The following is a 144,179-nucleotide window of genomic DNA, read 5'->3' on the forward strand; positions in this document are numbered from 1 at the left end:
AATTCTGGCTCTCTGCACGTATTCGCAGTATGAAATTACGAAGTTTTATACCGAAAATATGCCAGTTACTGAAAGCGGCGATGGATCAAATTTTGCCCAAGCCCTCCCTGCTGTTTTGGAAATATCCCAAACATTTCAAATTCCACCCTTGAACCATATTTTGGAGCCAAATTCTGGCTCTCTGCACGTATTCGCAGTTTTAAATTACGACTTTTTATACCGAAAATATGCCAAATACTGAGAGCGGCGATGAGTCACATTTTGCCCAAACCTCCCCTGCAGTTTTCAAAATATCCCAAACATTTCAAATTCGACCCTTGAGCCATATTTTGGAGCCAAATTCTGGCTCTCTGCACGTATTCGCAGTTTGAAATTACGACATTTTATACCGAAAATATGCCAATTACTGAATGCGCCGACGAGTCACATTTTGCCCAAACCCTCCCTGCAGTTTTCAAAATATCCCAAACATCCCAAATTTGACGCTTGGGCAATATTTTGGAGCAAAATTCTGGGTCTCTGCACGTATTCGCAGTTTGAAATTACGACTTTTTATACCGAATATATGCCAATTACTGGGATCAGCGATGGGTCACATTTTGCCCAAACCCTCCCTGCAGTTTTCAAAATATCACAAACATCCCAAATTCGACGCTTGAACCATATTTTGGAGCGAAATTCTTGCTCTCTGCACGTATTCGCAGTTTGAAATTACGACTCTTTATACAGAAAAATTGCCAATTACTGAAAGCGGCGATGGATCACATTTTGCCCAAACCCTCCCTGCAGTTTTCAAAATATCCTAAACGTCCCAAATTCGACGCTTGGGCCATATTAAGAAGCCAAATTTTGGCTCTCTGCATGTATTACCAGTTTGAAATTACGAATTTTATACCGAAAATATGCCAATTACTGAGAGCGGCGATGGGTCACAGTTTTCCCAAACCCAACCTGCAGTTTTCAAAATATCCCAAACGTCCCAAATTCGACGCTTGAACCATATTTTGGAGCGAAATTCTTGCTCTCTGCACGTATTCGCAGTTTGAAATTACGACTTTTTATACAGAAAAAATGCCAATTACTGAAAGCAGCGATGGATCACATTTTGCCCAAACCCTCCTTGCAGTTTTCAAAATATCCTAAACGTCCCAAATTCGATGCTTGGGCCATATTAAGAAGCCAAATTTTGGCTCTCTGCATGTATTCGCAGTTTGAAATTACGAATTTTATACCTAAAACATGCCAATTACTGAGAGCAGCGATGGGTCACAGTTTTCCCAAACCCTCCCTGCAGTTTTGAAAATATCCCAAATATCCCAAATTCGACACTTGAGCCATATTTTGGAGCCAATTTCTTGCTCTCTGCACGTATTCGCAGTTTGAAATTACGAATTTTTATACCGAAAATATGTCAATTACTGAGCGCGCCGATGAGTCACATTTTGCCCAAGTCCTCCCTGCAGTTTTCAAAATATCCCAAACATCCCAAATTCGACGCTTGAGCCATATATTGGAGCCAAGTTCTGGCTCTCTGCACGTATTCGCAGTTTGAAATTACGAATTTTTATACCGAAAATATGCCAAATACTGAAAGCGGCGATGGGTCACATTTTGCCCAATCCCTCCCTGCAGTTTTGAAAATATCCCAAACATCCCAAATTCCACCCTTGAACCATATTTTGGAGCCAAATTCTAGCTCTCTGCACGTATTCGCAGTTTGAAATTACGACTTTTTATACCGAAAATATGCCAAATACTGAGAGCGGCGATGAGTCACATTTTGCCGAAACCTCCCCTGCAGTTATCAAAATATCCCAAATATTTCAAATTCGACCCTTGAGCCATATTTTGGAGCCAAATTCTGGCTCTCTGCACGTATTCGCAGTTTGAAATTACGACTTTTTATACCGAAAATATGCCAATTACTGAACGCGCCGATGAGTCACATTTTGCCCAAACCCTCCCTGCAGTTTTCAAAATATCCCAAACATCCCAAATTTGACGCTTGAGCAATATTTTGGAGCAAAATTCTGGGTCTCTGCACGTATTCGCAGTTTGAAATTACGACTTTTTATACCGAATATATGCCAATTACTGGGATCAGGGATGGGTCACATTTTGCCCAAACCCTCCCTGCAGTTTTCAAAATATCACAAACATCCCAAATTCGACGCTTGAGCCATATTTTGGAGCGAAACTCTTGCGCTCTGCACGTATTCGCAGTTTGAAATTACGATTCTTTATACAGAAAAAATGCCAATTACTGAAAGCGGCGATGGATCACATTTTGCCCAAACCCTCCCTGTGGGAACCGACCTGTGAGATTTATATTTATTTAATTTATATGAATTTATATTTACGTTAATTTGTATACTTCGATAGCAATTTGTATAATGATAAGTGGACTGTATTTCTGCAATAATCTCATAATCTCACAAATCGATCCTCTACACATTAGGGGGGGTTTATATTAATTGAATTTATATATATGCAGCCAATCAAACTACAGTATTAGACTACATACATTGAAGATGTTCCTTATCTTATTGTACAGCAGGCCTTAGTCCACCAGGTATAACCAGGATGTAGACACCACATTTTCCTCTTTGAGATAGTTCCATCACCCAGTAACTGGTACACAAAGCATGCTTCCTCGTCTTGACCTGTCAAAAGGGCGCTAGCTGTAAAGCCAGAATCCTATATATGACAGCTATATCAGAGAAAACACTGTACATGGAACAATGAAGACCTGGCTTAATTACCTTTAGTATGAGGCGATCTTATGCTCTAACCGGGCCACCCTATCCAATGACATTAATGGCCACTAATGATAGATAAATGGGTTTCGGTAGAACACTTAACTTGAATTTGTTGACAGCGTGTTGATGATGGTACACCTTTGGTTTCCATAACACTTTGTCCAAGTAAATTTAACAGGAGCCGTATTGCTCGTGTGAGCCTCTGGTCTAGTATAAACAATGACTGCCCCTCCTTCCTCACTGATGCTACTGGCCTACATTGTCCAGATGACAGTGAGTGATAGAAGGGTCACATTTACTCTACTTTAATATTGATAATTAAGTTAATTTATAGGAGATGTTTTTATGATGGTAAAGTCCAAAGACTAATGCATTTAAGAATAATTCCCAGCAGAATAGCTGGTGAATTTATAACAGTATGTGGTGATGATATCCCGTTTTCTATAGACGGAAATTCCACTACAATTTACATTTTCTATGGATAACTTGTTTATACAATACAGCAGCAATTATCTGTCTGTATGATATTATTAAATGGAGTCGGATTTTCCGACATAATTCCCCAGGGGCTGCTCACGGGTCGAAGTCCTATTTAGAACAGACGAACACCGATACTCCTCCTTCGAATTATTAGATTAATTTGATGTTAGTAGTTAGTAATCACACATTTGTGCGTCTGTTCGTACAGGACGGATGTCCCGTACTAGAGTTGCAGGGGTTAGAAGTTTAATGCGATTTCATTTCCCTGTCAACTCTTGAAAGGCTAATATTCAAGCCTAATTACATATTATTTAACCCAGAAGACTGAATGTGATCAAGTACTACAGTCAAGTATGATTCAGGGACTGCAGTGAGATCAGTGACATTAGATATAACTTGAAGTTTGTTCAGGTAACTGGTCACTGATATATAAACACTGAGGCCCATGGAATACATCTTGATTAAATAATAAATGTATCAAATCAGTCATCAGATTTATTGGGGTTTAATTTAGTTAATTGATTCAGAAGATTGAATAGCTCAACATTAAAGTAAAGTATGGTTCTGAGACTGCAGTGGGTTCAGTGACATTGGTCGCAGTGACTTGTAGCTGTTTTAGGCTACTGTTCACTGATTTGCCACTGAGGCCTCATGAAATCATCTTCAGCTTTAAATGATGATACTAACATCAACCTCTGTTGGTATAGTCAGCTGTAATCTCCTTAGTATAATGCTACTGGAGAAATATAATCAGCTGACAAATTTAGATTTCTATTGGTATTGTTTATCTGCAGGCATAGGTCTCCTCAGGCTTGATACTGGGCCTGAGAGGAATTTACCTCCTGCAGAGTTTAACATGGTTATACCCTGATATTTAGTAGGGCTACCGATGAATCGATGGCAATAGTCTGTCCCAACAAGGAGACCGAAGTCGGTGAGGTGATCAGACTTAATATTATCTGCCAATTTTATTCCTCTATTTCTCAGGAATTTGGCTGTTCCTCTCAGACCTTGAACTTGTAGGTCTACTGGTATTTTGTCCACCACAATGGCTTGTACTCGACAGACGTACCTGTCTAAACGTACTGATGGTTGTACCACCTGGTAGACTTGAGGTCCTGCATCTGTTACAAACCCTGAGATATTGAATGACATCTGGGCTACAGGCCTTAATTGTAGTTCATCGGCCAGCTTTTTAGTGACATATGTTCTCTGGGATCCTTGGTCAAACAACCCACGGGTATGGACCTTGGCCCTCTTATTCTGGATGGTAATTTGGGCAGTAGACAAAGTCGTATTACCTTTAGACTTTGCCGATTGGACACTCTTTGTTTGTTGCACCTTGCAGTACTGTACTGTGGTGGGAATGCTATCTTCCACCTTGGGTCTTGAATACGTTAATTTCGTATATTTGCACAGTGCTGCATGGTGCCTACCTCTTCTACACCTGTTGCAGGTGTTGAATTGGGTATCACAATAGTCTATGTTGTGTGACTTGAGACACCTTGAACATCTCCCTAATTCCTGGAGTCGCTCAATACGAGTGTCTCTAGTTGGATAATTAGCACAACAGTATGTTGAATGTTTCTTTTTGCAGAACATACATGTCCCCCAGCCTACTGCACGTTTGGAAGTTACTGGTTTGGGTGAATTAGTAACAGTAGGCTTGGAGGATTCAGCTGCATTGTCAGATTTTCTGCAACTTGATGTTTGAGTAATTGACTGATGTTTATTTGGGGTAGTTGTTTTACCCTTTGATTGACTATTATTTTCTATTTCTGAAGGCTTGCATAAGGCTTTAACTTCCTCATTTGTACGTCGTTTGTTTATGATGAAATGCAAACCTTCAATGATGTCCTGTACTGTCAGGATGGTGTTATGTTGATGTGAATATAATTCATCTAGTATGTCGCTGGACAATTTTCGTTGAAGGACTACTTTGGTCATCCATTCACTAGTAGTTATATCAACCTTAAGACTGAATGTTCTTAGTAGTGACTCAAACTCCATGCTGAAGGATTGTAATGAGTCAGCAGTCTGATCAGGTTGAGGTAAGTCCAGCAATTGTAGTACTAGATGTATGACAGTTTTCTTATTGCCAGCATTATTCCTAAGAGGCTGGACTGGGAAATTAGTGCTGTCGCTATTTTCATTTACATTTTCTACTACTGGTTCAGCTTCACCTCTAGTTTGGAGGCATGTTAACTTAGTAGCCTCAGGTATTGGGGTTTCAGAATCCACAGAGACTGTGGATAAATTGTCTGAGAACTGCTTAATTTCTGGTGGTATAATATTGGGTGAAGTTGTAGTGGGTGAAGCTTTATCCTCGTTGATTAAAGGATCTAATCTGGCTTGACATTTATTCTCAAAAAGATCCAGATCATCCATAACATTATCTACTTTATTTGATGTACTGGCTAATTGTTCTGATTCAATTATCCTGTGTAAATGTTCCAACCTGCCTTGAGTTTCTTCTTCATATTGTGCTAGGTCAGACAGGAATGGTTCCACATCTTCAACTACTATGTCGTCGTCGTCGTGGACCTGATTTTGGTAAGATTTCCTATTTGCTTTCAATATATGGAATTGGGTTTGAATCTGTAACAGTGGTATTTTCAACCGACGATAATTAATTACAGGCTCATATAACAACTCTTCATATTGGTCGAGATCTCTTGTCAGTTGACGTTTACTTGCTACTAAAGCACGCTTTGCTTTCTGTGGATTAGTCATGGTGACTTGTTAATTGGGCACTACTGGCTCATAAATTGTGAGCAAGTACTGATGGTAGCCTAGGATAAAATTCTGCACTCACTAGGCGATAATCCTACCTCTACTAGAGGTCAGCACTTAAAATTAATACACATTATATATATACAATCATACACACTAATGATTTGAGTGATAAACCAGTGTCACTGGAAGTACCTTTAGGTTAGCTCTTCTATATCACCCTAGGATGGTAGAGACACTAATTAATCACTCAAAGGTGTAATGATCATAAGTAAATTATTATATATACAACTCAACTCGAGTTGATAAAAATTACACCCAAAATAGGGTCTGCACCATTCATTAATGGTGGTAGGTTGTTCAATATAGTGCAACTGACTATGGTAATAATGGGACTAGGATGAACAATAAATAGTTCAACTAGTCATTATTAATATCCTACCCTGTTGTGGGTTGGCAATTAGTAAATATTATACTGTGATCACTAGTGCAATGTATATTAAATAATTCTCTATTTTGGAGAAATAATATACACAATTATTGATAATAGCCTCTTAATTGGCCTCTATGAAACTTCTAATATTATCAAGAAGTATTAAATATTATTAGTGACCTCGCGAAATAAAGTCCACAAAATTCGTGGATAATCTCTCGCAAAATTTAACACCACGAAATCCGTGAACAATCTCGCGAAACCACAGCCACTACTTTGGCTGGCTTCAATATTAGCGCTGTCATTTCATAGAATACCACGCCACCAAATCTGTGGGTGTGCATGAAACCGCTGACGAGGCTGATCTGAACTGAGCGGGCTCGCCCTCGCTTGAGGCAACGCTGCCGTCTTTGACTCCTGCCTTTGTATAAATCACACTGCACTAGTATATTTATTGAATCCACTGCTTAACTGGTTCATCCGGTACTAAGATGACCAAATGTGGGTTCATAGGACCAAATAATCCGGTTCCGAAGGTCCAAATAATGTGGGAACCGACCTGTGAGATTTATATTTATTTAATTTATATGAATTTATATTTACGTTAATTTGTATACTTCGATAGCAATTTGTATAATGATAAGTGGACTGTATTTCTGCAATAATCTCATAATCTCACAAATCGATCCTCTACACATTAGGGGGGGTTTATATTAATTGAATTTATATATATGCAGCCAATCAAACTACAGTATTAGACTACATACATTGAAGAGGTTCCTTATCTTATTGTACAGCAGGCCTTAGTCCACCAGGTATAACCAGGATGTAGACACCACATTTTCCTCTTTGAGGTAGTTCCATCACCCAGTAACTGGTACACAAAGCATGCTTCCTCGTCTTGACCTGTCAAAAGGGCGCTAGCTGTAAAGCCAGAATCCTATATATGACAGCTATATCAGAGAAAACACTGTACATGGAACAATGAAGACCTGGCTTAATTACCTTTAGTATGAGGCGATCTTATGCTCTAACTGGACCACCCTATCCAATGACATTAATGGCCACTAATGATAGATAAATGGGTTTCGGTAGAACACTTAACTTGAATTTGTTGACAGTGTGTTGATGATGGTACACCTTTGGTTTCCATAACACTTTGTCTAAGTAAATTTAACAGGAGCCGTATTGCTCGTGTGAGCCTCTGGTCTAGTATAAACAATGGCTGCCCCTCCTTCCTCACTGACGCTACTGGCCTACATTGTTCAGATGACAGTAAGTGATAGAAGGGTCACATTTACTCTACTTTAATATTGATAATTAAGTAAATTTATAGGAGATGTTTTTATGATGGTAAAGTCCAAAGACTAATGCATTCAAGAATAATTCCCAGCAGAATAGCTGGTGAATTTATAATAGTATGTGGTGATGATATCCTGTTTTCTATAGACGGAAATTCCACTACAATTTACATTTTCTATGGGTAACTTGTTTATACAATACAGCAGCAATTATCTGTCTGTATGATATTATTAAATGGTGTCGGATTTTCCGACACTCCCTGCAGTTTTCAAAATATCCTTAACGTCCTAAATTCGACGCTTGGGCCATATTAAGAAGCAAAATTTTGGCTCTCTGCATGTATTCGCAGTTTGAAATTACAAATTTTATACCGAAAATATGCCAATTACTGAGAGCGGCGATGGGTCACAGTTTTCCCAAACCCACCCTGCAGTTTTGAAAATATCCCAAACATCCCAAATTCGACGCTTGAGGCATATTTTGGAGCCAATTTCTTGCTCTCTGCACGTATTCGCAGTTTGAAATTACGAATTTTTATACCAAAAATATGTCAATTACTGAACGCGCCGATGAGTCACATTTTGCCTAAGTCCTCCCTGCAGTTTTCAAAATATCCCAAACATCCCAAATTCGACGCTTGAGCCATATATTGGAGCCAGGTTCTGGCTCTCTGCACGTATTTGCAGTTAGAAATTACGACATATTATACCAAAATGATGCCATTTACTCTCGTAAGCCTCTGAATCACTCTCTTGAGGCTCTGCATCCCTCTCTTGAGCCTCTGCATCACTCTCTTGAGCCTCTGCATCCCTCTCTTGAGGCTCTGCATCACTCTCTTGAGCCTCTGCATCACTCTCTTGAGCCTCTGCATCACTCTCTAGAGGCTCTGCATCACTCTCTTGAGCCACTACATCCCTCTCTTGAGCCTCTGCATCCCTCTCTTAAGCCTCTGCATCACTCTCCTGAGCCTCTGCATCACTATCTTGAGCCTCTGCATCACTCTCTTGAGCCTCTGCATCCCTCTCTAAAGCCTCTGCAACACTCTCTTGAGCCTCTGCATCACTCTCTTGAGCTTCTGCATCACTCTCTAGAGCCTCTGCATAACTCTCTTCAGCTTCTGCATCACTCTCTTGAGCCTCTGCATCCCACTCTTAAGCCTCTGCAACACTCTCTTAAGCCTCTGCATCCCTCTCTTGATCATCTGCATCACTCTCGTAAGCCACTGCATCATTCTCTTCAGCCTCTGCATAACTCTCTTGAGCCTCTGCATCACTCTCATGAGCCTCTGCATCCCTCTCCTGAGCCTCTGCATCCCTCTCTTGTGCCTCTGCATCCCGCACTTGAGCCTCTGCATCACTCTCGTAAGCCTCTGAATCACTCTCTTGAGCCTCTGCATCACTTTCGTAAGCCTCTGCATCCCTCTCTTGAGCCTCTGCATCCCTCTCCTTAACTCATGCATCCCTCTCATGAGCTTTTGCATCCCTCTCTTGAGCCTTTCCATCACTCTCTTAAGCCTCTGCATCCCTCTCTTGAGCCTCTGCATAACTCTCAAGAGCCTCTGCATCCCTCTCTTGTGCTTCTGCTTCCCTCACTTGAGGCTCTGCATCCCTCTCTTGAGCCCCTGCATCCCTCTCTTGAGCCTCTGCATCACTCTCTTAAGCCTCTGCATCACTCTCGCAAGCCTCTAAATCACTCTCTTGAGCCTCTACATCACTCGCTTGAGCCCCTGCATCCCTCTCTTGAGCCTCAGCATCCCTCTTTTGAGCCTCTGCATCCCTCTCTTAAGCCTCTGCATCACTCTCTTAAGTCTCTGCATCACTCTCGTAAGCCTCTGAATCACTCTCTTGAGCCTCTGCATCACTCTCTTGAGCCTCTGCATTACTCCCTTGAGCCTCTACATCCCTCTCTTGAGCCTCTGCATCCCTCTTTTATTCCTCTGCATCACTCTCTTGAGCCTATGCATCACTCTCCTGAGCCTCTGCATCACTCTCTTGAGCCTCTGCATCCGACTCTTAAGCCTCTGCAACACCCTCTTTAGCCTCTGCATCACTCTGTTAAGCGTCTGCATCCCTCTCTTGATCATCTGCATCACTCTCGTTAGCCTCTGCATCACTCTCTTGAGCCTCTGGATAACTATCTTGAGCCTCTGCATCACTCTCTTGAGCCTCTGCATCCCTCTCTTGAGCCTCTGAATCCATCTCATGTGCCTCTGCATCCCTCACTTGAGCCTCTGCATCCCTCTCGTAAGCCTCTGAATCACTCTTTTGAGCCTCTGCATCACTATCCTGAGCCTCTGCATCACCCTTTTAAGCCTCTGCATCCCTCTCTTGAGCCTCTGCATCACTTTCTTAAGCCTTCTACATACCTCTCTTGAGCCTCTGCATCCCTCTCTTGAACTCCTGCATCCCTCTCATGAGCCTCTGCTCCCTCTCTTGAGCCTTTGCATCACTCTCTTAAGCCTCTGCATCCCTCTCTTGAGCCTCTGCGTAACTCTGAAGAGCCTCTGCATCCCTCTCTGGTGCCTCTGCTTCCCTCACTTGAACCTCTGCATCCCTCTCATGAGCCCCTGCATCCCTCTCTTGAGCCTCTGCATCACTCTCTTAAACCTCTGCATCACTCTCGCAAGCCTCTAAATCACTCTCTTAAGCCTCTGCATCACTCTCTTAAGTCTCTGCATCACTCTCGTAAGCCTCTGAATCACTCTCTTGAACCTCTGCATCCCTCTCTTGAGCCTCTGCATCTCTCTCTTCAGCCTCTGACTCCCTCTCTTGAGCCTCTGCATCACTCTCTAGAGCCTCTGCATCCCTCTCTTGAACCTCTGCATCACTCTCTTCAGCCTCTGAATCACTCTCTTGAGCCTCTGCATCACTCTCTTGAGCCTCTGCATTAGTCCCTTGAGCCTCTACATCCCTCTCTTTAGCCTCTGCATCCCTCTCTTAAGCCTCTGCATCACTCTCTTGAGCCTATGCATCACTCTCTTCAGCCTCTGCAACACTCTCTTTAGCCTCTGCATCACTCTCTTAAGCGTCTGCATCCGTCTCTTGATCATCTGCATCACTCTCGTAAGCCTCTGCATCACTCTCTTGAGCCTCTGCATCCCTCTCTTGTGCCTCTGCATCCCTCACTTGAGCCTCTGCATCACTCTCGTAAGCCTCTGAATCACTCTCTTGAGCCTCTGCATCACTCTCTTGATCCTCTGCATCACTCACCTGAGCCTCTGCATCATTCTCTTGAGCCTCTGCATCCCTCTCTTAAGCCTCTGCATCTCTCTCTTCAGCCTCTGCATCACTCTCTTTAGCATCTGCATCCTTCTCTGGAGCCTCAGCATCCCTCTCTTGAGCCTCTGCAGCACTCTCCTGAGCCTCTGCATCACTCTCTTAAGCCTCTGCATCCATCTCTTGATCCTCTGCATCACTCTCAGGAGCCTATGCATTCCTCTCTTTTGCCTCTGCATCCCTCACTTGAGCCTCAGCATCCCTCTCTTGAGCCTCTGCATCCCTCTCTTGAGCCTCTGCATCCCTCACATGAGCCTCTGCATCCCTCTCCTAAGCCTCTGCATCACTCTCTTAAGCGTCTGCATCACTCTCTTGAGCCTCTGCATCACTCTCTTGACCCCCTGCATCCCTCTCTTGAGCCTCTGCATCACTCTCCTGAGCCTCTGCATCATCCTTTTAAGCCTCTGCATCCCTCTCTTAAGCCTCTGCATCACTCTCTTGAGCCTCTGCATCACTATCTTGAGCCTCTGCATCACTCTCTTGAGCCTCTGCATCCCTCTCTTAAGCCTCTGCAACACTCTCTTCAGCCTCTGCATCACTCTCTTAAGCCTCTGCATCCCTCTCTTGATTATCTGCATCACTCTCGTAATCCTCTGCATCACTGATACCTGGTTGATACCTGGTTGATGGGGTTCTGGGAGTTCTTCTACTCCCCAAGCCCAACCCGAGGCTAGGCTTGAACTGTGAAAGTTTGGTCCACCAGGCTGTTGCTTGGAGCGGCCCGCAGGCCCACATACCCACCACAGCCCGGTTGGTCTGGCACTCCTTGGAGGAATAAATCTAGTTTCCTCTTGAAAATGTCCACGGTTGTTCCGGCAATATATCTTATGCTTGCTGGGAGGACGTTGAACAACCGCGGACCTCTGATGTTTATACAGTGTTCTAAGATTGTGCCTATGGCACCTCTGTTCTTCACTGGTTCTATTCTACATTTTCTTCCTTATCATTCACTCCAGTACGTTGTATTTTACTGTGTAGATTTGGTACTTGGCCCTCCAGTATCTTCCAGGTGTATATTATTTGATATCTCTCTCGTCTTCTTTCTAGTGAGTACATTTGGAGGGCTTTGAGACGATCCCAATAATTTAGGTGCTTTATTGCGTCTATGCGTGCCGTATATGTTCTCTGTATTCCCTCTATTTCAGCAATCTCTCCTGCTTCGAAGGGGGAAGTGAGTACTGAGCAGTACACAAGACGGGACAACACAAGTGAATTGAAGAGTACAACCATTGTGATGGGATCCCTGGATTTGAAAGTTCTCGTAATCCATCCTATCATTTTTCTTTCTGTCGCAATATTTGCTTGGTTATGCTCCTTAAACGTTAGGTCGTCAGACATTATTATTCCCAAATCCTTTACATGCTGTTTTCCTACTATGGGTACATTTGATTGTGTTCTGTACTCTGCATTATGTTTAAGGTCCTCATTTTTACCGTATCTGAGTACCTAGAATTTATCACTGTTAAACATCATGTTATTTTCTGATGCCCAGTCGAAAACTTTATTAATATCAGCTTGAAGTTTTTCAATGTCCTCAGCCGAGGTAATTTTCATACTGATTTTTGTGTCATCTGCAAAGGATGATACGAAGCTGTGACTTGTATTTTTGTCTATATCTGATATGAGAATAAGGAAAAGCAGCGGTGCAAGGACTGTACCCTGAGGTACAGAGCTTTTCACTGCACTTGGACTAGATTTTATATGGTTGACCGTTACTCGCTGAGTCCTGTTTGACAGAAAACTGAGTATCCAGCGTCCTACTTTACCGGTTATTCCCATTGACTTCATTTTGTGTGCTATCACGCTATGGTCACATTTATCGTAAGCCTTTGCGAAGTCCGTGTATATCAGATCAGCATTCTCTTTTTCTTCTAATGCCTCAGTGACTTTGTCGTAGTGCTCAAGTAGCTGTGAGAGGCACGATCTTCCCGCTCGAAATCCATGTTGGCCTGGGTTGTGAAGGTCATTGGTCTCTATGAAATTGGTGACCTGACTCCTAATCACTCTCTCAAATACTTTTATCTTGTGCGATGTTAGTGCAACTGGTCTATAATGTTTTGCCAATGCTTTGCTCCCTCCCTTGTGTAGAGGGGCTATGTCTGCTACTTTAAGTGCATCTGGTATCTCCCCCGTGTCCAAGCTCTTCCTCCACACTATACTGGGTGCCTGTGCTTCCGGCACTTTGCATTTCTTTATAAATATTGAATTCCATGAGTCTGGACCTGGGGCCGAGTGCATGGGCATGTGTTCAATTTCTTTTTCAAAATTTAGTGCGCTCGTGTTTATATCAGTTATATTTACAGGGGTTTGAATATCCCGCATAAAGAAATTGTCTGGATCTTCCACCTTCGTGTTGTTTATTGGAGTGCTAAACATGTCCTCATACTGCTTTTTTAGGATTTCACCAATTTCTTTGTCATCCTCCGTGTATGAACCTTCACTTGTACTAATAGGTCCAATACTGGCAGTGGTTTTTGCTTTTGATTTCGCATATGAGAAGAAATATTTTGGATTTTTCTTTATTTCCTGAATTGCTTTCTGTTCTAACTGCCTTTCTTCAGTTTCATATGAGTGTTTCAATTTCCACTCGATTTCTTCAATCTCCCTATTTAAATTATTCCTGCTTTGACGGGAAATTCGTGTCTGCATAAGCAGTTACGTTATTTTTTCCTGCGTTTATAGTGTCGTCTGCGTTCTCTTTCTACGCTAGATCTCTTTCTGGCTTTCCTCTAAGGAACATGTTTCAGACAGACTTGATACGCTTCTGAAGTCAGTTTTTCTATTCCTTCTGTAGGACTTGTATTATTTAGAACAGTTCCCCATGGAATGCTTGTAAGTTCCCTGTTTATTATCTCCCAGTCTATCCTTTTATTATTAAAATTGAATTTACTGAATAGCCCCTCTCGCTTTATCAACGTTTTAGGTCTATTCTGAGTATTGATGGTCGTTTGCACTTCAATGAGTTTGTGATCTGAGTATGTGGTATCTGATATCGTAATGTCTCTGATAATGTCTTCATTGTTCGTAAAGACCAGATCTAGAATATTTTCATTTCTCGTTGACTCCGATATCTGCTGATTGAGTGAAAATTTGTCACAGAATCTAAGTAGTTATCTAATCTGTGGTTGGTTAGGTCCTGATAGATTTCCTGGTATAATATTATTGTTTACTATTTTCCACCTGAGACTAGGCAAGTTGAAGTCACCTGGGAAGATAATATCAGGTATCGGGTTCTCCAAATTATCAAGGCTATTCTCTATTTTGCTTATCTGTTCTGTGAATTCCTCAGCCGTTGCATCTGGCGGTTTGTATATTAGAATAATCACTAAATTTATTTTCTCTATTTTTAATCCTAGTACCTCTACCACCTCATTTGTAACGTTTAGGAGCTCCGAGCATACAAGGTCTTCCCTAATATACAGACCCACTTCTCCATGTGACCTAATTTTCCTATCACACCTGCATAGGTTATATCCTGGAATCCAGATCTCACTGTCCAACAATTCCCCTGCATGGGTTTCTGTGAAAGCTCCAAATACTGCATTTGACTCCGTGAGGAGGCCATTTATGAACTGTACTTTGTTGTTTGTTCTTGTTTTCAGTCCTTGTATGTTGGCAAAGATGAATGAGGTTACTCTATTAGTGATAGTTTGAATGGCAGACTTTTTCGGCAACCCCATTATTTGTGGACATAATGAGTTTGTTCTGACCAGTACTGATTGTTGTAGGGCAGTTGTCTGTCGTAGTTGTAGTTCCCTTTCGGTGGGTACAATTACCGTGGGTGGGTATCTGTAATTCTGGAATGCAAGTGGATCTGGCATCCAGTTCCATACACTCTCCATGCTGCTCCTTTTGAATTCTCTGCCGGTCTGGTATAAAAAATTTATAGTTTCCTCTAAATTCATTATCCTGCTTGCCACTCTTTATGTAGCGTTCCGTGCCTTTCACGTGAAAGTGTGGGCAGCTGAGGTCATAGCATTTTCTGTCCTCCAGTGAGGTTTGGCACATGTCAGGATGGAAAAACCTACATATTGATCCAAATCGACACTTACCTTTCCTAAGCATATTTAAACATTTTATGGGATGTTGGTAACTGCATTCTAATCCTTTCTTATTACCAGCATATCTATGTCTGCATATGCCCTTTGCATAAAATTTGCATAAGTCTGTCCTGTTCTGAAAGGCTCTATCGGGAACCGTCGTAGTGTCTGTACCTATCGAGCTGTCAGTGCTGTCTGGTACACATTCTAGTTTACTGTCATCTACATCCTGGCCTACTGAGTCAGAGTTTACAACTTCCTGAGTTTCAGCCTCAGTTTCATCCCTGACTATAGCCTCCGCCTCTTGTATATTAGAATTATTGTTCCTTTCCCACTCCTTCTGGATGGCTGGTAGGCTTCCAATGAATGATGTTTTCCGATCATGCGTCATGTTATCTAGAAGGTTTTTTAGGATATTCCAAGCTGGCAGGTCATTTTTACACACCCAGAGCAAGTGGCCAGCTCTCAGTGTCATAGTGTTACTCACTCCTGTACAAGCCGAATGGAATCTAGTCTTACAGATATAACATTCAATTCCCGTTACCTTCGTTTTTAAGGAGTTGTTATAGTAGCCACAAATTTGTTTATTTACTCCCATTTTGCCTTGTTTTGTGTATATATATATATTATAATATTATATGTATATTGTATATTTGTAACAATATATATGTATATATATTTATATGTTTAATATTTATAATATTATATGTATACCGTATATTTGTAATATTATGTGTGTTATTTTGTTCAAGCTTTATGGCAGGTACTTAGCGTAGGTAGCGAGGCTGGTCCCCCGGTCAGTACAGGTGACCTCTTGTGGCCCAGGTTGATGTCACCAGTTTCCAGTTACCCGATTTATAACCACTGATGCCGCCTCTTGCCACTATTCTTTATTTCTAGTATTCTATATTTATAATATTCACTTCCAACTTATATGTTGTTGTGATACCCGTTCCACATCACTGTTCCACGAATCACCGTTCACTATTTTTTTCTTTTTTCCAAATACATGCATGTACACAAAGCCTCGTTCACTGGCTCACACGCGGTCTCCCGTTTATTCTCTATTTAACACAAAGTTCTATTGTTAATGACTATTTTCAATTTTCCAGCGGGTCACTATGCACTTTGTTATGTCTGTAATCAGTAATCCACGGCAGTAATCCTAAGAATCCCTGTTAATGTAACGATTTTAACGGGGCGCGAAGGTCACTCTCTTGACCCTCTGCATAACTCTCATGAGCCTCTGCATCACTCTCTTGAGCCTCTGCATCCCTCTCTTGAGCCTCTGCAACACTTTCTTGAGCCTCTGCATCCCTCTCTTGAGTTTTTGCATCTCTTTCTTAAGCCTCTGCATCACTCTCTTAAGCCTTTGCAGCACTCTCGTAAGCCTCTGAATCACTATCTTGGGCCTCTGCATCCCTCTCTTGAGCCTCTGCATCACTCTCTTGAGCCTCTGCATCCCTCTCTTGAGCCTCTGCAACACTTTCTTGAGCCTCTGCATCCCTCTCTTGAGTTTTTGCATCTCTTTCTTAAGCCTCTGCATCACTCTCTTAAGCCTTTGCAGCACTCTCGTAAGCCTCTGAATCACTATCTTGGGCCTCTGCATCCCTCTCTTGAGCCTCTGCATCACTCTCTTGAGCCTCTGCATCATTCTCCTAAGCTTCTGCATCACTCTCTTGAGCCTCTGCATACCTCTCTTGAGCATCTGCATCACTCTCTTGAGCCTCTGCATCCCTCTCTTGAGCCTCTGCAACACTCTTGTAAGCCTCTGCATCACTCTCTTAAGCCCCTGCTTCCCTCTCTTGATCCTCTGCATCACTCTCTTGAGCCTCTGCATCACTCTCTTCAGCCTCTGCATCACTCTCTTGAGCCTCTGCATCACTCTCTTCAGCCTCTGCATCACTCTCTTGAGCCTCTGCTTCCCTCTCTTGATCCTCTGCATCACTCTCTTGATCCTCTGCATCACTCCCTTGAGCCTCTGCATCACTCTCTTGAGCCTCTGCATCACTCTCTTGAGCCTCTGCATCACTCTCTTGATCCTCTGCATCACTCACCTGAGCCATTGCATCATTCTCTTGAGCCTCTGCATCCCTCTCATAAGCCTCTACATCATTCTCTTGAGCCTCTGCATTACTCTCTTGAACCTCTGCATCACTCTCTTAAGCCTCTGCATCTCTCTCTTCAGCCTCTGCATCACTCTCTTTAGCATCTGCATCCTTCTCTGGAGCCTCAGCATCCCTCTCTTGAGCCTCTGCAGCACTCTCTTGAGCCTCTGCATCATTCTCATAAGTCTCTGCATCCCTCTCTTAAGCCTCTGCATCACTCTCTTGAGCCTCTGCATCCCTCTCATGAACTCCTGCATCCCTCTCATGAGCTTTGCATCACTCTCTTAAGCCTCTGCATCCCTCTCTTGATCCTCTACATCACTCTCAGGAACCAATGCATCCCTCTCATTTGCCTCTGCATCCCTCACGTGAGCCTCAGCATCCCTCTCTTGAGCCCCTGCATCCCTCTCTTGAGCCTCTGCATCCCTCACATGAGCCTCTGCATCCCTCTCCTAAGCCTCTGCATCACTCTCTTAAGCGTCTGCATCACTCTCGTAAGCCTCTGAATCACTCTCTTGAGCCTCTGCATCACTCTCTTGACCCCCTGCATCCCTCTCTTGAGCCTCTGCATCGCTCTCCTGAGCCTCTGCATCATCCTTTACGCCTCTGCATCCCTCTTTTATACCTCTGCATCACTTTCTTAAGCCTCTGCATCCCTATCTTGAGCCTCTGCATCCCTCTCTTGAACTCCTGCATCCCTCTCTTTAGCCTCTGCATCACTCTCTTGAGACTCTGCATCACTTTCTTAAGCCTCTGCATCATTCTCTTGATCCTCTGCATCACTCTCATAAAATTCTGCATCACTCTCTTGAGCCTCTGCATAACTCTCTTCAGTGTCTGCATCACTCTCTTGAGCCTCTGCATCCCACTCTTAAGCCTGTGCATCACTCTTGTAAGCCTCTGCATCACTCTCTTGAGCCTCTGAATCTCTCCTTTGAGCCACTGCAACACTCTTGAGCCTCTGCATCCCTCTCTTGAGTTTTTGCATCTCTCTCTTAAGCCTCTGCATCACTCTCCTAAGCCTTTGCATCACTCTCTTCAGCCTCTGCATCCCACTCTTGAGCCTCTGCATCCCTCTTTTGAGCCTCTGCATCTCTCTCTTGAGCCTCTGCATCATTCTCCTAAGCCTCTGCATCACTCTCTTGAGCCTCTGCACACCTCGCTTGAGCCTCTGCATCACTCTCTTGAGCCTCTGCATCTCTCTCTTGAGTTTTTGCATCTCTTTCTAAAGCCTCTGCATCATTCTCTTAAGCCTTTGCAGCACTCTCGTAAGCCTCTGAATCACTATCTTGAGCCTCTGCATCCCTCTCTTGAGCCTCTGAATCACTCTCTTGAGCCTCTGCATCATTCTCCTAAGCCTCTGCATCACTCTCTTGAGCCTCTGCATACCTCTCTTGAGCATCTGCATCACTCTCCTGAGCCTCTGCCTCCCTCTCTTGAGCCTCCGCAACACTTTTGTATGCCTCTGCATCACTCTCTTAAGCCCCTGCTTCCCTCTATTGATCCTCTGCATCACTCTCTTGAGCCTCTGCATCACTCTCTTGAGCCTCTGCATCACTCTCTTGAGCCTCTGCATCACTCTCTTCAGCCTCTGCATCACTCTCTTGAGCCTCTGCTTCCCTCTCTTGATCCTCTGCATCACTCTCTTGATCCTCTGCATCACTCTCTTGATCCTCTGCATCACTCCCTTGAGCCTCTGCATCACTCTCTTGAGCCTCTGCATCACTCTCTTGAGCCTCTGCATCACTCTCTTGATCCTCTGCATCACTCACCTGAGCCATTGCATCATTCTCTTGAGCCTCTGCATCCCTCTCATAAGCCTCTACATCATTCTCTTGAGCCTCTGCATTACTCTCTTGAACCTCTGCATCACTCTCTTAAGCCTCTGCATCTCTCTCTTCAGCCTCTGCATCACTCTCAATAGCATCTGCATTTTTTTTCTGGAGCCTCAGCATCCCTCTCTTGAGCCTCTGCAGCACTCTCTTGGGCCTCTGCATCATTCTCTTAAGTCTCTGCATCTCTCTCGTAAGCCTCTGAATCACTCTCTTGAGCCTCTACATCCCTCTCTTAAGCCTCTGCATCACTCTCTTGAGCCTCTGCATCCCTCTCATGATCTCCTGCATCCCTCTCATGAGCTTTGCATCACTCTCTTAAGCCTCTGCATCCCTCTCTTGATCCTCTGCATCACAATCGTAAGCCTCTGCTTTCCGCTCTTGATCCTCTGCATCACTCTCATAAGACTCTGCATCACTCTCTTGAGCCTCTGCATAACTCTCTTGAGTGTCTGCATCACTCTCTTGAGCCTCTGCATCCCACTCTTAAGCCTCTGCACCACTCTCGTAAGCCTCTGCATCACTCTCTTAAGCCGCTGAATCACTCTCTTGAGCCTCTGCATCCCTCTCCTGAGCCTGTGTATCACTATCTTGAGCCTCTGCATCTCTCTCTTGAGCCTCTGCATCCCTCTCATGAGCCCCTGCATCATTCTCTTAAGTCTCTGCATCTCTCTCGTAAGCCTCTGAATCACTCTCTTGAGCCTCTACATCCCTCTCTTAAGCCTCTGCATCACTCTCTTGAGCCTCTGCATCCCTCTCATGAACTCCTGCATCCCTCTCATGAGCTTTGCATCACTCTCTTAAGCCTCTGCATCCCTCTCTTGATCCTCTGCATCACACTCGTAAGCCTCTGCTTTCCGCTCTTGATCCTCTGCATCACTCTTTTGATCCTCTGCATCACTCTCTTGAGCCTCTGCATCACTCCCTTCAGCCTCTGCATCACTCTCTTGATCCTCTGCATCACTCTCTTGAGCCTCTGCATCACACTCTTGATCCTCTGCATCACTCACCTGAGCCTCTGCATCATTCTCTTGAGCCTCTGCATCACTTTCTTAAGCATCTGCATCACTCTCTTCAGCCTCTGCATCATTCTCTTGAGCCTCTGCATCCCACTCTTGAGACTCTGCATCCCTCTCTTGATCCTCTGCATCACCCTCGTAAGCCTCTGCATCCCTCTCTTGATCCTCTTCATCACTCTCATAAGACTCTGCATCATTCTCTTGAGCCTCTGCATAACTCTCTTGAGTGTCTGCATCACTCTCTTGAGCCTCTGCATCCCACTCTTAAGCCTCTTCATCACTCTCGTAAGCCTCTGCATCACTCTCTTAAGCCGCTGAATCACTCTCTTGAGCCTCTGCATCCCTCTCCTGAGCCTGTGCATCACTCTCTTCAGCCTCTGCATCCCTCTCATGAGTCCCTGCATCACTCTCTTGAGCCTCTGCATCACTCTCTTGAGCCTCTGCATCACTCTCATGACCCTGTGTATCTTTCTCTTGAGCCTCTGCATCCCTCTCTTGAGCCTTTGCATCACTCTCTATGGCCTCTGCATCCCTCTCTTGATCCTCTGCATCACACTCGTTAGCCTCTGCATCCCTCTCTTGATCCTCTGCATCCCACTCTTAAGCCACTGCATCCCACTCTTAAGCCTCTGCATAACTCTCTTGAGTGTCTGCATCATTCTCTTGAGCCTCTGCATCCCACTCTTGAGACTCTGCATCCCTCTCTTGAGCCTCTGCATCACTCTCTTCAGCCTCTGCATCCCTCTCTTGAGCCTCTGCATCCCTCTCATGAGCCTCTGCATCCCTCTCGAGCCTTTGCATCACTCTCTTAAGCCTCTGCATCTCTCTCTTCAGCCTCTGCATCACTCTCAATAGCATCTGCATTTTTTTCTGGAGCCTCAGCATCCCTCTCTTGAGCCTCTGCAGCACTCTCTTGGGCCTCTGCATCATTCTCTTAAGTCTCTGCATCTCTCTCGTAAGCCTCTGAATCACTCTCTTGAGCCTCTACATCCCTCTCTTAAGCCTCTGCATCACTCTCTTGAGCCTCTGCATCCCTCTCATGATCTCCTGCATCCCTCTCATGAGCTTTGCATCACTCTCTTAAGCCTCTGCATCACTCTCTTGAGCCTCTGCATCCCTCGCATGAACTCGTGCGTCCCTCTCATGAGCTTTGCATCACTCTCTTGAGCCTCTGCATAACTCTCTTGAGTGTCTGCATCACTCTCTTGAGCCTCTGCATCCCACTCTTAAGCCTCTGCATCACTCTCGTAAGCCTCTGCATCACTCTCTTAAGCCGCTGAATCACTCTCTTGAGCCTGTGTATCACTCTCTTCAGCCTCTGCATTCCTCTCTCTTGCCTCTGCATCCCTCTCATGAGCCCCTGCATCCCTCTCTTGAGCCTCTGCATCCCTCGCTTGAGCCTCTGCATCACTCTCTTGAGCCTTTGCATCACTCTCTTTAGCCTCTGCATCACTCTCATGACCCTGTGCATCTTTCTCTTGAGCCTCTACATCCCTCTCTTGAGCCTTTGCATCACTCTCTTAGGCCTCTGCATCCCTCTCTTGATCCTCTGCATCACACTCGTAAGCCTCTGCATCCCTCTCTTGATCCTCTGAATCCCACTCTTAAGCCACTGCATCCCACTCTTAAGCCTCTGCATAACTCCCTTGAGTGTCTGCATCATTCTCTTGAGCCTCTGCATCCCACTCATGAGACTCTGCATCCCTCTCTTGATCCTCTGCATCACACTTGTAAGCCTCTGCATCCCTCTCTTGATCCTCTGCATCACTCTCATAAGACTCTGCATCACTCTCTTGAGCCTCTGCATAACTCTCTTGAGTGTCTGCATCACTCTCTTGAGCCTCTGCATCCCACTCTTAAGCCTCTGCATCACTCTCGTAAGCCTCTGCATCACTCTCTTAAGCCGCTGAATCACTCTCTTGAGCCTCTGCATCCCTCTCCTGAGCCTGTGCATCACTCTCTTCAGCCTCTGCATCCCTCTCATGAGTCCCTGCATCCCTCTCTTGAGCCTCTGCATCCTTCGCTTGAGCCTCTGCATCACTCTCTTGAGCCTCTGCATCACTCTCTTGAGCCTCTGCATCACTCTCATGACCCTGTGTATCTTTCTCTTGAGCCTCTGCATCCCTCTCTTGAGCCTTTGCATCACTCTCTATGGCCTCTGCATCCCTCTCTTGATCCTCTGCATCACACTCGTTAGCCTCTGCATCCCTCTCTTGATCCTCTGCATCCCACTCTTAAGCCACTGCATCCCACTCTTAAGCCTCTGCATAACTCCCTTGAGTGTCTGCATGATTCTCTTGAGCCTCTGCATCCCACTCTTGAGACTCTGCATCCCTCTCTTGAGCCTCTGCATCACTCTCTTCAGCCTCTGCATCCCTCTCTTGAGCCTCTGCATCCCTCTCATGAGCCTCTGCATCCCTCTCGAGCCTTTGCATCACTCTCTTAAGCCTCTGCATCTCTCTCTTCAGCCTCTGCATCACTCTCAATAGCATCTGCATTTTTTTCTGGAGCCTCAGCATCCCTCTCTTGAGCCTCTGCAGCACTCTCTTGGGCCTCTGCATCATTCTCTTAAGTCTCTGCATCTCTCTCGTAAGCCTCTGAATCACTCTCTTGAGCCTCTACATCCCTCTCTTAAGCCTCTGCATCACTCTCTTGAGCCTCTGCATCCCTCTCATGATCTCCTGCATCCCTCTCATGAGCTTTGCATCACTCTCTTAAGCCTCTGCATCCCTCTCTTGATCCTCTGCATCCCTCTCTTGATCCTCTGCATCACAATCGTAAGCCTCTGCTTTCCGCTCTTGATCCTCTGCATCACTCTCATAAGACTCTGCATCACTCTCTTGAGCCTCTGCATAACTCTCTTGAGTGTCTGCATCACTCTCTTGAGCCTCTGCATCCCACTCTTAAGCCTCTGCACCACACTCGTAAGCCTCTGCATCACTCTCTTAAGCCGCTGAATCACTCTCTTGAGCCTCTGCATCCCTCTCCTGATCCTGTGTATCACTATCTTGAGCCTCTGCATCTCTCTCTTGAGCCTCTGCATCCCTCTCATGAGCCCCTGCATCATTCTCTTAAGTCTCTGCATCTCTCTCGTAAGCCTCTGAATCACTCTCTTGAGCCTCTACATCCCTCTCTTAAGCCTCTGCATCACTCTCTTGAGCCTCTGCATCCCTCTCATGAACTCCTGCATCCCTCTCATGAGCTTTGCATCACTCTCTTAAGCCTCTGCATCCCTCTCTTGATCCTCTGCATCACACTCGTAAGCCTCTGCTTTCCGCTCTTGATCCTCTGCATCACTCTCATAAGACTTTCTCTTTCTCTTCAGCCTCTGCATCCCTCGCTTGAGCCTCTGCATCACTCTCTTGAGCCTCTGCATCACTCTCTTGAGCCTCTGCATCACTCTCATGACCCTGTGCATCTTTCTCTTGAGTCTCTGCATCCCTCTCTTGAGCCTTTGCATCACTCTCTTAGGCCTCTGCATCCCTCTCTTGATCCTCTGCATCACATTCGTAAGCCTCTGCATCCCTCTCTTGATCCTCTGCATCCCACTCTTAAGCCACTGCATCCCACTCTTAAGCCTCTGCATAACTCTCTTGAGTGTCTGCATCATTCTCTTGAGCCTCTGCATCCCTCTCTTGAGACTCTGCATCCCTCTCTTGAGCCTCTGCATCACTCTCTTCAGCCTCTGCATCCCTCTCTTGAGCCTCTGCATCCCTCTCATGAGCCTCTGCTTCCCTCTCGAGCCTTTGCATCACTCTCTTAAGCCTCTGCATCCCTCTCATGAGCCCATGCATCCCTCTCTTGAGCGTCTGCATCCCTCTCATGAGCCTCTGCATCCCTCTCGTAAGCCTCTGCATCCCACTCTGAAGCCTCTGCATCACTCTTGTAAGCCTCTGCATCACTCTCTTAAGCCGCTGAATCACTCTCTTGAGACTCTGCATCCCTCTCCTGAGCTTCTGCATCACTCTCTTGAGCCTCTGCATCCCTCTTTTGAGCCACTGCAACACACTTGAGCCTCTGCATCCCTCTCTTGAGTTTTTGCATCTCTCTCTTAAGCCTCTTCATCACTCTCCTAAGCCTTTGCATTACTCTCTTCAGCCTCTGCATCCCTCTTTTGAGCCTCTGCACCACTCTCTTGAGCCTCTGCATCATTCTCCTAAGCCTCTGCATCACTCTCTTGAGCCTCTGCATCATTCTCCTAAGCCTCTGCATCACTCTCTTGAGCCTCTGCATACCTCGCTTGAGCCTCTGCATCACTCTCATGAACCTCTGCATCCCTCTCTTGAGCCTCTGCAACACTCACGTAAGCCTCTCCATCACTCTCTTAAGCCTCTGCTTTCCTCTCTTGATCCTCTGCATCACTCTCGTAAGCCTCTGCATCACTCTCTTCAGCCACTGCATCACTCTCTTAAACCTCTGCATCTCTCTCTTCTGCCTCTGTATCACTCTCTTAAGCCTCTGCTTCCCTCTCTTGATCCTCTGCATCACTCTCTTGAACCTCTGCATCACTCTCTTAAGCCTGTGCATCACTCTCTTCAGCCTCTGCATCACTTTCTTAATTACTCCTCTGCATCACTCTCTTCAGCCTCTGCATCGCTCTCTTAAGCCTCTGCTTCCCTCTCTTGATCCTCTGCATCACTCTTTTGATCCTCTGCATCACTCTCTTGAGCCTCTGCATCACTCCCTTCAGCCTCTGCATCACTCTCTTGAGCCTCTCCATCACTCTCTTTAGCCTCTGCATCACTCTCTTGATCCTCTGCATCACTCACCTGAGCCTCTGCATCATTCTCTTGAGCCTCTGCATCACTTTCTTAAGCATCTGCATCACTCTCTTCAGCCTCTGCATCACTCTCTTAAGCCTCTGCTTCCCTCTCTTGATCCTCTGCATGACTCTCTTGATCCTCTGCATCACTCTTTTGATCCTCTGCATCACTCTCTTGAGCCTCTGCATCACTCTCTTGATCCTCTGCATCACTCACCTGAGCCTTTGCATCATTCTCTTGAGCCTCATCATCCCTCTCTTAAGCCTCTACATCATTCTTTTGAGCATCTGCATTACTCTCTTGAGCCTCTGCATCACTCTCTTAAGCCTCTGCATCACTCTCTTCAGCCTCTGCATCACTCTCATTAGCATCTGCATTTTTCTCTGGAGCCTCAGTATCCCTCTCTTGAGCCTCTGCAGCACTCTCTTGAGCCTCTGCATCATTCTCTTAAGTCTCTGCATCTCTCGTAAGATTCTGAATCACTCTCTTGAGCCTCTGCATCCCTCTCTTAAGCCTCTGCATCACTCTCTTGAGCCTCTGCATCCCTCTCATGAGCCCCTGCATCCCTCTCTTGAGCCTCTGCATCACTCTCATGACCCTGTGCATCTTTCTCTTGAGCCTCTGCATCCCTCTCTTGAGCCTCTGCATCCCTCTCGTAAGCCTCTGCATCCCACTCTTAAGCCTCTGCATCACTCTTGTAAGCCTCTGCATCACTGTCTTAAGCCGCTGAATCACTCTCTTGAGACTCTGCATCCCTCTCCTGAGCCTCTGCATCACTCTCTTGAGCCTCTGCATCCCTCTTTTGAGCCACTGCAACACTCTTGAGCCTCTGCATCCCTCCCTTGAGTTTTTGCATCTCTCTCCTAAGCCTCTTCATCACTCTCCTAAGCCTTTGCATCACTCTCTTCAGCCTCTGCATCCCACTCTTGAGCCTCTGCATCCCTCTTTTGAGCCTCTGCATCACTCTCTTGAGCCTCTGCATCATTCTCCTAAGCCTCTGCATCACTCTCTTGAGCCTCTGCATACCTCGCTTGAGCCTCTGCATCACTCTCATGAGCCTCTGCATCCCTCTCTTGAGCCTCTGCAACACTCTCGTAAGCCTCTGCATCACTCTCTTAAGCATCTGCTTCCCTCTCTTGATCCTCTGCATCACTCTCTTAAGCCTCTGCATCACACTCTTCAGCCTCTGCATCACTCTCTTAAGCCTCTGCATCACTCTCTTCAGCCTCTGCATCACTCTCTTAAGCCTCTGCTTCCCTCTCTTGATCCTCTGCATCACTCTCTTGATCATCTGCATCACTCTTTTGATCCTCTGCATCACTCCCTTGAGCCTCTGCATCACTCTCTTGAGCCTCTGCATCACTCTCTTGAGCCTCTGCATCACTCTCTTGATCCTCTGCATTACTCACCTGAGCCTTTGCATCATTCTCTTGAGCCTCTGCATCCCTCTCTTAAGCCTCTACATCATTCTTTTGAGCCTCTGCATTACTCTCTTGAGCCTCTGCATCACTCTCTTAAGCCTCTGCATCACTCTCTTCAGCCTCTGCATCACTCTCATTAGCATCTGCATTTTTCTCTGGAGCCTCACTATCCCTCTCTTGAGCCTCTGCAGCACTCTCTTGAGCCTCTGCATCATTCTCCTAAGTCTCTGCATCTCTCGTAAGCCTCTGAATCACTCTCTTGAGCCTCTGCATCCCTCTCTTAAGCCTCTGCATCACTCTCTTGAGCCTCTGCATCCCTCTCATGAGCCCCTGCATCCCTCTCTTGAGCCTCTGCATCACTCTCATGACCCTGTGCATCTTTCTCTTGAGCCTCTGCATCCCTCTCTTGAGCCTCTGCATCCCTCTCGTAAGCCTCTGCATCCCACTCTTAAGCCTCTGCATCACTCTTGTAAGCCTCTGCATCACTGTCTTATGCCGCTGAATCACTCTCTTGAGACTCTGCATCCCTCTCCTGAGCCTCTGCATCACTCTCTTGAGCCTCTGCATCCCTCTTTTGAGCCACTGCAACACTCTTGAGCCTCTGCATCCCTCTTTTGAGTTTTTGCATCTCTCTCCTAAGCCTCTTCATCACTCTCCTAAGCCTTTGCATCACTCTCTTCAGCCTCTGCATCCCACTCTTGAGCCTCTGCATCCCTCTTTTGAGCCTCTGCATCACTCTCTTGAGCCTCTGCATCATTCTCCTAAGCCTCTGCATCACTCTCATGAGCCTCTGCATACCTCGCTTGAGCCTCTTTATCACTCTCATGAGCCTCTGCATCCCTCTCTTGAGCCTCTGCAACACTCTCGTAAGCCTCTGCATCACTCTCTTAAGCATCTGCTTCCCTCTCTTGATCCTCTGCATCACTCTCTTAAGCCTCTGCATCACTCTCTTCAGCCTCTGCATCACTCTCTTAAGCCTCTGCATCACTCTCTTCAGCCTCTGCATCACTCTCTTAAGCCTCTGCTTCCCTCTCTTGATCCTCTTCATCACTCTCTTGATCCTCTGCATCACTCTTTTGATCCTCTGCATCACTCCCTTGAGCCTCTGCATCACTCTCTTGAGCCTCTGCATCACTCTCTTGAGACTCTGCATCACTCTCTTGATCCTCTGCATCACTCACCTGAGCCTTTGCATCATTCTCTTGAGCCTCTGCATCCCTCTCTTAAGCCTCTACATCATTCTTTTGAGCCTCTGCATTACTCTCTTGAGCCTCTGCATCACTCTCTTAAGCCTCTGCATCACTCTCTTCAGCCTCTGCATTACTCTCATTAGCATCTGCATTTTTCTCTGGAGCCTCAGCATCCCTCTCTTGAGCCTCTGCAGCACTCTCTTGGGCCTCTGCATCATTCTCTTAAGTCTCTGCATCTCTCTCGTAAGCCTCTGAATCACTCTCTTGAGCCTCTACATCCCTCTCTTAAGCCTCTGCATCACTCTCTTGAGCCTCTGCATCCCTCTCATGATCTCCTGCATCCCTCTCATGAGCTTTGCATCACTCTCTTAAGCCTCTGCATCCCTCTCTTGATCCTCTGCATCCCTCTCTTGATCCTCTGCATCACAATCGTAAGCCTCTGCTTTCCGCTCTTGATCCTCTGCATCACTCTCATAAGACTCTGCATCACTCTCTTGAGCCTCTGCATAACTCTCTTGAGTGTCTGCATCACTCTCTTGAGCCTCTGCATCCCACTCTTAAGCCTCTGCACCACACTCGTAAGCCTCTGCATCACTCTCTTAAGCCGCTGAATCACTCTCTTGAGCCTCTGCATCCCTCTCCTGATCCTGTGTATCACTATCTTGAGCCTCTGCATCTCTCTCTTGAGCCTCTGCATCCCTCTCATGAGCCCCTGCATCATTCTCTTAAGTCTCTGCATCTCTCTCGTAAGCCTCTGAATCACTCTCTTGAGCCTCTACATCCCTCTCTTAAGCCTCTGCATCACTCTCTTGAGCCTCTGCATCCCTCTCATGAACTCCTGCATCCCTCTCATGAGCTTTGCATCACTCTCTTAAGCCTCTGCATCCCTCTCTTGATCCTCTGCATCACACTCGTAAGCCTCTGCTTTCCGCTCTTGATCCTCTGCATCACTCTCATAAGACTTTCTCTTTCTCTTCAGCCTCTGCATCCCTCGCTTGAGCCTCTGCATCACTCTCTTGAGCCTCTGCATCACTCTCTTGAGCCTCTGCATCACTCTCATGACCCTGTGCATCTTTCTCTTGAGTCTCTGCATCCCTCTCTTGAGCCTTTGCATCACTCTCTTAGGCCTCTGCATCCCTCTCTTGATCCTCTGCATCACATTCGTAAGCCTCTGCATCCCTCTCTTGATCCTCTGCATCCCACTCTTAAGCCACTGCATCCCACTCTTAAGCCTCTGCATAACTCTCTTGAGTGTCTGCATCATTCTCTTGAGCCTCTGCATCCCTCTCTTGAGACTCTGCATCCCTCTCTTGAGCCTCTGCATCACTCTCTTCAGCCTCTGCATCCCTCTCTTGAGCCTCTGCATCCCTCTCATGAGCCTCTGCTTCCCTCTCGAGCCTTTGCATCACTCTCTTAAGCCTCTGCATCCCTCTCATGAGCCCATGCATCCCTCTCTTGAGCGTCTGCATCCCTCTCATGAGCCTCTGCATCCCTCTCGTAAGCCTCTGCATCCCACTCTGAAGCCTCTGCATCACTCTTGTAAGCCTCTGCATCACTCTCTTAAGCCGCTGAATCACTCTCTTGAGACTCTGCATCCCTCTCCTGAGCTTCTGCATCACTCTCTTGAGCCTCTGCATCCCTCTTTTGAGCCACTGCAACACACTTGAGCCTCTGCATCCCTCTCTTGAGTTTTTGCATCTCTCTCTTAAGCCTCTTCATCACTCTCCTAAGCCTTTGCATTACTCTCTTCAGCCTCTGCATCCCTCTTTTGAGCCTCTGCACCACTCTCTTGAGCCTCTGCATCATTCTCCTAAGCCTCTGCATCACTCTCTTGAGCCTCTGCATCATTCTCCTAAGCCTCTGCATCACTCTCTTGAGCCTCTGCATACCTCGCTTGAGCCTCTGCATCACTCTCATGAACCTCTGCATCCCTCTCTTGAGCCTCTGCAACACTCACGTAAGCCTCTCCATCACTCTCTTAAGCCTCTGCTTTCCTCTCTTGATCCTCTGCATCACTCTCGTAAGCCTCTGCATCACTCTCTTCAGCCACTGCATCACTCTCTTAAACCTCTGCATCTCTCTCTTCTGCCTCTGTATCACTCTCTTAAGCCTCTGCTTCCCTCTCTTGATCCTCTGCATCACTCTCTTGAACCTCTGCATCACTCTCTTAAGCCTGTGCATCACTCTCTTCAGCCTCTGCATCACTTTCTTAATTACTCCTCTGCATCACTCTCTTCAGCCTCTGCATCGCTCTCTTAAGCCTCTGCTTCCCTCTCTTGATCCTCTGCATCACTCTTTTGATCCTCTGCATCACTCTCTTGAGCCTCTGCATCACTCCCTTCAGCCTCTGCATCACTCTCTTGAGCCTCTCCATCACTCTCTTTAGCCTCTGCATCACTCTCTTGATCCTCTGCATCACTCACCTGAGCCTCTGCATCATTCTCTTGAGCCTCTGCATCACTTTCTTAAGCATCTGCATCACTCTCTTCAGCCTCTGCATCACTCTCTTAAGCCTCTGCTTCCCTCTCTTGATCCTCTGCATGACTCTCTTGATCCTCTGCATCACTCTTTTGATCCTCTGCATCACTCCCTTTAGCCTCTGCATCACTCTCTTGAGCCTCTGCATCACTCTCTTGAGCCTCTGCATCACTCTCTTGATCCTCTGCATCACTCACCTGAGCCTTTGCATCATTCTCTTGAGCCTCATCATCCCTCTCTTAAGCCTCTACATCATTCTTTTGAGCTTCTGCATTACTCTCTTGAGCCTCTGCATCACTCTCTCAAGCCTCTGCATCACTCTCTTCAGCCTCTGCATCACTCTCATTAGCATCTGCATTTTTCTCTGGAGCCTCAGTATCCCTCTCTTGAGCCTCTGCAGCACTCTCTTGAGCCTCTGCATCATTCTCTTAAGTCTCTGCATCTCTCGTAAGATTCTGAATCACTCTCTTGAGCCTCTGCATCCCTCTCTTAAGCCTCTGCATCACTCTCTTGAGCCTCTGCATCCCTCTCATGAGCCCCTGCATCCCTCTCTTGAGCCTCTGCATCACTCTCATGACCCTGTGCATCTTTCTCTTGAGCCTCTGCATCCCTCTCTTGAGCCTCTGCATCCCTCTCGTAAGCCTCTGCATCCCACTCTTAAGCCTCTGCATCACTCTTGTAAGCCTCTGCATCACTGTCTTAAGCCGCTGAATCACTCTCTTGAGACTCTGCATCCCTCTCCTGAGCCTCTGCATCACTCTCTTGAGCCTCTGCATCCCTCTTTTGAGCCACTGCAACACTCTTGAGCCTCTGCATCCCTCCCTTGAGTTTTTGCATCTCTCTCCTAAGCCTCTTCATCACTCTCCTATGCCTTTGCATCACTCTCTTCAGCCTCTGCATCCCACTCTTGAGCCTCTGCATCCCTCTTTTGAGCCTCTGCATCACTCTCTTGAGCCTCTGCATCATTCTCCTAAGCCTCTGCATCACTCTCTTGAGCCTCTGCATACCTCGCTTGAGCCTCTGCATCACTCTCATGAGCCTCTGCATCCCTCTCTTGAGCCTCTGCAACACTCTCGTAAGCCTCTGCATCACTCTCTTAAGCATCTGCTTCCCTCTCTTGATCCTCTGCATCACTCTCTTAAGCCTCTGCATCACACTCTTCAGCCTCTGCATCACTCTCTTAAGCCTCTGCATCACTCTCTTCAGCCTCTGCATCACTCTCTTAAGCCTCTGCTTCCCTCTCTTGATCCTCTGCATCACTCTCTTGATCATCTGCATCACTCTTTTGATCCTCTGCATCACTCCCTTGAGCCTCTGCATCACTCTCTTGATCCTCTGCATCACTCACCTGAGCCTTTGCATCATTCTCTTGAGCCTCTGCATCCCTCTCTTAAGCCTCTACATCATTCTTTTGAGCCTCTGCATTACTCTCTTGAGCCTCTGCATCACTCTCTTAAGCCTCTGCATCACTCTCTTCAGCCTCTGCATCACTCTCATTAGCATCTGCATTTTTCTCTGGAGCCTCACTATCCCTCTCTTGAGCCTCTGCAGCACTCTCTTGAGCCTCTGCATCATTCTCCTAAGTCTCTGCATCTCTCGTAAGCCTCTGAATCACTCTCTTGAGCCTCTGCATCCCTCTCTTAAGCCTCTGCATCACTCTCTTGAGCCTCTGCATCCCTCTCATGAGCCCCTGCATCCCTCTCTTGAGCCTCTGCATCACTCTCATGACCCTGTGCATCTTTCTCTTGAGCCTCTGCATCCCTCTCTTGAGCCTCTGCATCCCTCTCGTAAGCCTCTGCATCCCACTCTTAAGCCTCTGCATCACTCTTGTAAGCCTCTGCATCACTGTCTTATGCCGCTGAATCACTCTCTTGAGACTCTGCATCCCTCTCCTGAGCCTCTGCATCACTCTCTTGAGCCTCTGCATCCCTCTTTTGAGCCACTGCAACACTCTTGAGCCTCTGCATCCCTCTTTTGAGTTTTTGCATCTCTCTCCTAAGCCTCTTCATCACTCTCCTAAGCCTTTGCATCACTCTCTTCAGCCTCTGCATCCCACTCTTGAGCCTCTGCATCCCTCTTTTGAGCCTCTGCATCACTCTCTTGAGCCTCTGCATCATTCTCCTAAGCCTCTGCATCACTCTCATGAGCCTCTGCATACCTCGCTTGAGCCTCTTTATCACTCTCATGAGCCTCTGCATCCCTCTCTTGAGCCTCTGCAACACTCTCGTAAGCCTCTGCATCACTCTCTTAAGCATCTGCTTCCCTCTCTTGATCCTCTGCATCACTCTCTTAAGCCTCTGCATCACTCTCTTCAGCATCTGCATCACTCTCTTAAGCCTCTGCATCACTCTCTTCAGCCTCTGCATCACTCTCTTAAGCCTCTGCTTCCCTCTCTTGATCCTCTTCATCACTCTCTTGATCCTCTGCATCACTCTTTTGATCCTCTGCATCACTCCCTTGAGCCTCTGCATCACTCTCTTGAGCCTCTGCATCACTCTCTTGAGACTCTGCATCACTCTCTTGATCCTCTGCATCACTCACCTGAGCCTTTGCATCATTCTCTTGAGCCTCTGCATCCCTCTCTTAAGCCTCTACATCATTCTTTTGAGCCTCTGCATTACTCTCTTGAGCCTCTGCATCACTCTCTTAAGCCTCTGCATCACTCTCTTCAGCCTCTGCATTACTCTCATTAGCATCTGCATTTTTCTCTGGAGCCTCAGTATCCCTCTCTTGAGCCTCTGCAGCACTCTCTTGAGCCTCTGCATCATTCTCTTAAGTCTCTGCATCTCTCTTGTAAGGCTCTGAATCACTCTCTTGAGCCTCTGCATCCCTCTCTTAAGCCTCTGCATCACTCTCTTGAGCCTCTGCATCCCTCGCATGAACTCGTGCGTCCCTCTCATGAGCTTTGCATCACTCTCTTGAGCCTCTGCATAACTCTCTTGAGTGTCTGCATCACTCTCTTGAGCCTCTGCATCCCACTCTTAAGCCTCTGCATCACTCTCGTAAGCCTCTGCATCACTCTCTTAAGCTGCTGAATCACTCTCTTGAGCCTGTGTATCACTCTCTTCAGCCTCTGCATTCCTCTCTCTTGCCTCTGCATCCCTCTCATGAGCCCCTGCATCCCTCTCTTGAGCCTCTGCATCCCTCGCTTGAGCCTCTGCATCACTCTCTTGAGCCTTTGCATCACTCTCTTTAGCCTCTGCATCACTCTCATGACCCTGTGCATCTTTCTCTTGAGCCTCTACATCCCTCTCTTGAGCCTTTGCATCACTCTCTTAGGCCTCTGCATCCCTCTCTTGATCCTCTGCATCACAATCGTAAGCCTCTGCATCCCTCTCTTGATCCTCTGAATCCCACTCTTAAGCCACTGCATCCCACTCTTAAGCCTCTGCATAACTCCCTTGAGTGTCTGCATCATTCTCTTGAGCCTCTGCATCCCACTCTTGAGACTCTGCATCCCTCTCTTGATCCTCTGCATCACACTCGTAAGCCTCTGCATCCCTCTCTTGATCCTCTGCATCACTCTCATAAGACTCTGCATCACTCTCTTGAGCCTCTGCATAACTCTCTTGAGTGTCTGCATCACTCTCTTGAGCCTCTGCATCCCACTCTTAAGCCTCTGCATCACTCTCGTAAGCCTCTGCATCACTCTCTTAAGCCGCTGAATCACTCTCTTGAGCCTCTGCATCCCTCTCCTGAGCCTGTGCATCACTGTCTTCAGCCTCTGCATCCCTCTCATGAGTCCCTGCATCCCTCTCTTGAGCCTCTGCATCCTTCGCTTGAGCCTCTGCATCACTCTCTTGAGCCTCTGCATCACTCTCTTGAGCCTCTGCATCACTCTCATGACCCTGTGCATCTTTCTCTTGAGCCTCTGCATCCCTCTCTTGAGCCTTTGCATCACTCTCTATGGCCTCTGCATCCCTCTCTTGATCCTCTGCATCACACTCGTTAGCCTCTGCATCCCTCTCTTGATCCTTTGCATCCCACTCTTAAGCCACTGCATCCCACTCTTAAGCCTCTGCATAACTCTCTTGAGTGTCTGCATCATTCTCTTGAGCCTCTGCATCCCACTCTTTAGACTCTGCATCCCTCTCTTGAGCCTCTGCATCACTCTCTTCAGCCTCTGCATCCCTCTCTTGAGCCTCTGCATCCCTCTCATGAGCCTCTGCATCCCTCTCGAGCCTTTGCATCACTCTCTTAAGCCTCTGCATCCCTCTCATGAGCCCCTGCATCACTCTCTTGAGCGTCTGCATCCCTCTCTTGAGCCTCTGCATCCCTCTCGTAAGCCTCTGCATCCCACTCTTAAGCCTCTGCATCACTCTTGTAAGCCTCTGCATCACTCTCTTAAGCCGCTGAATCACTCTCTTGAGACTCTGCATCCCTATCCTGAGCCTCTGCATCACTCTCTTGAGCCTCTGCATCCCTCTTTTGAGCCACTGCAACACTCTTGAGCCTCTGCATCCCTCTCTTGAGTTTTTGCATCTCTCTCTTAAGCCTTTTCATCACTCTCCTAAGCCTTTGCATCGCTCTCTTCAGCCTCTGCATCCCACTCTTGAGCCTCTGCATCCCTCTTTACAGCCTCTGCATCACTCTCTTGACCCTCTGCATCATTCTCCTAAGCCTCTGCATCACTCTCTTCAGCCTCTGCATCTCTCTCTTCAGCCTCTGCATCACACTCATTAGCATCTGCATTTTTCTCTGGAGCCTCTGCATCCCTCTCTTGAGCCTCTGCAGCACTCTCTTGGGCCTCTGCATCATTCTCTTAAGTCTCTGCATCTCTCTCGTAAGCCTCTGAATCACTCTCTTAAGCCTCTGCATCACTCTCTTGAGCCTCTGCATCCCTCTCATGAACTCCTGCATCCCTCTCATGAGCTTTGCATCACTCTCTTAAGCCTCTGCATCCCTCTCTTGATCCTCTGCATCACACTCGTAAGCCTCTGCATCCCTCTCTTGATCCTCTGCATCACTCTCATAAGACTCTGCATCACTCTCTTGAGCCTCTGCATAACTCTCTTGAGTGTCTGCATCACTCTCTTGAGCCTCTGCATCCCACTCTTAAGCCTCTGCATCACTCTCGTAAGCCTCTGCATCACTCTCTTAAGCCGCTGAATCACTCTCTTGAGCCTCTGCATCCCTCTCCTGAGCCTGTGCATCACACTCTTCAGCCTCTGCATCCCTATCATGAGTCCCTGCATCCCTCTCTTGAGCCTCTGCATCCCTCGCTTGAGCCTCTGCATCACTCTCTTGAGCCTCTGCATCACTCTCTTGAGCCTCTGCATCACTCTCATGACCCTGTGCATCTTTCTCTTGAGCCTCTGCATCTCTCTCTTGAGCCTTTGCATCACTCTCTTAGGCCTCTGCATCCCTCTCTTGATCCTCTGCATCACACTCGTTAGCCTCTGCATCCCTCTCTTGATCCTCTGCATCCCACTCTTAAGCCACTGCATCCCACTCTTAAGCCTCTGCATAACTCTCTTGAGTGTCTGCATCATTCTCTTGAGCCTCTGCATCCCACTCTTGAGACTCTGCATCCCTCTCTTGAGCCTCTGCATCACTCTCTTCAGCCTCTGCATCCCTCTCTTGAGCCTCTGCATCCCTCTCATGAGCCTCTGCATCCCTCTCGAGCCTTTGCATCACTCTCTTAAGCCTCTGCATCCCTCTCATGAGCCCCTGCATCCCTCTCTTGAGCGTCTGCATCCCTCTCTTGAGCCTCTGCATCCCTCTCGTAAGCCTCTGCATCCCACTCTTATGCCTCTGCATCACTTTTGTAAGCCTCTGCATCACTCTCTTCAGCCTCTGCATCACTCTCTAAAACCTCTGCATCTCTCTCTTCTGCCTCTGTATCACTCTCTTAAGCCTCTGCTTCCCTCTCTTGATCCTCTGCATCACTCTCTTGAACCTCTGCATCACTCTCTTGAACCTCTGCATCACTCTCTTAAGCCTGTGCATCACTCTCTTCACCCTCTGCATCACTTTCTTAATTACTCCTCTGCATCACTCTCTTCAGCCTCTGCATCGCTCTCTTAAGCCTCTGCTTCCCTCTCTTGATCCTCTGCATCACTCTTTTGATCCTCTGCATCACTCTCTTGAGCCTCTTCATCACTCCCTTCAGCCTCTGCATCACTCTCTTGAGCCTCTCCATCACTCTCTTGAGCCTCTGCATCACTCTCTTGATCCTCTGCATCACTCACCTGAGCCTCTGCATCATTCTCTTGAGCCCCTGCATCACTTTCTTAAGCATCTGCATCACTCTCTTCAGCCTCTGCATCACACTCATTAGCATCTGCATTTTTCTCTGGAGCCTCAGCATCCCTCTCTTGAGCCTCTGCAGCACTCTCTTGGGCCTCTGCATCATTCTCTTAAGTCTCTGCATCTCTCCCGTAAGCCTCTGAATCACTCTCTTAAGCCTCTGCATCACTCTCTTGAGCCTCTGCATCCCTCTCATGAACTCCTGCATCCCTCTCATGAGCTTTGCATCACTCTCTTAAGCCTCTGCATCCCTCTCTTGATCCTCTGCATCACACTCGTAAGCCTCTGCATCCCTCTCTTGATCCTCTGCATCACTCTCATAAGACTCTGCATCACTCTCTTGAGCCTCTGCATAACTCTCTTGAGTGTCTGCATCACTCTCTTGAGCCTCTGCATCCCACTCTTAAGCCTCTGCATCACTCTCGTAAGCCTCTGCATCACTCTCTTAAGCCGCTGAATCACTCTCTTGAGCCTCTGCATCCCTCTCCTGAGCCTGTGCATCACACTCTTCAGCCTCTGCATCCCTATCATGAGTCCCTGCATCCCTCTCTTGAGCCTCTGCATCCCTCGCTTGAGCCTCTGCATCACTCTCTTGAGCCTCTGCATCACTCTCTTGAGCCTCTGCATCACTCTCATGACCCTGTGCATCTTTCTCTTGAGCCTCTGCATCTCTCTCTTGAGCCTTTGCATCACTCTCTTAGGCCTCTGCATCCCTCTCTTGATCCTCTGCATCACACTCGTTAGCCTCTGCATCCCTCTCTTGATCCTCTGCATCCCACTCTTAAGCCACTGCATCCCACTCTTAAGCCTCTGCATAACTCTCTTGAGTGTCTGCATCATTCTCTTGAGCCTCTGCATCCCACTCTTGAGACTCTGCATCCCTCTCTTGAGCCTCTGCATCACTCTCTTCAGCCTCTGCATCCCTCTCTTGAGCCTCTGCATCCCTCTCATGAGCCTCTGCATCCCTCTCGAGCCTTTGTATCACTCTCTTAAGCCTCTGCATCCCTCTCATGAGCCCCTGCATCCCTCTCTTGAGCGTCTGCATCCCTCTCTTGAGCCTCTGCATCCCTCTCGTAAGCCTCTGCATCCCACTCTTATGCCTCTGCATCACTCTTGTAAGCCTCTGCATCACTCTCTTCAGCCTCTGCATCACTCTCTTAAACCTCTGCATCTCTCTCTTCTGCCTCTGTATCACTCTCTTAAGCCTCTGCTTCCCTCTCTTGATCCTCTGCATCACTCTCTTGAACCTCTGCATCACTCTCTTGAACCTCTGCATCACTCTCTTAAGCCTGTGCATCACTCTCTTCACCCTCTGCATCACTTTCTTAATTACTCCTCTGCATCACTCTCTTCAGCCTCTGCATCGCTCTCTTAAGCCTCTGCTTCCCTCTCTTGATCCTCTGCATCACTCTTTTGATCCTCTGCATCACTCTCTTGAGCCTCTTCATCACTCCCTTCAGCCTCTGCATCACTCTCTTGAGCCTCTCCATCACTCTCTTGAGCCTCTGCATCACTCTCTTGATCCTCTGCATCACTCACCTGAGCCTCTGCATCATTCTCTTGAGCCTCTGCATCACTTTCTTAAGCATCTGCATCACTCTCTTCAGCCTCTGCATCACTCTCTTAAGCCTCTGCTTCCCTCTCTTGATCCTCTGCATCACTCTCTTGATCCTCTGCATCACTCTTTTGATCCTCTGCATCACTCCCTTTAGCCTCTGCATCACTCTCTTGAGCCTCTGCATCACTCTCTTGAGCCTCTGCATCACTCTCTTGATCCTCTGCATCACTCACCTGAGCCTTTGCATCATTCTCTTGAGCCTCATCATCCCTCTCTTAAGCCTCTACATCATTCTTTTGAGCTTCTGCATTACTCTCTTGAGCCTCTGCATCACTCTCTTAAGCCTCTGCATCACTCTCTTCAGCCTCTGCATCACTCTCATTAGCATCTGCATTTTTCTCTGGAGCCTCAGTATCCCTCTCTTGAGCCTCTGCAGCACTCTCTTGAGCCTCTGCATCATTCTCTTAAGTCTCTGCATCTCTCGTAAGCCTCTGAATCACTCTCTTGAGCCTCTGCATCCCTCTCTTAAGCCTCTGCATCACTCTCTTGAGCCTCTGCATCCCTCTCATGAGCCCCTGCATCCCTCTCTTGAGCCTCTGCATCACTCTCATGACCCTGTGCATCTTTCTCTTGAGCCTCTGCATCCCTCTCTTGAGCCTCTGCATCCCTCTCGTAAGCCTCTGCATCCCACTCTTAAGCCTCTGCATCACTCTTGTAAGCCTCTGCATCACTGTCTTAAGCCGCTGAATCACTCTCTTGAGACTCTGCATCCCTCTCCTGAGTCTCTGCATCACTCTCTTGAGCCTCTGCATCCCTCTTTTGAGCCACTGCAACACTCTTGAGCCTCTGCATCCCTCCCTTGAGTTTTTGCATCTCTCTCCTAAGCCTCTTCATCACTCTCCTAAGCCTTTGCATCACTCTCTTCAGCCTCTGCATCCCACTCTTGAGCCTCTGCATCCCTCTTTTGAGCCTCTGCATCACTCTCTTGAGCCTCTGCATCATTCTCCGAAGCCTCTGCATCACTCTCTTGAGCCTCTGCATACCTCGCTTGAGCCTCTGCATCACTCTCATGAGCCTCTGCATCCCTCTCTTGAGCCTCTGCAACACTCTCGTAAGCCTCTGCATCACTCTCTTAAGCATCTCCTTCCCTCTCTTGATCCTCTGCATCACTCTCTTAAGCCTCTGCATCACACTCTTCAGCCTCTGCATCACTCTCTTAAGCCTCTGCATCACTCTCTTCAGCCTCTGCCTCACTCTCTTAAGCCTCTGCTTCCCTCTCTTGATCCTCTGCATCACTCTCTTGATCATCTGCATCACTCTTTTGATCCTCTGCATCACTCCCTTGAGCCTCTGCATCACTCTCTTGAGCCTCTGCATCACTCTCTTGAGCCTCTGCATCACTCTCTTGATCCTCTGCATCACTCACCTGAGCCTTTGCATCATTCTCTTGAGCCTCTGCATCCCTCTCTTAAGCCTCTACATCATTCTTTTGAGCCTCTGCATTACTCTCTTGAGCCTCTGCATCACTCTCTTAAGCCTCTGCATCACTCTCTTCAGCCTCTGCATCACTCTCATTAGCATCTGCATTTTTCTCTGGAGCCTCACTATCCCTCTCTTGAGCCTCTGCAGCACTCTCTTGAGCCTCTGCATCATTCTCCTAAGTCTCTGCATCTCTCGTAAGCCTCTGAATCACTCTCTTGAGCCTCTGCATCCCTCTCTTAAGCCTCTGCATCACTCTCCTGAGCCTCTGCATCCCTCTCATGAGCCCCTGCATCCCTCTCTTGGGCCTCTGCATCACTCTCATGACCCTGTGCATCTTTCTCTTGAGCCTCTGCATCCCTCTCTTGAGCCTTTGCATCCCTCTCGTAAGCCTCTGCATCCCACTCTTAAGCCTCTGCATCACTCTTGTAAGCCTCTGCATCACTGTCTTATGCCGCTGAATCACTCTCTTGAGACTCTGCATCCCTCTCCTGAGCCTCTGCATCACTCTCTTGAGCCTCTGCATCCCTCTTTTGAGCCACTGCAACACTCTTGAGCCTCTGCATCCCTCTTTTGAGTTTTTGCATCTCTCTCCTAAGCCTCTTCATCTCTCTCCTAAGCCTTTGCATCACTCTCTTCAGCCTCTGCATCCCACTCTTGAGCCTCTGCATCCCTCTTTTGAGCCTCTGCATCACTCTCTTGAGCCTCTGCATCATTCTCCCAAGCCTCTGCATCACTCTCATGAGCCTCTGCATACCTCGCTTGAGCCTCTTTATCACTCTCATGAGCCTCTGCATCCCTCTCTTGAGCCTCTGCAACACTCTCGTAAGCCTCTGCATCACTCTCTTAAGCATCTGCTTCCCTCTCTTGATCCTCTGCATCACTCTCTTAAGCCTCTGCATCACTCTCTTCAGCCTCTGCATCACTCTCTTAAGCCTCTGCATCACTCTCTTCAGCCTCTGCATCACTCTCTTAAGCCTCTGCTTCCCTCTCTTGATCCTCTGCATCACTCTCTTGATCCTCTGCATCACTCTTTTGATCCTCTGCATCACTCCCTTGAGCCTCTGCATCACTCTCTTGAGCCTCTGCATCACTCTCTTGAGACTCTGCATCACTCTCTTGATCCTCTGCATCACTCACCTGAGCCTTTGCATCATTCTCTTGAGCCTCTGCATCCCTCTCTTAAGCCTCTACATCATTCTTTTGAGCCTCTGCATTACTCTCTTGAGCCTCTGCATCACTCTCTTCAGCCTCTGCATCACTCTCATTAGCATCTGCATTTTTCTCTGGAGCCTCAGTATCCCTCTCTTGAGCCTCTGCAGCACTCTCTTGAGCCTCTGCATCATTCTCTTGAGCCTCTGCATCCCTCGCATGAACTCGTGCGTCCCTCTCATCAGCTTTGCATCACTCTCTTGAGCCTCTGCATAACTCTCTTGAGTGTCTGCATCACTCTCTTGAGCCTCTGCATCCCACTCTTAAGCCTCTGCATCACTCTCGTAAGCCTCTGCATCACTCTCTTAAGCTGCTGAATCACTCTCTTGAGCCTGTGTATCACTCTCTTCAGCCTCTGCATTCCTCTCTCTTGCCTCTGCATCCCTCTCATGAGCCCCTGCATCCCTCTCTTGAGCCTCTGCATCCCTCGCTTGAGCCTCTGCATCACTCTCTTGAGCCTTTGCATCACTCTCTTTAGCCTCTGCATCACTCTCATGACCCTGTGCATCTTTCTCTTGAGCCTCTACATCCCTCTCTTGAGCCTTTGCATCACTCTCTTAGGCCTCTGAATCCTCTCTTGATCCTCTGCATCACACTCGTAAGCCTCTGCATCCCTCTCTTGATCCTCTGAATCCCACTCTTAAGCCACTGCATCCCACTCTTAAGCCTCTGCATAACTCCCTTGAGTGTCTGCATCATTCTCTTGAGCCTCTGCATCCCACTCTTGAGACTCTGCATCCCTCTCTTGATCCTCTGCATCACACTCGTAAGCCTCTGCATCCCTCTCTTGATCCTCTGCATCACTCTCATAAGACTCTGCATCACTCTCTTGAGCCTCTGCATAACTCTCTTGAGTGTCTGCATCACTCTCTTGAGCCTCTGCATCCCACTCTTAAGCCTCTGCATCACTCTCGTAAGCCTCTGCATCACTCTCTTAAGCCGCTGAATCACTCTCTTGAGCCTCTGCATCCCTTTCCTGAGCCTGTGCATCACTCTCTTCAGCCTCTGCATCCCTCTCATGAGTCCCTGCATCCCTCTCTTGAGCCTCTGCATCCCTCGCTTGAGCCTCTGCATCACTCTCTTGAGCCTCTGCATCACTCTCTTGAGCCTCTGCATCACTCTCATGACCCTGTGCATCTTTCTCTTGAGCCTCTGCATCCCTCTCTTGAGCCTTTGCATCACTCTCTATGGCCTCTGCATCCCTCTCTTGATCCTCTGCATCACACTCGTTAGCCTCTGCATCCCTCTCTTGATCCTCTGCATCCCTCTCTTGATCCTCTGCATCCCACTCTTAAGCCACTGCATCCCACTCTTAAGCCTCTGCATAACTCTCTTGAGTGTCTGCATCATTCTCTTGAGCCTCTGCATCCCACTCTTGAGACTCTGCATCCCTCTCTTGAGCCTCTGCATCACTCTCTTCAGCCTCTGCATCCCTCTCTTGAGCCTCTGCATCCCTCTCATGAGCCTCAGGATCCCTCTCGAGCCTTTGCATCACTCTCTTAAGCCTCTGCATCCCTCTCATGAGCCCCTGCATCACTCTCTTGAGCGTCTGCATCCCTCTCTTGAGCCTCTGCATCCCTCTCGTAAGCCTCTGCATCCCACTCTTAAGCCTCTGCATCACTCTTGTAAGCCTCTGCATCACTCTCTTAAGCCGCTGAATCACTCTCTTGAGACTCTGCATCCCTATCCTGAGCCTCTGCATCACTCTCTTGAGCCTCTGCATCCCTCTTTTGAGCCACTGCAACACTCTTGAGCCTCTGCATCCCTCTCTTGAGTTTTTGCATCTCTCTCTTAAGCCTTTTCATCACTCTCCTAAGCCTTTGCATCGCTCTCTTCAGCCTCTGCATCCCACTCTTGAGCCTCTGCATCCCTCTTTTCAGCCTCTGCATCACTCTCTTGAGCCTCTGCATAATTCTCCTAAGCCTCTGCATCACTCTCTTCAGCCTCTGCATCTCTCTCTTCAGCCTCTGCATCACACTCATTAGCATCTGCATTTTTCTCTGGAGCCTCAGCATCCCTCTCTTGAGCCTCTGCAGCACTCTCTTGGGCCTCTGCATCATTCTCTTAAGTCTCTGCATCTCTCTCGTAAGCCTCTGAATCACTCTCTTAAGCCTCTGCATCACTCTCTTGAGCCTCTGCATCCCTCTCATGAACTCCTGCATCCCTCTCATGAGCTTTGCATCACTCTCTTACGCCTCTGCATCCCTCTCTTGATCCTCTGCATCACACTCGTAAGCCTCTGCATCCCTCTCTTGATCCTCTGCATCACTCTCATAAGACTCTGCATCACTCTCTTGAGCCTCTGCATAACTCTCTTGAGTCTCTGCATCACTCTCTTGAGCCTCTGCATCCCACTCTTAAGCCTCTGCATCACTCTCGTAAGCCTCTGCATCACTCTCTTAAGCCGCTGAATCACTCTCTTGAGCCTCTGCATCCCTCTCCTGAGCCTGTGCATCACTCTCTTCAGCCTCTGCATCCCTCTCATGAGTCCCTGCATCCCTCTCTTGAGCCTCTGCATCCCTCGCTTGAGCCTCTGCATCACTCTCTTGAGCCTCTGCATCACTCTCTTGAGCCTCTGCCTCACTCTCATGACCCTGTGCATCTTTCTCTTGAGCCTCTGCATCCCTCTCTTGAGCCTTTGCATCACTCTCTTAGGCCTCTGCATCCCTCTCTTGATCCTCTGCATCACACTCGTTAGCCTCTGCATCCCTCTCTTGATCCTCTGCATCCCACTCTTAAGCCACTGCATCCCACTCTTAAGCCTCTACATAACTCTCTTGAGTGTCTGCATCATTCTCTTGAGCCTCTGCATCCCACTCTTGAGACTCTGCATCCCTCTCTTGAGCCTCTGCATCACTCTCTTCAGCCTCTGCATCCCTCTCTTGAGCCTCTGCATCCCTCTCATGAGCCTCTGCATCCCTCTCGAGCCTTTGCATCACTCTCTTAAGCCTCTGCATCCCTCTCATGAGCCCCTGCATCCCTCTCTTGAGCGTCTGCATCCCTCTCTTGAGCCTCTGCATCCCTCTCGTAAGCCTCTGCATCCCACTCTTATGCCTCTGCATCACTCTTGTAAGCCTCTGCATCACTCTCCTAAGCCGCTGAATCACTCTCTTGAGACTCTGCATCCCTCTCCTGAGCCTCTGCATCACTCTCTTGAGCCTCTGCATCCCTCTTTTGAGCCACTGCAACACTCTTGAGCCTCTGCATCCCTCTCTTGAGTTTTTGCATCTCTCTCTTAAGCCTCTTCATCACTCTCCTAAGCCTTTGCATCACTCTCTTCAGCCTCTGCATCCCACTCTTGGGCCTCTGCATCACACTCGTTAGCCTCTGCATCCCTCTCTTGATCCTCTGCATCCCACTCTTAAGCCACTGCATCCCACTCTTAAGCCTCTGCATAACTCTCTTGAGTGTCTGCATCATTCTCTTGAGCCTCTGCATCCCACTCTTGAGACTCTGCATCCCTCTCTTGAGCCTCTGCATCACTCTCTTCAGCCTCTGCATCCCTCTCTTGAGCCTCTGCATCCCTCTCATGAGCCTCAGCATCCCTCTCGAGCCTTTGCATCACTCTCTTAAGCCTCTGCATCCCTCTCATGAGCCCCTGCATCACTCTCTTGAGCGTCTGCATCCCTCTCTTGAGCCTCTGCATCCCTCTCGTAAGCCTCTGCATCCCACTCTTAAGCCTCTGCATCACTCTTGTAAGCCTCTGCATCACTCTCTTAAGCCGCTGAATCACTCTCTTGAGACTCTGCATCCCTATCCTGAGCCTCTGCATCACTCTCTTGAGCCTCTGCATCCCTCTTTTGAGCCACTGCAACACTCTTGAGCCTCTGCATCCCTCTCTTGAGTTTTTGCATCTCTCTCTTAAGCCTTTTCATCACTCTCCTAAGCCTTTGCATCGCTCTCTTCAGCCTCTGCATCCCACTCTTGAGCCTCTGCATCCCTCTTTTCAGCCTCTGCATCACTCTCTTGAGCCTCTGCATAATTCTCCTAAGCCTCTGCATCACTCTCTTCAGCCTCTGCATCTCTCTCTTCAGCCTCTGCATCACACTCATTAGCATCTGCATTTTTCTCTGGAGCCTCAGCATCCCTCTCTTGAGCCTCTGCAGCACTCTCTTGGGCCTCTGCATCATTCTCTTAAGTCTCTGCATCTCTCTCGTAAGCCTCTGAATCACTCTCTTAAGCCTCTGCATCACTCTCTTGAGCCTCTGCATCCCTCTCATGAACTCCTGCATCCCTCTCATGAGCTTTGCATCACTCTCTTACGCCTCTGCATCCCTCTCTTGATCCTCTGCATCACACTCGTAAGCCTCTGCATCCCTCTCTTGATCCTCTGCATCACTCTCATAAGACTCTGCATCACTCTCTTGAGCCTCTGCATAACTCTCTTGAGTCTCTGCATCACTCTCTTGAGCCTCTGCATCCCACTCTTAAGCCTCTGCATCACTCTCGTAAGCCTCTGCATCACTCTCTTAAGCCGCTGAATCACTCTCTTGAGCCTCTGCATCCCTCTCCTGAGCCTGTGCATCACTCTCTTCAGCCTCTGCATCCCTCTCATGAGTCCCTGCATCCCTCTCTTGAGCCTCTGCATCCCTCGCTTGAGCCTCTGCATCACTCTCTTGAGCCTCTGCATCACTCTCTTGAGCCTCTGCCTCACTCTCATGACCCTGTGCATCTTTCTCTTGAGCCTCTGCATCCCTCTCTTGAGCCTTTGCATCACTCTCTTAGGCCTCTGCATCCCTCTCTTGATCCTCTGCATCACACTCGTTAGCCTCTGCATCCCTCTCTTGATCCTCTGCATCCCACTCTTAAGCCACTGCATCCCACTCTTAAGCCTCTACATAACTCTCTTGAGTGTCTGCATCATTCTCTTGAGCCTCTGCATCCCACTCTTGAGACTCTGCATCCCTCTCTTGAGCCTCTGCATCACTCTCTTCAGCCTCTGCATCCCTCTCTTGAGCCTCTGCATCCCTCTCATGAGCCTCTGCATCCCTCTCGAGCCTTTGCATCACTCTCTTAAGCCTCTGCATCCCTCTCATGAGCCCCTGCATCCCTCTCTTGAGCGTCTGCATCCCTCTCTTGAGCCTCTGCATCCCTCTCGTAAGCCTCTGCATCCCACTCTTATGCCTCTGCATCACTCTTGTAAGCCTCTGCATCACTCTCCTAAGCCGCTGAATCACTCTCTTGAGACTCTGCATCCCTCTCCTGAGCCTCTGCATCACTCTCTTGAGCCTCTGCATCCCTCTTTTGAGCCACTGCAACACTCTTGAGCCTCTGCATCCCTCTCTTGAGTTTTTGCATCTCTCTCTTAAGCCTCTTCATCACTCTCCTAAGCCTTTGCATCACTCTCTTCAGCCTCTGCATCCCACTCTTGGGCCTCTGCATCACACTCGTTAGCCTCTGCATCCCTCTCTTGATCCTCTGCATCCCACTCTTAAGCCACTGCATCCCACTCTTAAGCCTCTGCATAACTCTCTTGAGTGTCTGCATCATTCTCTTGAGCCTCTGCATCCCACTCTTGAGACTCTGCATCCCTCTCTTGAGCCTCTGCATCACTCTCTTCAGCCTCTGCATCCCTCTCTTGAGCCTCTGCATCCCTCTCATGAGCCTCAGCATCCCTCTCGAGCCTTTGCATCACTCTCTTAAGCCTCTGCATCCCTCTCATGAGCCCCTGCATCACTCTCTTGAGCGTCTGCATCCCTCTCTTGAGCCTCTGCATCCCTCTCGTAAGCCTCTGCATCCCACTCTTAAGCCTCTGCATCACTCTTGTAAGCCTCTGCATCACTCTCTTAAGCCGCTGAATCACTCTCTTGAGACTCTGCATCCCTATCCTGAGCCTCTGCATCACTCTCTTGAGCCTCTGCATCCCTCTTTTGAGCCACTGCAACACTCTTGAGCCTCTGCATCCCTCTCTTGAGTTTTTGCATCTCTCTCTTAAGCCTTTTCATCACTCTCCTAAGCCTTTGCATCGCTCTCTTCAGCCTCTGCATCCCACTCTTGAGCCTCTGCATCCCTCTTTTCAGCCTCTGCATCACTCTCTTGAGCCTCTGCATAATTCTCCTAAGCCTCTGCATCACTCTCTTCAGCCTCTGCATCTCTCTCTTCAGCCTCTGCATCACACTCATTAGCATCTGCATTTTTCTCTGGAGCCTCAGCATCCCTCTCTTGAGCCTCTGCAGCACTCTCTTGGGCCTCTGCATCATTCTCTTAAGTCTCTGCATCTCTCTCGTAAGCCTCTGAATCACTCTCTTAAGCCTCTGCATCACTCTCTTGAGCCTCTGCATCCCTCTCATGAACTCCTGCATCCCTCTCATGAGCTTTGCATCACTCTCTTACGCCTCTGCATCCCTCTCTTGATCCTCTGCATCACACTCGTAAGCCTCTGCATCCCTCTCTTGATCCTCTGCATCACTCTCATAAGACTCTGCATCACTCTCTTGAGCCTCTGCATAACTCTCTTGAGTCTCTGCATCACTCTCTTGAGCCTCTGCATCCCACTCTTATGCCTCTGCATCACTCTCGTAAGCCTCTGCATCACTCTCTTAAGCCGCTGAATCACTCTCTTGAGCCTCTGCATCCCTCTCCTGAGCCTGTGCATCACTCTCTTCAGCCTCTGCATCCCTCTCATGAGTCCCTGCATCCCTCTCTTGAGCCTCTGCATCCCTCGCTTGAGCCTCTGCATCACTCTCTTGAGCCTCTGCATTACTCTCTTGAGCCTCTGCCTCACTCTCATGACCCTGTGCATCTTTCTCTTGAGCCTCTGCATCCCTCTCTTGAGCCTTTGCATCACTCTCTTAGGCCTCTGCATCCCTCTCTTGATCCTCTGCATCACACTCGTTAGCCTCTGCATCCCTCTCTTGATCCTCTGCATCCCACTCTTAAGCCACTGCATCCCACTCTTAAGCCTCTACATAACTCTCTTGAGTGTCTGCATCATTCTCTTGAGCCTCTGCATCCCACTCTTGAGACTCTGCATCCCTCTCTTGAGCCTCTGCATCACTCTCTTCAGCCTCTGCATCCCTCTCTTGAGCCTCTGCATCCCTCTCATGAGCCTCTGCATCCCTCTCGAGCCTTTGCATCACTCTCTTAAGCCTCTGCATCCCTCTCATGAGCCCCTGCATCCCTCTCTTGAGCGTCTGCATCCCTCTCTTGAGCCTCTGCATCCCTCTCGTAAGCCTCTGCATCCCACTCTTATGCCTCTGCATCACTCTTGTAAGCCTCTGCATCACTCTCCTAAGCCGCTGAATCACTCTCTTGAGACTCTGCATCCCTCTCCTGAGCCTCTACATCACTCTCTTGAGCCTCTGCATCCCTCTTTTGAGCCACTGCAACACTCTTGAGCCTCTGCATCCCTCTCTTGAGTTTTTGCATCTCTCTCTTAAGCCTCTTCATCACTCTCCTAAGCCTTTACATCACTCTCTTCAGCCTCTGCATCCCACTCTTGGGCCTCTGCATCCCTCTTTTGAGCCTCTGCATCACTCTCTTGAGCCTCTGCATCATTCTCCTAAGCCTCTGCATCACTCTCTTGATCCTCTGCATACCTCGCTTGAGCCTCTGCATCACTTTCATGAGCCTCTGCATCCCTCTCTTGAGCCTCTGCAACACTCTCGTAAGCCTCTGCATCACTCTCTTAAGCATCTGCTTCCCTCTCTTGATCCTCTGCATCACTCTCTTAAGCCTCTGCATCACTCTCTTCAGCCTCTGCATCACTCTCTTAAGCCTCTGCATCACTCTCTTCAGCCTCTGCATCACTCTCTTAAGCCTCTGCTTCCCTCTCTTGATCCTCTGCATACCTCGCTTGAGCCTCTGCATCACTCTCATGAGCCTCTGCATCCCTCTCTTGAGCCTCTGCAACACTCTCGTAAGCCTCTGCATCACTCTCTTAAGCATCTGCTTCACTCTCTTGATCCTCTGCATCACTCTCTTAAGTCTCTGGATCTCTCTCGTAAGCCTCTGAATCACTCTCTTGAGCCTCTGCATTCCTCTCTTAAGCCTCTGCATCACTCTCTTGAGCCTCTGCATCCCTCTCATGAACTCCTGCATCCCTCTCATGAGCTTTGCATCACTCTCTTAAGCCTCTGCATCCCTCTCTTGATCCTCTGCATCACACTCGTAAGCCTCTGCATCCCTCTCTTGATCTTCTGCATAACTCTCATAAGACTCTGCATCACTCTCTTGAGCCTCTTCATAACTCTCTTGAGTGTCTGCATCACTCTCTTGAGCCTCTGCATCCCACTCTTAAGCCTCTGCATCACTCTCGTAAGCCTCTGCATCACTCTCTTAAGCCGCTGAATCACTCTATTGAGCCTCTGCATCCCTCTCCTGAGCCTGTGCATCACTCTCTTCAGCCTCTGCATCCCTCTCATGAGTCCCTGCATCCCTCTCTTGAGCCTCTGCATCCCTCGCTTGAGCCTCTGCATCACTCTCTTGAGCCTCTGCATCACTCTCTTGAGCCTCTGCATCACTCTCATGACCCTGTGCATCTTTCTCTTGAGCCTCTGCATCCCTCTCTTGAGACATTGCATCACTCTCTTAGGCCTCTGCATCCCTCTCTTGATCCTCTGCATCACACTCGTAAGCCTCTGCATCCCTCTCTTGATCCTCTGCATCCCACTCTTAAGCCACTGCATCCCACTCTTAAGCCTCTGCATAACTCTCTTGAGTGTCTGCATCATTCTCTTGAGCCTCTGCATCCCACTCTTGAGACTCTGCATCCCTCTGTTGAGCCTCTGCATCACTCTCTTCAGCCTCTGCATCCCTCTCTTCAGCCTCTGCATCCCTCTCATGAGCCTCTGCATCCCTCTCGAGCCTTTGCATCACTCTCTTAAGCCTCTGCATCCCTCTCATGAGCTCCTGCATCCCTCTCTTGAGCGTCTGCATCCCTCTCTTGAGCCTCTGCATCACTCTTGTAAGCCTCTGCATCACTCTCTTAAGCCGCTGAATCACTCTCTTGAGACTCTGCATCCCTCTCCTGAGCCTCTGCATCACTCTCTTGAGCCTCTGCATCCCTCTTTTGAGCCACTGCAACACTCTTGATCCTCTGCATCCCTCTCTTGAGTTTTTGCATCTCTCTCCTAAGCCTCTTCATCACTCTCCTAAGCCTTTGCATTACTCTCTTCAGCCTCTGCATCCCTCTTTTGAGCCTCTGCATCACTCTCTTGAGCCTCTGCATCATTCTCCTAAGCCTCTGCATCACTCTCTTGATCCTCTGCATACCTCACTTGAGCCTCTGCATCACTCTCATGAGCCTCTGCATCCCTCTCTTGAGCCTCTGCAACACTCTCGTAAGCCTCTGCATCACTCTCTTAAGCATCTGCTTCCCTCTCTTGATACTCTGCATCACTCTCTTAAGCCTCTGCATCACTCTCTTCAGCCTCTGCATCACTCTCTTAAGCCTCTGCATCACCCTCTTCAGCCTCTGCATCACTCTCTTAAGCCTCTGCTTCCCTCTCTTGATCCTCTGCATCACTCTCTTGATCCTCTGCATCACTCTTTTGATCCTCTGCATCACTCCCTTGAGCCTCTGCATCACTCTCTTGAGCCTCTGCATCACTCTCTAGAGCCTCTGCATCACTCTCTTGATCCTCTGCATCACTCACCTGAGCCTTTGCATCATTCTCTTGAGCCTCTGCATCCCTCTCTTAAGCCTCTACACCATTCTTTTGAGCCTCTGCATTACTCTCTTGAGCCTCTGCATTACTCTCTTGAGCCTCTGCAGCACTCTCTTGAGCCTCTGCATCATTCTCTTAAGTCTCTGCATCTCTCTTGTAAGCCTCTGAATCACTCTCTTGATCCTCTGCATCCCTCTCTTAAGCCTCTGCATCACTCTCTTGAGCCTCTTCATCCCTCTCATGAACTCCTGCGTCCCTCTCATGAGCTTTGCATCACTCTCTTAAGCCTCTGCATCCCTCTCTTGATCCTCTGCATCACACTCGTAAGCCTCTGCATCCCTCTCTTGATCCTCTGCATCACTCTCAAAAGACTCTGCATCACTCTCTTGAGCCTCTGCATAACTCCCTTGAGTGTCTGCATCACTCTCTTGAGCCTCTGCATCCCACTCGTAAGCCTCTGCATCACTCTTGTAAGCCTCTGCATCACTCTCTTAAGCCGCTGAATCACTCTCTTGAGCCTCTGCATCCCTCTCCTGAGCCTCTGCATCACTCTCTTCAGCCTCTGCATCCCTCTCTTGAGCCTCTGCATCCCACTCATGAGCCCCTGCATCCTTCTCTTGAGCTTCTGCATCCCTCGCTTGAGCCTCTGCATCACTCTCATGAGCCTTTGCATCCCTCCCTTGAGCCTCTGCAACACTCTCGTAAGCCTCTGCATCACTCTCTTAAGCATCTGCTTCCCTCTCTTGATCCTCTGCCTCACTCTCTTAAGCCTCTGCATCTCTCTCTTCAGCCTCTGCATCACTCTCATTAGCATCTGCATTTTTCTCTTTAGCCTCAGTATCCCTCTCTTGAGCCTCTGCAGCACTCTCTTGAGCCTCTGCATCATTCTCTTAAGTCTCTGCATCTCTCTTGTAAGCCTCTGAATCACTCTCTTGAGCCTCTGCATCCCTCTCTTAAGCCTCTGCATCACTCTCTTGAGCCTCGTCATCCCTCTCATGAACTCCTGCGTCCCTCTCATGAGCTTTGCATCACTCTCTTAAGCTTCTGCATCCCTCTCTTAAGCCTCTGCATCCCTCTCTTGATCCTCTGCATCACACTCGTAAGCCTCTGCATCCCTCTCTTGATCCTCTGCATCACTCTCATAAGACTCTGCATCACTCTCTTGAGCCTCTGCATAACTCTCTTGAGTGTCTGCATCACTCTCTTGACCCTCTGCATCCCACTCTTAAGCCTCTGCATCACTCTCGTAAGCCTCTGCATCACTCTCTTATGCCGCTGAATCACTCTCTTGAGCCTCTGCATCCCTCTCCTGAGCCTCTGCATCACTCTCTTCAGCCTCTGCATCCCTCTCTTGAGCCTCTGCATCCCACTCATGAGCCCCTGCATCCTTCTCTTGAGCTTCTGCATCCCTCGCTTGAGCCTATGCATCACTCTCCTGAGCCTCTGCATCACTCTCTTGAGCCTCTGCATCACTCTCTTGACCCTGTGCATCCTTCTCTTGAGCCTCTGCATCGCTCTCTTGAGCCTTTGCATCACTCTCTTAGGCCTCTGCATCCCTCTCTTGATCCTCTGCATCACACTCGTAAGCCTCTGCATCCCTCTCTTGCTCCTCTGCATCCCACTCTTAAGCCACTGCATCCCAATCTTAAGCCTCTGCATAACTCTCATGAGTGTCTGCATCCCTCTCTTGAGCCTCTGCATCCCTCTCATGAACCTCTGCATCCCTCTCGAGCCTTAGCATACTCTCTTAAGCCTCTGCATCGCTCTCATGAGCCCCTGCATCCCTCTCTTGAGCGTCTGCAACCCTCTCCTGAGCCTCTGCATCCCTCTCGTTAGCCTCTGCATCACTCTCTAAAGCCTCTGCATCACTCTCGTAAGCCTCTGAATCACTCTCTTGATCCTCTGCATCACTCTCTTGAGCCTCTGCATCACTCTCTTCAGCCTCTGCAACACTCTTGTAAGCCTCTGCATCACTCTCTTAAGCCTCTGCTTCCCTCTCTTCATCCTCTGCATCACTCTCTTAAGCCTCTGCATCACTCTCTTCTGCCTCTGCATCACTCTCTTAAGCCTCTGCATCACTCTCTTCAGCCTCTGCATCACTCTCTTAAGCCTCTGCTTCCCTCTCTTGATCCTCTGCATCACTCTCTTGATCCTCTGCATCACTCTCTTGAGCCTCTGCATCACTCCCTTGAGCCTCTGCATCATTCTCTTGAGCCTCTGCATAACTCTCTTGAGCCTCTGCATCCATCTCATGAAGTCCTGCATCCCACTCATGAGCTTTGCATCACTCTCTTGAGCCTCTGCATCACTCTCTTAAGCCTCTGCATCACTCTCTTCTGCCTCTGCATCACTCTCTTAAGCCTCTGCATCACTCTCTTCAGCCTCTGCATCACTCTCTTAAGCCTCTGCTTCCCTCTCTTGATCCTCTGCATCACTCTCTTGATCCTCTGCATCACTCTCTTGAGCCTCTGCATCACTCCCTTGAGCCTCTGCATCACTCTCTTGAGCCTCTGCATAACTCTCTTGAGCCTCTGCATCCCTCTCATGAACTCCTGCATCCCACTCATGAGCTTTGCATCACTCTCTTAAGCCTCTCCATCCCTCTCTGGATCCTCTGCATCACACTCGTAAGCCTCTGCATCACACTCGTAAGCCTCTGCATCACACTCGTAAGCCTCTGCATCACACTCGTAAGCCTCTGCATCACACTCGTAAGCCTCTGAATCCCTCTCTTGATCCTCTGCATCACTCTCACAAGACTCTGCATCACTCTCTTGAGCCTCTGCATAACTCTCTTGAGTGTCTGCATCACTCTCTTGAGCCTCTGCATCCCACTCATAAGCCTCTGCATCACTCTCGTACGCCTCTGCATCACTCTCTTAAGCCGCTGAATCACTCTCTTGAGCCTCTGCATCCCTCTCCTGAGCCTCTGCATCACTCTCTTGAGCCTCTGCATCCCTCTCTTGAGCCTCTGCATCCCTCTCGTGATCCCCTGCATCCTTCTCTTGAGCCTCTGCATCCCTCGCTTGAGCCTCTGCATCACTCTCTTGAGCCTCTGCATCACTCTCTTGAGCCTCTGCATCACTCTCATGACCCTGTGCATCCTTCTCTTGAGCCTCTGCATCCCTCTCTTGAGCCTTTGCATCACTCGCTTTGGCCTCTGCATCCCTCTCTTGATCCTCTGCATCACACTCGTAAGCCTCGACATCCCTCTCTTGATCCTCTGCATCCCACTCTTAAGCCACTGCATCCCACTCTTAAGCCTCTGCATAACTCTCTTGAGTGTCTGCATCATTCTCTTGAGCCTCTGCATCCCACTTTTGAGACTCTGCATCCCTCTCTTGAGCCTCTGCATCACTCTCTTCAGCCTCTGTATCCCTCTCTTGAGCCTCTGCATCCCTCTCATGAGCCTCTGCATCCCTCTCTTGAGCGTCTGCATCCCTCTCATAAGCCTCTGCATCACTCTCTTAAGCCTCTGCATCACTCTCGTAAGCCTCTGAATCACTCTCTTGAGCCTCTGCATCCCTCTCTTGAGCCTCTGCATCACTCTCTTCAGCCTCCGCATCCCTCTCTTGAGCCTCTGCATCATTCTCCTAAGCCTCTGCATCACTCTCTTGAGCCTCTGCATCACTCTCTTGAGCCTCTACATCCCTCTCTTGAGCCTCTGCATCACTCTCTTGAGCCTCAGCATCCCTCTCATAAGCCTTTGCATCACTCTCTTGTGCCTCTGCATCACTCTCTAAAGCCTCTGCATCCCTCTCTTGATCCTCTGCATCACACTCGTTAGCCTCTGCATCCCTCTCTTGATCCTCTGCATCACACTCGTTAGCCTCTGCATCCCTCTCTTGATCCTCTGCATCCCACTCTTAAGCCACTGCATCCCACTCTTAAGCCTCTGCATAACTCTCTTGAGTGTCTGCATCATTCTCTTGAGCCTCTGCATCCCACTCTTGAGACTCTGCATCCCTCTCTTGAGCCTCTGCATCACTCTCTTCAGCCTCTGCATCCCTCTCTTGAGCCTCTGCATCCCTCTCATGAGCCTCTGCATCCCTCTCGAGCCTTTGCATCACTCTCTTAAGCCTCTGCATCCCTCTCATGAGCCCCTGTATCCCTCTCTTGAGCCTCTGCATCCCTCTCTTTAGCCTCTGCATCACTCTCTTAACCCTCTGCATCACTCTCGTAAGCCTCTGAATCACTCTCTTCAGCCTCTGCATCCCACTCTTGAGCCTCTGCATCACTCTCTTCAGCCTCTGCATCCCTCTCTTGAGCCTCTGCATCATTCTCTTAAGCCTCTGCATCACTCTCTTGAGCCTCTACATCCCTCTCTTGAGCCTCTGCATCACTCTCTTGAGCCTCTGCATCACTCTCTTGAGCCTCGGCATCACTCTCTTGACCCTTTGCATCCCTCTCTTGAGCCTCTGCATCCCTCTCTTGAGCCTTTGCATCACTCTCTTAAGCCTCCGCATCCCTCTCTTGATCCTCTACATCACTCTCGTAAGCCACTGCATCCCTCTCTTGATCCTCTGCATCACTCTCGTAAGCCTCTGCACAACTCTCTTGAGCCTCTGCATAACTCTCTTGAGTGTCTGCATCACTTTCTTGAGCCTCTGAATCCCTCTCTTGTGCCTCTGCATCACTCTCTCGAGCCTCTGCATCACTCTCTTGGTCCACTGCATCACTTTCTTGAGCCTCTGCATCACTCTCTTGAGCCTCTGCATCACTCTCTTGAGCCTCGGCATCACTCTCTTGACCCTTTGCATCCCTCTCTTGAGCCTCTGCATCCCTCTCTTGAGCCTTTGCATCACTCTCTTAAGCCTCCGCATCCCTCTCTTGATCCTCTACATCACTCTCGTAAGCCACTGCATCCCTCTCTTGATCCTCTGCATCACTCTCGTAAGCCTCTGCACAACTCTCTTGAGCCTCTGCATAACTCTCTTGAGTGTCTGCATCACTTTCTTGAGCCTCTGAATCCCTCTCTTGTGCCTCTGCATCACTCTCTCGAGCCTCTGCATCACTCTCTTGGTCCTCTGCATCACTTTCTTGAGCCTCTGCATCACTCTCTTCAGCCTCTGCATCACTCTCTTAAGCCTCTGCTTCCCTCTCTTGATCCTCTGCATCACTCTCTTGAGCCTCTGCATCACTCTCATGATCCCCTGCATCACTCTCCTTAGCCTCTGCATCACTCTCATGAGCCTCTGCATCACTCTCTTGAGCCTCTGCATCACTCTCTTGAGCCTCTTCATCACTCCCTTAAGCCTCTGCATATTTCTCTTCATCCTCTGCATCACTTTTTTGAGCCTTTGCATCATTTTCTTGAGCCTCTGCATCCCTCTCTTAAGCCTCTACATCATTCTCTTGAGCCTCTGCATCACTCTCTTGAGCCTCTGCATCACTCTCTTAAGCCTCTGCATCTCTCTCTTCATGCAGCCTCTGCATCACTCTCTTGAGCCTCTGCATCCCTCTCTTGAGCCTCTGCATCATTCTCCTAAGCCTCTGCATCACTCTCTTGAGCCTCTGCATCACTCTCTTGAGCCTCTACATCCCTCTCTTGAGCCTCTGCATCTCTCTCTTGAGCCTGGGCATCCCTCTCTTAAGCCTTTGCATCACTCTCTTGAGCCTCTGCATCACTCTCTAAAGCCTCTGCATCCCTCTCTTGAGCCTCTGCATCACTCTCTTGAGCCTCTGCATCACTCTCTTGAGCCTCGGCATCACTCTCTAGACCCTTTGCATCCCTCTCTTGAACCTCTGCATCCCTCTCTTGAGCCTTGGCATCACTCTCTTAAGCCTCTGCATCCCTCTCTTGATCCTCTGCATCACTCTCGTAAGCCACTGCATCCGTCTCTTGATCCTCTTCATCACTCTCGTAAGCCTCTGCATAACTCTCTTGAGTGTCTGCATCACTTTCTTGAGCCTCTGAATCCCTCTCCTGAGCCTCTGCATCACTCTCTCGAGCCTCTGCATCACTCTCTTGGTCCTCTGCATCACTTTCTTGAGCCTCTGCATCACTCTCTTAAGCCTCTGCATCACTCTCTTAAGCCTTTGCATCACTCTCTAGAGATTCTGCATCTCTCTCTTCAGCCTCTGCATCACTCTTTTAAGCCTCTGCATCACTCTCTTGAGCCTCTGCATCCCTCTCTTGAGCCTCTGCATCATTCTCATAAGCCTCTGCATCACTCTCTTGAGCCTCTGCATCACTCTCTTGAGCCTCTACATCCCTCTCTTGAGCCTCTGCATCACTCTCTTGAGCCTCGGCATCACTCTCTAAAGGCTCTGCATCCCTCTCTTGAGCCTCTGCATCACACTCTTGAGCCTCTGCAACACTCTCTTGAGCCTCGGCATCACTCTCTTGACCCTTTGCATCCCTCTATTGAACCTCTGCATCCCTCTCTTGAGCCTTTGCATCACTCTCTTGAGCCTCTGCATCATTCTCCTAAGCCTCTGCATCACTCTCTTGAGCCTCTGCATCACTCTCTTGAGCCTCTGCATCCCTCTCTTGAGCCTCTGCATCATTCTCCTAAGCCTCTGCATCACTCTCTTGAGCCTCTGCATCACTTTCTTGAGCCTCTACATCCCTCTCTTGAGCCTTTGCATCACTCTCTTGAGCCTCGGCATCCCTCTCTTAAGCCTTTGCATCACTCTCTTGAGCCTCTGCATCAGTCTCTAAAGCCTCTGCATCCCTCTCTTGAGCCTCTGCATCACTCTCTTGAGCCTCTGCATCACTCTCTTGAGCCTCGGCATTACTCTCTTGACCCTTTGCATCCCTCTCTTGAACCTCTGCATCCCTCTCTTGAGCCTTTGCATCACTCTCTTAAGCCTCTGCATCCCTCTCTTGATCCTCTGCATCACTCTCGTAAGCCACTGCATCCCTCTCTTGATCCTCTTCATCACTCTCGTAAGCCTCTGCAGAACTCTCTTGAGCCTCTGCATAACTCTCTTGAGTGTCTGCATCACTTTCGTTAGCCACTGCATCTCTCTCTTGAGCCTCTGCATCCCTCCTTTCAACTCCTGCATCCCTGTCATGAGCCTCTGCATCCCTCTCGAGCCTTTGCATCACTCCCTTGCGCCCCTGCATCCCTCCCTTGAGCCTCTTCATCACTCTCTTGAGCCTCTGCATCACCCTTTTAATCCTCTGCATCCCTCTTTTGAGCCTCTGCATCACTTTCGTAAGCCTCTGCATCTCTCTCTTGAGCCTCTGCATCCCTCCTTTCAACTCCTGCATCCCTCTCATGAGCCTCTGCATCCCTCTCGAGCCTTTGCATCACTCTCCTAAGCCTCTGCATCCCTCTCATGAGCCCCTGCATCCCTCTCTTGAGCGTCTGCATCGCTCTCTTGACCCTTTGCATCTCTCTATTAAGTCTCTGCATCACTCTCTTAACCCTCTGCATCACTCTCGTAAGCCTCTGAATCACTCTCTTGAGCCTCTGCATCACTCTCCTGAGCCTCTGCATCATCCTTTTACGCTTGTGCATCCCTCTTTTGAGCCTCTGCATCACTTTCTTAAGCCTCTGCATCCCTATCTTGAGCCTCTGCATCTCTCGCTTGAGTGTCTGCATCATTCTCTTGAGCCTCTGCATCCCACTCTTGAGACTCTGCATCCCTCTCTTGAGCCTCTGCATCACTCTCTTCAGCCTCTGTATCCCTCTCTTGAGCCTCTGCATCCCTCTCATGAGCCTCTGCATCCCTCTCTTGAGCGTCTGCATCCCTCTCATAAGCCTCTGCATCACTCTCTTAAGCCTCTGCATCACTCTCGTAAGCCTCAGAATCACTCTCTTGAGCCTCTGCATCCCTCTCTTGAGCCTCTGCATCACTCTCTTCAGCCTCTGCATCCCTCTCTTGAGCCTCTGCATCATTCTCCTAAGCCTCTGCATCACTCTCTTGAGCCTCTGCATCACTCTCTTGAGCCTCTACATCCCTCTCTTGAGCCTCTGCATCACTCTCTTGAGCCTCAGCATCCCTCTCATAAGCCTTTGCATCACTCTCTTGTGCCTCTGCATCACTCTCTAAAGCCTCTGCATCCCTCTCTTGATCCTCTGCATCACACTCGTTAGCCTCTGCATCCCTCTCTTGATCCTCTGCATCCCACTCTTAAGCCACTGCATCCCACTCTTAAGCCTCTGCATAACTCTCTTGAGTGTCTGCATCATTCTCTTGAGCCTCTGCATCCCACTCTTGAGACTCTGCATCCCTCTCTTGAACCTCTGCATCACTCTCTTCAGCCTCTGCATCCCTCTCTTGAGCCTCTGCATCCCTCTCATGAGCCTCTGCATCCCTCTCGAGCCTTTGCATCACTCTCTTAAACCTCTGCATCCCTCTCATGAGCCTCTGTATCCCTCTCTTGAGCCTCTGCATCCCTCTCTTTAGCCTCTGCATCACTCTCTTAAGCCTCTGCATCACTCTCGTAAGCCTCTGAATCACTCTCTTCAGCCTCTGCATCCCACTCTTGAGCCTCTGCATCACTCTCTTCAGCCTCTGCATCCCTCTCTTGAGCCTCTGCATCATTCTCTTAAGCCTCTACATCACTCTCTTGAGCCTCTGCATCACTCTCTTGAGCCTCTACATCCCTCTCTTGAGCCTCTGCATCACTCTCTTGAGCCTCTGCAACACTCTCTTGAGCCTCGGCATCACTCTCTTGACCCTTTGCATCCCTCTATTGAACCTCTGCATCCCTCTCTTGAGCCTTTGCATCACTCTCTTGAGCCTCTGCATCATTCTCCTAAGCCTCTGCATCAATCTCTTGAGCCTCTGCATCACTCTCTTGAGCCTCTACATCCCTCTCTTGAGCCTCTGCATAACTCTCTTGAGTGTCTGCATCACTTTCTTGAGCCTCTGAATCCCTCTCTTGAGCCTCTGCATCACTCTCTCGAGCCTCTGCATCACTCTCTTGGTCCTCTGCATCACTTTCTTGAGCCTCTGCATCACTCTCTTAAGCCTCTGCATCACTCTCTAGAGATTCTGCATCTCTCTCTTCAGCCTCTGCATCACTCTCTTAAGCCTCTGCTTCCCTCTCTTGATCCTCTGCATCACTCTCTTGAGCCTCTGCATCACTCTCATGATCCCCTGCATCACTCTCCTGAGCCTCTGCATCACTCTCATGAGCCTCTGCATCACTCTCTTGAGCCTCTGCATCACTCTCATGAGCCTCGTCATCACTCCCTTAAGCCTCTGCATCCCTCTCTTCATCCTCTGCATCACTTTTTTGAGCGTTTGCATCATTTTCTTGAGCCTCTGCATCCCTCTCTTAAGCCTCTACGTCATTCTCTTGAGCCTCTGCATCACTCTCTTGAGCCTCTGCATCACTCTCTTAAGTCTCTGCATCTCTCTCTTCAGCCTCTGCATCACTCTCTTGAGCCTCTGCATCCCTCTCTTGAGCCTCTGCATCATTCTCCTAAGCCTCTGCATCACTCTCTTGAGCCTCTGCATCACTTTCTTGAGCCTCTACATCCCTCTCTTGAGCCTTTGCATCACTCTCTTGAGCCTCGGCATCCCTCTCTTAAGCCTTTGCATCACTCTCTTGAGCCTCTGCATCAGTCTCTAAAGCCTCTGCATCCCTCTCTTGAGCCTCTGCATCACTCTCTTGAGCCTCTGCATCACTCTCTTGAGCTTCGGCATCACTCTCTTGACCCTTTGCATCCCTCTCTTGAACCTCTGCATCCCTCTCTTGAGCCTTTGCATCACTCTCTTAAGCCTCTGCATCCCTCTCTTGATCCTCTGCATCACTCTCGTAAGCCACTGCATCCCTCTCTTGATCCTCTTCATCACTCTCGTAAGCCTCTGCAGAACTCTCTTGAGCCTCTGCATAACTCTCTTGAGTGTCTGCATCACTTTCGTCCCAGCAAACACAAATCATCTACACAACGTTCGCCTATCTCTTCCCATAGGTGTGGGAATGATTTGCATTGAGAATGGTGCAGGAGAGCCTTTGAGAAACTTTTACTCAAAAAATCCAAACACAAAGGTTTAATTATAAATAGTTTTTCTACAATTATTTTCTTCCAAATGTAAAACAAATAGTTTTTACATGTTTAAATATAAAATTTATGGTGTTTTTTTGTAAAATTCATTAATAAATTGTGAATGATATATATTGGCTGAGTGAAACCTTTAAAATCCATTTAGTTATAATATGAACAGAAAAAAGTAGTTTTCCAAATTTTCTAAAAATCGCTCTTTTTAACACAATTTGACTCCTTATGCATTCCACTAAACACTAATATCATGTTTAAATATATAATTTATGTATTATTCCCTAAGATAATTTATATAAATTATAAAAGTTGCTGGAAAGTGGTGAGAAAGAATCTGAAAACGTTTTGTTGTCTTATATTGGCGTGTTCTTATTAACTAGAGTGAGTAAGAGTGAGCGAGAGTGGGTAAGAGTGAGTAAGAGTGACTGAAGGTGAGTGAGAGTGCCAGAGAGTGTGTAAGTGTGAGTAAGAGTGAGTATAAGTAAGAGTGACTGAGAGTGAGTAAGAGTGACAGAGTGAGTAAGGGTGACAGAATGAGTAAGAGTGAGAGTAAAGTGATTGAGAGTAAGGGTGAGTATGAGAGTAAGAGTGATTGAGAGTTAGAGTGAGAGTAAGAGTGATTGAGAGTTAGTGAAAGTAAGAGTGATTGAGAGTAAGAGTGATTGAGAGTAAGAGTGATTGAGAGTAAGAGTGATTGGGAGTAAGAGTGATTGAGAGTAAGAGTGATTGGGAGTAAGAGTGATTGGGAGTAAGAGTGAGAGTAAGAGTAAGAAAGAGAATAAGAGTGATTGAGAGTAAGAGTGATTGGGAGTAAGAGTAAGAATGAGAGTAGGAGTGATTGAGAGTAGGAGTGATTGGGAGTAGGAGTGATTGGGAGTAAGAGTGATTGAGAGTAAGAGTAATTGAGAGTAAGAGTATGAGAGTAAGAGTGAGAGAGTGAGTATGAATGGGTAAGGGTGACTGAGAGTGAGTAAGAGTGACAGAGTAAGAATGACAGAGTAAGAGTGATAGAGAGTAAGAGTGACAGAGAGTAAGAGTGACAGAGAGTAAGAGTGACAGAGAGTAAGAGTGACAGAGAGTAAGAGTGACAGAGAGTAAGAGTGACAGAGAGTAAGAGTGACAGAGTAAGAGTGAGTATGAGAGTGAGTAAGGATGACTGAGAGAAAGAGTGAGTAATAGTGCGTAAGAGTGATTGAGAGTTAGAGTGAGAGTAAGAGTGATTGAGAGTTAGTGAGAGTAGGAGTGATTGAGAGTAAGAGTGATTGAGAGTAAGAGTGATTGAGAGTAAAAGTGATTGAGAGTAAGAGTGATTGGGAGTAAGAGTGATTGAGAGTAAGAGTGATTGGGAGTAAGAGTGATTGGGAGTAAGAGTGATTGGGAGTAGGAGTAAGAATGAGAATAAGAGTGATTGAGAGTAAGAGTAAGAGTAAGAATGAGAGTAAGAGTGATTGAGAGTAAGAGTGATTGAGAGTAAGAGTGATTGAGAGTAAGAGTGATTGGGAGTAAGAGTGATTGAGAGTAAGAGTGATTGGGAGTAAGAGTGATTGGGAGTAGGAGTAAGAATGAGAATAAGAGTGATTGAGAGTAAGAGTGAGTAAGAGTAAGAATGAGAGTAAGAGTGATTGAGAGTAAGAGTGATTGAGAGTAAGAGTGATTGAGAGTAAGAGTGATTGGGAGTAAGAGTGATTGGGAGTAAGAGTAAGAGTGAGAGTAAGAGTAAGAATGAGAATAAGAGTGATTGAGAGTAAGAGTGATTGGGAGTAAGAGTAAGAGTAAGAATGTGAGTAGGAGTGATTGAGAGTAGGAGTGATTGGGAGTAGGAGTGATTGGGAGTAAGAGTGATTGAGAGTAAGAGTAATTGAGAGTAAGAGTATGAGAGTAAGAGTGAGAGAGTGAGTATGAATGGGTAAGGGTGACTGAGAGTGAGTAAGAATGACAGAGTAAGAGTGACAGAGAGTAAGAGTGACAGAGAGTAAGAGTGAAAGAGTAAGAGTGACAGAGAGTAAGAGTGACAGAGAGTAAGAGTGACAGAGAGTAAGAGTGACAGAGTAAGAGTGACAGAGTATGAGTGACAGAGAGTAAGAGTGACAGAGAGTAAGAGTGACAGAGAGTAAGAGTGACAGAGAGTAAGAGTGACAGAGTAAGAGTGACAGAGAGTAAGAGTGACAGAGTAAGAGTGACAGAGTAAGAGTGATAGAGAGTAAGAGTGACAGAGAGTAGGAGTGACAGAGAGTAAGAGTGACAGAGTAAGAGTGACAGAGTAAGAGTGAAAGTGAGTAAGAGTGACAGTGAGTAAGAGTGACAGAGAGTAAGAGTGACAGAGTAAGAGTGACAGAGAGTAAGAGTGACAGAGTGAGAGTGACAGTAAGAGTGACAGAGTAAGAGTGACAGAGTAAGAGTGACAGAGAGTAAGAGTGACAGAGAGTAAGAGTGACAGAGAGTAAGAGTGACAGAGTAAGAGAGTGAGAGTGATTATGAGAGAGTTAAGAGTGTGAGGTGTGTGAGTGTAGCAGGCCAGGGAGGCAGGATGTGTGGTCACAGGCGAGGCCTAGGCCTCGTGATCTCTAATGTTGGTTTTTATATATATGTTGGATTTTTTGTCCTGTTTCAAATTATAATAATTTAGCAGGAATGTAATAAGATATTGCACAGTATTAATGTGACAATAATATATGCATTATTTCCTTGATAATCAAACTTGTTGTTCAAAGATTATATACAATCTTTGAAGGAAACATTTTGAGAGCGTGAGCTGGCAACACTGGCCTGGTGGGTGAGAGAGACATATGGTTAGTTGTACTCAGACCTTCAGTGGTGAAGGGTGTGTCCCAGCTGGCCGCCACCAGCCGCCACCCGCCGCCACCCGCCACCCACCACCCGCCACCAGCCGCCACCCGCCGCCCACCACCAGCCGCCACCTGTCACCACCCGCCACCCACCACCCACCACCAGCCGCCACCCGCCGCCCACCACCAGCCGCCACCCGCCACCAGCCGCCACCCGCCGCCACCCACCACCAGCCGCCACCCACCACCAGCCGCCACCACCCACCACCAGCCGCCATCCGCCGCCACCCACCACCTGCCACCCACCACCAGCCGCCACCAGCCGCCACCAGCCGCCACCACCCGCCACCCGCCACCACCCACCACCCACCACCAGCCGCCACCCGCCACCACCCACCACCAGCCGCCACCCGCCACCACCCACCACCAGCCGCCACCGCCACTCACCACCCGCCGCCACCACCCACCACCCGCCACCCACCACCAGCCGCCACCCGCCACCCACCACCAGCCGCCACCCGCCACCACCAGCCGCCACCCGCCACCACCCACCACCAGCCGCCACCCGCCACCACCCACCACCAGCCGCCACCCGCCTCCACCCACCACCAGCCGCCACCACCCACCACCAGCCGCCATCCGCCGCCACCCACCACCCGCCACCCACCACCAGCCGCCACCCGCCACCAGCCGCCACCAGCCGCCACCACCCGCCACCCGCCACCACCCACCACCCACCACCAGCCGCCACCCGCCACCACCCACCACCAGCCGCCACCCGCCTCCACCCACCACCAGCCGCCACCCGCCACCACCCGCCACCCGCCACCACCCGCCACCAGCCGCCACCCGCCACCACCCGCCACCAGCCACCGCCACCCACCACCGCCACTCACCACCCGCCGCCACCACCCACCACCAGCCGCCACCCGCCACCAGCCACCGCCACCCACCACCGCCACCCGCCGCCACCACCCACCACCAGCCGCCACCCGCCACCACCCACCACCAGCCGCCACCCGCCACCAGCCACCGCCACCCACTACCGCCATTCACCACCCGCCGCCACCACCCACCACCCGCCGCCACCCACCATCCACCACCAGCCGCCACCACCCACCACCAGCCGCCACCACCCACCACCAGCCGCCACCAGCCGCCACCCGCCGCCACCAGCCGCCACCCGCCACCAGCCGCCACCAGCCGCCACCCGCCACCAGCCACCGCCACCCACCACCGCCACTCACCACCCGCTGCCACCACCCACCACCAGCCGCCACCCGCCACCAGCCACCGCCACCCACCACCGCAATCCGCCGCCACCACCCACCGCCACCACCCACCACCACCACCCACCACCACCAGCCGCCGCCGCCACCACCACCCACCACCACCGCCGCCACCACCCATCACCGCCGCCGCCACCACCTATCACCGCCGCCGCCACCACCAACTGCCACCAGCCGCCACCAGCCGCCACCACCGCCCGCTATCAGCCGTCACCGCCCGTTGCCACAGTCGCCACCGCAAGCCGCCACCGCCAGCCGCCACCAGCCCCCCCCACCGCCGATCGTCACCACCCACCACAGCCGCCGCCGCCGCCCGCCACCGCCCGCCACCGCCCGCCACCACCCACCACAGCCGCCACCACCCACCACCCGCCGCCACCACCCACCACCACCAGCCGCCGCCGCCACCCACCACCCGCCGCCACAACCCACCACCACCACCAGCCGCCGCCGCCACCACCACCACCCACCACCACCAGCCGCCGCCGCCACCACCACCCACCAGCCGCCGCCGCCACCACCACCCACCACCACAGCCGCCACCACCACCCACCACCACCGCCGCCACCACCACCCACCACCACCACCGCCGCCACCACCCACCACCGCCAGCCGCCACTACTCATCACAGACGCCGCCACCCGCCACCGCCCGCCACCACCACCAGACAGCCGCCAGTGTCCGCCACCGCCGCCACTGGCCGCCACCGCCGCCACTGTCTGCCACCGCCGCCACTGTCCGCCACCGCCGTCACTGTCCGCCACCGCCGCCACTGTCCGCCACCGCCACCACTGTCTGCCACCGCCACCACTGTCCGCCCGCCGCCACCACTGTCCGCCCGCCGCCACCACTGTCCGCCCGCCGCCTCCACTGTCCGCCCGCCGCCTCCACTGTCCGCCCGCTGCCACCACTGTCCGCCCGCCGCCACCACTGTCCGCCCGCCGCCGCCACTGTCCGCCCGCCGCCGCCACTGTCCGCCCGCCGCCGCCACTGTCCGCCCACCGCCACTGTCCACCACCGCCGCCACCACTGTCCGCCCGCCGCCTCCACTGTCCGCCCGCCGCCTCCACTGTCCGCCCGCCGCCTCCACTGTCCGCCCGCCGCCACCACTGTCCGCCTGCCGCCGCCACTGTTCGCCCGCCGCCGCCACTGTCCGCCCGCCGCCGCCACTGTCCGCCCGCCGCCGCCACTGTCCGCCCGCCGCCACTGTCCACCACCGCCGCCAAAGCCGCCACGGTCCGCCCGCCGCCACTATCCGCCACAGCCGCCACTGTCCGCCCGCCGCCACTGTCCGCCCGCCGCCACTATCCGCCACCGCCGCCACTGTCCGCCCGACGCCACTGTCCGCCCGACGCCACTGTCCGCCACCGCCGCCACTTTCCGCCCGCCGCCACTGTCCGCCCGCTGCCACTATCCGCCACCGCCACCACTGTCCGCCACCGCCACCACTGTCTGCCACCGCCACCACTGTCTGCCACCGCCACCACTGTCCGCCCGTCGCCACCACTGTCTGCCACCGCCACCACTGTCCGCCCGCCGCCACCACTGTCCGCCCGCCGCCACCACTGTCCGCCCGCCGCCACCACTGTCCGCCCGCCGCCACCACTGTCCGCCCGCCGCCACCACTGTCCGCCCGCCGCCTCCACTGTCCGCCCGCCGCCACCACTGTCCGCCCGCCGCCACCACTGTCCGCCCGCCGCCGCCACAGTCCGCCCGCCGCCGCCACTGTCCGCCCGCCGCCGCCACTGTCCGCCCACCGCCACTGTCCACCACCGCCGCCGCCACTGTCCACCGCCGCCAAAGCCGCCACGGTCCGCCCGCCGCCACTATCCGCCACAGCCACCACTATCCGCCACCGCCGCCACTGTCCGCCCGCCGCCACTATCCGCCACCGCCGCCACTGTCCGCCCGCTGCCACTATCCGCCACTGTCCGCCCGCCGCCACTGTCCGCCCGCCGCCGCCACTGTCCGCCCGCCGCCGCCACTGTCCACCCGCCGCCACTGTCCGCCCGCCGCCACTATCCGCCACCGCCGCCACTGTCCGCCACAGCCGCCACTCTCCGCCGTACAGCCTCCCCTCTCTCCGTTAGTAAATAATTTTAATTGTTAGTAAATAATAAAAGAAATATAAATTATTAGATTTTTTTTACCCTTCAATTGGTTTTAATATTAAAATTGAAAATAATAATATAATATAAAATATAATAAAAATAATATAATATAAAATATAATTTAATTTCAAGAAATTTATCTTTACACACAAAGATGTGAAAAGGGTTCAGATTATTGGCTCAAACCTTTCATAAGAGATTCATATTGGTATATGAATGGATTATGAATGACTCATGTTAGGAGTGTAAAGTTGCCACAACATCTCAAATTAGTGTTAGATACATATGTCTTGGTTATAAGTTTTGGAAACCTATTTAAGTCCACACACAATATCGTATCTGATACGATAAAACAAACGTTTCCAATACTTTCAAATACTTTCCAGATATGTTGTGGCAACCTAAAATTGTTTGCTGGGTGGTGAGTGGCGGTGGTGGGTGGCGGTGGCTGGTGGCGGGTGGTGGCGGGTGGCGGCTGGTGGTGGGTGGTGGCGGGTTGCGGCTGGTGGTGGGTGGTGGGTGGAGGCTGGTGGCGGCCAGCTGGGACACACCCTTCACCACTGAAGGTCTGAGCACAACTAACCATGTCTCTCTCACCACCAGAACAGTGTTGCCAGCTCGCGCTCTCAAAATGTTTCCTTCAAAGATTGTATATTATCTTTGAACAACAAGTTTGATTATCAAGGAAATAATGCATATATTATTGTCACATTAATACTGTGCAATATCTTATTACATTCCTGCTAAATAATTATAATTTGAAACAGGACAAAAAATCCAACATATATATATAAACCAACATTAGAGATCACGAGGCCTAGGCCTCGCCTGTGACCACACATCCTGCCTCCCTGGCCTGCTACCCTCTCACACCTCACACTCTTAACTCTCTCATAATCACTCTCACTCTCAATCACTCTTACGCACTATTACTCACTCTTACTCTCAATCACTCTTACACACTATTACTCACTCTTACTCTCAATCACTCTTACACACTATTACTCACTCTTACTCTCAGTCATCCTTACTCACTCTCATACTCACTCTTACTCTGTCACTCTTACTCTCTGTCACTCTTACTCTCTGTCACTTACTCTCTGTCACTCTTACTCTCTGTCACTCTTACTCTCTGTCACTCTTACTCTGTCACTCTTACTCTCTGTCACTCTTACTCTCTGTCACTCTTACTCTCTGTCACTCTTACTCTCTGTCACTCTTACTCTCTGTCACTCTTACTCTGTCACTCTTACTCTCTATCACTCTTACTCCGTTATTCTTACTCTGTCACTCTTACTCACTCTCAGTCACCCTTACCCATTCATACTCACTCTCTCACTCTTACTCTCATACTCTTACTCTCAATTACTCTTACTCTCAATCACTCTTACTCCCAATCACTCCTACTCCCAATCACTCCTACTCTCAATCACTCCTACTCTCAATCACTCCTACTCTCATTCTTACTCTTACTCTTACTCCCAATCACTCTTACTCTCAATCACTCTTATTCTCATTCTTACTCTTACTCTCACTCTTACTCTTACTCCCAATCACTTACTCCCAATCACTCTTACTCTCAATCACTCTTACTCTCAATCACTCTTACTCTCAATCACTCTTACTCTCATTCTTACTCTTACTCACTCTTGCTCTCAATCACTCTTATTCTCATTCTTACTCCTACTCTCACTCTAACTCCTACTCCCAATCACTCTTACTCCCAATCACTCTTACTCTCAATCACTCTTACTCCCAATCACTCTTACTCTCAATCACTCTTACTCTCAATCACTCTTACTCTCAATCACTCTTACTCTCAATCACTCTTACTCTCACTCTCAATCACTCTTACTCTCAATCACTCTTACTCCCAATCACTCTTACTCTCAATCACTCTTACTCCCAATCACTCTTACTCTCAATCACTCTTATTCTCCTTCTTACTCTTACTCTCACTCTTACTCTTACTCTTACTCCCAATCACTCTTACTCCCAATCACTCTTACTCTCAATCACTCTTACTCCCAATCACTCTTACTCCCAATCACTCTTACTCCCAATCACTCTTACCCCCAATCACTCTTACTCCCAATCACTCTTACTCCCAATCACTCTTACTCCCAATCACTCTTACTCCCAATCACTCTTACTCTCAATCACTCCTACTCTCAATCACTCTTACTCTCAATCACTCTTACTCTCAATCACTCTTACTCTCACTAACTCTCAATCACTCTTACTCTCACTCTAACTCTCAATCACTCTTACTCTCATACTCACCCTTACTCTCAATCACTTTACTCTCACTCTTACTCATTCTGTCACCCTTACTCTCACTCACTCTGTCACTCTTACTCACTCTCAGTCACTCTTACTTATACTCACTCTTACTCACACTTACACACTCTCTGGCACTCTCACTCACCTTCAGTCACTCTTACTCACTCTTACCCACTCTCGCTCACTCTTACTCACTCTAGTTAATAAGAACACGCCAATATAAGACAACAAAACGTTTTCAGATTCTTTCTCACCACTTTCCAGCAACTTTTATAATTTATATAAATTATCTTAGGGAATAATACATAAATTATATATTTAAACATGATATTAGTGTTTAGTGGAATGCATAAGGAGTCAAATTGTGTTAAAAAGAGCGATTTTTAGAAAATTTGGAAAACTACTTTTTTCTGTTCATATTATAACTAAATGGATTTTAAAGGTTTCACTCAGCCAATATATATCATTCACAATTTATTAATGAATTTTACAAAAAAAACACCATAAATTTTATATTTAAACATGTAAAAACTATTTGTTTTACATTTGGAAGAAAATAATTGTAGAAAAACAATTTATAATTAAACCTTTGTGTTTGGATTTTTTGAGTAAAAGTTTCTTAAAGGCTCTCCTGCACCATTCTCAATGCAAATCATTCCCACACCTATGGGAAGAGATAGGCGAACGTTGTGTAGATGATTTGTGTTTGCTGGGTTAAGCCTCTGCATCACTCTCTTCAGCCTCTGCATCACTCTCTTAAGCCTCTGCATCACTCTCTTCAGCCTCTGCATCACTCTCTTAAGCCTCTGCATCACTCTCTTCAGCCTCTGCATCACTCTCTTAAGCCTCTGCTTCCCTCTCTTGATCCTCTGCATCACTCTCTTAAGCCTCTGCATCACTCTCTTCAGCCTCTGCATCACTCTTTTAAACCTCTGCAAGACTCTCTTCAGCCTCTGCATCACTCTCTTAAGCCTCTGCATCACTCTCTTCAGCCTCTGCATCACTCTCTTAAGCCTCTGCTTCCCTCTCTTGATCCTCTGCATCACTCTCTTAAGCCCCTGCATCACTCTCTTCAGCCTCTGCATCACTCTTTTAAACCTCTGCATCACTCTCTTCAGCCTCTGCATCACTCTCTTAAGCCTCTGCTTCCCTCTCTTGATCCTCTGCATCACTCTCTTGAACCTCTGCATCACTCTCTTAAGCCTGTGCATCACTCTCTTCAGCCTCTGCATTACTCTCTTAGGCCTCTGCATCACTCTCTTCAGCCTCTGCATCGCTCTCTTAAGCCTCTGCTTCCCTCTCTTGATCCTCTGCATCATTCTCTTGATCCTCTGCATCACTCTCTTGAGCCTCTGCATCACTCCCTTGAGGCTCTGCATCACTCTCTTGAGCCTCTGCATCACTCTCTTGAGCCTCTGCATCACTCTCTTGATCCTCTGCATCACTCACCTGAGCCTCTGCATCATTCTCTTGAGCCTCTGCATCCCTCTCTTAAGCCTCTACATCATTCTTTTGAGCCTCTGCATTACTCTCTTGAGCCTCTGCATCACTCTCTTAAGCCTCTGCATCTCTCTCTTCAGCCTCTGCATCACTCTCATTAGCATCTGCATTTTTCTCTGGAGCCTCAGCTTGAGCCTTTGCAGCACTCTCTTGGGCCTCTGCATCATTCTCTTAAATCTCTCTGCATCTCTCTCGTAAACCTCTGAATCACTCTCTTGAGCCTCTGCATTCCTCTCTTAAGCCTCGGCATCACTCTCTTGAGCCTCTGCATCCCTCTCATGAACTCCTGCATCCCTCTAATGAGCTTTGCATCACTCTCTTAAGCCTCTGCATCCCTCTCTTGATCCTCTGCATCACACTCGTAAGCCTCTGCATCCCTCTCTTGATCCTCTGCATCACTCTCATAAGACTCTGCATCACTCTCTTGAGCCTCTGCATAACTCTCTTGAGTGTCTGCATCACTCTCTTGTGCCTCTGCATCCCACTCTTAAGCCTCTGCATCACTCTCGTAAGCCTCTGCATCACTCTCTTAAGCCGCTGAATCACTCTCTTGAGCCTCTGCATCCCTCTCCTGAGCCTGTGCACAACTCTCTTCAGCCTCTGCATCCCTCTCATGAGTCCCTGCATCCCTCTCTTGAGCCTCTGCATCCCTCGCTTGAGCCTCTGCATCACTCTCGTAAGCCTCTGCATCACTCTCTTAAGCCGCTGAATCACTCTCTTGAGCCTCTGCATCCCTCTCCTGAGCCTGTGCACAACTCTCTTCAGCCTCTGCATCCCTCTCATGAGTCCCTGCATCCCTCTCTTGAGCCTCTGCATCCCTCGCTTGAGCCTCTGCATCACTCTCTTGAGCCTCTGCATCCCTCTCTTGAGCCTTTGCATCACTCTCTTAGGCCTCTGCATCCCTCTCTTGATCCTCTGCATCACACTCGTAAGCCTCTGCATCCCTCTCTTGATCCTCTGCATCCCACTCTTAAGCCACTGCATCCCACTCTAAAGCCTCTGCATAACTCTCTTGAGTGTCTGCATCATTCTCTTGAGCCTCTGCATCCCACTCTTGAGACTCTGCATCCCTCTCTTGAGCCTCTGCATCACTCTCTTCAGCCTCTGCATCCCTCTCTTGAGCCTCTGCATCCCTCTCATGAGCCTCTGCATCCCTCTCGAGCCTTTGCATCACTCTCTTAAGCCTCTGCATCCCTCTCATGAGCCCCTGCATCCCTCTCTTGAGCGTCTGCATCCCTCTCTTGAGCCTCTGCATCACTCTTGTAAGCCTCTGCATCACTCTCTTAAGCCGCTGAATCACTCTCTTGAGACTCTGCATCCCTCTCCTGAGCCTCTGCATCACTCTCTTGAGCCTCTGCATCCCTCTCTTGATCCTCTGCATCACACTTGTAAGCCTCTGCATCCCTCTCTTGAGCCTCTGCATAACTCTCTTGAGTGTCTGCATCACTCTCTTGAGCCTCTGCATCCCACTCTTAAGCCTCAGCATCACTCTCGTAAGCCTCTGCATCACTCTCTTAAGCCGCTGAATCACTCTCTTGAGCATCTGAATCCCTCTCCTGAGCCTGTGTATCACTCTCTTCAGCCTCTGCATTCCTCTCTTGAGCCTCTGCATCCCTCTCATGAGCCCCTGCATCCCTCTCTTGAGCCTCTGCATCCCTCGCTTGAGACTCTGCATCACTCTCTTGAGCCTCTGCATCACTCTCTTGAGCCTCTGCATCACTCTCATGACCCTGTGCATCTTTCTCTTGAGCCTCTACATCCCTCTCTTGAGCCTTTGCATCACTCTCTTAGGCCTCTGCATCCCTCTCTTGATCCTCTGCATCACACTCGTAAGCCTCTGCATCCCTCTCTTGATCCTCTGCATCCCACTCTTAAGCCACTGCATCCCACTCTTAAGCCTCTGCATAACTCTCTTGAGTGTCTGCATCATTCTCTTGAGCCTCTGCATCCCACTCTTGAGACTCAGCATCCCTCTCCTGAGCCTCTGCATCACTTTCTTCAGCCTCTGCATCCCTCTCTCCAGCCTCTGCATCCCTCTCATGAGCCTCTGCTTCCCTCTCGAGCCTTTGCATCACTCTCTTAGGCCTCTGCATCCCTCTCATGAGCCCCTGCATCCCTCTCTTGAGCGTCTGCATCCCTCTCTTGAGCCTCTGCATCCCTCTCGTAAGCCTCTGCATCCCACTCTTAAGCCTCTGCATCACTCATGCAAGCCTCTGCATCACTCTCTTAAGCCGCTGAATCACTCTCTTGAGACTCTGCATCCTTCTCCTGAGCCTCGGCATCACTCTCTTGAGCCTCTGAATCCCTCTTTTGAGCCACTGCAACACTCTTGAGCCTCTGCATCCCTCTCTTGAGTTTTTGCATCTCTCTTTTAAGCCTTTTCATCACTCTCCTAAGCCTTTACATCACTCTCTTCAGCCTCTGCATCCCACTCTTGAGCCTCTGCATCCCTCTTTTGAGCCTCTACATCACTCTCTTGAGCCTCTGCATCATTCTCCTAAGCCTCTGCATCACTCTCTTGAGCCTCTGCATACCTCGCTTGAGCCTCTGCATCACTCTCATGAGCCTCTGAATCCCTCTCTTGAGCCTCTGCAACACTCTCGTAAGCCTCTGCATCACTCTCTTAAGCCTCTGCTTCCCGCTCTTGATCCTCTGCATCACTCTCTTAAGCCTCTGCATCACTCTCTTCAGCCTCTGCATCACTCTCTTAAACCTCTGCATCACTCTCTTCAGCCTCTGCATCACTCTCTTAAGCCTCTGCTTCCCTCTCTTGATCCTCTGCATCACTCTCTTGAACCTCTGCATCACTCTCTTAAGCCTGTGCATCACTCTCTTCAGCCTCTGCATCACTCTCTTAGGCCTCTGCATCACTCTCTTCAGCCTCTGCATCGCTCTCATAAGCCTCTGCTTCCCTCTCTTCATCCTCTGCATCACTCTCTTGATCCTCTGCATCACTCTCTTGAGCCTCTGCATCACTCCCTTGAGCCTCTGCATCACTCTCTTGAGCCTCTGCATCACTCTCTTGAGCCTCTGCATCACTCCCTTGATCCTCTGCATCACTCACCTGAGCCTCTGCATCATTCTCTTGAGCCTCTGCATCCCTCTCTTAAGCCTCTACATCATTCTTTTGAGCCTCTGCATTACTCTCTTGAGCCTCTGCATCACTCTCTTAAGCCTCTGCATCTCTCTATTCAGCCTCTGCATTACTCTCATTAGCATCTGCATTTTTCTCTGGAGCCTCAGCATCCCTCTCTTGAGCCTCTGCAGCACTCTCTTGGGCCTCTGCATCATTCTCTTAAGTCTCTGCATCTCTCTCGTAAGCCTCTGAATCACTCTCTTGAGCCTCTGCATTCCTCTCTTAAGCCTTTGCATCACTCTCTTGAGCCTCTGCATCCCTCTCATGAACTCCTGCATCCCTCTCATGAGCTTTGCATCACTCTCTTAAGCCTCTGCATCCCTCTCTTGATCCTCTGCATAACACTCGTAAGCCTCTGCATCCCTCTCTTGATCCTCTGCATCACTCTCATAAGACTCTGCATCACTCTCTTGAGCCTCTGCATAACTCTCTTGAGTGTCTGCATCACTCTCTTGAGCCTCTGCATCCCACTCTTAAGCCTCTGCATCACTCTCGTAAGCCTCTGCATCACTCTCTTAAGCCGCTGAATCACTCTCTTGAGCCTCTGCATCCCTCTCCTGAGCCTGTGCATCACTCTCTTCAGCCTCTGCATCCCTCTCATGAGTCCCTGCATCCCTCTCTTGAGCCTCTGCATCCCTCGCTTGAGCCTCTGCATCACTCTCTTGAGCCTCTGCATCACTCTCTTGAGCCTCTGCATCACTCTCATGACACTGTGCATCTTTCTCTTGAGCCTCTGCATCCCTCTCTTGAGCGTTTGCATCACTCTCTTAGGCCTCTGCATCCCTCTCTTGATCCTCTGCATCACACTCGTAAGCCTCTGCATCCCTCTCTTGATCCTCTGCATCCCACTCTTAAGCCACTGCATTCCACTCTTAAGCCTCTGCATAACTCTCTTGAGTGTCTGCATCATTCTCTTGAGCCTCTGCATCCCACTCTTGAGACTCTGCATCCCTCTCTTGAGCCTCTGCATCACTCTCTTCAGCCTCTGCATCCCTCTCTTGAGCCTCTGCATCCCTCTCATGAGCCTCTGCATCCCTCTCGAGCCTTTGCATCACTCTCTTAAGCCTTTGCATCCCTATCATGAGCCCCTGCATCCCTCTCTTGAGCGTCTGCATCCCTCTCTTGAGCCTCTGCATCCCTCTCGTAAGCCTCTGCATCCCACTCTTAAGCCTCTGCATCACTCTTGTAAGCCTCTGCATCACTCTTGAGCCTCTGCATCCCTCTCTTGAGTTTTTGCATCTCTCTCTTAAGCCTCTTCATCACTCTCCTAAGCCTTTGCATCACTCTCTTCAGCCTCTGCATCCCACTCTTGAGCCTCTGCATCCCTCTTTTGAGCCTCTGTATCACTCTCTTGAGCCTCTGCATCATTCTCCTAAGCCACTGCATCACTCTCTTGATCCTCTGCATACCTCGCTTGAGCCTCTGCATCACTCTCATGAGCCTCTGCATCCCTCTCTTGAGCCTCTGCAACACTCTCGTAAGCCTCTGCATCACTCTCTTAAGCATCTGCTTCCCTCTCTTGATCCTCTGCATCACTCTCTTAAGCCTCTGCATCACTCTCTTCAGCCTCTGCATCACTCTCTTAAGCCTCTGCATCACTCTCTTCAGCCTCTGCATCACTCTCTTAAGCCTCTGCTTCCCTCTCTTGATCCTCTGCATCACTCTCTTAAGCCTCTGCATCACTCTCTTCAGCCTCTGCATCACTCTCTTAAACCTCTGCATCACTCTCTTCAGCCTCTGCATCACTCTCTTAAGCCTCTGCTTCCCTCTCTTGATCCTCTGCATCACTCTCTTGAACCTCTGCATTACTCTCTTAAGCCTGTGCATCACTCTCTTCAGCCTCTGCATCACTCTCTTAGGCCTGTGCATCACTCTCTTCAGCCTCTGCATCACTCTCTTAAGCCTCTGCTTCCCTCTCTTGATCCTCTGCATCACTCTCTTGATCCTCTGCATTACTCTTTTGAGCCTCTGCATCACTCCTTTGAGGCTCTGCATCACTCTCTTGAGCCTCTGCATCATTCTCTTGAGCCTCTGCATCCCTCTCTTAAGCCTCTACATCATTCTTTTGAGCCTCTGCATTACTCTCTTGAGCCTCTGCATCACTCTCTTAAGCCTCTGCATCTCTCTCTTCAGCCTCTGCATCACTCTCATTAGCATCTGCATTTTTCTCTGGTGCCTCAGCATCCCTCTCTTGAGCCTCTGCAGCACTCTCTTGGGCTTCTGCATCATTCTCTTAAGTCTCTGCATCTCTCTCGTAAGCCTCTGAATCACTCTCTTGAGCCTCTGCATTCCTCTCTTAAGCCTCTGCATCACTCTCTTGAGCCTCTGCATCCCTCTTATGAACTCCTGCATCCCTCTCATGAGCTTTGCATCACTCTCTTAAGCCTCTGCATCCCTCTCTTGATCCTCTGCATCACACTCGTAAGCCTCTGCATCCCTCTCTTGATCCTCTGCATCACTCTCATAAGACTCTGCATCACTCTCTTGAGCCTCTGCATAACTCTCTTGAGTGTCTGCATCACTCTCTTGAGCCTGTGCATCCCACTCTTAAGCCTCTGCATCACTCTCGTAAGCCTCTGCATCACTCTCTTAAGCCGCTGAATCACTCTCTTGAGCCTCTGCATCCCTCTCCTGAGCCTGTGCATCACTGTCTTCAGCCTCTGCATCCCTCTCATGAGTCCCTGCATCCCTCTCTTGAGCCTCTGCATCCCTCACTTGAGCCTCTGCATCACTCTCTTGAGCCTCTGCATCACTCACTTGAGCCTCTGCATCACTCTCATGACCCTGTGCATCTTTCTCTTGAGCCTCTGCATCCCTCTCTTGAGCCTTTGCATCACTCTCTTAGGCCTCTGCATCCCTCTCTTGATCCTCTGCATCACACTCGTAAGCCTCTGCATCCCTCTCTTGATCCTCTGCATCCCACTCTTAAGCCACTGCATCCCACTCTTAAGCCTCTGCATAACTCTCTTGAGTGTCTGCATCATTCTCTTGAGCCTCTGCATCCCACTCTTGAGACTCTGCATCCCTCTCTTGAGCCTCTGCATCACTCTCTTCAGCCTCTGCATCCCTCTCATGAGCCTCTGCATCCCTCTCGAGCCTTTGCATCACTCTCTTAAGCCTCTGCATCCCTCTCATGAGCCCCTGCATCCCTCTCTTGAGCGTCTGCATCCCTCTCTTGAGCGTCTGCATCATTCTCTTGAGCCTCTGCATCCCACTCTTGAGACTCTGCATCACTCTCTTGATCCTCTGCATACCTCGCTTGAGCCTCTTCATCACTCTCATGAGCCTCTGCATCCCTCTCTTGAGCCTCTGCAACACTCTCGTAAGCCTCTGCATCACTCTCTTAAGCATCTGCTTCCCTCTCTTGATCCTCTGCATCACTCTCTTAAGCCTCTGCATCACTCTCATAAGCCTCTGCATCACTCTCTTAAGCCACTGCATCACTCTCTTCAGCCTCTGCATCACTCTCTTAAGCCTCTGCTTCCCTCTCTTGAGCCTCTGCATCACTCTCTTGAGCCTCTGCATCACTCTCTTGAGCCTCTGCATCACTCTCTTGATCCTCTGCATCACTCTTTTGATACTCTGCATCACTCCCTTGAGCCTCTGCATCACTCTCTTGAGCCTCTGCAGCACTCTCTTGAGCCTCTGCATCATTCTCTTAAGTCTCTGCATCTCTCTTGTAAGCCTCTGAATCACTCTCTTGATCCTCTGCATCACACTCGTAAGCCTCTGCATCCCTCTCTTGATCCTTTGCATCACTCACATAAGACTCTGCATCACTCTCTTGAGCCTCTGCATAACTCTCTTGAGTGTCTGCATCACTCTCTTGAGCCTCTGCATCCCACTCTTAAGCCTCTGCATCACTCTCGTAAGCCTCTGCATCACTCTCTTAAGCCGCTGAATCACTCTCTTGAGCCTCTGCATCCCTCTCCTGAGCCTCTGCATCACTCTCTTCAGCCTCTGCATCCCTCTCTTGAGCCTCTGCATCCCACTCATGAGCCCCTGCATCCTTCTCTTGAGCTTCTGCATCCCTCGCTTGAGCCTCTGCATCACTCTCATGAGCCTCTGCATCCCTCTCTTGAGCCTCTGCAACACTCTCGTAAGCCTCTGCATCACTCTCTTAAGCATCTGCTTCCCTCTCTTGATCCTCTGCCTCACTCTCTTAAGCCTCTGCATCTCTCTCTTCAGCCTCTGCATCACTCTCATTAGCATCTGCATTTTTCTCTTTAGCCTCAGTATCCCTCTCTTGAGCCTCTGCAGCACTCTCTTGAGCCTCTGCATCATTCTCTTACGTCTCTGCATCTCTCTTGTAAGCCTCTGAATCACTCTCTTGAGCCTCTGCATCCCTCTCCTAAGCCTCTGCATCACTCTCTTGAGCCTCTTCATCCCTCTCATGAACTCCTGCGTCCCTCTCATGAGCTTTGCATCACTCTCTTAAGCCTCTGCATCCCTCTCTTGATCCTCTGCATCACTCTCATAAGACTCTGCATCACTCTCCTGAGCCTCTGCATAACTCTCTTGAGTGTCTGCATCACTCTCTTGAGCCTCTGCATCCCACTCTTAAGCCTCTGCATCACTCTCGTAAGCCTCTGCATCACTCTCTTAAGCCGCTGAATCACTCTCTTGAGCCTCTGCATCCCTCTCCTGAGCCTCTGCATCACTCTCTTCAGCCTCTGCATCCCTCTCTTGAGTCTCTGCATCCCACTCATGAGCCCCTGCATCCTTCTCTTGAGCTTCTGCATCCCTCGCTTGAGCCTCTGCATCACTCTCCTGAGCCTCTGCATCACTCTCTTGAGCCTCTGCATCACTCTCTTGACCCTGTGCATCCTTCTCTTGAGCCTCTGCATCCCTCTCTTGAGCCTTTGCATCACTCTCTTAGGCCTCTGCATCCCTCTCTTGATCCTCTGCATCACACTCGTATGCCTCTGCATCCCTCTCTTGCTCCTCTGCATCCCACTCTTAAGCCACTGCATCCCACTCTTAAGCCTCTGCATAACTCTCATGAGTGTCTGCATCATTCTCTTGAGCCTGTGCATCCCACTCTTGAGACTCTGCATCCCTCTGTTGAGCCTCTACATCACTCTCTTGAGTCTCTGCATCCCTCTCTTGAGCCTCTGCATCCCTCTCATGAGCCTCTGCATCCCTCTCGAGCCTTAGCATACTCTCTTAAGCCTCTGCATCGCTCTCATGAGCCCCTGCATCCCTCTCTTGAGCGTCTGCAACCCTCTCCTGAGCGTCTGCATCCCTCTCGTAAGCCTCTGCATCACTCTCTTAAGCCTCTGCATCACTCTCGTAAGCCTCTGAATCACTCTCTTGATCCTCTGCATCACTCTCTTGAGCCTCTGCATCACTCTCTTCAGCCTCTGCAACACTCTTGTAAGCCTCTGCATCACTCCCTTAAGCCTCTGCTTCCCTCTCTTGATCCTCTGCATCACTCTCTTAAGCCTCTGCATCACTCTCTTCTGCCTCTGCATCACTCTCTTAAGCCTCTACCTCACTCTCTTGAGCCTCTGCATCACTCCCTTGAGCCTCTGCATCACTCTCTTGAGCCTCTGCATAACTCTCTTGAGCCTCTGCATCCCTCTCATGAACTCCTGCATCCCACTCATGAGCTTTGCATCACTGTCTTAAGCCTCTCCATCCCTCTCTCGATCCTCTGCATCACACTCGTAAGCCTCTGCATCACACTCGTAAGCCTCTGCATCACACTCGTAAGCCTCTGCATCACACTCGTAAGCCTCTGCATCCCTCTCTTGATCCTCTGCATCACTCTCACAAGACTCTGCATCACTCTCTTGAGCCTCTGCATAACTCTCTTGAGTGTCTGCATCACTCTCTTGAGCCTCTGCATCCCACTCTTAAGCCTCTGCATCACTCTCTTAAGCCGCTGAATCACTCTCTTGAGCCTCTGCATCCCTCTCCTGAGCCTCTGCATCACTCTCTTCAGCCTCTGCATCCCTCTCTTGAGCCTCTGCATCCCTCTCATGAGCCCCTGCATCCCTCTCTTGAGCCTCTGCATCCCTCGCTTGAGCCTCTACATCACTCTCTTGAGCCTCTGCATCACTCTCTTGAGCCTCTGCATCACTCTCATGACCCTGTGCATCCTTCTCTTGAGCCTCTGCATCCCTCTCTTGAGCCTTTGCATCACTCGCTTTGGCCTCTGCATCCCTCTCTTGATCCTCTGCATCACACTCGTAAGCCTCGACATCCCTCTATTGATCCTCTGCATCCCACTCTTAAGCCACTGCATCCCACTCTTAAGCCTCTGCATAACTCTCTTGAGTGTCTGCATCATTCTCTTGAGCCTCTGCATCCCACTCTTGAGACTCTGCATCCCTCTCTTGAGGCTCTGCATCACTCTCTTGAGCCTCTGTATCCCTCTCTTGAGCCTCTGCATCCCTCTCATGAGCCTCTGCATCCCTCTCTTGAGCGTCTGCGTCCCTCTCGTTAGCCTCTGCATCACTCTCTTAAGCCTCTGCATCACTCTCGTAAGCCTCTGAATCACTCTCTTGAGCCTCTGCATCCCTCTCTTGAGCCTCTGCATCACTCTCGTCAGCCTCTGCATCCCTCTCTTGAGCCTCTGCATCATTCTCCTAAGCCTCTGCATCACTCTCTTGAGCCTCTGCATCACTCTCTTGAGCCTCTACATCCCTTTCTTGAGCCTCTGCATCACTCTCTTAAGCCTTTGCATCACTCTCTTGTGCCTCTGCATCACTCTCAAAAGCCTCTGCATCCCTCTCTTGATCCTCTGCATCACACTCGAAAGCCTCTGCATCCCTCTCCTGATCCTCTGCATCCCACTCTTAAGCCACTGCATCCCACTCTTAAGCCTCTGCATAACTCTCTTGAGTGTCTGCATCATTCTCTTGAGCCTCTGCATCCCACTCTTGAGACTCTGCATCCCTCTCTTGAGCCTCTGCATCACTCTATTCAGCCTCTGCATCCCTCTCCTGAGCCTCTGCATCCCTCTCGAGCCTTTGCATCACTCTCTTAAGCCTCTGCATCCCTCTCATGAGCCCCTGCATCCCTCTCTTGAGCCTCTGCATCCCTCTCGTAAGCCTCTGCATCACTCTCTTAAGCCTCTGCATCACTCTCGTAAGCCTCTGAATCACTCTCTTCAGCCTCTGCACCCCTCTCTTGAGCCTCTGCATCACTCTCTTCAGCCTCTGCATCCCTCTCTTGAGCCTCTGCATCATTCTCCTAAGCCTCTACATCACTCTCTTGAGCCTCTGCATCACTCTCTTGAGCCTCTACATCCCTCTCTTGAGCCTCTGCATCACTCTCTTGAGCCTCGGCATCCCTCTCTAAAGCCTTTGCATCACTCTCTTGAGCCTCTGCATCACTCTCTTAAGCCTCCGCATCCCTCTCTTGATCCTCTGCATCACTCTCGTAAGCCACTGCATCCCTCTCTTGATCCTCTGCATCACTTTCGTAAGCCTCTGCACAACTCTCTTGAGCCTCTGCATAACTCTCTTGAGTGTCTGCATCACTTTCTTGAGCCTCTGAATCCCTCTCTTGTGCCTCTGCATCACTCTCTCGAGCCTCTGCTTCACTCTCTTGGTCCTCTGCATCACTTTCTTGAGCCTCTGCATCACTCTCTTAAGCCTCTGCATCACTCTCTAGAGATTCTTCATCTCTCTCTTCAGCCTCTGCATGACTCTTTTTTAAGCCTCTGCTTCCCTCTCTTGATCCTCTGCATCACTCTCTTGAGCCTCTGCATCACTCTCATGATCCCCTGCATCACTCTCCTGAGCCTCTGCATCACTCTCATGAGCCTCTGCATCACTCTCTTGAGCCTCTGCATCACTCTCTTGAGCCTCTTCATCACTCCCTTAAGCCTCTGCATCCCTCTCTTCATCCTCTGCATCACTTTTTTGAGCCTTTGCATCATTTTCTTGAGCCTCTGCATCCCTCTCTTAAGCCTCTACATCATTCTCTTGAGCCTCTGCATCACTCTCTTGAGCCTCTGCATCACTCTCTTAAGCCTCTGCATCTCTCTCTTCAGCCTCTGCATCACTCTCTTGAGCCTCTGCATCCCTCTCTTGAGCCTCTGCATCATTCTCCTAAGCCTCTGCATCACTCTCTTGAGCCTCTGCATCACTCTCTTGAGCCTCTACATCCCTCTCTTGAGCCTCTGCATCACTCTCTTGAGCCTCGGCATCCCTCTCTTAAGCCTTTGCATCACTCTCTTGAGCCTCTGCATCACTCTCTAAAGCCTCTGCATCACTCTCTTGAGCCTCTGCATCACTCTCTTGAGCCTCGACATCACTCTCTTTACCCTTCGCATCCCTCTCTTGAACCTCTGCATCCCTCTCTTGAGCCTTTGCATCACTCTCTTAAGCCTCTGCATCCCTCTCTTGATCCTCTGCATCACTCTCGTAAGCCACTGCATCCCTCTCTTGATCCTCTTCATCACTCTCGTAAGCCTCTGCATAACTCTCTTGAGTGTCTGCATCACTTTCTTGAGCCTCTGAATCCCTCTCTTGAGCCTCTGCATCACTCTCTCGAGCCTCTGCATCACTCTCTTGGTCCTCTGCATCACTTTTTTGAGCCTCTGCATCACTCTCTTAAGCCTCTGCATCACTCTCTTGAGCCTCTGCATCCCTCTCTTGAGCCTCTGCATCATTCTCCTAAGCCTCTGCATCACTCTCTTGAGCCTCTGCATCACTCCCTTGAGCCTCTACATCCCTCTCTTGAGCCTCTGCATCACTCTCTTGAGCCTCGGCATCCCTCTCTTAAGCCTTTGCATCACTCTCTTGAGCCTCTGCATCACTCTCTAAAGGCTCTGCATCCCTCTCTTGAGCCTCTGCATCACTCTCTTGAGCCTCTGCAACACTCTCATGAGCCTCGGCATCACTCTCTTGACCCTTTGCATCCCTCTCTTGAACCTCTGCATCCCTCTCTTGAGCCTTTGCATCACTCTCTTGAGCCTCTGCATCATTCTCCTAAGCCTCTGCATCACTCTCTTGAGCCTCTGCATCACTCTCTTGAGCCTCTACATCCCTCTCTTGAGCCTCTGCATAACCCTCTTGAGTGTCTGCATCACTTTCTTGAGCCTCTGAATCCCTCTCATGAGCCTCTGCATCACTCTCTCGAGCCTCTGCATCACTCTCTTGGTCCTCTGCATCACTTTCTTGAGCCTCTGCATCACTCTCTTAAGCCTCTGCATCACTCTCTAGAGATTCGGCATCTCTCTCTTCAGCCTCTGCATCACTCTCTTAAGCCTCTGCTTCCCTCTCCTGATCCTCTGCATCACTCTCATGAGCCTCTGCATCACTCTCTTGAGCCTCTGCATCACTCTCATGAGCCTCTTCATCACTCCTTTAAGCCTCTTCATCCTCTGCATCACTTTTTTGAGCCTTTGCATCATTTTCTTGAGCCTCTGCATCCCTCTCTTAAGCCTCTACATCATTCTCTTGAGCCTCAGTATCCCTCTCATGAGCCCCTGCATCCCTCTCTTCCCAGCAAACACAAATCATCTACACAACGTTCGCCTATCTCTTCCCATAGGTGTGGGAACGATTTGCATTGAGAATGGTGCAGGAGAGCCTTTAAGAAACTTTTACTCAAAAAATCCAAACACAAAGGTTTAATTATAAATTGTTTTTCTACAATTATTTTCTTCCAAATGTAAAACAAATAGTTTTTACATGTTTAAATATAAAATTTATGGTGTTTTTTTGTAAAATTCATTAATAAATTGTGAATGATATATATTGGCTGAGTGAAACCTTTAAAATCCATTTAGTTATAACATGAACAGAAAAAAGTAGTTTTCCAAATTTTCTAAAAATCGCTCTTTTTAACACAATTTGACTCCTTATGCATTCCACTAAACACTAATATCATGTTTAAATATATAATTTATGTATTATTCCCTAAGATAATTTATATAAATTATAAAAGTTGCTGGAAAGTGGTGAGAAAGAATCTGAAAACGTTTTGTTGTCTTATATTGGCGTGTTCTTATTAACTAGAGTGAGTAAGAGTGAGCGAGAGTGGGTAAGAGTGAGTAAGAGTGACTGAAGGTGAGTGAGAGTGCCAGAGAGTGTGTAAGTGTGAGTAAGAGTGAGTATAAGTAAGAGTGACTGAGAGTGAGTAAGAGTGACAGAGTGAGTAAGAGTGAGAGTAAGGGTGACAGAATGAGTAAGAGTGAGAGTAAGGGTGAGTATGAGAGTAAGAGTGATTGAGAGTTAGAGTGAGAGTAGGAGTGATTGAGAGTTAGTGAGAGTAAGAGTGATTGAGAGTAAGAGTGATTGAGTAAGAGTGATTGAGAGTAAGAGTGATTGGGAGTAAGAGTGATTGAGAGTAAGAGTGATTGGGAGTAAGAGTGATTGGGAGTAGGAGTTAGAGTGAGAGTAGGAGTAAGAATGAGAATAAGAGTGATTGAGAGTAAGAGTGAGTAAGAGTAAGAATGAGAGTAAGAGTGATTGAGAGTAAGAGTGATTGAGAGTAAGAGTGATTGAGAGTAAGAGTGATTGGGAGTAAGAGTGATTGGGAGTAAGAGTAAGAGTGAGAGTAAGAATGAGAATAAGAGTGATTGAGAGTAAGAGTGATTGGGAGTAAGAGTAAGAGTAAGAATGACAGTAGGAGTGATTGAGAGTAGGAGTGATTGGGAGTAGGAGTGATTGGGAGTAAGAGTGATTGAGAGTAAGAGTATGAGAGTAAGAGTGAGAGAGTGAGTATGAATGGGTAAGGGTGACTGAGAGTGAGTAAGAATGACAGAGTAAGAGTGACAGAGAGTAAGAGTGACAGAGAGTAAGAGTGACAGAGTAAGAGTGACAGAGAGTAAGAGTGACAGAGAGTAAGAGTGACAGAGTAAGAGTGACAGAGAGTAAGAGTGACAGAGAGTAAGAGTGACAGAGAGTAAGAGTGACAGAGAGTAAGAGTGACAGAGAGTAAGAGTGACAGAGTAAGAGTGACAGAGTAAGAGTGACAGAGAGTAAGAGTGAGAGAGAGTAAGAGTGACAGAGAGTAAGAGTGACAGAGTAAGAGTGACAGAGTAAGAGTGACAGAGAGTAAGAGTGACAGAGAGTAAGAGTGACAGAGAGTAAGAGTGACAGAGTAAGAGTGACAGAGTAAGAGTGACAGAGAGTAAGAGTGACAGAGAGTAAGAGTGACAGAGAGTAAGAGTGACAGAGAGTAAGAGTGACAGAGAGTAAGAGTGACAGAGTAAGAGTGGCAGAGTAAGAGTGACAGAGTGTAAGAGTGACAGAGTAAGAGTGACAGAGAGTAAGAGTGACAGAGAGTAAGAGTGACAGAGAGTAAGAGTGACAGAGAGTAAGAGTGACAGAGTAAGAGTGACAGAGAGTAAGAGTGACAGAGAGTAAGCGTGACAGAGAGTAAGAGTGACAGAGAGTAAGAGTGACAGAGAGTAAGAGTGACAGAGAGTAAGAGTGACAGAGAGTAAGAGTGACAAAGTAAGAGTGACAGAGTAAGAGTGACAGAGTGTAAGAGTGACAGTAAGAGTGACAGAGAGTAAGAGTGACAGAGAGTAAGAGTGACAGAGAGTAAGAGTGACAGAGTAAGAGAGTGAGAGTGATTATGAGAGAGTTAAGAGTGTGAGGTGTGAGAGGGTAGCAGGCCAGGGAGGCAGGATGTGTGGTCACAGGCGAGGCCTAGGCCTCGTGATCTCTAATGTTGGTTTTTATATATATGTTGGATTTTTTGTCCTTTTTCAAATTATAATTATTTAGCAGGAATGTAATAAGATATTGCACAGTATTAATGTGACAATAATATATGCATTATTTCCTTGATAATCAAACTTGTTGTTCAAAGATAATATACAATCTTTGAAGGAAACATTTTGAGAGCGCGAGCTGGCAACACTGGGCTGGTCGTGAGAGAGACATATATGGTTAGTTGTGCTCAGACCTTCAATGGTGAAGGGTGTGTCCCAGCTGGCCGCCACCAGCCGCCACCCGCCGCCACCTGCCGCCCACCACCAGCCGCCACCCGCCACCGCCCACCACCAGCCGCCACCCACCACCACCCACCACCAGCCGCCACCTGCCACCACCCACCACCAGCCGCCACCCGCCGCCACCCGCCGCCACCCACCACCAGCCGCCACCCGCCGCCACCCACCACCAGCCGCCACCCACCACCCACCACCAGCCGCCACCCACCACCACCCGCCACCCACCACCACCCGCCACCACCCACCGTCAGCCGCCACCCGCCACCACCCACCACCAGCCACCACCCGCCACCACCCACCACCAGCCGCCACCGCCACCCACCACCGCCACTCACCACCCGCCGCCACCACCCACCACCAGCCGCCACCACCCACCACCAGCCGCCACCCGCCGCCAGCCGCCGCCACCCACCACCAGCCGCCACCCGCCACCACCCACCACCAGCCGCCACCCGCCACCACCCACCACCAGCCGCCACCCGCCACCACCCACCACCAGCCGCCACTCACCACCCGCCGCCACCACCCACCACCCGCCGCCACCCGCCACCCACCACCAGCCGCCACCCGCCGCCACCCGCCACCAGCCGCCACCCGCCACCACCCGCCACCCGCCACCACCCGCCACTCACCACCCGCCCCCACCACCCACCACCAGCCGCCACCCGCCACCAGCCACCGCCACCCACCACCGCCACCCGCCGCCACCACCCACCACCACCACCCACCACCACCAGCCGCCGCCGCCACCACCACCCACCACCACCGCCGCCACCACCCATCACCGCCGCCGCCACCACCACCCACCACCACCGCCGCCGCCACCACCCATCACCGCCGCCGCCGCCACCACCCACTACAGCCGCCGCCGACACCACCGCCACCACCAACCACAGCCGCCACCACCACCCACCACCCACCACCGCCGCCACCACCAGCCGCCACAAGCCGCCACCGCCCGCCACCGCCCGCCACCAGCCGCCATCACCGCCACCAGCCGCCACCAGCTGCCACCGCCACCAGCTGCCACCACCACCAGCCGCCACCACCACCACCACCAGCCGCCATCACCGCCACCAGCTGCCACCACCACCAGCCGCCACCAGCTGCCACCACCACCAGCCGCCACCACCAGCCGCCACCACCGCCACCACCACCTGCCACCAGCCGCCACCACCGCCCGCTATCAGCCGTCACCGCCCGTTGCCACAGTCGCCACCGCCAGCCGCCACCGCCAGCCGCCACCAGCCGCCACCCGCCGCCCACCACCAGCCGCCACCCGCCACCACCCACCACCCGCCACCACCCACCACCAGCCGCCACCCGCCGCCACCCGCCGCCACCCACCGCCAGCCGCCACCCGCCGCCACCCACCGCCAGCCGCCACCCGCCGCCACCCACCGTCAGCCGCCACCCGCCACCAGCCACCGCCACCCACCACCGCCACTCACCACCCGCCGCCACCACCCACCACCCGCCGCCACCACCCACCACCCGCCGCCACCACCCGCCACCTGCCGCCACCCGCCACCCACCACCAGCCGCCACCCGCCACCCGCCACCACCCGCCACCCGCCACCACCCGCCACCAGCCACCGCCACCCACCACCGCCACTCACCACCCGCCGCCACCACCCACCACCAGCCGCCACCCGCCACCGCCACCCACCACCGCCACCCGCCGCCACCACCCACCACCACCACCCACCACCACCAGCCGCCACCACCAGCCGCCGCCGCCACCACCACCCACCACCACCGCCGCCACCACCCATCACCGCCGCCGCCACCACCACCCACCACCACCGCCGCCGCCACCACCCATCACCGCCGCCGCCGCCACCACCCACCACAGCTGCCGCCGACACCACCGCCACCACCCACCACAGCCGCCACCACCACCCACCACCACCACCACCCACCACCGCCGCTACCACCAGCCGCCACCGCCCGCCACCAGCCGCCATCACCACCACCACCAGCCGCCATCACCGCCACCAGCCGCCACCAGCTGCCACCACCACCAGCCGCCACCACCACCACTACCAGCCGCCATCACCGCCACCAGCTGCCACCACCACCAGCCGCCATCACCGCCACCAGCTGCCACTACCAGCCGCCGCCACCACCACCTGCCACCAGCCGCCACCACCGCCCTCTATCAGCAGTCACCGCCCGTTGCCACAGTCGCCACCGCAAGCCGCCACCGCCAGCCGCCACCAGCCCCCCCCACCGCCGATCGTCACCACCCACCGCCACCGCCCGCCGCCGCCCGCCGCCGCCCGCCACCACCCACCACCACCCGCCGCCGCCCGCCACCACCCACCACCAGCCGCCGCCGCCACCCACCACCACCAGCCGCCGCCGCCACCCACCACCCGCCGCCGCCGCCGCCGCCACCACCACCCACCACCTACCGCCGCCACCACCAGCCGCCGCCGCCACCACCCACCACCACCAGCCGCCGCCGCCACCACCCACCACCACCCACCACCACCAGCCGCCGCCGCCACCACCACCCACCACCGCCGCCACCACCCACCACCACCAGCCGCCGCCGCCACCACCACCCACCACCACCGCCGCCACTCATCACAGACGCCGCCACCCGCCACCGCCCGCCACCACCGCCAGACACAGCCGCCAGTGTCCGCCACCGCCGCCACTGTCCGCCACCGCCGCCACTGTCCGCCACCGCCGCCACTGTCCGCCACCGCCGCCACTGTCCGCCCGCCGCCGCCACTGTCCGCCCGCCGCCGCCACTGTCCGCCCGCCGCCTCCACTGTCCGCCCGCCGCCTCCACTGTCCGCCCGCCGCCTCCACTGTCCGCCCGCCGCCGCTACTGTCCGCCCGCCGCCACTGTCCGCCCGCCGCCGCCACTGTCCGCCCGCCGCCACTATCCGCCACCGCCGCCACTGTCCGCCACAGCCGCCACTCTCTGCCGTACAGCCTCCCCTCTCTCCGTTAGTAAATAATTATAATTGTTAGTAAATAATAAAAGAAATATAAATTATTAGATTTTTTTTACCCTTAAATTGGTTTTAATATTTAAATTGAAAATAATAATATAATATAAAATATAATAAAAATAATATAATATAAAATATAATTTAATTTCAAGAAATTTAACTTTAAACACAAAGATGTGAAAAGGGTTCAGATTATTGGCTCAAACCTTTCATAAGAGATTCATATTGGTATATGAATGGATTATGAATGACTCATGTTAGGAGTGTAAAGTTGCCACAACATCTCAAATTAGTGTTAGATACATATGTCTTGGTTATAAGTTTTGGAAACCTATTTAAGTACACACACAATATCGTATCTGATACGATAAAACAAACGTTTCCAATACTTTCAAATACTTTCCAGATATGTTGTGGCAACCTCAAATTGTTTGCTGGGTTAAGCCTCTGCATCTCTCTCTTCAGCCTCTGCATCACTCTCTTGCACCTCTGCATCCCTCTCTTGAGCCTCTGCATCATTCTCCTAAGCCTCAGCATCACTCTCTTGAGCCTCTACATCACTTTCTTGAGCCTCTACATCCCTCTCCTGAGCCTCTGCATCACTCTCTTGAGCCTCGGCATCCCTCTCTTAAGCCTTTGCATCACTCTCTTGAGCCTCTGCATCACTCTCTAAAGCCTCTGCATCCCTCTCTTGAGCCCCTGCATCACTCTCTTGAGCCTCTGCATCACTCTCTTGAGCCTCGGCATCACTCTCTTGACCCTTTGCATCCCTCACATGAACCTCTGCATCCCTCTCTTGAGCCTTTGCATCACTCTCTTAAGCCTCTGCATCCCTCTCTTGATCCTCTGCATCACTCTCGTAAGCCACTGCATCCCTCTCTTGATCCTCTTCATCACTCTCGTAAGCCTCTGCACAACTCTCTTGAGCCTCTGCATAACTCTCTTGAGTGTCTGCATCACTTTCTTGAGCCTCTGAATCCCTCTCTTGAGCCTCTGCATCTGCATCCCTCTCTTGAGCCTGTGCTTCACTCTCTTAAGCCTCTGCATCACTCTCTAGAGATTCTGCATCTCTGTCTTCAGACTCTGCATCACTCTCTTAAGCCTCTGCTTCCCTCTCTTGATCCTCTGCATCACTCTCTTGAGCCTCTGCATCACTCTCATGATCCCCTGCATCACTCTCCTGAGCCTCTGCATCACTCTCATGAGCCTCTGCATCACTCTCTTGAGCCTCTTCGTCACTCCCTTAAGCCTCTGCATCCCTCTCTTCATCCTCTGCATCATTTTCTTGAGCCTCTGCATCCCTCTCTTAAGCCTCTACGTCATTCTCTTGAGCCTCTGCATCACTCTCTTGAGCCTCTGCATCACTCTCTTGAGACTCTGCATCCCTCTCTGGAGCCTCTGCATCCTTTTCTTGAGCCTCTGCATCCCTCTCTTAAACCTTTGCATCACTCACTTAAGCCTCTGCATCACTCTTGTAAGCCTCTTAATCACTCTCTTGAGCCTCTGCATCCCTCTCTTGAGCCTCTGCATCACTCTCGTCAGCATATGCATCCCTCTCCTGAGCCTCTGCATCATTCTCCTAAGCCTCTGTATCCCTCTCTTGAGCCTCTGCATCACTCACTTTAGCCCCTGCACCCCTCTCTTGAGCTTCTGCATCACTCACTTTAGCCTCGTCATCCCACTCTTGAGCCTCTGCATCACACTCTTGAGCCTCTGCATCACTCTCATGAGCCTCTGCATCCCTCACTTGAGCCTCTGCATCCCTCTCTTAAGCCTCTGCATCACTCTCTTAAGCCTCTGCATCTCTCTCGTAAGCCTCTGAATCACTCTCCTGAGCCTCTGCATTACTCCCTTGCGCCCCTGCATCCCTCCCTTGAGCCTCTTCATCACTCTCTTGAGCCTCTGCATCACCCTTTTAATCCTCTGCATCCTTTTTTGAGCCTCTGCATCACTTTCGTAAGCCTCTGCATCTCTCTCTTGAGCCTCTGCATCACTCTCTTGAGCCTCTGCATCACTCTTTTGAGCCTCGACATCACTCTCTTTACCCTTCGCATCCCTCTCTTGAACCTCTGCATCCCTCTCTTGAGCCTTTGCATCACTCTCTTAAGCCTCTGCATCCCTCTCTTGATCCTCTGCATCACTCTCGTAAGCCACTGCATCCCTTTCTTGATCCTCTTCATCACTCTCGTAAGCCTCTGCATAACTCTCTTGAGTGTCTGCATCACTTTCTTGAGCCTCTGAATCCCTCTCTTGAGCCTCTGCATCACTCTCTCGAGCCTCTGCATCACTCTCTTGGTCCTCTGCATCACTTTCTTGAGCCTCTGCATCACTCTCTTAAGCCTCTGCATCACTCTCTTAAGCCTTTGCATCACTCTCTAGAGATTCTGCATCTCTCTCTTCAACCTCTGCATCACTCTCTTAAGCCTCTGCATCACTCTCTTGAGCCTCTGCATCCATCTCTTGAGCCTCTGCATCATTCTCCTAAGCCTCTGCATCACTCTCTTGAGCCTCTGCATCACTCTCTTGAGCCTCTACATCCCTCTCTTGAGCCTCTGCATCACTCTCTTGAGCCTCAGCATCCCTCTCTTAAGCCTTTGCATCACTCTCTTGAGCCTCTGCATCACTCTCTAAAGGCTCTGCATCTCTCTCTTGAGCCTCTGCATCACTCTCTTGAGCCTCTGCAACACTCTCTTGAGCCTCGGCATCACTCTCTTGACCCTTTGCATCCCTCTCTTGAACCTCTGCATCCCTCTCTTGAGCCTTTGCATCACTCTCTTGAGCCTCTGCATCATTCTCCTAAGCCTCTGCATCACCCTCTTGAGCCTCTGCATCACTCTCTTGAACCTCTACATCCCTCTCTTGAACCTCTGCATAACCCTCTTGAGTGTCTGCATCACTTTCTTGAGCCTCTGAATTCCTCTCATGAGCCTCTGCATCACTCTCTCGAGCCTCTGCATCACTCTCTTGGTCCTCTGCATCACTTTCTTGAGCCTCTGCATCACTCTCTTAAGCCTCTGCATCACTCTCTAGAGATTCTGCATCTCTCTCTTCAGCCTCTGCATCACTCTCTTAAGCCTCTGCTTCCCTCTCCTGATCCTCTGCATCACTCTCTTGAGCCTCTGCATCACTCTCATGATCCCCTGCATCACTCTCCTGAGCCTCTGCATCACTCTCATGAGCCTCTGCATCACTCTCTTGAGCCTCTGCATCACTCTCATGAGCCTCTTCATCACTCCTTTAAGCCTCTGCATCCCTCTCTTCATCCTCTGCATCACTTTTTTGAGCCTTTGAATAATTTTCTTGAGCCTCTGCATCCCTCTCTTAAGCCTCTACGTCATTCTCTTGAGCCTCTGCATCACTCTCTTGAGCCTCTGCATCACTCTCTTAAGCCTCTGCATCTCTCTCTTCAGCCTCTGCATCACTCTCTTGCACCTCTGCATCCCTCTCTTGAGCCTCTGCATCATTCTCCTAAGCCTCTGCATCACTCTCTTGAGCCTCTGCATCACTTTCCTGAGCCTCTACATCCCTCTCCTGAGCCTCTGCATCACTCTCTTGAGCCTCGGCATCCCTCTCTTAAGCCTTTGCATCACTCTCTTGAGCCTCTGCATCACTCTCTAAAGCCTCTGCATCCCTCTCTTGAGCCTCTGCATCACTCTCTTGAGCCTCTGCATCACTCTCTTGAGCCTCGGCATCACTCTCTTGACCCTTTGCATCCCTCCCTTGAACCTCTGCATCCCTCTCTTGAGCCTTTGCATCACTGTCTTAAGCCTCTGCATCCCACTCTTGATCCTCTGCATCACTCTCGTAAGCCACTGCATCCCTCTCTTGGTCCTCTTCATCACTCTCGTAAGCCTCTGCACAACTCTCTTGAGCCTCTGCATAACTCTCTTGAGTGTCTGCATCACTTTCTTGAGCCTCTGAATCCCTCTCTTGAGCCTCTGCATCTGCATCCCTCTCTTGAGCTTGTGCATCACTCTCTTAAGCCTCTGCATCACTCTCTAGAGATTCTGCATCTCTGTCTTCAGACTCTGCATCACTCTCTTAAGCCTCTGCTTCCCTCTCTTGATCCTCTGCATCACTCTCTTGAGCCTCTGCATCACTCTCATGATCCCCTGCATCACTCTCCTGAGCCTCTGCATCACTCTCATGAGCCTCTGCATCACTCTCTTGAGCCTCTTCGTCACTCCCTTAAGCTTCTGCATCCCTCTCTTCATCCTCTGCATCATTTTCTTGAGCCTCTGCATCCCTCTCTTAAGCCTCTACGTCATTCTCTTGAGCCTCTGCATCACTCTCTTGAGCCTCTGCATCACTCTCTTAAGCCTCTGCATCTCTCTCTTCAGCCTCTGCATCACTCTCTTGAGCCTCTGCATCCCTCTCTGGAGCCTCTGCATCCTTTTCTTGAGCCTCTGCATCCCTCTCTTAAACCTTTGCATCACTCACTTAAGCCTCTGCATCACTCTCGTAAGCCTCTGAATCACTCTCTTGAGCCTCTGCATCCCTCTCTTGAGCCTCTGCATCACTCTCGTCAGCATATGCATCCCTCTCCTGAGCCTCTGCATCATTCTCCTAAGCCTCTGCATCCCTCTCTTGAGCCTCTGCATCACTCACTTTAGCCCCTGCACCCCTCGCTTGAGCCTCTGCATCACTCACTTTAGCCTCGTCATCCCACTCTTGAGCCTCTGCATCACACTCTTGAGCCTCTGCATCATTCTCATGAGCCTCTGCATCCCTCACTTGAGCCTCTGCATCCCTCTCTTAAGCCTCTGCATCACTCTCTTAAGCCTCTACATCTCTCTCGTAAGCCTCTGAATCACTCTCTTGAGCCTCTGCATCACTCCCTTGCGCCCCTGCATCCCTCCCTTGAGCCTCTTCATCACTCTCTTGAGCCTCTGCATCACCCTTTTAATCCTCTGCATCCTTTTTTGAGCCTCTGCATCACTTTCGTAAGCCTCTGCATCTCTCTCTTGAGCCTCTGCATCCCTCCTTTCAACTCCTGCATCCCTCTCATGAGCCTCTGCATCCCTCTCGAGCCTTTGCATCACTCCCTTGCGCCCCTGCATCCCTCCCTTGAGCCTCTTCATCACTCTCTTGAGCCTCTGCATCACCCTTTTAATCCTCTGCATCCCTCTTTTGAGCCTCTGCATCACTTTCGTAAGCCTCTGCATCTCTCTCTTGAGCCTCTGCATCCCTCCTTTCAACTCCTGCATCCCTCTCATGAGCCTCTGCATCCCTCTCGAGCCTTTGCATCACTCTCCTAAGCCTCTGCATCCCTCTCATGAGCCCCTGCATCCCTCTCTTGAGCGTCTGCATCGCTCTCTTGACCCTTTGCATCTCTCTATTAAGTCTCTGCATCACTCTCTTAACCCTCTGCATCACTCTCGTAAGCCTCTGAATCACTCTCTTGAGCCTCTGCATCACTCTCCTGAGCCTCTGCATCATCCTTTTACGCCTGTGCATCCCTCTTTTGAGCCTCTGCATCATTTTCTTAAGCCTCTGCATCCCTATCTTGAGCCTCTGCATCTCTCGCTTGAGCTTCTGCATCACTCTCTTAAGCCTCTGCATCCCTCTCTTGAGTCTAAGCGTCACTCTCTTGAGCCTCTGCATCGCTCTCTTGAGCCTCTGCATCACTCTCTTGACCATTTGCATCCCTCTCTTTAGCCTTTGCATCACTCTCTTAAGCCTCTGCATCCCTCTCTTGATCCTCTGCATCTCACTCGTAAGCCTATGCATCCCACTCTTGAGCCTCTGCATCCCTCTTTTGAGCCTCTGTATCACTCTCTCGAGCCTCTGCATCATTCTCCTTAGCGTCTGCATCACTCTCTTGGGCCTCCGCATACCTCGCTTGAGCCTCTGCATCACTCTCATGAGCCTCTGCATCCCTCTCTTGAGCCTCTGCAACACTCTCGTAAGCCTGTGCATCACACTCTTAAGCCTCTGCATCACACTCTTCAGCCTCTGCATCACTCTCTTAAGCCTCTGCATCACTCTCTTCAGCCTCTGCATCACTCTCTTAAGCCTCTGCTTCCCTCTCTTGATCCTCTGCATCACTCTCTTGATCCTCTGCATCACTCTCTTGAGCCTCTGCATCACTCACTTGAGCCTCTGCATCACTCTCTTGAGCCTCTGCATTAATCTCTTGAGCCTCTGCATCACTCTCTTGATCCTCTGCATCACTCACCTGAGCCTTTGCATCATTCTCTTGAGCCTCTGCATCCCTCTCTTAAGCCTCTACATCATTCTTTTGAGCCTCTGCATTATTCTCTTGAGCCTCTGCATCACTCTCTTAAGCCTCTGCATCTCTCTCTTCATCCTCTGCATCACTCTCATTAGCATCTGCATTTTTCTCTGGAGCCTCAGCATCCCTCTCTTGAGCCTCTGCATCACTCTCGTAAGCCTCTGCATCACTCTCTTAAGCCGCTGAATCACTCTCTTGAGCCTCTGCATCCCTCTCCTGAGCCTGTGTATCACTCTCTTCAGCCTCTGCATCCCTCTCTTGAGCCTCTGCATCCCTCTCATGAGCCCCTGCATCCCTCTCTTGAGCCTCTACATCCTTCGCTTAAGCCTCTGCATCACTCTCTTGAGCCTCTGCATCACTCTCTTGAGCCTCTGCATCACTCGCATGACCCTGTGCATCCTTCTCTTGAGCCTCTGCATCCCTCACTTGAGCCATTGCATCACTCTCGTAAGCCTCTGAATCACTCTCTTTAGTGTCTGCATCACTTTCTTGAGCCTCTGAATCCCTCTCTTGAGCCTCTGCATCACTCTCTCGAGCCTCTGCATCACTCGCTTGGTCCTCTGCATCACTTTCTTGAGCCTCTGCATCAATCCCTTAAGCCTCTGCATCACTCTCTAGAGATTCTGCATCTCTCTCTTCAGCCTCTGCATCACTCTCTTAAGCCTCTGCTTCCCTCTCTTGATCCTCTGCATCACTCTCTTTAGCCTCTGCATCACTCTCTAGAGATTCTGCATCTCTCTCTTCAGCCTCTGCATCACTATCTTAAGCCTCTGCTTCCCTCTCTTGATCCTCTGCATCACTCTCTTGAGCCTCTGCATCACTCTCATGATCCTCTGCATCACACTGCTGAGCCTCTGCATCACTCTCTTGAGCCTCTGCATCACTCTCTTGAGTCTCTGCATCACTCTCTTGAGCCTCTTCATCACTCCCTTAAGCCTCTGCATCCCTCTCTTCATCCTCTGCATCACTTTTTTGAGCCTTTGCATCATTTTCTTGAGCCTCTGCATCCCTCTCTTAAGCCTCTACGTCATTCTCTTGAGCCTCTGCATCACTCTTTTGAGCCTCTGCATTACTCTCTTAAGCCTCTGCATCTCTCTCTTCAGCCTCTGCATCACTCTATTGAGCCTCTGCATCCCTCTCTGGAGCCTCTGCATCACTCTCATTAGACTCTGCATCACTCTCTTGAGCCTCTGCATAACTCTCTTGAGTGTCTGCATCACTCTCTTGAGCCTCTGCATCCCACTCTTAAGCCTCTGCATCACTCTCGTAAGCCTCTGCATCACTTTCTTAAGCCGCTGAATCACTCTCTTGAGCCTCTGTATCCCTCTCCTGAGCCTCTGCATCACTCTCTTCAGCCTCTGCATCCCTCTCTTGAGCCTCTCCATCCCACTCATGAGCCCCTGCATCCCTCTCTTGAGCCTCTGCATCCCTCGCTTGAGCCTCTGCATCACTCTCTTGAGCCTCTGCATCACTCTCTTGAGCCTCTGCATCACTCTCTTGACCCTGTGCATCCTTCTCTTGAGCCTCTGCATCCCTCTCTTGAGCCTTTGCATCACTCTCTTAGGCCTCTGCATCCCTCTCTTGATCCTCTGCATCACACTCGTAAGCCTCTGCATCCCTCTCTTGGTCCTCTGCATCCCACTCTTAAGCCACTGCATCCCACTCTTAAGCCTCTGCATAACTCTCTTGAGTGTCTGCGTCATTCTCTTGAGCCTCTGCATCCCACTCTTGAGACTCTGCATCCCTCTCTTGACCCTCTGCATCACTCTCTTGAGCCTCTGCATCCCTCTCTTGAGCCTCTGCATCCCTCTCATGAGCCTCTGCATCCCTCTCGAGCCTTAGCATCACTCTCCTAAGCCTCTGCATCGCTCTCATGAGCCCCTGCATCCCTCTCTTGAGCGTCTGCATCCCTCTCTTGAGCCTCTGCATCCCTCTCGTAAGCCTCTGCATCACTCTCTTAAGCCTCTGCATCACTCTCGTAAGCCTCTGAATCACTCTCTTGAGCCTCTGCATCCTTCTCTTGAGCCTCTGCATCACTCTCTTCAGCCTCTGCAACACTCTCGTAAGCCTCTGCATCATTCTCTTAAGCCTCTGCTTCCCTCTCTTGATCCTCTGCATCAATATCTTAAGCCTCTGCATCACTCTCTTCAGCCTCTGCATCACTCTCTTAAGCCTCTGCATCACTCTCTTCAGCCTCTGCATCACTCTCTTAAGCCTCTGCTTCCCTCTCTTGATCCTCTGCATCACTCTCTTGATCCTCTGCATCACTCTTGAGCCTCTGCATCACTCCCTTGAGCCTCTGCATCACTCTCTTGAGCCTCTGCATCACTCTCTTGAGCCTCTACATCACTCTCTTGATCCTCTGCATCTCTCACCTGAGCCTCTGCATCCCTCTCTTGAGCCTCTGCATCACTCTCGTAAGCCTCTGCATCACTCTCTTAAGCCGCTGAATCACTCTCTTGAGCCTCTGCATCCCTCTCCTGAGCCTGTGTATCACTCTCTTCAGCCTCTGCATCCCTCTCTTGAGCCTCTGCATCCCTCTCATGAGCCCCTGCATCCCTCTCTTGAGCCTCTACATCCTTCGCTTAAGCCTCTGCATCACTCTCTTGAGCCTCTGCATCACTCTCTTGAGCCTCTGCATCACTCGCATGACCCTGTGCATCCTTCTCTTGAGCCTCTGCATCCCTCACTTGAGCCATTGCATCACTCTCGTAAGCCTCTGAATCACTCTCTTTAGTGTCTGCATCACTTTCTTGAGCCTCTGAATCCCTCTCTTGAGCCTCTGCATCACTCTCTCGAGCCTCTGCATCACTCGCTTGGTCCTCTGCATCACTTTCTTGAGCCTCTGCATCAATCCCTTAAGCCTCTGCATCACTCTCTAGAGATTCTGCATCTCTCTCTTCAGCCTCTGCATCACTCTCTTAAGCCTCTGCTTCCCTCTCTTGATCCTCTGCATCACTCTCTTTAGCCTCTGCATCACTCTCTAGAGATTCTGCATCTCTCTCTTCAGCCTCTGCATCACTATCTTAAGCCTCTGCTTCCCTCTCTTGATCCTCTGCATCACTCTCTTGAGCCTCTGCATCACTCTCATGATCCTCTGCATCACACTGCTGAGCCTCTGCATCACTCTCTTGAGCCTCTGCATCACTCTCTTGAGTCTCTGCATCACTCTCTTGAGCCTCTTCATCACTCCCTTAAGCCTCTGCATCCCTCTCTTCATCCTCTGCATCACTTTTTTGAGCCTTTGCATCATTTTCTTGAGCCTCTGCATCCCTCTCTTAAGCCTCTACGTCATTCTCTTGAGCCTCTGCATCACTCTTTTGAGCCTCTGCATTACTCTCTTAAGCCTCTGCATCTCTCTCTTCAGCCTCTGCATCACTCTATTGAGCCTCTGCATCCCTCTCTGGAGCCTCTGCATCACTCTCATTAGACTCTGCATCACTCTCTTGAGCCTCTGCATAACTCTCTTGAGTGTCTGCATCACTCTCTTGAGCCTCTGCATCCCACTCTTAAGCCTCTGCATCACTCTCGTAAGCCTCTGCATCACTTTCTTAAGCCGCTGAATCACTCTCTTGAGCCTCTGTATCCCTCTCCTGAGCCTCTGCATCACTCTCTTCAGCCTCTGCATCCCTCTCTTGAGCCTCTCCATCCCACTCATGAGCCCCTGCATCCCTCTCTTGAGCCTCTGCATCCCTCGCTTGAGCCTCTGCATCACTCTCTTGAGCCTCTGCATCACTCTCTTGAGCCTCTGCATCACTCTCTTGACCCTGTGCATCCTTCTCTTGAGCCTCTGCATCCCTCTCTTGAGCCTTTGCATCACTCTCTTAGGCCTCTGCATCCCTCTCTTGATCCTCTGCATCACACTCGTAAGCCTCTGCATCCCTCTCTTGGTCCTCTGCATCCCACTCTTAAGCCACTGCATCCCACTCTTAAGCCTCTGCATAACTCTCTTGAGTGTCTGCGTCATTCTCTTGAGCCTCTGCATCCCACTCTTGAGACTCTGCATCCCTCTCTTGACCCTCTGCATCACTCTCGTGAGCCTCTGCATCCCTCTCTTGAGCCTCTGCATCCCTCTCATGAGCCTCTGCATCCCTCTCGAGCCTTAGCATCACTCTCCTAAGCCTCTGCATCGCTCTCATGAGCCCCTGCATCCCTCTCTTGAGCGTCTGCATCCCTCTCTTGAGCCTCTGCATCCCTCTCGTAAGCCTCTGCATCACTCTCTTAAGCCTCTGCATCACTCTCGTAAGCCTCTGAATCACTCTCTTGAGCCTCTGCATCCTTCTCTTGAGCCTCTGCATCACTCTCTTCAGCCTCTGCAACACTCTCGTAAGCCTCTGCATCATTCTCTTAAGCCTCTGCTTCCCTCTCTTGATCCTCTGCATCAATATCTTAAGCCTCTGCATCACTCTCTTCAGCCTCTGCATCACTCTCTTAAGCCTCTGCATCACTCTCTTCAGCCTCTGCATCACTCTCTTAAGCCTCTGCTTCCCTCTCTTGATCCTCTGCATCACTCTCTTGATCCTCTGCATCACTCTTGAGCCTCTGCATCACTCCCTTGAGCCTCTGCATCACTCTCTTGAGCCTCTGCATCACTCTCTTGAGCCTCTACATCACTCTCTTGATCCTCTGCATCTCTCACCTGAGCCTCTGCATCATTCTCTTGAGCCTCTGCATCCCTCTCTTAAGCCTCTACATCATTCTTTTTAGCCTCTGCATTACTCTTTTGAGCCTCTGCATCACTCTCATAAGCCTCTGCATCACTCTCGTAAGCCTCTGCATCACTCTCGTAAGCCTCTGAATCACTCTCTTGAGCCTCTGCATCATTCTCTTGAGCCTCTGCATCCCTCTCTTAAGCCTCTACATCATTCTTTTTAGCCTCTGCATTACTCTCTTGAGCCTCTGCATCACTCTCATAAGCCTCTGCATCTCTCTCTTCAGCCTCTGCATCACTCTCATTAGCATCTGCATTTTTCTTTGGAGCCTCAGCATCCCTCTCTAGAGCCTCTGCAGCACTCTCTTGAGCCTCTGCATCATTCTCTTAAGTCTCTGAATCTCTCTCGTAAGCCTCTGAATCACTCTCTTGGGCCTCTGCATCCCTCTCTTAAGCCTCTGCATCACTCTCTTGAGCCTCTGCATCCCTCTCATGAACTCCTGCATCCCACTCATGAGCTTTGCATCACTCTCCTAAGCCTCTGCATCCCTCTCTTGATCCTCTGCATCACACTCGTAAGCCTCTGCATCCCTCTCTTGATCCTCTGCATCACTCTCACAAGATTCTGCATCACTCTCATGAGCCTCTGCATAACTCTCTTGAGTGTCTGCATCACTCTCTTGAGCCTCTGCATCCCACTCTTAAGCCTCTGCATCACTCTCGTAAGCCTCTGCATCACTCTCTTAAGCCGCTGAATCAATCTCTTGAGCCTCTGCATCCCTCTCCTGAGCCTCTGCCTCACTCTCTTCAGCCTCTGCATCCCTCTCTTGAGCCTCTGCATCCCTCTCATGAGCCCCTGCATCCCTCTCGTGAGCCTCTACATCCCTCGCTTGAGCCTCTGCATCACTCTCTTGAGCCTCTGCATCACTCTCTTGAGCCTCTGCATCACTCTCTTGACCCTGTGCATCCTTCTCTTGAGCCTCTGCATCCCTCTCTTGAGCCTTTGCATCACTCTCGTAAGCCTCTGAATCACTCTCTTGAGTGTCTGCATCACTTTCGTGAGCCTCTGAATCCCTCTCATGAGCCTCTGCATCACTCTCTCGAGCCTCTGCATCACTCTCCTGGTCCTCTGCATCACTTTCTTGAGCCTCTGCATCACTCTTGTAAGCCTCTGCATCACTCTCTAGAGATTCTGCATCTCTCTCTTCAGCCTCTGCATCACTCTCTTAAGCCTCTGCTTCCCTCTCTTGATCCTCTGCATCACTCTCTTGAGCCTCTGCATCATTCTCTAGAGATTCTGCATCTCTCTCTTCAGCCTCTGCATCACTCTCTTAAGCCTCTGCTTCCCTCTCTTGATCCTCTGCATCACTCTTTTGAGCCTCTGCATCACTCTCATGATCCTCTGCATCACTCTGCTGAGCCTCTGCATCACTCTCTTGAGCCTCTGCTTCCCTCTCTTGATCCTCTGCATCACTCTCTTGAGCCTCTGCATCACTCTCATGATCCTCTGCATCACTCTGCTGAGCCTCTGCATCACTCTCTTGAGCCTTTGCATCACTCTCTTGAGCCTCTGCATCACTCTCTTGAGCCTCTTCATCACTCCCTTAAGTCTCTGCATCCCTCTCTTCATCCTCTGCATCACTTTTTTGAGCCTTTGCATCATTTTCTTGAGCCTCTGCATCCCTCTCTTAAGCCTCTACGTCATTCTCTTGAGCCTCTGCATCACTCTTTTGAGCCTCTGCATTACTCTCTTAAGCCTCTGCATCTCTCTCTTCAGCCTCTGCATCACTCTATTGAGCCTCTGCATCCCTCTCTGGAGCCTCTGCATCCCTTTCTTGACATCTGCATCCCTCTCTTAAACCTTTGCATCACTCACTTAAGGCTCTGCATCACTCTCGTAAGCCTCTGAATCACTCTCTTGAGCCTCTGCATCCCTCTCTTGAGCCTCTGCATCACTCTCGTCAGCATATGCATCCCTCTCCTGAGCCTCTGCATCATTCTCCTAAGCCTCTGCATCACTCACTTAAGCCTCTGCATCCCTCTATTGAGCCTCTGCATCACTCACTTTAGCCCCTGCATCCCTCTCTTGAGCTTCTGCATCACTCACCTTAGCCTTGTCATCCCACTCTAGAGCCTCTGCATCCCACTCTTGAGCCTCTGCATCACTCTCATGAGCCTCTGCATCCCTCACTTGAGCCTCTGCATCCCTCTCTTAAGCCTCTGCATCACTGTCTTAAGCCTCTGCATCTCTCTCGTAAGCCTCTGAATTACTCTCTTGAGCCTCTGCATCACTCCCTTGCGCCCCTGCATCCCTCCCTTGAGCCTCTTCATCACTCTCTTGAGCATCTGCATCACCCTTTTAATCCTCTGCATCCCTCTTTTGAGCCTCTGCATCACTTTCTTAAGCCTCTGCATCTCTCTCTTGAGCCTCTGCATCCCTCTCTTGAACTCCTGCATCCCTCTCATGAGCCTCTGCATCCCTCTCGAGCCTTTGCATCACTCTCCTAAGCCTCTGGATCCCTCTCATGAGCCCCTGCATCCCTCTCTTGAGCGTCTGCATCCCTCTCTTGACCCTCTGCATCTCTCTCTTAAGTCTCTGCATCACTCTCTTAAGCCTCTGTATCCCTCTCTTGAGCCTAAGCGTCACTCTCTTGAGCCTCTGCATCACTCTCTTGAGCCTCTGCATCACTCTCTTGAACCTTTGCATCCCTCTCTTTAGCCTTTGCATCACTCTCTTAAGCCTTTGCATTCCTCTCTTGATCCTCTGCATCACACTCGTAAGCCTCTGCATCCCTCTCTTGATCCTCTGCATCACTCTCATACGTCTCTCCATCACTCTCTTGAGCCTCTGCATAACTCTTTTGAGTGTCTGCATCACTCTCTTGAGCCTCTGCATCCTACTCTTAAGCCTCTGCATCACTCTCGTAAGCCTCTGCATCACTTTCTTAAGCCGCTGAAACACTCTCTTGAGCCTCTGCATCCCTCTCTTGAGCCTTTGCATCACTCTCTTAGGCCTCTGCATCCCTCTCTTGATCCTCTGCATCACACTCGTAAGCCTCTGCATCCCTCTCTTGGTCCTCTGCATCCCACTCTTAAGCCACTGCATCCCACTCTTAAGCCTCTGCATAACTCTCTTGAGTGTCTGCGTCATTCTCTTGAGCCTCTGCATCCCACTCTTGAGACTCTGCATCCCTCTCTTGACCCTCTGCATCACTCTCTTGAGCCTCTGCATCCCTCTCTTGAGCCTCTGCATCCCTCTCATGAGCCTCTGCATCCCTCTCGAGCCTTAGCATCACTCTCCTAAGCCTCTGCATCGCTCTCATGAGCCCCTGCATCCCTCTCTTGAGCGTCTGCATCCCTCTCTTGAGCCTCTGCATCCCTCTCGTAAGCCTCTGCATCACTCTCTTAAGCCTCTGCATCACTCTCGTAAGCCTCTGAATCACTCTCTTGAGCCTCTGCATCCTTCTCTTGAGCCTCTGCATCACTCTCTTCAGCCTCTGCAACACTCTCGTAAGCCTCTGCATCACTCTCTTAAGCCTCTGCTTCCCTCTCTTGATCCTCTGCATCAATATCTTAAGCCTCTGCATCACTCTCTTCAGCCTCTGCATCACTCTCTTAAGCCTCTGCATCACTCTCTTCAGCCTCTGCATCACTCTCTTAAGCCTCTGCTTCCCTCTCTTGATCCTCTGCATCACTCTCTTGATCCTCTGCATCACTCTTGAGCCTCTGCATCACTCCCTTGAGCCTCTGCATCACTCTCTTGAGCCTCTGCATCACTCTCTTGAGCCTCTACATCACTCTCTTGATCCTCTGCATCTCTCACCTGAGCCTCTGCATCATTCTCTTGAGCCTCTGCATCCCTCTCTTAAGCCTCTACATCATTCTTTTTAGCCTCTGCATTACTCTTTTGAGCCTCTGCATCACTCTCATAAGCCTCTGCATCACTCTCGTAAGCCTCTGCATCACTCTCGTAAGCCTCTGAATCACTCTCTTGAGCCTCTGCATCATTCTCTTGAGCCTCTGCATCCCTCTCTTAAGCCTCTACATCATTCTTTTTAGCCTCTGCATTACTCTTTTGAGCCTCTGCATCCCTCTCCTGAGCCTCTGCATCCCTCTCATGAGGTTCTGCATCCCTCTCGAGCGTTTGCATCACTCTCTTAAGCCTCAGTATCCCTCTCATGAGCCCCTGCATCCCTCTCTTGAGCCTCTGCATCCCTCTCTTGAGCCTCTGCATCACTCTCTTGAGCCTCTGCATCACTCTCTTGAGCCTCTACATCCCTCTCTTGAGCCTCTGCATCCTTCTCGAGCCTTTGCATCACTCTCGTAAGCCTTTGCATCCCTCTCATGAGCCCCTGCATCCCTCTCCTGAGCGTCTGCATCCCTCTCTTGAGCCTCTGCATCCCTCTCGTAAGCCTCTGCATCACTCTCGTAAGCCTCTGCATCACTCTCGTAAGCCTCTGAATCACTCTCTTGAGCCTCTGCATCCCTCTCTTGAGCCTCTGCATCACTCTCTTCAGCTTCTGCATCCCACTCGTGAGCCTTTGCATCCCTCTCTTCAGCCTCTGCATCACTCTCTTGAGCCTCTGCATCATTCTCCTAAGCCTCTGCATCACTCTCTTGAGCCTCTGCATACCTCACTTGAGCCTCCGCATCACTCTCCTGAGCCTCTGCATCCCTCTCTTGAGTCTCTGCAACACTCTCGTAAGCCTCTGCATCACTCTCTTAAGCCTATGCTTCCCTCTCTTGATCCTCTGCATCACTCTCGTAAGCCTCTACATCACTCTCTTCAGCCTCTGCATCACTCTCTTAAGCCTCTGCATCACTTTCTTCAGCCACTGCGTCACTCTCATAAGCCTCTGCTTCCCTCTCTTGATCCTCTGCATCACTCTCTTGATCCTCTGCATCACTCTCCTGAGCCTCTGCATAAACTCCCTTGAGCCTCTGCATCACTCTCTTGAGCCTCTGCATCACTCTCTTGAGCCTCTGCATCACTCTCTTGATCCTCTGCATCACTCACCTGAGCCTCTGCATCATTCTCTTGAGCCTCTGCATCCCTCTCTTAAGCCTCTACATCATTCTTTTGAGCCTCTGCATTACTCTCCTGAGACTCTGCATCACTCTCTTAAGCCTCTGCATCTCTCTCTATAGCCTCTGCATCATTCTCTTTAGCATCTGCATTCTTCTCTGCAGCCTCAGCATCCCTCTCTTGAGCCTCTGCAGCACTCTCTTGAGCCTCTGCATCCCGCTCATGAACTCCTGCATCCCTCTCATGAGCTTTGCATCAATCTCTTAAGCCTCTGCATCAGTCTCTTTAGCATCTGCATCCTTCTCTGGAGCCTCTGCATCCCTCTCTTGATCCTCTGCATCACTCTCATAAGACTCTGCATCACTCTCTTGAGCCTCTGCATAACTCATTTGAGTGTCTGCATCACTCTCTTGAGCCTCTGCATAACTCATTTGAGTGTCTGCATCACTCTCTTGAGCCTCTGCATCCCACTCTTGAGCCTCTGCATCCCTCTCTTGAGCCTCTGCATCACTCTCTTCAGCCTCTGCATCCCTCTCTTGAGCCTCTGCATCCCTCCCATGAGCCTCTGCATCTCTCTCGAGCCTTTACATCACTCTCTTAAGCCTCTGCATCCCTCTCATGAGCTCTGCATCCCTCTCTTGAGCGTCTGCATGCCTCTCTTGAGCCTCTGCATCCCTCTCGTAAGGCTCTGCATCACTCTCTTAAGCCTCTGCATCACTCTCGTAAGCCTCTGAATCACTTTCTGGAGCCTCTGCATCCCTCCCTTGAGCCTCTGCATCACTCTCGTCAGCCTCTGCATCCCTCTCGTGAGCCTCTTCATCATTCTCTTATGCCTCTGCATCACTCTCTAAAGCCTCTGCATCCCTCTCTTGAGCCTCTACATCACTCTCTTGAGCCTCTGCATCACTCTCTTGAGCCTCTGCATCACTCTCTTGACCCTTTGCATCCCTCTCTTGAGCCTCTGCATCCTTCTCTTGAGCCTTTGCATCACTCTCTTAAGCCTCTGCATCCCTCTCTTGATCCTCTGCATCACTGGCGTAAGCCTCTGCATCACTCTCTTGAGCCTCTGCATCACTCCCTAGAGCCTCTGCATCACTCTCTTGAGCCTCTGTATCCCTCTCCTGAGCCTCTGCATCACTCTCTTCAGCCTCTGCATCCCTCTCATGAGCCTCTCTATCCCACTCATGAGCCACTGCATCCCTCTCTTGAGCCTCTGCATCCCTCGCTTGAGCCTCTGCATCACTCTCTTGAGCCTCTGCATCACTCTCTTGAGCCTCTGCATCACTCTCTTGACCCTGTGCATCCTTCTCTTGAGCCTCTGCATCCCTCTCTTGAGCCTTTGCATCACTCTCTTAGGCCTCTGCATCCCTCTCTTGATCCTCTGCATCACACTCGTAAGCCTCTGCATCCCTCTGTTGGTCCTCTGCATCCCACTCTTAAGCCACTGCATCCCACTCTTAAGCCTCTGCATAACTCTCTTGAGTGTCTGCGTCATTCTCTTGAGCCTCTGCATCCCACTCTTGAGACTCTGCATCCCTCTCTTGACCCTCTGCATCACTCTCTTGAGCCTCTGCATCCCTCTCTTGAGCCTCTGCATCCCTCTCATGAGCCTCTGCATCCCTCTCAAGCCTTAGCATCACTCTCCTAAGCCTCTGCATCGCTCTCATGAGCCCCTGCATCCCTCTCTTGAGCGTCTGCATCCCTCTTTTGAGCCTCTGCATCCCTCTCGTAAGCCTCTGCATCACTCTCGTAAGCCTCTGCATCACTCTCGTAAGCCTCTGAATCACTCTCTTGAGCCTCTGCATCCTTCTCTTGAGCCTCTGGATCACTCTCTTCAGCCTCTGCAACACTCTCGTAAGCCTCTGCATCACTCTCTTAAGCCTCTGCTTCCCTCTCTTGATCCTCTGCATCAATCTCTTAAGCCTCTGCATCACTCTCTTCAGCCTCTGCATCACTCTCTTAAGCCTCTGCATCACTCTCTTCAGCCTCTGCATCACTCTCTTAAGCCTCTGCTTCCCTCTCTTGATCCTCTGCATCACTCTCTTGATCCTCTGCATCACTCTCTTGAGCCTCTGCATCACTCCCTTGAGCCTCTGCATCACTCTCTTGAGCCTCTGCATCACTCTCTTGAGCCTCTGCATCACTCTCTTGATCCTCTGCATCACTCACCTGAGCCTCTGCATCATTCTCTTGAGCCTCTGCATCCCTCTCTTAAGCCTCTACATCATTCTTTTTAGCCTCTGCATTACTCTCTTGAGCCTCTGCATCACTCTCATAAGCCTCTGCATCTCTCTCTTCAGCCTCTGCATCACTCTCATTAGCATCTGCATTTTTGTTTGGAGCCTCAGCATCCCTCTCTTGAGCCTCTGCAGCACTCTCTTGAGCCTCTGCATCATTCTATTAAGTCTCTGCATCTCTCTCGTAAGCCTCTGAATCACTCTCTTGAGCCTCTGCATCCCTCTCTTAAGCCTCTGCATCACTCTCTTGAGCCTCTGCATCCCTCTCATGAACTCCTGCATCCCACTCATTAGCTTTGCATCACTCTCTTAAGCCTCTGCATCCCTCTCTTGATCCTCTGCATCACACTCGTAAGCCTCTGCCTCCCTCTCTTGATCCTCTGCATCACTCTCACAAGATTCTGCATCACTCTCATGAGCCTCTGCATAACTCTCTTGAGTGTCTGCATGACTCTCTTGAGCCTCTGCATCCCTCTCATGAGCCCCTGCATCCCTCTCTTGAGCCTCTACATCCCTCGCTTGAACCTCTGCATCACTCTCTTGAGCCTCTGCATCACTCTCTTGAGCCTCTGCATCACTCTCTTGACCCTGTGCATCCTTCTCTTGAGCCTCTGCATCCCTCTCTTGAGCCTTTGCATCACTCTCGTAAGCCTCTGAATCACTCTCTTGAGTGTCTGCATCACTTTCTTGAGCCTCTGAATCCCTCTCATGAGCCTCTGCATCACTCTCTCGAGCCTCTGCATCACTCTCTTGGTCCTCTGCATCACTTTCTTGAGCCTCTGCATCACTCTTTTAAGCCTCTGCATCACTCTCTAGAGATTCTGCATCTCTCTCTTCAGCCTCTGCATCACTCTCTTAAGCCTCTGCTTCCCTCTCTTGATCCTCTGCATCACTCTCTTGAGCCTCTGCATCATTCTCTAGAGATTCTGCATCTCTCTCTTCAGCCTCTGCATCACTCTCTTAAGCCTCTGCTTCCCTCTCTTGATCCTCTGCATCACTCTCTTGAGCCTCTGCATCACTCTCATGATCCTCTGCATCACTCTGCTGAGCCTCTGCATCACTCTCTTGAGCCTTTGCATCACTCTCTTGAGCCTCTGCATCACTCTCTTGAGCCTCTTCATCACTCCCTTAAGCCTCTGCATCCTTCTCTTCATCCTCTGCATCACTTTTTTGAGCCTTTGCATCATTTTCTTGAGCCTCTGCATCCCTCTCTTAAGCCTCTACGTAATTCTCTTGAGCCTCTGCATCACTCTTTTGAGCCTCTGCATCACTCTCTTGAGCCTCTGCATCCAACCCGTTCTCACACAAGACAGCACATATATGACTTAATGCTTAAAGTCAATATGTTGAATATGAATTAGTAAATATGTGATATATTCCCAGTTACTTTTTTTTCCAAGGCCCAAACTCTTCCTCACGTACCAACTTGCGTCTCACAGTACCCGTCCGTCAACCTAGATAGCAGAATAGTCGTGATTGGTTCAATTATAAGGAAAATTGTACTTTTCAGGTCCCACATGGGTTGTGAAATTTACCTACTATTGTCCATGCTCTTAGAATATTATAGATCAGCTACTTCCTATTGAAGGTTCGTAGTTTTGTTTTGAGAAATATTAGTTGTTCTTAGTAAATTATAATAAGCACTAAAAATTATTACATAGAATAACAGTCCTTCACCAATCAATATTATATACCATAGTTGGTGCTTTACAAATCTTTAAAGGATGTTTTGTAGGAACGCTAACAGAAAACGATGGTTCATTGGAATGTCTGTGGGGTAAACTACTCTAAACAGGATGGTATTGTGTCTACTATACCAACTACAGGATCGGTATATTGTCCACTACCACCTGTTAGGTGACTAAGGGGTGCAATACCACCCACAGGATGGGTATGAGGGTCACATCCACCCCGAGGATGAGTATGGGGATCACATCCACACACAGGAAGGGTATGGGGTCCAATACCACCCACAGGATGAGTATGGCGTCCACTACAACCCACAGGATGGGTATGGGGCTCCAACCACCCATAGAATGGGTATGGGGCTCCAACCACCCATAAAATGGGTATGGGGTCCAATAACACCCACTGGATGTGTATATGGCGTCCATTGCCGCGCGTCGAGCTCGAAAACCGCAGCATTCATCTCAGAACCATGCCTATTTCACGCAGATTCCTTAATAAACGTAAAAGTTTTATATGTCACAAGAAAGATAGAAATATAAGCTTCATTCTAAATACCTTACCATGGGCATATTTAAATTTAAACCGAAGATACGTGTACTTTTATAATAGCCGAGCTCCGACCCCGGACAGATCGATCGACCGAGCAACTCTCTCTCAGAACAATGTTTATTTCACGTGAATTCGTTAGTAAACATATATGTTTTATATGTCTCAAGAAAGACAGACATATAAGCTTCACTTTAAACACTTTACTATAGACATATTTAAATTTCTAATGAAGATTATTGTATTTTAAAAATTACGGAGCTCCCACCCCATACAGACTGAACGACAGAGCAACTCTCTCTCAGATCAATGTTTATTTCACGTAAATTCGTTAATAAACACAAATGTTTTATAAGTCTTAAGCAAGATAGAAATAAGAGCTTCATTTTAAATACATTACAATAGACATATTTATAGCTCAAGTGAAGATACATATGTTTTTATAGTAGCGCTCAGTAGCTTGTCGGGCATGGAGTGCAGACGCCTACGCACTTGCCGATATATTGTATAATTAACAAAGATACGCTAATAAAGCCTAAAATCTTATATGCCTCCAGAAAGACCGATATATGAACATTATTATAATTGCACCAAATGAAATATATCATGTTCGAGAACAAAGATATATCAATTTTAAATTATGTTTCGACTCTCTCTCGGGTGAGAGAGAGGGGGCGACTCTCGCCCCATCTATTGGAGATTCTGTGCACTAAATACCCAAAGCTACTCAAACCCTCCTAGCATTATTTAAGTAATGAAGTAATATGGTATATTTACTCACTATAATGTGGGTGCTGAATGCAGAACATGAGAAAACATATATTTACTCCAAACTAATATAATTTCATTATGAAATAAGTAGCATCAAAGGAAGTCGATGGTCCAAGCAGCAATGTTGTGGAGCGACTTATCCAAGATATATCGTTGTTTGGAAAGTGTTTGTTGGCATATCCAGTTGTCGCACTTCTCTGCTCAAATTATCACAAATTTAAATTATAATGTTAACAAGTAGAATACGTATTTTTAATAAAATCTAACATAACTAGCCAGAAAACATTTAACATTAATTAAAAAATATATGTTTGGAAGTTAAATCGACTTCATAGGACAATGGTTTTGTTATATATACTCGTTATTCGTTGACATGCGTTCGCTACTTAAACTACCATGTACTGTACTTATGTAAAATCTCCCATGTCTCTTCGCTCATCTCACCGAACCCTACAGGCTCTGTGATATATTGTTTAATTAATTGAGATTCACAAATAAAGCTAATAATTGTATATGTTATAAAAAAGGCAGAGCTTAGTTTAGTTCATTTATTATGCACTCCATACCCATCCTATGGACGATAGTGGAGTGTTACAGAGGCACATAATGGGCTCAGGGAATGAGCCCCACAATTCATATAGCCAAGCAAGTTATAATCTTGATAAGCTAGTTACAAAAGTCAATACACATTGTCACATCAACAATGGGCTCGAGACCGACCACAAGTACAGTTTATAATTTAAGCAACTGATTTATATGGAGGGCTAGTGTCACAATTGATATGTTTATCCTACACATAACCCCCTCTCCCCCATCCAATGGGCAGGGGTGGATAGGTTACAATCAAGTTTTTTTTTTGCGTTTTATTCAGAGATTAGGTCTTATTAGGTGAGGAAAGATATTCATATTTTAAAGAAGGTTTCTTGGCTCTCCATTTGTAACAAACTTACACATTGATGGAAAATATACAACCTTTTGAAAATCAATATTAGTTTGATCTAGATATTGTAATTAACGAAAGTATTTATGTCATCAGAAAGGTAGAAATATAGGATACATTTAAAATCCTTTGTCATAAATATAACTGAAGTGAAAACGAAGATATATGCGTTTTGATAGTTACTTGATGGCTTGCTCTGAGAGTGTGAAGCCCTGCACACCAGCCAATAAATTGTATAATTAGTTTCCATATATTTTAATTAATCTTAAAAATCTATATGTCAGAAGAAAGGAAGATGTAGTCGTTAATGTGACAACATTTAAAAATATATATCTCTTAAGTTAAATAAATAATACCACCTTATCGCCGGTGTCCGGACACATGAAAATTACCTAGGTATCAGTATCCAGCCAGGCGGGGATCACAGGCTGCACAATACTGATAAATTATATAATGCACTACTTGTGGTCCCTCTCGAACCCATTTATGATTTGACGACTTATAGTGAATTTTGTAACTAGCTCATTAAGATTGTATCTTGCTTAGCTAAATGAATTGTGGGGTTCGGTCCATTCATTTTCTTTCTTTATTATGCACCCCATAATACCCATCCTGTGGGCGGTGGTGTAAAGGATTACAGAGGCACATAATCGGTTCAGGAACTGAACCCTCTAGTTCGTTTAGCTAAGCAAATAACAATCTTTTGACGCTAGTTACAAAATTATTAATGTACACATACTTATGCATACATGTACATATACATACGTATACATATATAAATACACATACATATTTAATCACCCACACAAATACACACATCAGTAATTTTTTGTGTCACAAGTGATTCAACAAGAGGCTCACAACAGTCACTATACAAGGCACTTTACATCTATGGTGAGTCACACAGTTACTAGTCTTGCTGCACACCCACCCAACTGGGCGGCAGCTTTACAGTCATGTGCTCCACACCCACCCAACTGGGCGGCAGCTTTACAGCCATGTGCTCCACACCCACCCAACTGGGCGGCAGCTTTACAGTCATGTGCTCCACACCCACCCAACTGGGCGGCAGCTTTACAGTCATGTGCTCCACACCCACCCAACTGGGCGGCAGCTTTACAGTCATGTGCTCCACACCCACCCAACTGGGCGGCAGCTTTACAGTCATGTGTATGCATTACCTACAGTAAGCAAATTTTGGATACTTCGCTAAGATTTCGAGCAGCACATCATTATGAATGAAGTACTTACACATTTCATGGACACTATTGATGTTGTTATCTTTAAATTCCGCGATTTTTCACATTCCATTATATAATGACGCAAAGTATGCGAATAGTTCTGCTGACAGAGTTTACATTTAGTCAAATCTACATCATCAGATGTTACAAACTTCCAGAGGTACTTGTAGCTGAGCCTAAACCTAGCAGTGGTAACATCTAGAAGTCTGCTAACATTATTGGATGACCCATAGACGAGCGATTCATCAAAGTTTATACAATATTGTGAAATTGACAGTCAGTGTAGTAACATAAATTGGTAAATCATAAATATTGTAAGTTAAGAATCTGATGCATGTGTGTGTGTTGGGAGGGGCGGGGGTTATACCCTTGGTAAGCGAGAGTGGAAAGTAACCTTAGACGTACTGCGGTCAATGTGTGTGGGGGGGGGGGAGGGGGAGGGAGGGTGGGAGAGTCAAATCCACCCTCCAACATCTGGACATAGTACCACCAGCCTCCACAACACTCCATCAGCCTCCAGCTGATGCGTGTAGATGCCTCATCTAACCTCACCTATGTCACACATTAACCTACAGTTACTGTGATATTTCAACTCCTCATCACAGTGGCGTCTCACCAATATAAACTGTATTGGATTTTGTCCCGAAATAGCTATATGCTGGCTGGACGTGTATGTATGTATGTATGTATGTATGTATGTATGTATGTATGTATGTATGTATGTATGTATGTATGTATGTATGTATGTATGTATGTATGTATGTATGTATGTATGGATAGATGGATGGATGTATGTATGTACGCATGAATGCATGTATGTACTCACCCACCTAGTTGTGTTTGCGGGGGTTGAGCTCTGGCTCTTTGGTCCCGCATGTATGTATGCATGTATGTATGTATGTATGTATGTATGTATGTATGTATGTATGTATGTATGTATGTATGTATGTATGTATGTATGTATGTATGTATGTATGTATGCATGCATGCATGCATGCATGTATGTATGTATGTATGTATGTATGTATGTATGTATGTATGCATGTATGAATGGATAGATGGATGGATGTATGTATGTACGCATGCATGTATGTATGTATGTATGTATGTATGTATGTATGTATGTATGTATGTATGTATGTATGTATGTATGTATGCATGTATGTATGTATGTATGTATGTATGGATAGATGGATGGATGTATGTATGTACGCATGCATGTATGTATGTATGTAATGTATGTATGTATGTATGTATTTATATACGCATGTATATACGCATGTATTTATATACGCATGTATGTATGTATGTATGTATGTATGTATGTATGTATGTATGCATGTATGTATGTATGTATGTATGTATGTATGTATGTATGTATGTATGTATGTATGTATGTATGTATGTATGTATGTATGTATGTATGTATGTATGTATGTATGAATGGATGTACGCATGCATGTATGTATGGATGTATGTATGTATGTATGTATTCCCAATCACGTTAAAGACTCCCCCTCTATCATCCAGTTTAAGAGAAAAACAACTATGTACTAAATAATCGACTCCTTGTAACTTTAATTATGCTGACCTTCCTATCTGTATTCAGACTGAGCCTACCATCATTAAAGGTGATTATAACGCTAGACATAGGAATATTGGTAATTCGCAGTTCAGTAATCGTAACGGCAACTAGTGTCACTATTAGGTAGTCACGATGATGCACAGATTGTGGGTGACCTTGAACCGACGCATATCTACGGGAGTATTCCTGATCTATGTCTCGGTTTCAACGTCTCCCACACCGTGTGCGCCTCGTCAATAGTGCCAGTTATGGCGTCTGATCATCTGGCCATATTAGCCACTGCAAGCATTGGCAGCTCTATCCTCCCTGGTGGAGTGTTCAAGCGGAAGAGGCTGGCTGTGCCCATCGATCAACGAGACAATCTTGTTGCTCATGTGTCCGATTGGTGCAGTTCATCTGAGCCTTCATCAGTTGAAGATTTTAACAATGAGCTCACAGGTACTATCAACCAGTTTATAGAATCACTTGATCCATCGTCCAGGCCACGTAACCCAAATTACACTGGTCATAGCACTTATGTTTATTATAATGATTCTAAATTGCAGACACTAAAACGCACTGCCAGAATAATTGGACTAGCTTGTAGAAGGACCCGCACTGCTGAAATGCTTCGGCTCTTTCAAGCGGCTCTGGCTAAGGCCAGGGAACGTATGGTGGAGCTGAGGCAGACAGACTGGGAAACTTTTGTCCGTGGTCTCAATTCTCACACGCCACTAAGTCGGGCATGGAAGGATATCAACAAGATCAAAGGGAAAAATGCTGCAGAGATCTCGTACCCTAATCCTCTGCACAGAGCAAATGAGCTTATTGGTGCTTGGGCCACGACTTCCAGCTTTGACAGTCTTCCTCTACCCTCACAGAATGAATTAAATGATAGATATACTGATAGGGCAAGGCTCCTTGACTTCATGCGTCATCAAGAGGATGACTGTGACATGCTTTTACTGAATACGAACTAGATTCTGCTCTACATAAAGGCAAAGCTACATCACCCGGGGAGGATGGAGTTACTGACGGCATACTGCATATGCTTCTGCTAGTTCCAAGGAATACCTTTCTTCAATTGTATAATATGAGCTATGTAACTGGGGAGTTTCCTAAGTCATGGACCAACAGTGTTATTATTCCCATTCCTAAACCTCACCAGCCGAGTGCTTTTCACCCAATCTCCCTCACTAGTTGTCTCTGTAAGTGTCTTGAGAGGATGGTTCTCAACCGTCTCCTTTACAAAATTAGTAACATGTTGTCTCCCCAGATATATGGCTTTACGCATGGAAAGAGTGTACATCACTGTATTACCACATTCCTCACCCTGCATACTGATAGGTCATACACTACTTTCCTAGATCTTAAGTCAGCCTTTGACATTGCTAACCCACACATCATTCTGAGAGAACTTGCTAAAATAAATGTTGGAGGATGGCTTCTACGGTGGATAAGAGGCTATCTATCCAACAGGAAGTCATCTGTACTGTTCCATGGGCATAGGAGTGTAACGAGATTTTTTGAACTTGGCACTCCACAGGGAGGTGTCCTCAGTCCTACTCTGTTCAATGTGTTAATCAGTGCACTTTTAAACTTTGTAACTAGAAGGTCCAGCGAACACATCATTAGCTATGTGGATGATATACTGATCCACACCAATGGGTATACCAACACCCAAAATGTTCTGAACTCTGTATTGTCCACATGTCAGGAACTATGCTTGGTCATCTCAGTAGAGAAAACAAAGATCCTGAACCGACACCCACCCAGACGGGGTGGGGCCGATCGCAAAATGCAGTTGGATGATGGCTCTCTGCTCGACTAGTTACCAGATACAAATACCTTGGTCTTGAAGTTCTACTGTACCGCACTGTTTAGCCAGACTGGGTCGCCAATGTAGAGAGAGGCTCCGTGCTCTCAAGGCTGTGGCAGGCTGTGGCAGGCAAACACAACTGTACTGTACAGTGTTATATATTTATTTCAATTTGAACAATTTTTAACATTAAAGGATACCTGGTTGATGGGGTTCTGGGAGTTCTTCTACTCCCCAAGCCCGGCCCGAGGCCAGGCTTGACTTGTGAGAGTTTGGTCCACTAGGCTGTTGCTTGGAGCGGCCCGCAGGCCCACATACCCACCACAGCCCGGTTGGTCCGGCACTCCTTGGAGGAATAAATCTAGTTTCCTCTTGAAAATGTCCCCGGTTGTTCCGGCAATATTTCTTATGCTTGCTGGGAGGACGTTGAACAACCGCGGACCTCTGATGTTTATACAGTGTTCTCTGATTGTGCCTATGGCACCTCTGCTCTTCACTGGTTCTATTCTACATTTTCTTCCATATCGTTCACTCCAGTACGTTGTTATTTTACTGTGTAGATTTGGTACTTGGCCCTCCAGTATCTTCCAGGTGTATATTATTTGATATCTCTCTCGTCTTCTTTCTAGTGAGTACATTTGGAGGGCTTTGAGACGATCCCAATAATTTAGGTGCTTTATTGCGTCTATGCGTGCCGTATATGTTCTCTGTATTCCCTCTATTTCAGCAATCTCTCCTGCTCTGAAGGGGGAAGTGAGTACTGAGCAGTACTCAAGACGGGACAACACAAGTGACTTGAAGAGTACAACCATTGTGATGGGATCCCTGGATTTGAAAGTTCTCGTAATCTATCCTATCATTTTTCTGGCTGTCGCAATATTTGCTTGGTTATGCTCCTTAAACGTTAGGTCGTCAGACATTATTATTTCCAAATCCTTTACATGCTGTTTTCCTACTATGGGTACATTTGATTGTGTTTTGTACTCTGTATTATGTTTAAGGTCCTCATTTTTACCGTACCTGAGTACCTGGAATTTATCACTGTTAAACATCATGTTATTTTCTGATGCCCAGTCGAAAACTTTATTAATATCAGCTTGAAGTTTTTCAATATCCTCAGCCGAGGTAATTTTCATACTGATTTTTGTGTCAAATCCTTTAATTAAATCCTTTAAAAAGGATAAATCCTTTAATTGGTTGAAATTGGTTTTAACATTCGAAATCTAATTTGTTGATGGTAAATAATATAATATGTTGATGTTGATAATATAAGGTTCAAATTTATTAAGATACATACTTTAAAAACTATTTCTATTTGATACCAACAGTATCACGTTAAGAGAAGCGTCTCGCCTTGCTAACCCAAGTATAAAATATATAAAGAAACGGTGCAACTGTACTGGTATCTGCAGTACAAATTTATGTCCCTATTTAAAAAAAAAAAATAAACTGAACCAATCACTGCCACTCCTCACACCAATGCAACAATAAGGAGAGTGATAACAGTGCTTCACATTCGACAATGTTAAATTATTTAACAAATGACGAGATAATGAACATTGGAACAAATGTACAGCTCTCTGACCTTCATATAAAATCTGCATGTGACCTCATCAAACAAACTGTGCCAATGCCTAGAAGGCCTTCATGACCCAGCGTGGTAGCGGGACCTCTCCTGGCCAGTTACAATTGGTGAATTTATTCAAATTATCCAAGTTGATGGTTGTCACTGGGTCACCGTTTCCAACATTGGAGTAACTGGACAAATTAACATATACGACACCAGGCATAAATTACCATCCAAATCTACTGAAGTTATCTTGTATGCTCTTGCTAATTGCCAGGATGATAAGCTGATATGCAATATAATGAATGTCAGCAGACACAAGGACTCAAGTATGAGTGGGGTATATGCTGTGGCGTTTGCTGCATCACTTGCAAGTGGTGTAGATCCGGTGAACCTCGTATGATATGCAGAATGAGACAACATCTTCAAGAGAACTTTAAAGGAAAGTGTCTCATCTCATTCACTGCAGCTCAGACACTGAGAAGAAAACGAATCATCCGGTCATGCTCGATGGAAGTGTACTGCATTTGCAGAAAGCCAAATGATTTGAAGCTGATGGTATGCTGTGACCGTTGCAATATTTGGCACCATGGATCATGTGTAGGTATTACAGAATATAATGATGATTCGTGGATTTGTTTCTTGTGCGCTAGCAAGTTGTAAATTATAATTTAAAATACTTAATTAATACATTATTATTATTATTATTATTATTATTATTATTATTATTATTATTATTATAACCTTACCAAATGCTTTGCTGAATCAAATAATGTTATTACTTTCAATGTGTTACAATAGCATAATTAAGTGCTGCAACTATCAGGTCTTTTATATAGTCGGTATTTGTTATATTCTGTACTCTTTTAATGTTATTTAAATTTCAAATAGAAATAGTTTTTAAAGTATGTATCTTAATAAATTTGAACCTTATATTATTTAACATCAACAAATTAGGTTTCGAATATTAAAACCAATTTCAACCAATTAAAGGATTTATCCTTTAATGTTAAAAATTGTTCAAACTGAAATAAATATATAACACTGTACGGTACAGTTGTGTTTAATTATGTTTTGCGATTCCTTTGGAAAAGGTATTTGTGCACCAAGTACTACTAGGTCAGTATGAGATATGCTGAATGTTGTCAATATACCATCTGAATACGCCTCACTTTGCGTTAATCATTGAACGTCCTAATGATTAAGGTCCCCAAAAGGACTTAATCAGACCTCAGTGGATATTTTTACTCTCCCTCTCTCTCTCTCTCTCAGAGCATCCCTTTATGTGTTGTATGTGGGTGCTGAAGTTCAGTCTCTTGTCTATGTACCCAAGCAAACCCAAGCAAACTACTGTGGAAATGTGCAGGACAAACATATCAGTTGTGACACTAGCTCTCCACATATGGCATTTGCTTAATTTAGAAACTGTACTTGTGGTCGATCTCGAACACATGTTGTTGATGTGACGATGTGTTATGAATTTTGTGGCTAGCTCCTCAAGATTGTAACTTGCTTAGATAAATAAATTGTGTGTTCAGTCCCTGAACCCATTATGTGATAAATTAACTAAACTAAAAACTATAGTATGGCGACGAAACCTGAACTGCATAATGTAAATAGGGATTAACCAGAAAAAGATATAGGTGAAGAATAACACCAGGTAACTGTAAAGCTGCCGCCCAGTTGGGTGGGTGTGGAGCACATGACTGTAAAGCTGCCGCCCAGTTGGGTGGGTGTGGAGCTAGACTAGTAACTGTGCGACTCCTCATAGATGTAAAGTGCCTTGTATAGTGACTGTTGTGAGCCTCTTGTTGAATCACTTGTGACACAAAAAATTACTGATGTGTGTATTTGTGTGGGTGATTAAATATGTATGTGTATTTATATATGTATACGTATGTATATGTACATGTATGCATAAGTATGTGTACATTAATAATTTTGTAACTAGCGTCAAAAGATTGTTATTTGCTTAGCTAAACGAACTAGAGGGTTCAGTTCCTGAACCGATTATGTGCCTCTGTAATCCTTTACACCACCGCCCACAGGATGGGTATTATGGGGTGCATAATAAAGAAAGAAAATGAATGGACCGAACCCCACAATTCATTTAGCTAAGCAAGATACAATCTTAATGAGCTAGTTACAAAATTCACTATAAGTCGTCAAATCATAAATGGGTTCGAGATCGACCACAAGTAGTGCATTATATAATTTATCAGTATTGTGCAGCCTGTGATCCCCGCCTGGCTGGATACTGATACCTAGGTAGTTTTCATGTGTCCGGACACCGGCGATAAGATGGTATTATTTATTTAACTTAAGAGATATATATTTTTAAATGTTGTCACATTAACGACTACATCTTCCTTTCTTCTGACATATAGATTTTTAAGATTAATTAAAATATATGGAAACTAATTATACATTTTATTGGCTGGTGTGCAGGGCTTCACACTCTCAGAGCAAGCCATCAAGTAACTATCAAAACGCATATATCTTCGTTTTCACTTCAGTTATATTTATGACAAAGGATTTTAAATGTATCCTATATTTCTACCTTTCTGATGACATAAATACTTTCGTTAATTACAATATCTAGATCAAACTAATATTGATTTTCAAAAGGTTGTATATTTTCCATCAATGTGTAAGTTTGTTACAAATGGAGAGCCAAGAAACCTTCTTTAAAATATGAATATCTTTCCTAACCTAATAAGACCTAATCTCTGAATAAAACGCAAAAAAAAACTTGATTGTAACCTATCCACCCCTGCCCATTGGATGGGGGAGAGGGGGTTATGTGTAGGATAAACATATCAATTGTGACACTAGCCCTCCATATAAATCAGTTGCTTAAATTATAAACTGTACTTGTGGTCGGTCTCGAGCCCATTGTTGATGTGACAATGTGTATTGACTTTTGTAACTAGCTTATCAAGATTATAACTTGCTTGGCTATATGAATTGTGGGGCTCATTCCCTGAGCCCATTATGTGCCTCTGTAACACTCCACTATCGTCCATAGGATGGGTATGGAGTGCATAATAAATGAACTAAACTAAGCTCTGCCTTTTTGATAACATATACAATTATTAGCTTTATTTGTGAATCTCAATTAATTAAACAATATATCACAGAGCCTGGTGGGTTCGGTGAGATGAGCGAAGAGACATGGGAGATTTTACATAAGTACAGTACATGGTAGTTTAAGTAGCGAACGCATGTCAACGAATAACGAGTATATATAACAAAACCATTGTCCTATGAAGTCGATTTAACTTCCAAACATATATTTTTTAATTGATGTTAAATGTTTTCTGGCTAGTTATGTTAGATTTTATTAAAAATACGTATTCTACTTGTTAACATTATAATTTAAATTTGTGATAATTTGAGCAGAGAAGTGCGACAACTGGATATGCCAACAAACACTTTCCAAACAACGATATATCTTGGATAAGTCGCTCCACAACATTGCTGCTTGGACCATCGACTTCCTTTGATGCTACTTATTTCATAATGAAATTATATTAGTTTGGAGTAAATATATGTTTTCTCATGTTCTGCATTCAGCACCCACATTATAGTGAGTAAATATACCATATTACTTCATTACTTAAATAATGCTAGGAGGGTTTGAGTAGCTTTGGGTATTTAGTGCACAGAATCTCCAATAGATGGGGCGAGAGTCGCCCCATCTCTCTCACCCGAGAGAGAGAGTCGAAACATAATTTAAAATTGATATATCTTTGTTCTCGAACATGATATATTTCATTTGGTGCAATTATAATAATGTTCATATATCGGTCTTTCTGGAGGCATATAAGATTTTAGGCTTTATTAGCGTATCTTTGTTAATTATACAATATATCGGCAAGTGCGTAGGCGTCTGCACTCCATGCCCGACAAGCTACTGAGCGCTACTATAAAAACATATGTATCTTCACTTGAGCTATAAATATGTCTATTGTAATGTATTTAAAATGAAGCTCTTATTTCTATCTTGCTTAAGACTTATAAAACATTTGTGTTTATTAACGAATTTACGTGAAATAAACATTGATCTGAGAGAGAGTTGCTCTGTCGTTCAGTCTGTACGGGGTGGGAGCTCTGTAATTTTTAAAATACAATAATCTTCATTAGAAATTTAAATGTCTATAGTAAAGTGTTTAAAGTGAAGCTTATATGTCTGTCTTTCTTGAGACATATAAAACATATATGTTTACTAACGAATTCACGTGAAATAAACATTGTTCTGAGAGAGAGTTGCTCGGTCGATCGATCTGTCCGGGGTCGGAGCTCGGCTATTATAAAAGTACACGTATCTTCGGTTTAAATTTAAATATGCCCATGGTAAGGTATTTAGAATGAAGCTTATATTTCTATCTTTCTTGTGACATATAAAACTTTTACGTTTATTAAGGAATCTGCGTGAAATAGGCATGGTTCTGAGATGAATGCTGCGGTTTTCGAGCTCGACGCGCGGCAATGGACGCCATATACACATCCAGTGGGTGTTATTGGACCCCATACCCATTTTATGGGTGGTTGGAGCCCCATACCCATTCTATGGGTGGTTGGAGCCCCATACCCATCCTGTGGGTTGTAGTGGACGCCATACTCATCCTGTGGGTGGTATTGGACCCCATACCCTTCCTGTGGGTGGATGTGATCCCCATACTCATCCTCTGGGTGGATGTGACCCTCATACCCATCCTGTGGGTGGTATTGCACCCCTTACTCACCTAACAGGTGGTAGTGGACAATATACCGATCCTGTAGTTGGTATAGTAGACACAATACCATCCTGTTTAGAGTAGTTTACCCCACAGACATTCCAATGAACCATCGTTTTCTGTTAGCGTTCCTACAAAACATCCTTTAAAGATTTGTAAAGCACCAACTATGGTATATAATATTGATTGGTGAAGGACTGTTATTCTATGTAATAATTTTTAGTGCTTATTATAATTTACTAAGAACAACTAATATTTCTCAAAACAAAACTACGAACCTTCAATAGGAAGTAGCTGATCTATAATATTCTAAGAGCATGGACAATAGTAGGTAAATTTCACAACCCATGTGGGACCTGAAAAGTACAATTTTCCTTATAATTGAACCAATCACGACTATTCTGCTATCTAGGTTGACGGACGGGTACTGTGAGACGCAAGTTGGTACGTGAGGAAGAGTTTGGGCCTTGGAAAAAAAAGTAACTGGGAATATATCACATATTTACTAATTCATATTCAACATATTGACTTTAAGCATTAAGTCATATATGTGCTGTCTTGTGTGAGAACGGGTTGCTGCATCACTCTCTTGACCCTGTGCATCCTTCGCTTGAGCCTCTGCATCCCTCTCTTGAGCCTTTGCATCACTCTCGTAAGCCTCTGAATCACTCTCTTGAGTGTCTGCATCACTTTCTTGAGCCTCTGAATCCCTCTCATGGGCCTCTGCATCACTCTCTCGAGCCTCTGCATCACTCTCCTGGTCCTCTGCATCACTTTCTTGAGCCTCTGCATCACTCTTGTAAGCCTCTGCATCACTCTCTAGAGATTCTGCATCTCTCTCTTCAGCCTCTGCATCACTCTCTTAAGCCTCTGCTTCCCTCTCTTGATCCTCTGCATCACTCTCTTGAGCCTCTGCATCACTCTCATGATCCTCTGCATCACTCTGCTGAGCCTCTGCATCACTCTCTTGAGCCTCTGCTTCCCTCTCTTGATCCTCTGCATCACTCTCTTGAGCCTCTGCATCACTCTCATGATCCTCTGCATCACTCTGCTGAGCCTCTGCATCACTCTCTTGAGCCTTTGCATCACTCTCTTGAGCCTCTGCATCACTCTCTTGAGCCTCTTCATCACTCCCTTAAGTCTCTGCATCCCTCTCTTCATCCTCTGCATCACTTTTTTGAGCCTTTGCATCATTTTCTTGAGCCTCTGCATCCCTCTCTTAAGCCTCTACGTCATTCTCTTGAGCCTCTGCATCACTCTTTTGAGCCTCTGCATTACTCTCTTAAGCCTCTGCATCTCTCTCTTCAGCCTCTGCATCACTCTATTGAGCCTCTGCATCCCTCTCTGGAGCCTCTGCATCCCTTTCTTGAGCCTCTGCATCCCTCTCTTAAACCTTTGCATCACTCACTTAAGGCTCTGCATCACTCTCGTAAGCCTCTGAATCACTCTCTTGAGCCTCTGCATCCCTCTCTTGAGCCTCTGCATCACTCTCGTCAGCATATGCATCCCTCTCCTGAGCCTCTGCATCATTCTCCTAAGCCTCTGCATCACTCACTTAAGCCTTTGCATCCCTCTATTGAGCCTCTGCATCACTCACTTTAGCCCCTGCATCCCTCTCTTGAGCCTCTGCATCACTCACTTTAGCCTTGTCATCCCACTCTAGAGCCTCTGCATCCCACTCTTGAGCCTCTGCATCACTCTCATGAGCCTCTGCATCCCTCACTTGAGCCACTGCATCCCTCTCTTAAGCCTCTGCATCACTCTCTTAAGCCTCTGCATCTCTCTCGTAAGCCTCTGAATCACTCTCTTGAGCCTCTGCATCACTCCCTTGCGCCCCTGCATCCCTCCCTTGAGCCTCTTCATCACTCTCTTGAGCATCTGCATCACCCTTTTAATCCTCTGCATCCCTCTTTTGAGCCTCTGCATCACTTTCTTAAGCCTCTGCATCTCTCTCTTGAGCCTCTGCATCCCTCTCCTGAACTCCTGCATCCCTCTCATGAGCCTCTGCATCCCTCTCGAGCCTTTGCATCACTCTCCTAAGCCTCTGCATCCCTCTCATGAGCCCCTGCATCCCTCTCTTGAGCGTCTGCATCCCTCTCTTGACCCTCTGCATCTCTCTCTTAAGTCTCTGCATCACTCTCTTAACCCTCTGCATCACTCTCGTAAGCCGCTGAATCACTCTCTTGAGCCTGTGCATCACTCTCCTGAGCCTCTGCATCATCCTTTTACGCCTGTGCATCCCTCTTTTGAGCCTCTGAATCACTTTCTTAAGCCTCTGCATCCCTATCTTGAGCCTCTACATCCCTCGCTTGAGCCTCTGCATCACTCTCTTAAGCCTCTGTATTTCTCTCTTGAGCCTAAGCGTCACTCTCTTGAGCCTCTGCATCACTCTCTTGAGCCTCTGCATCACTCTCTTGAACCTTTGCATCCCTCTCTTTAGCCTTTGCATCACTCTCTTAAGCCTTTGCATTCCTCTCTTGATCCTCTGCATCACACTCGTAAGCCTCTGCATCCCTCTCTTGAGCCTCTGCATAACTCTTTTGAGTGTCTGCATCACTCTCTTGAGCCTCTGCATCCTACTCTTAAGCCTCTGCATCACTCTCGTAAGCCTCTGCATCACTTTCTTAAGCCGCTGAAACACTCTCTTGAGCCTCTGCATCTCTCTCCTGAGCCTCTGCATCACTCTCTTCAGCCTCTGCATCCTTCTCCTGAGCCTCTGCATCCCTCTCATGAGCCTCTGCATCCCTCTCGAGCGTTTGCATCACTCTCTTAAGCCTCAGTATCCCTCTCATGAGCCCCTGCATCCCTCTCTTGAGCCTCTGCATCCCTCTCTTGAGCCTCTGCATCACTCTCTTGAGCCTCTGCATCACTCTCTTGAGCCTCCACATCCCTCTCTTGAGCCTCTGCATCCCTCTCGAGCCTTTGCATCACTCTCGTAAGCCTTTGCATCCCTCTCATGAGCCCCTGCATCCCTCTCCTGAGCGTCTGCATCCCTCTCTTGAGCCTCTGCATCCCTCTCGTAAGCCTCTGCATCACTCTCGTAAGCCTCTGCATCACTCTCGTAAGCCTCTGAATCACTCTCTTGAGCCTCTGCATCCCTCTCTTGAGCCTCTGCATCACTCTCTTCAGCCTCTGCATCCCACTCGTGAGCCTTTGCATCCCTCTCTTCAGCCTCTGCATCACTCTCTTGAGCCTCTGCATCATTCTCCTAAGCCTCTGCATCACTCTCTTGAGCCTCTGCATACCTCACTTGAGCCTCCGCATCACTCTCCTGAGCCTCTGCATCCCTCTCTTGAGTCTCTGCAACACTCTCGTAAGCCTCTGCATCACTCTCTTAAGCCTATGCTTCCCTCTCTTGATCCTCTGCATCACTCTCGTAAGCCTCTACATCACTCTCTTCAGCCTCTGCATCACTCTCTTAAGCCTCTGCATCACTTTCTTCACCCACTGCGTCACTCTCTTAAGCCTCTGCTTCCCTCTCTTGATCCTCTGCATCACTCTCTTGATCCTCTGCATCACTCTCCTGAGCCTCTGCATAAAGTCTCTTGAGCCTCTGCATCACTCTCTTGAGCCTCTGCATCACTCTCTTGAGCCTCTGCATCACTCTCTTGATCCTCTGCATCACTCTCTTGATCCTCTGCATCACTCACCTGAACCTCTGCATCATTCTCTTGAGCCTCTGCATCCCTCTCTTAAGCCTCTACATCATTCTTTTGAGCCTCTGCATTACTCTCTTGAGACTCTGCATCACTCTCTTAAGCCTCTGCATCTCTCTCTTCAGCCTCTGCATCACTCTCTTTAGCATCTGCATTCTTCTCTGCAGCCTCAGCATCCCTCTCTTGAGCCTCTGCAGCACTCTCTTGAGCCTCTGCATCCCTCTCATGAACTCCTGCATCCCTCTCATGAGCTTTGCATCAATCTCTTAAGCCTCTGCATCAGTCTCTTTAGCATCTGCATCCTTCTCTGGAGCCTCTGCATCCCTCTCTTGATCCTCTGCATCACTCTCATAAGACTCTGCATCACTCTCTTGAGCCTCTGCATAACTCATTTGAGTGTCTGCATCACTCTCTTGAGCCTCTGCATCCCACTCTTGAGCCTCTGCATCCCTCTCTTGAGCCTCTGCATCACTCTCTTCAGCCTCTGCATCCCTCTCTTGAGCCTCTGCATCCCTCCCATGAGCCTCTGCATCTCTCTCGAGCCTTTACATCACTCTCTTAAGCCTCTGCATTCCTCTCATGAGCTCTGCATCCCTCTCTTGAGCGTCTGCATCCCTCTCTTGAGCCTCTGCATCCCTCTCGTAAGGCTCTGCATCACTCTCTTAAGCCTCTGCATCACTCTCGTAAGCCTCTGAATCACTTTCTGGAGCCTCTGCATCCCTCCCTTGAGCCTCTGCATCACTCTCGTCAGCCTCTGCATCCCTCTCGTGAGCCTCTTCATCATTCTCTTATGCCTCTGCATCACTCTCTAAAGCCTCTGCATCCCTCTCTTGAGCCTCTACATCACTCTCTTGAGCCTCTGCATCACTCTCTTGAGCCTCTGCATCACTCTCTTGACCATTTGCATCCCTCTCTTGAGCCTCTGCATCCTTCTCTTGAGCCTTTGCATCACTCTCTTAAGCCTCTGCATCCCTCTCTTGATCCTCTGCATCACTGGCGTAAGCCTCTGCATCACTCTCTTGAGCCTCTGCATCACTCCCTAGAGCCTCTGCATCACTCTCTTGAGCCTCTGTATCCCTCTCCTGAGCCTCTGCATCACTCTCTTCAGCCTCTGCATCCCTCTCTTGAGCCTCTCCATCCCACTCATGAGCCCCTGCATCCCTCTCTTGAGCCTCTGCATCCCTCGCTTGAGCCTCTGCATCACTCTCTTGAGCCTCTGCATCACTCTCTTGAGCCTCTGCATCACTCTCTTGACCCTGTGCATCCTTCTCTTGAGCCTCTGCATCCCTCTCTTGAGCCTTTGCATCACTCTCTTAGGCCTCTGCATCCCTCTCTTGATCCTCTGCATCACACTCGCAAGCCTCTGCATCCCTCTGTTGGTCCTCTGCATCCCACTCTTAAGCCACTGCATCCCACTCTTAAGCCTCTGCATAACTCTCTTGAGTGTCTGCGTCATTCTCTTGAGGCTCTGCATCCCACTCTTGAGACTCTGCATCCCTTTCTTGACCCTCTGCATCACTCTCTTGAGCCTCTGCATCCCTCTCTTGAGCCTCTGCATCCCTCTCATGAGCCTCTGCATCCCTCTCAAGCCTTAGCATCACTCTCCTAAGCCTCTGCATCGCTCTCATGAGCCCCTGCATCCCTCTCTTGAGCGTCTGCATCCCTCTCTTGAGTCTCTGCATCCCTCTCGTAAGCCTCTGCATCACTCTCTTAAGCCTCTGCATCACTCTCGTAAGCCTCTGAATCACTCTCTTGAGCCTCTGCATCCTTCTCTTGAGCCTCTGGATCACTCTCTTCAGCCTCTGCAACACTCTCGTAAGCCTCTGCATCACTCTCTTAAGCCTCTGCTTCCCTCTCTTGATCCTCTGCATCAATCTCTTAAGCCTCTGCATCACTCTCTTCAGCCTCTGCATCACTCTCTTAAGCCTCTGCATCACTCTCTTCAGCCTCTGCATCACTCTCTTAAGCCTCTGCTTCCCTCTCTTGATCCTCTGCATCACTCTCTTGATCCTCTGCATCACTCTCTTGAGCCTCTGCATCACTCCCTTGAGCCTCTGCATCACTCTCTTGAGCCTCTGCATCACTCTCTTGAGCCTCTGCATCACTCTCTTGATCCTCTGCATCACTCACCTGAGCCTCTGCATCATTCTCTTGAGCCTCTGCATCCCTCTCTTAAGCCTCTACATCATTCTTTTTAACCTCTGCATTACTCTCTTGAGCCTCTGCATCACTCTCATAAGCCTCTGCATCTCTCTCTTCAGCCTCTGCATCACTCTCATTAGCATCTGCATTTTTGTTTGGAGCCTCAGCATCCCTCTCTTGAGCCTCTGCAGCACTCTCTTGAGCCTCTGCATCATTCTATTAAGTCTCTGCATCTCTCTCGTAAGCCTCTGAATCACTCTCTTGAGCCTCTGCATCCCTCTCTTAAGCCTCTGCATCACTCTCTTGAGCCTCTGCATCCCTCTCATGAACTCCTGCATCCCACTCATTAGCTTTGCATCACTCTCTTAAGCCTCTGCATCCCTCTCTTGATCCTCTGCATCACACTCGTAAGCCTCTGCCTCCCTCTCTTGATCCTCTGCATCACTCTCACAAGATTCTGCATCACTCTCATGAGCCTCTGCATAACTCTCTTGAGTGTCTGCATGACTCTCTTGAGCCTCTGCATCCCTCTCATGAGCCCCTGCATCCCTCTCTTGAGCCTCTACATCCCTCGCTTGAGCCTCTGCAGCACTCTCTTGAGCCTCTGCATCACTCTCTTGAGCCTCTGCATCACTCTCTTGACCATGTGCATCCTTCTCTTGAGCCTTTGCATCACTCTCGTAAGCCTCTGAATCACTCTCTTGAGTGTCTGCATCACTTTCTTGAGCCTCTGAATCCCTCTCATGAGCCTCTGCATCACTCTCTCGAGCCTCTGCATCACTCTCTTGGTCCTCTGCATCACTTTCTTGAGCCTCTGCATCACTCTTTTAAGCCTCTGCATCACTCTCTAGAGATTCTGCATCTCTCTCTTCAGCCTCTGCATCACTCTCTTAAGCCTCTGCTTCCCTCTCTTGATCCTCTGCATCACTCTCTTGAGCCTCTGCATCACTCTCATGATCCTCTGCATCACTCTGCTGAGCCTCTGCATCACTCTCTTGAGCCTTTGCATCACTCTCTTGAGCCTCTGCATCACTCTCTTGAGCCTCTTCATCACTCCCTTAAGCCTCTGCATCCTTCTCTTCATCCTCTGCATCACTTTTTTGAGCCTTTGCATCATTTTCTTGAGCCTCTGCATCCCTCTCTTAAGCCTCTACGTCATTCTCTTGAGCCTCTGCATCACTCTTTTGAGCCTCTGCATTACTCTCTTAAGCCTCTGCATCTCTCTCTTCAGCCTCTGCATCACTCTATTGAGCCTCTGCATCCCTCTCTGGAGCCTCTGCATCCCTTTCTTGAGCCTCTGCATCCCTCTCTTAAACCTTGCATCACTCACTTAAGGCTCTGCATCACTCTCGTAAGCCTCTGAATCACTCTCTTGAGCCTCTGCATCCCTCTCTTGAGCCTCTGCATCACTCTCGTCAGCATATGCATCCCTCTCCTGAGCCTCTGCATCATTCTCCTAAGCCTCTGCATCACTCACTTAAGCCTCTGCATCCCTCTATTGAGCCTCTGCATCACTCACTTTAGCCCCTGCATCCCTCTCTTGAGCCTCTGCATCACTCACTTTAGCCTTGTCATCCCACTCTAGAGCCTTTGCATCCCACTCTTGAGCCTCTGCATCACTCTCATGAGCCTCTGCATCCCACACTTGAGCCTCTGCATCCCTCTCTTAAGCCTCTGCATCACTCTCTTGAGCCTCTGCATCACTCTCATGATCCTCTGCATCACTCTGCTGAGCCTCTGCATCACTCTCTTGAGCCTCTGCTTCCCTCTCTTGATCCTCTGCATCACTCTCTTGAGCCTCTGCTTCCCTCTCTTGATCCTCTGCATCACTCTCTTGAGCCTCTGCATCACTCTCATGATCCTCTGCATCACTCTGCTGAGCCTCTGCATCACTCTCTTGGGCCTTTGCATCACTCTCTTGAGCCTCTGCATCACTCTCTTGAGCCTCTTCATCACTCCCTTAAGTCTCTGCATCCCTCTCTTCATCCTCTGCATCACTTTTTTGAGCCTTTGCATCATTTTCTTGAGCCTCTGCATCCCTCTCTTAAGCCTCTACGTCATTCTCTTGAGCCTCTGCATCACTCTTTTGAGCCTCTGCATTACTCTCTTAAGCCTCTGCATCTCTCTCTTCAGCCTCTGCATCACTCTATTGAGCCTCTGCATCCCTCTCTGGAGCCTCTGCATCCCTTTCTTGAGCCTCTGCATCCCTCTCTTAAACCTTTGCATCACTCACTTAAGGCTCTGCATCACTCTCGTAAGCCTCTGAATCACTCTCTTGAGCCTCTGCATCCCTCTCTTGAGCCTCTGCATCACTCTCGTCAGCATATGCATCCCTCTCCTGAGCCTCTGCATCATTCTCCTAAGCCTCTGCATCACTCACTTAAGCCTTTGCATCCCTCTATTGAGCCTCTGCATCACTCACTTTAGCCCCTGCATCCCTCTCTTGAGCCTCTGCATCACTCACTTTAGCCTTGTCATCCCACTCAAGAGCCTCTGCATCCCACTCTTGAGCCTCTGCATCACTCTCATGAGCCTCTGCATCCCTCACTTGAGCCACTGCATCCCTCTCTTAAGCCTCTGCATCACTCTCTTAAGCCTCTGCATCTCTCTCGTAAGCCTCTGAATCACTCTCTTGAGCCTCTGCATCACTCCCTTGCGCCCCTGCATCCCTCCCTTGAGCCTCTTCATCACTCTCTTGAGCATCTGCATCACCCTTTTAATCCTCTGCATCCCTCTTTTGAGCCTCTGCATCACTTTCTTAAGCCTCTGCATCTCTCTCTTGAGCCTCTGCATCCCTCTCTTGAACTCCTGCATCCCTCTCATGAGCCTCTGCATCCCTCTCGAGCCTTTGCATCACTCTCCTAAGCCTCTGCATCCCTCTCATGAGCCCCTGCATCCCTCTCTTGAGCGTCTGCATCCCTCTCTTGACCCTCTGCATCTCTCTCTTAAGTCTCTGCATCACTCTCTTAACCCTCTGCATCACTCTCGTAAGCCTCTGAATCACTCTCTTGAGCCTGTGCATCACTCTCCTGAGCCTCTGCATCATCCTTTTACTCCTGTGCATCCCTCTTTTGAGCCTCTGAATCACTTTCTTAAGCCTCTGCATCCCTATCTTGAGCCTCTACATCCCTCGCTTGAGCCTCTGCATCACTCTCTTAAGCCTCTGTATCCCTCTCTTGAGCCTAAGCGTCACTCTCTTGAGCCTCTGCATCACTCTCTTGAGCCTCTGCATCACTCTCTTGAACCTTTGCATCCCTCTCTTTAGCCTTTGCATCACTCTCTTAAGCCTTTGCATTCCTCTCTTGATCCTCTGCATCACACTCGTAAGCCTCTGCATCCCTCTCTTGAGCCTCTGCATAACTCTTTTGAGTGTCTGCATCACTCTCTTGAGCCTCTGCATCCTACTCTTAAGCCTCTGCATCACTCTCGTAAGCCTCTGCATCACTTTCTTAAGCCGCTGAAACACTCTCTTGAGCCTCTGCATCTCTCTCCTGAGCCTCTGCATCACTCTCTTCAGCCTCTGCATCCTTCTCCTGAGCCTCTGCATCCCTCTCATGAGCCTCTGCATCCCTCTCGAGCGTTTGCATCACTCTCTTAAGCCTCAGTATCCCTCTCATGAGCCCCTGCATCCCTCTCTTGAGCCTCTGCATCCCTCTCTTGAGCCTCTGCATCACTCTCTTGAGCCTCTGCATCACTCTCTTGAGCCTCCACATCCCTCTCTTGAGCCTCTGCATCTCTCTCGAGCCTTTGCATCACTCTCGTAAGCCTTTGCATCCCTCTCATGAGCCCCTGCATCCCTCTCCTGAGCGTCTGCATCCCTCTCTTGAGCCTCTGCATCCCTCTCGTAAGCCTCTGCATCACTCTCGTAAGCCTCTGCATCACTCTCGTAAGCCTCTGAATCACTCTCTTGAGCCTCTGCATCCCTCTCTTGAGCCTCTGCATCACTCTCTTCAGCCTCTGCATCCCACTCGTGAGCCTTTGCATCCCTCTCTTCAGCCTCTGCATCACTCTCTTGAGCCTCTGCATCATTCTCCTAAGCCTCTGCATCACTCTCTTGAGCCTCTGCATACCTCACTTGAGCCTCCGCATCACTCTCCTGAGCCTCTGCATCCCTCTCTTGAGTCTCTGCAACACTCTCGTAAGCCTCTGCATCACTCTCTTAAGCCTATGCTTCCCTCTCTTGATCCTCTGCATCACTCTCGTAAGCCTCTACATCACTCTCTTCAGCCTCTGCATCACTCTCTTAAGCCTCTGCATCACTTTCTTCAGCCACTGCGTCACTCTCTTAAGCCTCTGCTTCCCTCTCTTGATCCTCTGCATCACTCTCTTGATCCTCTGCATCACTCTCCTGAGCCTCTGCATAAAGTCTCTTGAGCCTCTGCATCACTCTCTTGAGCCTCTGCATCACTCTCTTGAGCCTCTGCATCACTCTCTTGATCCTCTGCATCACTCTCTTGATCCTCTGCATCACTCACCTGAACCTCTGCATCATTCTCTTGAGCCTCTGCATCCCTCTCTTAAGCCTCTACATCATTCTTTTGAGCCTCTGCATTACTCTCTTGAGACTCTGCATCACTCTCTTAAGCCTCTGCATCTCTCTCTTCAGCCTCTGCATCACTCTCTTTAGCATCTGCATTCTTCTCTGCAGCCTCAGCATCCCTCTCTTGAGCCTCTGCAGCACTCTCTTGAGCCTCTGCATCCCTCTCATGAACTCCTGCATCCCTCTCATGAGCTTTGCATCAATCTCTTAAGCCTCTGCATCAGTCTCTTTAGCATCTGCATCCTTCTCTGGAGCCTCTGCATCCCTCTCTTGATCCTCTGCATCACTCTCATAAGACTCTGCATCACTCTCTTGAGCCTCTGCATAACTCATTTGAGTGTCTGCATCACTCTCTTGAGCCTCTGCATCCCACTCTTGAGCCTCTGCATCCCTCTCTTGAGCCTCTGCATCACTCTCTTCAGCCTCTGCATCCCTCTCTTGAGCCTCTGCATCCCTCCCATGAGCCTCTGCATCTCTCTCGAGCCTTTACATCACTCTCTTAAGCCTCTGCATTCCTCTCATGAGCTCTGCATCCCTCTCTTGAGCGTCTGCATCCCTCTCTTGAGCCTCTGCATCCCTCTCGTAAGGCTCTGCATCACTCTCTTAAGCCTCTGCATCACTCTCGTAAGCCTCTGAATCACTTTCTGGAGCCTCTGCATCCCTCCCTTGAGCCTCTGCATCACTCTCGTCAGCCTCTGCATCCCTCTCGTGAGCCTCTTCATCATTCTCTTATGCCTCTGCATCACTCTCTAAAGCCTCTGCATCCCTCTCTTGAGCCTCTACATCACTCTCTTGAGCCTCTGCATCACTCTCTTGAGCCTCTGCATCACTCTCTTGACCATTTGCATCCCTCTCTTGAGCCTCTGCATCCTTCTCTTGAGCCTTTGCATCACTCTCTTAAGCCTCTGCATCCCTCTCTTGATCCTCTGCATCACTGGCGTAAGCCTCTGCATCACTCTCTTGAGCCTCTGCATCACTCCCTAGAGCCTCTGCATCACTCTCTTGAGCCTCTGTATCCCTCTCCTGAGCCTCTGCATCACTCTCTTCAGCCTCTGCATCCCTCTCTTGAGCCTCTCCATCCCACTCATGAGCCCCTGCATCCCTCTCTTGAGCCTCTGCATCCCTCGCTTGAGCCTCTGCATCACTCTCTTGAGCCTCTGCATCACTCTCTTGAGCCTCTGCATCACTCTCTTGACCCTGTGCATCCTTCTCTTGAGCCTCTGCATCCCTCTCTTGAGCCTTTGCATCACTCTCTTAGGCCTCTGCATCCCTCTCTTGATCCTCTGCATCACACTCGCAAGCCTCTGCATCCCTCTGTTGGTCCTCTGCATCCCACTCTTAAGCCACTGCATCCCACTCTTAAGCCTCTGCATAACTCTCTTGAGTGTCTGCGTCATTCTCTTGAGGCTCTGCATCCCACTCTTGAGACTCTGCATCCCTTTCTTGACCCTCTGCATCACTCTCTTGAGCCTCTGCATCCCTCTCTTGAGCCTCTGCATCCCTCTCATGAGCCTCTGCATCCCTCTCAAGCCTTAGCATCACTCTCCTAAGCCTCTGCATCGCTCTCATGAGCCCCTGCATCCCTCTCTTGAGCGTCTGCATCCCTCTCTTGAGTCTCTGCATCCCTCTCGTAAGCCTCTGCATCACTCTCTTAAGCCTCTGCATCACTCTCGTAAGCCTCTGAATCACTCTCTTGAGCCTCTGCATCCTTCTCTTGAGCCTCTGGATCACTCTCTTCAGCCTCTGCAACACTCTCGTAAGCCTCTGCATCACTCTCTTAAGCCTCTGCTTCCCTCTCTTGATCCTCTGCATCAATCTCTTAAGCCTCTGCATCACTCTCTTCAGCCTCTGCATCACTCTCTTAAGCCTCTGCATCACTCTCTTCAGCCTCTGCATCACTCTCTTAAGCCTCTGCTTCCCTCTCTTGATCCTCTGCATCACTCTCTTGATCCTCTGCATCACTCTCTTGAGCCTCTGCATCACTCCCTTGAGCCTCTGCATCACTCTCTTGAGCCTCTGCATCACTCTCTTGAGCCTCTGCATCACTCTCTTGATCCTCTGCATCACTCACCTGAGCCTCTGCATCATTCTCTTGAGCCTCTGCATCCCTCTCTTAAGCCTCTACATCATTCTTTTTAGCCTCTGCATTACTCTCTTGAGCCTCTGCATCACTCTCATAAGCCTCTGCATCTCTCTCTTCAGCCTCTGCATCACTCTCATTAGCATCTGCACTTTTGTTTGGAGCCTCAGCATCCCTCTCTTGAGCCTCTGCAGCACTCTCTTGAGCCTCTGCATCATTCTATTAAGTCTCTGCATCTCTCTCGTAAGCCTCTGAATCACTCTCTTGAGCCTCGGCATCCCTCTCTTAAGCCTCTGCATCACTCTCTTGAGCCTCTGCATCCCTCTCATGAACTCCTGCATCCCACTCATTAGCTTTGCATCACTCTCTTAAGCCTCTGCATCCCTCTCTTGATCCTCTGCATCACACTCGTAAGCCTCTGCCTCCCTCTCTTGATCCTCTGCATCACTCTCACAAGATTCTGCATCACTCTCATGAGCCTCTGCATAACTCTCTTGAGTGTCTGCATGACTCTCTTGAGCCTCTGCATCCCTCTCATGAGCCCCTGCATCCCTCTCTTGAGCCTCTACATCCCTCGCTTGAGCCTCTGCAGCACTCTCTTGAGCCTCTGCATCACTCTCTTGAGCCTCTGCATCACTCTCTTGACCCTGTGCATCCTTCTCTTGAGCCTTTGCATCACTCTCGTAAGCCTCTGAATCACTCTCTTGAGCCTCTGCATCCCTCTCTTGAGCCTCTGCATCACTCTCGTCAGCATATGCATCCCTCTCCTGAGCCTCTGCATCATTCTCCTAAGCCTCTGCATCACTCACTTAAGCCTCTGCATCCCTCTATTGAGCCTCTGCATCACTCACTTTAGCCCCTGCATCCCTCTCTTGAGCCTCTGCATCACTCACTTTAGCCTTGTCATCCCACTCTAGAGCCTTTGCATCCCACTCTTGAGCCTCTGCATCACTCTCATGAGCCTCTGCATCCCACACTTGAGCCTCTGCATCCCTCTCTTAAGCCTCTGCATCACTCTCTTAAGCCTCTGCATCTCTCTCGTAAGCCTCTGAATCACTCTCTTGAGCCTCTGCATCACTCCCTTGCGCCCCTGCATCCCTCCCTTGAGCCTCTTCATCACTCTCTTGAGCATCTGCATCACCCTTTTAATCCTCTGCATCCCTCTTTTGAGCCTCTGCATCACTTTCTTAAGCCTCTGCATCTCTCTCTTGAACCTCTGCTTCCCTCTCTTGAACTCCTGCATCCCTCTCATGAGCCTCTGCATCCCTCTCGAGCCTTTGCATCACTCTCCTAAGCCTCTGCATCCCTCTCATGAGCCCCTGCATCCCTCTCTTGTGCGTCTGCATCCCTCTCTTGACCCTCTGCATCTCTCTCTTAAGTCTCTTCATCACTCTCATAACCCTCTGCATCACTCTCGTAAGCCTCTGAATCACTCTCTTGAGCCTCTGCATCACTCTCTTGACTCCCTGCGTCCCTGTCTTGAGCCTGTGCATCACTCTCCTGAGCCTCTGCATCATCCTTTTACGCCTGTGCATCCCTCTTTTGAGCCTCTGCATCACTTTCTTAAGCCTCTGCATCCCTATCTTGAGCCTCTACATCCCTCGCTTGAGCCTCTGCATCACTCTCTTAAGCCTCTGTATCCCTCTCTTGAGCCTAAGCGTCACTCTCTTGAGCCTCTGCATCACTCTCTTGAGCCTCTGCATCACTCTCTTGAACCTTTGCATCCCTCTCTTTAGCCTTTGCATCACTCTCTTAAGCCTCTGCATTCCTGTCTTGATCCTCTGCATCACACTCGTAAGCCTCTGCATCCCTCTCTTGATCCTCTGCATCACTCTCATACGACTCTCCATCACTCTCTTGAGCCTCTGCATAACTCTTTTGAGTGTCTGCATCACTCTCTTGAGCCTCTGCATCCTACTCTTAAGCCTCTGCATCACTCTCGTAAGCCTCTGCATCACTCTCTTAAGCCGCTGAAACACTCTCTTGAGCCTCTGCATCCCTCTCCTGAGCCTCTGCATCACTCTCTTCAGCCTCTGCATCCCTCTCCTGAGCCTCTGCATCCCTCTCATGAGCCTCTGCATCCCTCTCGAGCGTTTGCATCACTCTCTTAAGCCTCAGTATCCCTCTCATGAGCCCCTGCATCCCTCTCTTGAGCCTCTGCATCCCTCTCTTGAGCCTCTGCATCACTCTCTTGAGCCTCTGCATCACTCTCTTGAGCCTCTACATCCCTCTCTTGAGCCTCTGCATCCCTCTCGAGCCTTTGCATCACTCTCGTAAGCCTTTGCATCCCTCTCATGAGCCCCTGCATCCCTCTCCTGAGCGTCTGCATCCCTCTCTTGAGCCTCTGCATCCCTCTCGTAAGCCTCTGCATCACTCTCTTAAGCCTCTGCATCACTCTCGTAAGCCTCTGAATCACTCTCTTGAGCCTCTGCATCCCTCTCTTGAGCCTCTGCATCACTCTCTTCAGCCTCTGCATCCCACTCGTGAGCCTTTGCATCCCTCTCTTCAGCCTCTGCATCACTCTCTTGAGCCTCTGCATCATTCTCCTAAGCCTCTGCATCACTCTCTTGAGCCTCTGCATACCTCACTTGAACCTCCGCATCACTCGCTTGAGCCTCTGCATCCCTCTCTTGAGCCTCTGCAACACTCTCGTAAGCCTCTGCATCACTCTTTTAAGCGTATGCTTCCCTCTCTTGATCCTCTGCATCACTCTCGTAAGCCTCTTCATCACTCTCTTCAGCCTCTGCATCACTCTCTTAAGCCTCTGCATCACTCTCTTCAGCCACTGCGTCACTCTCTTAAGCCTCTGCTTCCCTCTCTTGATCCTCTGCATCACTCTCTTGATCCTCTGCATCACTCTCCTGAGCCTCTGCATAAACTCCCTTGAGCCTCTGCATCACTCTCTTGAGCCTCTGCATCACTCTCTTGAGCCTCTGCATCACTCTCTTGATCCTCTGCATCACTCTCTTGATCCTCTGCATCACTCACCTGAGCCTCTGCATCATTCTCTTGAGCCTCTGCATCCCTCTCTTAAGCCTCTACATCATTCTTTTGAGCCTCTGCATTACTCTCTTGAGACTCTGCATCACTCTCTTAAGCCTCTGCATCTCTCTCTTCAGCCTCTGCATCACTCTCTTTAGCATCTGCATTCTTCACTGCAGCCTCAGCATCCCTCTCTTGAGCCTCTGCAGCACTCTCTTGAGCCTCTGCATCCCTCTCATGAACTCCTGCATCCCTCTCATGAGCTTTGCATCAATCTCTTAAGCCTCTGCATCAGTCTCTTTAGCATCTGCATCCTTCTCTGGAGCCTCTGCATCCCTCTCTTGATCCTCTGCATCACTCTCATAAGACTCTGCATCACTCTCTTGAGCCTCTGCATAACTCATTTGAGTGTCTGCATCACTCTCTTGAGCCTCTGCATCAAACTCTTAAGCCTCTGCATCACTCTCGTAAGCCTCTGCATCACTCTCTTAAGCCGTTGAATCACTCTCTTGAGCCTCTGCATCCCTCTCATGAGCCTCTGCATCACTCACTTCAGCCTCTGCATCCCTCTCATGAGCCTCTGCATCCCTCTCGAGCCTTTGCATCACTCTCTTAAGCCTCTGCATCCCTCTCATCAACCCCTGCATCCCTCTCTTGAGCCTCTGCATCTCTCGCTTGAGCCTCTGCATCACTCTCTTGACCCTGTGCATCCCTCTCTTGAGCTTCATGCATCCCTCTCCTGAGCCTTTGCATCACTCTCTTAGGCCTCTGCATCCCTCTCTTGATCCTCTGCATCACACTCGCAAGCCTCTGCATCCCTCTCTTGATCCTCTGCATCCCACTTGCAAGCCTCTGCATCCCACTCTTAAGCCTCTGCATAACTCTCTTGAGTGTCTGCATCACTCTCTTGAGCCTCTGCATCCCACTCTTGAGCCTCTGCATCCCTCTCTTGAGCCTCTGCATCACTCTCTTCAGCCTCTGCATCCCTCTCTTGAGCCTCTGCATCCCTCCCATGAGCCTCTGCATCTCTCTCGAGCCTTTACATCACTCTCTTAAGCCTCTGCATCCCTCTCATGAGCTCTGCATCCCTCTCTTGAGCGTCTGCATCCCTCTCTTGAGCCTCTGCATCCCTCTCGTAAGGCTCTGCATCACTCTGTTAAGCCTCTGCATCACTCTCGTAAGCCTCTGAATCACTCTCTGGAGCCTCTGCATCCCTCACTTGAGCCTCTGCATCACTCTCGTCAGCCTCTGCATCCCTCTCGTGAGCCTCTTCATCATTCTCTTATGCCTCTGCATCACTCTCTAAAGCCTCTGCATCCCTCTCTTGAGCCTCTACATCACTCTCATGAGCCTCTGCATCACTCTCTTGAGCCTCTGCATCACTCTCTTGACCCTTTGCATCCCTCTCTTGAGCCTCTGCATCCCTCTCTTGAGCCTTTGCATCACTCTCTTAAGCCTCTACCATCCCTCTCTCGATCCTCTCCATCACTGGCGTAAGCCTCTGCATCACTCTCTTGAGCCTCTGCATCACTCCCTAGAGCCTCTGCATCACTCTCTTGAGCCTCTGCATCACTTTCTTGAGCCTCTGCATCACTCTCTTGAGCCTCTGCATCACTCTCTTGAACCTCTGCATCACTCTCTTGATCCTCTGCATCACTCACCTGAGCCTCTGCATCATTCTCTTGAGCCTCTGCATCCCTCTCTTTAGCCTCTATATCATTCTTTTGAGCGTCTGCATTACTCTCTTGAGCCTCTGCATCACTCTCTTAAGCCTCTGCATCTCTCTCTTCAGCCTCTGCATCACTCTCATTAGCATCTGCATTTTTCTCTGGAGCCTCAGCATCTCTCTCTTGAGCCTCTGCAGCACTCTCTTGAGCCTCTGCATCATTCTCTTAAGTCTCTGCATCTCTCTCGTAAGCCTCTGAATCACTCTCTTGAGCCTCTGCATCCCTCTCTTAAGCCTCTGCATCACTCTCATGAGCCTCTGCATCCCTCTCATGACCTCCTGCAACCCTCTCATGAGCTTTGAATCACTCTCCTAAGCCTCTGCATTTCTCTCTTGAGCTTCTGCATCACTCTCAGGAGCCTTTGCATCCCTCTCTTTTGCCTCTGCATCCCTCACTTGAGCCTCAGCATCCCTCTCTTGAGCCTCTGCATCCCTCTCTTGAGCCTCTGCATCCCTCACATGAGCCTCTGCATCCCTCTCCTAAGCCTCTGCATCACTCTCTTAAGCGTCTGCATCACTCTCGTAAGCCTCTGAATCACTCTCTTGAGCCTCTGCATCACTCACTAGACCCCCTGCATCCCTCTCTTGATCCTCTGCATCACTCACCTGAGCCTCTGCATCATTCTCTTGAGCCTCTGCATCCCTCTCTTTAGCCTCTATATCATTCTTTTGAGCCTCTGCATTACTCTCTTGAGCCTCTGCATCACTCTCTTAAGCCTCTGCATCTCTCTCTTCAGCCTCTGCATCACTCTCATTAGCATCTGCATTTTTCTCTGGAGCCTCAGCATCTCTCTCTTGAGCCTCTGCAGCACTCTCTTGAGCCTCTGCATCATTCTCTTAATTCTCTGCATCTCTCTCGTAAGCCTCTGAATCACTCTCTTGAGCCTCTGCATCCCTCTCTTAAGCCTCTGCATCACTCTCATGAGCCTCTGCATCCCTCTCATGACCTCCTGCATCCCTCTCATGAGCTTTGAATCACTCTCTTAAGCCTCTGCATTTCTCTCTTGAGCTTCTGCATCACTCTCAGGAGCCTTTGCATCCCTCTCTTTTGCCTCTGCATCCCTCACTTGAGCCTCAGCATCCCTCTCTTGAGCCTCTGCATCCCTCTCTTGAGCCTCTGCATCCCTCACATGAGCCTCTGCATCCCTCTCCTAAGCCTCTGCATCACTCTCTTAAGCGTCTGCATCACTCTCGTAAGCCTCTGAATCACTCTCTTGAGCCTCTGCATCACTCACTAGACCCCCTGCATCCCTCTCTTGAGCCTCTGCATCACTCTCCTGAGCCTCTGCATCATCCTTTTACACCTCTGCATCCCTCTTTTGAGCCTCTGCATCACTTTCTTAAGCCTTTGCATCCCTATCTTGAGCCTCTGCATCCCTTTCTTGAACTCCTGCATCCCTCTTTTAAGCCTCGGCATCACTCTCTTGAGACTCTGCATCACTCTCTTAAGCCTCAGCATCCCTCTCTTGAGCCTAAGCATCACTCTCTTGAGCCTCTGCATCACTCTCTTGAGCCTGTGCATCACTCTCTTGAACCTTTGCATCCCTCTCCTGAGCCTCTGCATCACTCTCTTCAGCCTTTGCATCCCTCTCTTGAGCCTCTGCATCCCTCTCATGAGCCTCTGCATCCCTCTCAAGCCTTTGCATCACTCTCTTAAGCATCTGCATCCCTCTCATGAGCCCCTGCATCCCTCTCTTGAGCCTCTGCATCCCTCTCTCTAGCCTCTGCATCACTCTCTTGAGCCTCTGCATCACTCTCTTGAGCCTCTGCATCACTTTCTTGAACCTGTGCATCCCTCTTTTGAGCCTCTGCATCCCTCTCTTGAGCCTTTGCATCACTCTCATAGGCCTCTGCATCCCTCTCTTGATCCTCTGCATCACACGCGTAAGCCTCTGCATCCCTCTCTTGATCCTCTGCATCCCACTCTTAAGCCTCTGCATCCCACTCTTAAGCCTCTGCATAACTCTCTTGAGTGTCTGCATCACTCTCTTGAGCCTCTGCATCACACTCTTGAGCCTCTGCATCCCTCTCTTGAGCCTCTGCATCACTCTCTTGAGCCTCTGCATCCCACTCTTGAGCCTCTGCATCCCTCTCTTGAGCCTCTGCATCACTCTCTTGAGCCTCTACATCCCTCTCCTGACCCTCTGCATCCCTCTCATGAGCCTCTACATCCCTCTCGAGCCTTTGCATCACTCTCGTAAGCCTCTGCATCCCTCTCATGAGCCCCTGCATCCCTCTCCTGAGCGTCTGCATCCCTCTCTTGAGCCTCTGCATCCCTCTCATAAGCCTCTGCATAACTCTCTTAAGCCTCTGCATCACTCTCGTAAGCCTATGAATCACTCTCTTGAGCCTCTGCATCCCTCTCTTGAGCCTCTGCATCACTCTCTTCAGCCTCTGCATCCCACTCTTGAGCCTCTGCATCCCTCTCTAGAGCCTCTGCATCACTCTCTTGAGCCTCTGCATCATTCTCCTAAGCCTCTGCATCACTCTCTTGAGTCTCTGCATACCTCTCTTGAGCCTCAGCATCACTCTCTTGAGCCTCAGCATCCCTCTCTTGAGCCTCTGCAACACTCTCGTAAGCCTCTGCATCATTCTCTTAAGCCTCTGCTTCCCTCACTTGATCCTCTGCATCACTCTCTTAAGCCTCTTCATCACTTTCTTCAGCCCCTGCATCACTCTCTTAAGCCTCTGCATCACTCTCCTCAGCCACTGCATCACTCTCTTAAGCCTCTGCTTCCCTCTCTTGATCCTCTGCATCACTCTCTTGATCCTCTGCATCACTCTCTTGAGCCTCTGCATCACTCCCTTGAGCCTCTTCATCAATCTCTTGACCCTCTGCATCACTCTCTTGAGCCTCTGCATCACTCTCTTGATCCTCTGCATCACTCACCTGAGCCTCTGCATAATTCTCTTGAGCCTCTGCATCCCTCTCTTAAGCCTCTACATCATTCTGTTGAGCCTCTGCATTACTCTCTTGAGCCTCTGCATCACTCTCTTGACCCTGTGCATCCCTCTCTTGACCTCTGCATCCCTCTCTTGAGTCTTTGCATCAATCTCTTAGGCCTCTGCATCCATCTCTTGATCCTCTGCATCACACTCGTAAGCCTCTGCAGCCCTCTCTTGATCCTCTGCATCCCACACTTAAGCCTCTGCATCCCACTCTTAAGCCTCTGCATCCCTCTCTTGAGCCTTTGCATCACTCTCTTCAGCCTATGCATCCCTCTCTTGAGCCTCTGCATCCCTCTCATGAGCCTCTGCATCCCTCTCGTGCCTTTGCATCACTCTCTTAAGCCTCTGCATCCCTCTCATGAGCCCCTGCATCCCTCTCTTGAGTGTCTGCATCACTCTCTTGAGCCTCTGCATCCCACTCTTCAGCTTCTGCATCCCTCTGTTGAGCCTCTGCATCACTCTCTTCAGCCTATGCATCCCTCTCTTGAGCCTCTGCATCACTCTCATAATCCTCTGCATCACTCTCCTGAGCCTCTGCATCACTCTCGTCAGCCTCTGCATCACTTTCTTGAGCCTCTGCATCACTCTCTTGAGCCTCTTCATCACTCCCTTAAGCCTCTGCATCCCTCTCTTCATCCTCTGCATCACTTTCGCGAGCCTCTGCATCATTCTCTTGAGCCTCTGCAACCGTCTCTTAAGCCTATACATCATTCTCTTGAGCCTCTGCATCACTCTCTTGAGCCTCTGCATCTCTCTCGTAAGCCTCTGCATCTCTCTCTTCAGCCTCTGCATCACTCTCTTGAGCCTCTGCATCCCTCTCTCGAGCCTCTGCATCCCCTCTCTTGATCCTCTGCATCCCTCTCTTAAGCCTTTGCATCGCTCACTTAAGCCTCTGCATCACTCTCGTAAGCCTCTGAATTACTCTCTTGAGCCTCTGCATCCCTCTCTTGAGCCTCTGCATCACTCTCGTCAGCCTCTGCATCCCTCTCTTGAGCGTCTGCATCATTCTCCTCTAAGCCTCTGCATCCCTCTCTTGAGCCTCTGCATCCCTCTCTTGAGCCTCTGCATCCCTCTCTTAAGCCTTTGCATCGCTCACTTAAGCCTCTGCATCACTCTCGTAAGCCTCTGAATTACTCTCTTGAGCCTCTGCATCCCTCTCGTAAGCCTCTGAATCCCTCTCTTTAGCCTCTGCATCACTCTCTCGAGCCTCTGCATCACTCTCTTGGTCCTCTGCATCACTTTGTTGAGCCTCTGCATCACTCTCTTAAGCCTCTACATCATTCTCTTGATCCTCTGCATCACTCTCTTGAGCCTCTACATCACTCTCTTGATCCTTTGCATCACTCTCTTAAGCCTCTGCATCACTCTCCTATGCCTCTAAATCACTCTCTTGAGCCTTAGCAACACGCTCTTCAGCCTCTTCATCACTCTCTTAAGCCTCTACATCACTCTCTTCGGCCTCTGCATCACTCTCTTGAGCCTCTGCATCCCTCTCTTGAGCCTCTGCAACACTCTCGTAAGCCTCTGCATCATTCTCTTAAGCCTCTGCTTCCCTCACTTGATCCTCTGCATCACTCTCTTAAGCCTCTTCATCACTTTCTTCAGCCACTGCATCACTCTCTTAAGCCTCTGCTTCCCTCTCTTGATCCTCTGCATCACTCTCTTGATCCTCTGCATCACTCTCTTGAGCCTCTGCATCACTCCCTTGAGCCTCTGCATCACTCTCTTGAGCCTCTGCATCACTCTCTTGATCCTCTGCATCACTCATCTGAGCCTCTGCATCATTCTCTTGATCCTCTGCATCCCTCTCTTAAGCCTCTACATCATTCTGTTGAGCCTCTGCATTACTCTCTTGAGCCTCTGCATCACTCTCTTAAGCCTCTGCATCTCTCTCTTCAGCCTCTGCATCACTTTCCTTAGCATCTGCATCCTTCTCTGGAGCCTCAGCATCCCTCTCTTGAGCCTCTGCAGCACTCTCTTGAGCCTCTGCATCATTCTCCTAAGTCTCTGCATCTCTCTCGTAAGCCTCTGTATCACTCTCTTGAGCCTCTGCATCCCTCTCTTAAGCCTCTGCATCACTCTCTTGAGCCTCTGCATCCCTCTCATGAACTCTTGCATCCCTCTCATGAACTTTGCATCACTCTCTTAAGCCTCTGCATCCCTCTCTTGATCCTCTGCATCACACTTGTAAGCCTCCGCATCTGTGGGATATTTGGGGCTTGAATCTGATTATTTAAATATTAATGTAGTAAATTAAATTACGAAGGCCATCCGCTTTTAAAGTGAAGAGGGAAACTGAGAATTTCTGATCATTAGATAATTCCTAGATGAAACCAGTAACTATGGATAAACTAGAAAGTATGATCATAATAATAATTAATGGGCTGTATTATTAAATGAAACAAACCTCAAACACCTACATTGGGGGGTTATTACTGGAGGTAAGTACGTCCAGGAATTAGTGTGGTTCGTTCACTAATTCAATTAATAATAATCTAATCCTACAAGGTAATGTTGAAACTAATATCATTCACATAAAGAGGAATATAAATATGAGCATAATAATGAGTTACAGTAAATCATACATTAATCTCAAAGCACTCTGCACAAATTAATTGCAAAAGAATGGAAAAAAGGGAAATAAATCTTAGCTTGACGGAGATTCCTTTAGTAAGCCATAGAAGTCCTCTTAATCTCCAGACTCGGTACACTGACGAATGGTACGGTTCAACATGGAGAAGGCAGCATGAGGAATTCTTCTCTCGGGCTGCAAGATAAATAACTACCAGTAGCAATTGATTTAACTACTCAATTTATATTCAAAAATGTTGAGATTTACAGATGAAATGCTAATCACCTGTTATTAGGTGTTATTACGCTTCGTAACGAACAATCACCCTGCTATTATCAGACCTGTAAATGATGCATCAAATAAAGGAGTACTTAGCTGTGGGCACCGTATAAGTATTAAGATTGCCGTATTTTCGCATCCCAGGCTCCGGTGAACCTATCCTGGATAGTGATGCGCTTCAAGTTGGCTGATCACGTGTCGTCAGGAACCAAATCAAGGGGTCCCTTATTTAACACCAGCACTAGTTGAAGATATTATCTGCAAGGTCATTCACGCCTCACAGTGGCGGCTTTCATCTGAGGATGGATAACACCTGTCCTATTTGCT

This window comes from Procambarus clarkii, chromosome 59, assembly GCF_040958095.1.
Source record: "Procambarus clarkii isolate CNS0578487 chromosome 59, FALCON_Pclarkii_2.0, whole genome shotgun sequence".
Lineage (NCBI taxonomy): Eukaryota > Metazoa > Arthropoda > Malacostraca > Decapoda > Cambaridae > Procambarus > Procambarus clarkii.